General features: G+C 40.9%; 2 protein-coding genes across 3 annotated transcripts; both read right to left on the bottom strand.

The window, feature by feature from the left end:
• Positions 1 to 70,265: 70,265 nt before the first annotated feature.
• On the bottom strand, positions 70,266 to 108,140 carry edc4 (enhancer of mRNA decapping 4). 2 transcript variants are annotated; one of them, XM_078257773.1, is made up of 31 exons: positions 107,936 to 108,140; positions 101,900 to 102,062; positions 101,589 to 101,700; positions 101,148 to 101,247; positions 100,509 to 100,695; positions 100,068 to 100,215; positions 99,878 to 99,982; positions 98,624 to 98,736; positions 98,310 to 98,393; positions 98,060 to 98,155; positions 96,737 to 96,836; positions 95,507 to 95,687; positions 95,155 to 95,221; positions 94,444 to 94,535; positions 91,720 to 91,898; positions 90,778 to 90,857; positions 90,367 to 90,517; positions 89,977 to 90,272; positions 89,502 to 89,732; positions 88,943 to 89,044; positions 88,565 to 88,708; positions 86,805 to 86,841; positions 86,311 to 86,458; positions 84,811 to 84,966; positions 83,264 to 83,379; positions 83,003 to 83,168; positions 79,596 to 79,782; positions 78,462 to 78,681; positions 75,672 to 75,835; positions 73,685 to 73,741; positions 70,266 to 70,792 (listed from the first exon to the last, which is right to left on the bottom strand). In XM_078257773.1, exons 1-31 carry the CDS (start codon positions 108,021 to 108,023, stop codon positions 70,609 to 70,611), a joined length of 4,254 nt encoding a protein of 1,417 aa, XP_078113899.1. In that variant the 5' UTR covers positions 108,024 to 108,140; the 3' UTR covers positions 70,266 to 70,608. The 2 variants fall into 2 exon arrangements, with proteins under 2 accessions (XP_078113899.1, XP_078113900.1); XM_078257774.1 differs by lacking the exon at positions 73,685 to 73,741.
• A 3,173-nt stretch (positions 108,141 to 111,313) lies between these two features.
• Positions 111,314 to 118,671, bottom strand: nutf2 (nuclear transport factor 2). Its single transcript, XM_078257772.1, has 5 exons — positions 118,581 to 118,671; positions 117,169 to 117,290; positions 113,275 to 113,346; positions 112,731 to 112,829; positions 111,314 to 111,815 (listed from the first exon to the last, which is right to left on the bottom strand). Exons 2-5 carry the CDS (start codon positions 117,265 to 117,267, stop codon positions 111,702 to 111,704), a joined length of 384 nt encoding a protein of 127 aa, XP_078113898.1. The 5' UTR covers positions 117,268 to 117,290; positions 118,581 to 118,671; the 3' UTR covers positions 111,314 to 111,701.
• Between the last annotated feature and the right edge of the window lie 3,470 nt (positions 118,672 to 122,141).

The following is a 122,141-nucleotide window of genomic DNA, read 5'->3' as shown; positions in this document are numbered from 1 at the left end:
TTCTGGCTGATTAGACTCTGCTCAAGTTGAAGGTGGGCCGGAGCTTTGATGGGAACTTATTATGTCACAAATTCTTTCTACCAATAAGAATTATACAGCTGTCATTTGTCCCGCACTAACAGGGGACTCAGAAATATGTCACTCAATCAGTCTAACCACACCCACACAGTCCTGGGAAGAGGCCCAATCAGCCACATCAACTGAAAACACCTGTATGGGTGTTCTGGGCCTTTAACGATTATTCTTACTTCTCAACTTGATCAGTTGATGCCATGATCATAACAATAATCATTAATAACAATAATAACTCTACAATTGTGATGTGTGTCTCCAGACACAACAATGACTCTTTTGGCTACATTAAAGCAGCATTAATTGATAATTTTGGCCACTTGGCAGCAGTGGAACAAGCTGTGAATACAACACTGACATATTATCACCTCAAAACGTTCTGATGGGGAATGTTGACATATAGCCATACATCCAGCAAACATAGAGCAACATTAGCATGCGTTTAAAGTTATGTTTTTGTCCAATGTAAGTCCAATATTCCCTCTCCTTTTAGCTCTGTTTTGGTCTCCACCAACAAGGAAATTATCTGTTTCTTATAAAAGCTCTACTGTGTTTACCAGCTGGTCATTAACATTGTCTTTCTGTGGTTTGGAGCTGGGCAGATAGTAAAAGTAAAAGAAAGAAAACCAAAAACAACACAGATGAGAGCTGTGAGTGTCAAACAAAACAGTAAAGTTGCAGTCTGGAAAATCTAAACAATGAGATGAAAGAAGCGAAAACAGTGTAGAGCTAGGGGGAATCGCAGAGTCAGGTACTAATTGTGAGTTTGTCACTACGAGTGACCCTTTCACATTACACATAGTCATTGGATCCATTGTTAATATAGAAATATTTATTAAAGCTTCAACATTAAAATGTACAGTAAATGCAGTTCCTGTACACTTACATGCACTAACTACAGTAACCCAAATCATCTTTTAGAAAAGGATCTATCCAACACATTATTATGACAACATATTTGTCAGGTTTCTAGCTGCTCAGGCAGCGTCTTTTCAGTTGTCAGCATGGATTGTCAAGACACTTGCTGTGGGGAACAAGCAAGTTGAGGTGCTTACAATCAGTTCCAAGTACATGCAAAGATTAGGTTAAGAACAGCAGGACAATCTGTGCTTTGGCTGGAGAAAAGGGAATCAGATTTTTTTATTGGAAATCCATTCATCCAGGTTTCATACACGCTTTAAAGTGCTTTTTTTTTTTACTTCATGTTTGGTATTATCATTTCTGATTTGAGGTGTCCACAACATGACAGCTCATTTGTCAATTTCAGTCATCTCAGTCATAATGTATCCACATACAGTCTACGTTCAGTCATGTTACAGAGAAGAAATATGTCCCATGCACATCAGGTGAAACCGAATGATGAGTACAATTGGGGGCCCATTCAGGAAATCACTTCTTGCTCACATCTTCATAAAAATGTGGAGAAACTCCCATCGAAGCTTCTCGCAGGATTTCAAAGTCTGGCACTAAAGTGCACACTTCATGCATGCACAAACACACACACCCCTGAGAACCTAGTCTCACAAGTAATTTACTTTGTACATAGTTATTTACAGCACCTCACCAAAGCCCAAAGCTGTTTGTTGAGTCAGACTTGAGGATGAGAAATTACATCCAGACAGATGTGCATTTGTGTGATGTATTTTGAAATAATTATTAGCAATCATTCAATCGTTTTGGCGTTGTACCACTATTTATAGAGGATTGAAATGACATGAAACTAAGCTTTAATGTACACACTGCAGAGACCTAGATCGTTTCTGGGATGTGGGCACCACTGTTTGATCAGGCTGATCCTTTCTCATCTTTTAAGCAGCAGCAAATGAATGTGAATCAGAGGCCTGAGAGGACTTTGAGGAGCAGTTAAGTGTCATGAAAACAGAAGAGCACAGGCTTTGAATTTTTCAATCTGTCTTCCTTCATTCAACTCAAAGCTTCTTCACCCTTTCTTGGCGTATTTAGCCTGGTTCCACACCTTTCAATCACCACCCAAATCTTCACATTACTCAATGAATCAAATAGTTCTATTGTCGTGCTTATTGATGGCTGTTTCCTGGTTGGAAAAACAACCACTCAGAGTTTCACCTTCCTGTGCCAGGAAGAACCCTGTCTTCTAGAAATTATGTTTTGGTAATACTGATTTGTTTTCCCAAATCACATCATGATGGATAACTTGATGCAGGATACCCGGGCTCACATCATGTCCCTTGTGTGATTAGGTTTGGAAAACAAAAGCACTTTGGTTAAAGTTAGGAAAAGATCATTATTTTGGTAAACACGATACAATATTTCACGATACCTCACAATACAATATGATTGATGCATGTTATAATGACTTATAAGATTCACAAAACTTACAATTGCTGGCAATCACTGACATTATTATTTGCATGGATATAAGTGTATTATAATTATCATAGTTGTAATACTTAATGCATTATGGTTTGATTATTCTAAGGAGTCGTCTGGGTACTTTAAGTAAAGTAATGAAATTACAAGCTGGTTATAAGTCGCTATATGAGGTCATTGTTTGGTTTAGGTTATATGAAAAAATATTAAATCTTTATGCAAGAACAACACACAAAACGTAAAATGTTTTTTTTTGTTTAAAGATATATGTAATATTTTTAACATGTCTAAAAATAATTTCTCTATATTCTTCTAATCTATTTTTTTATCACTGACATGGAGTGCATTGTTTGGTCGCTTGTCAATGGCGTATAACCTTTAACCCCTCTAGTTACTCTAACTTCAGGTAAAGCAACTGAAGGTCTCCTGTCTGCCCTGAAACTGCCGACGTAATCAAAAAGTATGTTTCAATTGAGAGGCCCATATGGAGACTCCTAATGGCAGAAAAGTACATATTGTATGTTTAACAGGTCATTACTGAAATTGCATTCTCCAGTTTGCAACAACTGATGAACATTTCACTAATGTAATGTTTTCCAAAAAACTCAGTTAACTCAATTTATAGATAATATCTAAAAACATTTTTCTACTTTACCTGTAGCTATACATGACTGTCAAATTGGAGTACCTTACCAGTACTCAGTTTATTGTCTGTCATAACCAATGTGTTATGATTATTGTTATTAAAACATTATGAACATTTATAAGTGCTTATATCTATAATTACACAGTGCTATAAGCAGATTATAACACATTATAAGTATATTTATAATGTGAAAGTGTTACTGAAATGTTTTAAAGGAAATAATGATGCAGCGCCCACAGTGAGCTGTGATGTGAAGAGGCTGTACGCTACTACTACACTACTGTGTCCTGCTAACCCCAGTCACAACAACCAGGATTAAAATCCTAAATGCAATCCTGTTTCAAACTGCGAGAGCCTAAATGTAACCATGGAAAGTTTAATAATGCTGTATTTGCCACGAGAGGACATTGAATTGCAAGAATGGATATTACTGTCAGCAGTAGGCAAATTGTTAGTTACGGAACGTTCCGCCCTAACTATGCTCATATAACTATGTTCATGGGGTGGTTCACCCCATGAACATAGCTACATAGTTTAAAGAGAATATTATAGTTTCAAGACGAAACTGACAGAAGGAACTCAGAGGAAAAAAGTCCCAATAACAAATTTGTCACTTCAGCACCGGAGACAGCACCATGGATTTATCAATACACAGCACAGTTAGACTACTGATATATCAGAGCCATGGTCGGGGCCATAGATTCTAACTTGCACAAATCTCAGTCAGATAAAGGATCAATGAGTCAGGCAGACTAGACTAACATATTCAACTTAACAACCCCTCTGCTCCTGCACTCTCTCTGCTACAAGGGGATGGCAGGTTAACAAGGGGCATGCATTTTGGTCATTTTGCTAACAAGTGAGATAGCATCCCCGCTCATCCCCCCTCAACTCACCTATTGACTGTCAGTGCACATTTGACTGATATGTTTAGTAACAACATTTCGACCTTGCCAGATACATAAATGAATAATGTTTACTCATCATTAAAACATAAAAACATCCGGACGGCTCGGATCGGAATTCATCTCGTTACTCATTCATCCCGAAGCTCCCGTCTCATGACGGGCAATTCACACCAATGACTACCTGCCTATAACAGTGTTTGGATAGTTATCTCTGCATATACAGTACAAAGGGGTGATACAGAGTGGATCTCACTCCCAGTGACAATACTGAATGGCTGATGTAAACTGTGATATAAATTCAGAAACAAATCCATTATTAACACAAAAACAGCTTGATTAGCTTGATATTGTATACATATTTCAGGATGTATACTGTGGTACTACATACCTTAGTGTATTTATAAGTGATTATAAGTGCATGTGAATAAATATTGGTGTGCAAATGAGTTTCTATTGAACATGCGTCAATTCTGGTGCGGTGAAAGGGGAGCGAGAGTTCCCATGTTAATCAGTGCTTCTCCTGGAGAATAAAGGGAGGTGTTTGTAAAAAACAATAAAAAAAAAAACGCTATTTGGTTTTCTAAACGTAATACTATTATTATGGCAATATAGGCATGTGCAGAATAGGTATTTAGGAAAAGTCATGGCAGAAGAAAAAGATTGCATAACGGAATCATTAAAAAAAAAAAAAATCACAAAGTGAAATAGCGTTGCCTATGGTGGTTCTAGTGTTAAGGCACAGCATTTGCTTCACTGTCATTGACTTCACAAATGATAAATGCTCACACACCCATGCAAAAGTTAAACACTAAACAGGAAAAAGAACTGCGATAATGAAGAAGTTCATGAAATAAGACCTGTGTTTATCTGCATTCATTCATTCAAGTTGTTGAAGAATATACATTGATGTGACAACTACGGTGGCCCTGAAGTGCAAATCACAACAGCAATAAGAAAAACGCAACAACAAATCATAAAACACAATGGCAAATAGGAAAACAAAATGGCAAATATGAAAACACTTCAACAAATCATAAAACACAACGGCAAATAGGAAAACACGACAGCAAATATGAAAACACGACAGCAAATAGGAAAACATGACAGCAAATATGAAAATATGACAGCAAATAGGAAAACACGACAGCAAATATGAAAATACGACAGCAAATAGGCAAACACGACAGCAAATAGGAAAACACGACAGCAAATAGGAAAACATGATAGCAAATAGGAAAACACGACAGCAAATATGAAAACATGATAGCAAATAGGAAAACACGACAGCAAATATGAAAATATGACAGCAAATAGGAAAACACTTCAAGAAATTTTAAAACACAACGGCATTAACTTCTACCGGAAAAGGTAGGCCTATCTAGCAGAGGACGGACCCTCCTGATTGGACAGACGGACTGTCTGTCTTTTAACAGGAAGGAGAGATGAAAAACACAGAAAAGCGCCTACTTTTAACAGAGTGACAGTCCGTCTGTCCAATCAGGAGGGTCCGTCCTCTGCTAGATAGGCCCTACCTTTTCCGGTAGAAGTTAATGCCGTTGTGTTTTCATATTTGCTGTCGTGTTTTCCTATTTGCTGTCGTGTTTTCATATTTGCTGTCGTGTTTTCCTATTTGCTGTCGTGTTTTCATATTTGCTGTCGTGTTTTCCTATTTGCTGTCGTGTTTTCATATTTGCTGTCGTGTTTTCCTATTTGCCGTCGTGTTTTCCTATGATTTGTTGGAGTGTTTTCATACTTGCCGTTTTGTTTTCCTATTTGCCGTTGTGTTTTATGATTTGTTGTTGCGTTTTTCTAATTGCTGTTGTGATTTGCACTTCAGGGCCACCGTAGAACAATTATACTGTCCCCGCACAGCTGTGTAGAAATACGCAACCTCAGCTAAACTAAGCTCAGCTAAGCGACAGCTGAAGTTAATGTTAGCAATCTGCCCTAAAGTCCACTGCTGCATCGAAAAAATATGATGAGTAGCTTCTGTTGTGTTTGCCTCTTTTTATATTGATATTAGCTGTGGTTCATCCCACACAATGAGGCCAGACAGTTAAGTAACTGCTGCAGGCTTCATATGAACTGTGGATTCCAAGTTTAAACACCCAATCAAAATTGGCCAGTGTAACCCCCTTAAATAACTAATAAAAAATTCATTTACATAAATAAAGACATTTGCACCATAACTTGATGCAGAAAAGGCACAAATAGTTGCAGAAAAATTTACCAGAATGCAGGAAATGAAGTGTTTTATATGCTCAAAATTTCAAGTTTGCTCAAAAGTGGAGATCTCAACCCCTCCCCCGCCCAATGTTGAACCCAATGTTACGCCCTTGCCCATAGCGAATGCCGTTTTACAGCGCCCAAAATGTTGTGCTACGCCCCTGAACAGGACAGAGTAAGACTGAACAAAGCACACTTCACAAATACAGCCAGTCTGTCATCCATTTACAAGACAATTTGCTAAATGTTTCAAGAATCAAAACATGTTTGCGATAATGAAAAGGTTGACTCCTCTGTAAAATGTAAAACAATAAAACGAAACCCAAGTGTTTTAGGTGTAGCTAAAGAGTAACACAGTCCCAGAAGAACCTCATGACTAGTAACACAACAAGCTGAGACAATGTTGCTAAAGAGTTAGCTCATCCCAGAGGAGCCTCATCCTGACTTGTTGACAGGCAGCTCTCCGGAAGTTGGGAGAGTAAGATCATTTTGCAGATGGTAGTGACCGATTTTACACAGAGCTAAGATGGCCCTCTTCAAGGGTGTGACAGGCACAGATGCATCATGTCAAGATTAGTGTACAAGCGGCGAGGATAACACTCCAGAAGAGTGTGACTGTCCCAGAAGTGGCTTGTCGTGATGAGTAAAAGTCAGAGTGGAGCCACGGCTGGAGCCTGGCAGGTGAACAGGAGATGCTAATTGGGTCAGACACTGCATCACCACAACTCTTCCTCATATCCCCAGAGACCTGCTGTTTAATATTTTATAAACCAGACCTTCTCCTGCCGCCCCCCCCCCTTTGGTGTTTTTTTCTCAAGGAAGCCTATTGATTTCAGGCAGGGTTGTTCCCGGGGCCTGAAGATCATTGGCTTCACTCATCTCCATCAAGTTTTAATGAAGACCTGAGGAGGAAAAAACGACTGGAAAAGGAGAAAAGAAGAGAGGTGTGAGAGAAAAAGAGGTGGAGATGGAGTCGACTGGGGAAGAGAGAAGAAAGTGACTGAGAATTCTAGGCGTAGTAATGACGGAGCAAAAGGAGTCGCAGAGAGAAATATAGAAGATTGATTAGAAAACGTATCATTGAAAAACAAGCAAACACTGCTTTTTCATCACAGCCGTGAGGTCGCCGTCTTACTCACAGAAACAACAAAAATCTATTTTAACATTAAAAAAATTCACCGACCAACACCTCTAAAGCTAACAAATCAACATGCTTGATGTGTGTTTAATCTGCACACAAACAGAATTGTAAAAAAAACGGTCTCTACTCTGGGATGCTATGCAGAGCTGCTGCTCATGGCTTACCAGGCACAGCCATGCGATCAATACTAATCTCACTCTTCAATGTAAATAATAATAATTCCCCAAAAGTTCAAATATTATGTTATGCTAGTGCTGTCTAACAGAGAGTAAATGAAAAAATAACTAGCTGCTGTTTATCATTAGTGGGATTGCTAGGCAAGTAAATGTACATTATCTTTCATATTTTCTGAAATATCTTCTTACTTTTTAGTGCAGTGCTTAAAAATGTCTTTTCGAGCGCCTGGATAGCTCACCTGGTAGAGTACGTTCCTATTTACAGAGGCTCAGTCCTCGACGCAGTTCCTACTTGTGGCCCTTTACTGCATGTCATACCCCCTCTCTCTCTAAGCTGTCTTGTCTATAATAAAGGCCCAAAAATGCCAAAAAAAATTCTCTTCAACTTCGTTCAATTTTCATACATCCTTTCTTTCATGAAAAAGTGGAAAAATGTACACATCAGCTCCTTTTAAATTCACTGAAGTCCTTACACTAAAACTCTAACCTCAACACCTTTCATTGCTTACACTATATTTTGCACCTGTTATCCCTTTCCTACTATTCCAACGCTTCATACTCCCTCAACTGGTCCTGCATATTAAGTTAAACCTGCAATGCTGTACAGCTCCCAGCTATGCATGATGCAATACAGGTCAGGTTAGCTTTTCACAGCCTGTTTTCATGAACCATTCGTTCAAAAAGCTACGAAAAGTTAAGCACTGTAATTCATAAGCGTTCCACGTTTTTTTTTTGCTTTATTCACTACATTGACGCTCGCTGTATAAAAACGTTGCTGGCCTCTCAGGGAGGCGGTCAGGGTGGATAGGCGGGCATTAAAACACAGGATTTTCAAGCCAGAGAGTGGAGTTTGCTTCCCGGGGAAAACTATATGCCTAGACTTTAACCCAAGAAATGCCACGATCTTTTTCGTCGTTTTGGTGTCTAATCTTAACATTCGTCGCGGCAAAACGCTTATATTTTGTGGACTAAACTTAACCGTAATATCCGCCGAAATGAGCAGCAGCTCGCGGTGCTCTGAACCCGGCTCAAAGTCACCTATTTTCGGCTAAACACATCTACTCACTGCCACTGATACAACCGAGCTGTGATGGAGGTCCCCAGCGTCGCGAAGCTCTGTAGTGGCTTAAATAACTAGCAACTGCCTCTCTGCGTCATGGAGGCCGGAATCACGAGACCACCCAGCATCACGTGACCAGCCGGCGGTCTCCTAATTTCGTAGGATATCAGACATTTTCAGATGGACCCGTTCGTGAGCATGCGTTGCTTTTCAACAGCTGGCAATCCCACTGCAGTTTCCTCAGAAATTGCATTCTCTAGCAAAAGGATGTCTCTTAAACAGTAACACCGTTTCAAAGTGCCAGCAAGCTCGTAAATATTGTTGCAATTGTTGAACTTGTTAATTGTGTCTATATCAGTCCATTGTAAGGATTCAATGCAAATCAACAGGATATAATGTAGTCCCATGATTCACTAATTTTTTACACTACAAAGAGGTCCTCTTCAGAGAAGTTCTGTATGATTATCTCCACCAGCCTCTATTCAAACGGAAATGAGTTCTAGGGTTGCAGTTGGGAAATCAAGGCAGGGAAGCACATCTGTTCAATTGTTGCTTGTAAACTAATGATCTGTTAACAAGGCTTGATTGACAAGGGCGGTGTTTTAACACTGTGGCCTCACAGCAATAAGAATCTCCAGAGTTGATTGAATATAGTTTATACGCATGTTCTTATGGTTTCTCTAACATATGGACATCCGCAACTATTTAGGGCCCTTTCAATCAAATAGTCAAAACTCAGAAACTCAAGGTCCCTTGAGTCCAGTCAGATGATCACCAAGATCAGTGGGATTCATACTCTGAGGAGCATGAATGTCTGTTCTAATCCAGTAAATAGTTGTTGAGATACTTTAGTCAAAGTGGTATTTCTGACCATGAGACTGAGATGTACGCACATTTGCTAGCAATATCGCGGCTTGTGTTTAGCCCTGCAAATTCAACCCTGATAGTTCCTGAGCCATCAAAAAGTAGCCTACTACTTCCAAAGCAGAAACTTTTAACTATGGCCAGGAATCAAAACCAGAGTTAAACTCATGAAGTCAAAATGCAGGTACAGGTCCTAAAAAGGTTCCTGGAAAAGCTCACAGGGTCGGAAAGTGCCAACAGTCTATTTATTACTAAATGATGTGATGTGCATTCAGGTTGTTCAGTGTCTGACCCTGATTTTTGATTGCATGCTGGGGAGTGTTTCACTACAGGGGATGAGCAGGTAAAGAAAATAATTCATTGAATGCAATGAGCCAAGACATAGCCAACTTAGAATTTAAATGATTTGGGTCCATAGAGAATTATTAACCGACTGAATTTGAATGGAACACTAGCAGAGCTGAGCTGCAGACGGCTGGTTTAAATAGAAATATCACAGCTTTAAAAATGTTGCTTTATGGCAATAAGACACAGAGAAGCTTAGTAGAACTGAAATGTGGACATATGTAGAAAATTACAGATAAAAGAGAGAGAAAAAAAAACACACTTGAAACTACCAATGCTTATTAGAAGTATCCACTCGAGCTCCAGGGACACATCCGCGCTGAAGGGAGCAGGCAGATCAATGAAGGGACAGCTGATCAACTGCTTCTCAACCTGCCTTGATTAATATTTGATATCTGAATTAAGACTGAGCCCAGGGAGAGAGAGAGAGAGCAATGAGGTGGAGTGACTGATTGATATGGACAGCAAGAGAAATCTCAAGGCTGTGCAGACTTGATTGCGATCGGAGAGAGATAAAGGGGATAAAAAGAAATGAAAAAGTGTAGAAAAGCATTTTTCTGAGGGGGTTGATGAATGGCACTGCTAAATAGTATTTGTTTGGCAGAATGGTTTAGGACTATCGATGTCAGGAAATGTTGCTCTCACTGCACACAATACAGTGGGGTATAATATCTGTATGACAAATGTTAAAGGATAAGACAGGTGTTAACTAATATTTTTCTTATTGTCAACAAATCCCATGACTAATAGTGTGTTAGTCTGTCAAAAAAGATTAGATGCAATGATTACGTTGCATCCAATCTGTTCTCCCCTTTGTTTATCATCACCTTTCCGTCTTCTGATTCAAGAGAGAATCAAGCAGCAGGCTAGTTTGACAGGACGGTACAGTGTGTCTTTTTTAATGATATAATCTGAAATTATCTGGTTTGTTAAACCTAAGGCAGAACCTAGGACCAAAGCCTTATGGGTTCCTACAAGTTGAGATTATTGCAAACTCCAGGTTATGGGTCATTAAATTCCCATAGTGGAAAAGAGGTATGTGTGGCATGGCGACCATAGAATGCAAAAATAATGGACAAAACTTTTGGGCCTGAAAAGTGAAGCCAATGTGGATGTGCCATTTACCTGCTTTCTATTTAATTTTCAGCAGGGGGCGACTCCACCAGTTGTAAAAAGAAGTCAGTTCATAGGAAAATGACCCTACTTCTCACTTGATTAATTACCTTATAAACATTTTCATAATGAGTTTATGGTCTCAAACGCTAGTTTGAGGTCATCTACAATATGGCATGATGTTCATTTTGTAAATAATGGTCAATAAAATTGACAATAAACCAGGGGATGCTTTAGGGGCGTGGTCCATGTTTTACTCTTGAACATTGAACCTCTCACTGTGTGTTTTCACTTCATCAAAGTTAATTGGAACATTTTGGTCGCCTACAAATGTCTTGTTTGTTTGTTTTTTTTCTGTACTGCTGTAATGCAGGTGAATGGTGGCTGAAATTGTCACGTCTGGTTTGAAAAAAACAAGATGGCAACGGCCAAATTTCCTAACTCAAGGCTTTAAAGCGGCAGTCGACAAACCAATGGGTGACGTCGCGGATGGTACGTTGATTATTTTTACAGTCTATGGTAGCTACTTGAGCTCATTAATTGTAACATTGTATATATATATATATATACTATAGGTATATGCACAATATCAACAAAGCTTTATATAGGCCTAAAAGGCTCTCTCCTTTTATTACCTGATTTCGAGGCCCTGTCTTGTCCCTGTGTGGGGAGCTAAGGTGGTCCAGCAGCAGCAAATTTTTGCCCAGGGCCCCCGTGCAGGTTTATCCGGCCATGTTCCTTGGGACTATTTTCAGCCACAGATTAATACACATTTGGTATGCTACAGTAGTGAGTACTTACAGTATGGAAGTAGGAGGACGTATGTGGAATCATCTCAATATAAACTACAGTGCCCATGTCAATACTAATGAAGGAACATGTCATCTAGTGCAACAGTGTGGCTCATTGATGTGTTTTTAATAGTTTTTGGAAAACAATGGAGCTCCATGGCACAGATGAATAAGATACAATATATCAGGCTCTTGATACACAGACAATGCTTGTTAACAGGATCAATATTTATTGTTGGTTTAATGCGATCGGTTGACAAAATATAAAACATTGCCAACATCCGTTAAATTTGTAACTGTTGAGTTACTGGACAATTACCCTGAAACGAAAACATGTTAAAAAAAACAACTAAAAAGAACATGTTATATATGCTTTTCTATTTCTTGAACTCCATCAAACACATTTTCTTTTTTTTTTTCTGGCTGGAGTGTAATAGGCAAAAGTATTTTTGTGTGTTTGTGTAGAGACCTTCAAGAAACAAAACTATATCAATCAAATTAAGCAATATGCAGTGATACAGTGCGAGTGCGACATGTGACTTATGTTGTTGTTTTGAAACGTGACACATTTTTTTACCTTTGTGAGGTTATCATATTTATTAAAATTGTTTGCGGAACACAAAGAGACTTGTTTTTTTAATGTCTTTGATTTGTTGTACAAGAGATGCCAGACAGCACACCTTTTCCCCTCGCATATTCCACCGGCACTTTGAAATTCATCTGCACTTATTAAAAGGAGTTTCTGGGAGTAAATATGTTTAATCATGCAAACGAGTTTCTGGGAGTAAATATGTTTAATCATGCAAACATGCAGCAATATACAGTCATGTGAAAAAATTAGGACACCCATGCTCAAGTTGACTAAAAAGAGGAATAAAAAAAATCATCTTTTGGAAATTGATCTTAATACCTTAATTTAAAAAATGAGGAAAAATCCAACCTTTAAGGACACCAATTTTGTTTGTGAATGAATAATGTATCGTAAATAAATAAATGTTCTTCCTTAAAATACAGGGGGCATAAGTAAGTACAGCCCTATGTTAAATTCCCATAGAGGCAGAGCCAGATTTTTATCTTTAAAGGCCAGTTATTTCATGGATCCAGGATACTATGCATCCTGATAAAGTTCCCTTGGCCTTTGGAATTAAAATAGCCCCACATCATCACATCCCCTTCACCATACCTAGAGATTGGCATTGTTTTATTTCAGTTAGCCTAATAGCTGGTTTGATTTGCATTGGGAGATGATTTTATGGAAAGTACCCCATATCAGGATGCATAGTATCCTGGATCCATGAAATAACTGGCCTTTAAAAATAATAATCTGCCTGCCTCTATGGGAATTCAACATAGGGCTGTACTTACTGCCTGTATTACAGGAAAACATTGTTATTCTGATCATTATTCATTCACAAAGAAAAACTGGTGTCCTTAAGAACAGTTTTTCCTCTTTTAGTGGGCATTAGATCGGTACAGACGTTTGTTCTCTTTTAGTCAACTTTAGCATGGGTGTCCTAATGTTTTCACATGACTGTATGCTGGATTCTACTTTCTCTTAATTTAGGATTCACCCTGACATGTCAGTATACAGAATGACTGTTACAGTACATGCTTTGCTCAAATATGTGATTGACTCACTTATAAAGGAAGCCTGTAATCAGATAGCTGAGCCTTTTATTCCATTAATCACAATTTTGAGCAGCAAAGGATGTAAACTACTTTTACACCTATGTTCATTGTAGCAGCTGCGGCTGCCTCCCTCTTCACACACACACACACACACACACACACGATTTTGTTTGTGATTATACCCAACATCACTGATGAGTGTTGTTGGGTGTGGTCAGAGGTGTGCTTTGTTGCATATATCCACGACGTTCCACTTCCGGGATGGCTGCGTTGCCGACAAAAATTCTGCTGGATTTCACTTTTCGGCCGGATGACCGTTATCTTCCACTTTCCTTCTTGTTGGAATTCTAAACTCTGGTGGTTTATGAGGACTATGGTTAACTTCTCCTCAGATCTCTGCAGGGTAAATCCAGACAGCTAGCTAGACTATCTGTCCAATCTGAGTTTTCTGTTGCACGACTAAAACAACTTTTGAACGTACACGTTCCACCAAAGCAAGTTCCTTCCCATCTGTAACCACACCAAAAAGTGATATCACAGTGTACTGACACCCTGGAGTACACTTGTACATCACTGCAGCAAGGTGACCAGTTAAACCACTAGAGGTCAGCAAAAACAAGATTTTCTGGTGCTCTTTAAAGAGCGCAGAGGATGTTAACCTCAGTCCAAACAAATCTGGACTGACATCATCCCATTGCATGTAGTTTAAACTAGAGTGGAAGCCCAGAGTAAAACAAGCTTGTAAAATTATTTACACCAAAAATCCCAGTTCTAATCAATAATGTAACCCATTTATTAGGAAGTGAAAACTGAGGTGAACATTAAAATAATAACCAATGGTTCATTGTAAAAACTGTGTAAATGTCTTGGCTGAGATTGACCTGCTGTACTTACAACACTTAAGCACATGAAGTTCTACAATGCACTAGTCAATTTTGTCTAGATATGTTAAAGGGGGTCACTGCAATCAACAGGGTTGGTTCTCTGGACACCATGAACATCCACACAAATGTCATGGTAATACAGCCGTTAGGTATCCTGAAAGTTCACATTTATGGCTACAGAAAAATTTGTGCATTGTTAAAAATGAAACGGCTTTGACTTCTGGGGATCGTGAATGTGCTCATAAATTTCATGAAAACGAACACATAATATTTCAACATTTCTTGTGTACAAATGAGCTGTTTTCGCTGATAGTGGTGCTACAAGAAAGGTCACAAGGTCACCAAAATCATTATCATCCTCTGAGGACCATGAATATATATATATATATATATATATATATATATATATATATATATATATATAAGTTCATGAACATCTGGCCAGTAGTAAGAAAGGTGAAACACTTTAAAACTTGTTTTCTGTTCTTCAAAGTGATGCCATGAAATAAACTCGAACTTCAATGTCAATTTAATTTGCTTATGTATCAACTAGCTCGGCTATACCACAACTTTGTTGATTGAAAGCAACTGTGTCTTTTCCTGAAATTGCTCTTGAAGCACAGGCTTGGGAAACTGAAAGTAAGCTAGTGGATGTCAAACTCTCTTTATGAATCTTTGCCATGTGTTTGTGCCATAGTTTCAGCTCAGATGTTGTTTACATAAGTGCGTGCAGTGAAAAAACATCAAAGTTCTTCTTTTCCCCTCTGCTCCACTTTCAAAGCGGCGTGTTGCGTGGGGAGCAGCGAGTACATAGTGACGCCCCGCTGAGCACAGTTTTTAAAGGGGTGTTATTATGTATCCCACTGCTCTCCTTGGCAAGACACACCCCGTGTAGCATTCAAGCACTACGATTGGCCAGGCGTCCATTCTCTCGTGTTCACGGGCCCGTTTCAGGAAGGAGGTTTAACAAACTCTGAGTCTAACCCTGATGTCTGAGTTGATTTACCCTGAGATGGGAAACTCTGAGTTTTCGGTTTCAGAACAGCTGATTTGAGTTGGTTCAATCAACTCAGAGTAGGTTCACTCAGAGTTGAGCGCGTGCACGGCCACATTAAAAGGCAGCATGAATGGAGCCATGATGCTACGATTCACCATGGTAACAACCACAAACAAACGGGTCGGCAGAAATACTCATGCGCACATACAGCGAGTTTGAACATATATTTTGTTAAAAAAAACACACACACACAGCGGCTGCTGCAAAAGAGAGAGAATTTGCATGGGAGAAAATTGCTGCTAGAGTAAATGCGTGAATTCCAATATAGTGTATTAATATTATATTTAATCGTAAGTAATATTACTGGTGAAATGGTATTGAACCTATAATCTATTTCATTTAGGTACAATACTGAGGGCGAAAAAGTACTAGGCCTTCTAAGGCTGCAGCACCATCATTAACAGAATTATAATTCATAATCTTTTATTTCAAAGGGTTTACATCATTCACCTGCAATACTGTGGAACTCCTTTTTAATGGCTCTTACTGGTTTGTGTCCAGGGAACACTACAACAACGTTTAAAAGACAAAGCGAGCGAGTCACAGTCTTCTGACGGCACTTTGCTACAGCGGCTTTACTAATATGCTCTCCGCATTATCAGTGTTGTAAAGAAAACTGCCGTTTGCAAAAAAACGTAGCCTAATGTGACACAAATAATCTGCTGGGATGTAGAGCATGTCCACGATGGGTAACGTTAGTGACATGAGGACAGATAAGGTAATGTAGGCTACATAACTGATAGACTGGGAAGAAAAACAATACCGCTCAAATAGGAAGTTATCTGGAAATGAAAATGCGTCGGGGCCTCAATAACATCTGCCGACGTATGTTTAACACCCTGCGAAGTAATACAGCTTCTTCATCAACGGGCTCATCAACAAAAGGAAATGCCATGTTTTGAGGAGAAAAAAAAAGGTTTTATAGTCTGCCTAACATGGTTAACAAACCAACACTGTTTTTTTTATTCATGCAGATAACAAACTGCGCTAAAATGCGCCTGATACAGTCTGAATGAATGAATGAGGAAATGAGAGAGCGCTGTGTCAGAGGGAGGAGACTGAGAGAAACTCAAGGTTTATTGAAGAAAACCTGCTCCCGACCTGAGGCCTGTACTAGCTGCCATCCGGTGAGTGTATTCAGACAGGCTTCTGTGATAATCATCCCAATAAAAATCCACGGAGCGGCGGTAGTGTGGCTATGTCCTCCAGAGGACAGTTCATGTCATGTCTTGAAGTGTATTTCCCCCTAAAATAAACAGTACTGCAGTAGTAGCTGTTAGCTGCTAAGCCTGTCTGAATACCCTCACCGGACGGCAGCTAGCAGCTAACGGCAGCTAGCAGCTAACGGCTAACGGCTATCAGCTAGCAGGGCAAGCTAGCTACCGGCAGGATCGAGACAGGGACCAGGGTAGGTGAATTTAAACAATGTCTGAGTTGAAAACGCATCTTGTTGACACGTAAGGGCCCCGTTCATGTGGCACAGACATATTAATTGCATTTTGTGTCTGTTAAGAGGCACAAAGGCACTTTAAAACTTGCCCCAACCACTGCCGTTTTAGCTCAGGGGACGCTTGTAGTACATAGCTGCAGCTTCTCCGTGTTACCTGCACTGATTCGGGTCGGGGTTTTTTCTATTGAAAGTACTCGCATAGCTATAGCAATCAAGATTAACGTAAAAATTGGCCGGAATTCCCTGTCCCAGTGAAGAAGGTGAGCAACATTGTTTTCAATGACATGCCAATTAGCATCATTGCAGGGAGTCTGTGGGGATTTCTCTGTCTCTCTTGCTCTTTTTACCATTACAAAAAAGAAAATGAAATATTTATTAATGACAGAAATTCAAACACATTAATAACAATTATTTTCTCACATAATGATCATTATGAAATAAAATTAAAAAAACAATAACCTACTGTCTGTACTGGATGCTGGACAGTTGGAAACAGTGAGTAGCTTACCTGAGCCTGCATGTAAGATACAGACAATATTAACTGTATTGAACTACAAGAAGTAAGACAGTTGCAAGCCTTTAATTAGAGTTATGTAAAGCTTTTGATGGGACAGTTAGGTCCTAGAGATGTGGTGACAACAGCTGTGCAGAGGGGGCCCAATTAGATTTCTTGTCATGGGGCCCAAAATTCCTGGCGGCGCCCCTGCATACAAACATACTGATCTATTCATGAGTCTGGTCGTGCAGAGGCTGGCAAGATCACTGCTGACTGGACTGAAATGCTGCTGATGCCTGCTGCTAACCTCACCTGACAAACACACACACACACACACACACATGCACACACGCGCACACACTCTCACACACACACACACACACACACACACACACACACACACACACACACACACAGAGTGGTATCTCAGGGGAACACATTCAAATTAATTAGACCTGCAGCTATTTTTCTTCAGGTGTCAATCCATCCCTGAATGATTCACATGGCTCTTCATGACCGCCCCGCCTCCTCCCCTTACACACTCACACCCACACACCCACATACACACACACACACACACACACACACACACGAACACACATGCACACACGCACACACACACACACACACACACACACACACACACACACACACACACACAGACCATGTAGCAGTGAGTGTATAAATGATGCTATGGTAACTTTCACTATGGAAACTTTAGCCTCTGACGTGCCCCCTCTTGAAAACAAATATAGAACTAATGATGGCACTCAGGGTGACAGGATCATTGCGTGAGAAGCATCGTACCATTGAGACTATGGAGACTGTTTACATCTATGTGTGTGTGCATGTTTGTGCTCATGTGAGGGTGTTTTCACATGTAATTCATTAGGAAAAAGAATAATAAGGGAAAATTGTGTGCACGTATGTGTATGCGGTATTTACCTCCATGCATATTAATGTTAGTGTGTGTACATGTGTGTGCACGTGTGTGTGTTTGTGTGTCCCTCTGGCTGCCTGTGTGTTCATGGCAAGTGAACAACAACAACAACAACACCTTATAATTAGACCAGTCCAGGTCAGTGTGACTGGGAAACCTGCTTGGAGGAGTGTGCAACCTGTGAAAAAGGAGCCTCTGTGGGCCGGTTCAATGCCTGTTAACATGAAAGGATGGTAGAGGAGGGGGGAGGGGCATCGTCATAGACTTAATTTTTCAGTGGTTTGAAGCCTCATTCTGAAGTGCTGAAGTTTCTCCCACACAGGACTCCTTTTCCTACTCCTCAGATGACACCTGTTTAAATTACAGCTCATGTTTTATCCGCACAGAAATGTTTCAGAGTTAAAATAAATGTGTTATATATATATAAACTCTGCCTAACCCAGATGAGCCGTGTTGACATCACTGATGCAGAACAGAAAAAAAAAAAAATTGTTCTTGGAGGTTTCCCTTTGCTAATTACTGACCTGTGTTTGTATCTGTTTGACATGGCAATTCTATAATGTTTCTGTTAAGAAAGGTGGTATGCAAACAGAGTTAATATTACTTTAATAGTGTGTCTACATCATTGTTGAATTTATCCTTTTTGCATCTTGGTTTAAGCAGTGATGTTGTCAGGTAGAGATCTGACTGGCAACAAACAAAAGTCTTCTTTTTTATACTCTTAAAGTACCAATAAAAAGGAACTATCAGCATATGAACATTCACAAGAGGTGGCGAGTAGAGGTCTTCAGGGGTCCAAAAGTTCGTGCCCGAAACCAGAAAGACCCAGAAATGTACTACCCGGAATTGAACCGGATCCATCTTTTATTTGAAATCTGAGAGCCAGACCCTTGCAAAACCGAGAAATGTCGAACTCGAACACGACTGGACCCGGGAGATACAGATTGCACCAATGTGACAGCTGATTGCTATAAACAAGTTAATGTTAAAACAAGGCGTTGTATTACCGATTACCGTTATTTTAGTAGTCTTCTCCCCTATGCCTGGCCATGTTGATATAATCCATCCTAGTTGGTAAAATACATCCAGGTTTTCTGTTATTCCTCTCTTGCTGATTAGCAACAGCATGGCTAATCTACTCATTATTTCATCTTAAAAGTCCACTTGCTGTCGCGGTGACTGGTCCTGACAAAAGCGGCTCATTTAGAATCAGTGTTGGGAAGGTTACTTTGAAAATGTAATAGGTTACCAATTACAAGTTAGCCTACCCTAAGTAACCTAAAATGTAATAGTAATAAGTAATAGTGTAACTATTTCAATTACTTTATCAAAGCATTTTAACTTATTAACTTATTACATTTAATCACTTCTTGTTTACTTTTCTAAATTTCTAATGAATATTTTCAACCATTAACCATTTTCAAATGTTTAAACCTGGCAGTGTTAACCTTACACCAGTACTCAACACTGACTATGTCAAACTCCTTTTAAAATCCTTCATAATAATTTAATTTAAGATATCTAGCTAGCATCGCTAACTTCTTATGAATGACTATTAAATATAAACTAAGCTACTGGATGTGGACTAAGCAAAATATGGTGCTAAAATAGGTCTTCAATACACATAAGCCTGGTGTATCACATGGAAGGAAGACATGTCTTCGCTCTTTATTTAATATGACTGCTTGCAGTTACATACCTGCCAATGTATCCTGAGGATGGACATAGACATTTTCGACATCGATAGCATTTTGACCGCTGGTAAACATTCTTTGCTTTGCATGGTTATGTTTGAACCCTTCTCAGATTTTTGTATGAAATGTTTTTTTATATTTCCAGCACTGGAACGCGATTTTATGTGAAGCCATAGTGGCAACTCTCAGACAGCTTGAGAGGCAATTGTCAGACGGGTGGAACTGCAAATTCAAACAGGACAACCAATCAAAAGCATCAGAATAGCATCAAACTTTATTAAATGGCTGTGGCTGGAAATGGCAAAAGAAGAAATTCTGCACATGAAAAACATGCAAAGCAACAAAATAATATTATTCAACATATAGCCTAGATTTTTACAGAAAATATTCAGATATAGCTGCCAATGTAATCATGAATATTTTCATAGGTAACTGTAATTGTGTGTCTGATTTTTTGTTCTTCAACTTTCTTTGGTCGGCTTTAACTTCTGCATTTGTTGTGCTACAAAAAAACATTCAAATATCAAAATGTTCAGCTCTTTAAGCACATGATGGGATTTTTCAACTTTTTTTCTGCTATTTATACTTTTTTAAATATTAAGCTTTTTCAATTTTATTTTACATTAAAGTCAATGGAGCAATCTTCAAATCCTCTTCAGGCTTCTTCATTTTTTAAATGCTACTCCTCCCACATACTTTTACCTACAGACGTTATACAAAGTTTAAACTTTTCACAAAAGCTTTAGCTATTACAGTTGTATTCAGCTTCATGATATCTTTTACAGTTTTTGTGGTATCACTGTTTAAGTTTAGTGTTTCATTCAGGCTTTTTTGTGCTTATAATGGAGTGAGTATTGCATGACTTAGTGGGTGACGACATCACTAGAGTTATTGTTATTTAGCTTAATCCAGTCTTGAGCACAACCCCTTTTTTAAACTGTGATATTAGATATGTGATATTATTTTTTTTATCCACACAAAAAACATGTCTACAGCTTCAGCAAAGTCTTGGGATGCTCAAAGTGAAGAGATTTCAACTTTGTTACTTTATTACTTGTTACAAGTAACTTGTTACTCCCCAACACTGTTTAGAATCAGCTTTGCAGTTTTGTTGAATTTAGCATAATAAAGCTAACTACAATAACGATTGCTCGTTGCTACAGCTGTTAATGCATGCATCGCTAATTTGCAGCCTGACCTGTGCTCTCTGGCCCTTTATCTCTTGAGAAGGGGCACAAGCTCATACAGGTCATTGGGTACCACCTTGAGGCCGCAGATGCACATGGAATACACACACACACACAGAGAAATTACACATAATGTTAAAAAGACCCAGGACCGGCGGTAATGAGCCCCGACCTAGACCTAGTTGACTGTATATGCAAACCGTGGATCCGAACCCGTACGGGTCCCGGGTCTGGTCTCGGTTAGTGTTTGGGTAGAATATTATGTATTGCTATAGTTAATCTACCAAAATATTTGTGGGAATCAACTCAAAGCTACTCTTACTTGGTTCTCCCGACAGAACACCACTGTTGAATTTCAGCATGCACGTTTTGTTCAGCATAACATTGTTGAAACAGAGCAGCTTATATTGGAAGCGAGAGCAACAAGTTGGCAGACTGCCGAGTGCCATCATAGTGTGTGTGTGCAAAGCCCCGCCCTCTGTGAAACACAGATCAAAGGACAGGAGAGAAATGAGCCTAACCTTAAATGACAGCAAAACGCAGTAAAGACTCTCACACTGAGCTAAAATTAAACAAGTGCACATATGTAAGCTCAATACAATAATAAGTTTAATTTTTTTAGGGTCCTGTTGGGCGGTAAGGGAAACACTGCTTGACATACAAGGCATTACAAGGTCACATTTGAGTTGTTGTGCACTACCACTGGTAAGAGCCTCAGATCAGTGACTTCTGGCTGTTAAGGTTAGCATTTAGCTCAAAGTATCAACTGTCATGCAGTAGTCTTGGAAATCAAATCAACTAATAATTAAAGGCAGCGCTGGTAATGTTAAAAAGCTAGCTGCCTTTGACACAGTGAACCACCAGATCCTCATTTTGACACTCCAGGATCTGGGTGTCTCAGGCCCTGCACTCTCCTTGCTCACATCTTACCTGGCAGACCACACCTACCGGGTAACTTGGAGAGGATCTATCTCAGAACCTTGCCAACTCAAAACTGGGGTTCCTTAGGGATCAGTACTGGGTCCCCTCCTCTTTTCTTTGTACACCAACTCGCTCGGGTCGTCATTCACTCGCACGGCTTTTCTTGTCACAACTACGCAGATGACACCCAACTAATTCTCTCCTTTCCGGAGTCTGAAACGCAAGTAGCAGCCTGTATCTCGGCCTGCCTGACTGACATTTCTTCTTGGATGGCCACACACCATCCACCATCTGAAACTCAACCTTGACAAGCCTGAGCTCCTTTTCCTTCCAGGGATGGGCTGTCCTACCCAGGACCTTACTATAACAATTGACAACTATGTGGTAGTCCCCACCCAGACTGCTAGAAACCTGGGTGTGACACTTGACAACCAACTCTCCTTCACTGCCAACATTGCTGCAACTACCCGATTGTATAGATACATGCTGCATAATATCAGAAGGATACATCCCCTTCTAACGTAGAAGGCGGCCCAGGTTCTGGTTCAGGCTCTAGTCATCTCACGTCTAGACTACTGTAACTCCCTCCTGGCTGGCCTGCCTGCATGTGCCATCTGGCCCCTGCAGCTCATTCAGAACGCAGCAGCTCGACTTGTCTTCAATCACCCCTAGCTAGCAAGATTTAAAAGTAGCAACTCCTACTGCCCTTGGGGCTCTGACCAACACACAGACGTGCACGAGCCCCGCTGCTATCTCATTCACTAGTAAACAAACACCTAATATTATCATACCAAATGTTTAAAACTAACTGTTAGCAATGCGGCAACGACACCCATTGAGTTCAGGCTGGTAGACGGGAGGGGTAGAGTACGCGCAGCTGGGCAAGGAGGCATTTCATTGGTTCTTTCCAAGAGGACCACGAGGCAGTGTTTAGTGGTTGTTTTTACAGGATTACAGCAGCTTCAGAATACGGATCTTTTTCACTCCTTTTTCAGAGCCCATAAATTATTTATTGCTGGCAGGGTGTAAAGACCATTTCAAACAATACATATTAAAAAAAAGTGTATATTGGAAATAGTTACCTTAGCTGCCTTTAATGTCGAAGCATATACAGTATATAAGAGTAGCTGAAAATCTTTATCCTACTTTTCATCAAAAATATTATTACTAATGTAAACAGCAGGTAGTATTACTTTGTCACAAGTTGGCCAATTTATACCAACAAGCCGTTAGCAAAACTCTGTAGAATTTACTGCACTCACAGATTAAACCAGCTCTGATCTTAATACGTTTGGTGCATTAGATAGTTGGCAGGAGTGAAATGTTTAATACCAACTACGCTGACGAGCACAACTTTCCCTCTAAAGCAGAGATGAAATGAAACAAGTCTCAGAGTTTATGCAGGGCTTTTAAGTCTGATAAGGCTTGTGATCAGTGATTAAATTGGCTTAAATAGCAGAGAGGTCGTCTAACCATGTGCGGGTGCGTTCTCTGGTTTGATGTTAATTGGTCAAATTGCCTTCCATTTTTTCCACCTCTGGATGATCTTGGAGCTGTGTTAAAGGTAAAGGACGGAACAATAAAGTATTAGAAACTATTTGGCTACTACTGGCGACAAGTGACTTTAGGTGAATGAATATTCATCAATACACCACACATTTCAGGTCACAGTTGGAGTTTATCCTAAGAGCAGCTGGAACACACAGGCTACATTCACCTTGCAGTTAAATATGGCTGTTTCTCTTATTCTCCTCATGGGACAGTTAAATCCTTTACACATGCTAATGAGCCAGTGAGACAACCTATTCAACTATCAGGACATACATGAAGTGCTGATTCAGATCATTTCTGCACCAGAGGAGCACCTGACTAGTAGCTAAACATGTTGATATATGACATAGGCCTATGCAAAGCCATTTTCCACTTATATGTGGAGAATAAGTCAAAAGAAATGCAAAGGTTGTCAGGTTTAAGGTGAAGCAATAAATTACAAACAAGACAATTACCATCTTTGGTCTGTAATAAATGTTGCTATGGTTACAGCATTCTATGGTTAAACTGAATACGCTATGTCAGCAGAACATCCGCTTTGTGTATGCCATTGTATTTATTTCCTCCGTGCTCCACAGCAACATTTCCTCAGAAAATCTATTCAGCTCTACACCAGGTACTCAGGCCTGCTACAGTGTAACCAGTGTAATAAAATGGATTACCTGCTCTTAAAACTAGCATATACTATACACTTTACACTTTATTCAGACACACAGTGCCTGGTTCCTGCTGTCCACTGTGTAGAACTGTGTGAATGAGGGCGGCTCACTGCTTCTCTAGGCTTTAAATCTCTGAACAAACTGACAGGTTCAGTTCCATTAATTGGTTGGTTAATGCTGTCAATCAATATTTTTTGGAACAGAAGACTGATAGGTTCATTGCTGTGGCTTATCCCAACCCCTTTCTGGTCCACTGGCAATGAATTTACACTCAGCTTTGCTACTGTTTGGTGCTCGTTGTGCAAAAGAGGTGTTATTCACAGTAATTACAGGAGACTGACTAAGGTAACTGTCTGCCTGCTAAACAAGATAGCTCATTTCACTTGATTCTACCATAATATCTAAAACACAGGTGCGCCTGGGTTGCCCACTTGGTAGAGCAGGCGCACATATGCAGAGGCTCAGTCTTTAACGTAGCAGCTCAGGGTTCGAGTCAGACCTGCAGCCATTTGCTGCATGTCTTCCCCCTTTCCTGTCTACAGCTCTCCTGTCTATTAAAGGCTAAAATGTCCAAAAAATATCTTACAAACAAAAAAACATATTGTAGCCACTTTCATATACAGAAGTTATCCGTCCCAATCAATGAATGCATTTCTGCTACTTCAATCAACACTCAACTGCAAGATCTTCTATTTAGCTTATATTATTGGTTTGTTTTGAGGACTGGCAGTGCTGTAGGTGGTTTGTATTTTGTAGGGGGAAATCAGTCTCACTGATGTACTGACAAAATAGTAGTAGTTTGATGCATTCTTTTCACTGCAAATCTGTTTCCACTATGACAGGCAGAAAAACACCAGAAAAATGATGGAGCCCACTGAGGCTCTGTGGAGAGGTTTGATAAATGTTCTAATTGTTGCCTTGAGTGCATCCTGAACCGCCATACGCTCTTACTAAAGACATGGGCGAAAAACAAGTTGGTTGATTCAGAAATTGTGTTTTTGTGTTTGTGTTTTTTGCAGCTACAAGACTTATTGTCTCCGACTGGAGTTGTGCTTAGTTTAGTTTATTTGAAAAAGGACAGTGCAAATTAATAAATACACATGGAAAAAAACAATTAGCCAAGAGTCTATTATATATTATCTGCTTTCCCTGGCCAAGGTGTTACAAACGGCTTCCTAAAATAGATCAAAGCAAAAACCAAAACAGGGCATGCAGTTTAAAAGGCTTCCTAAAATACATCAGAGCAAAAATGAAAACAGGTCATGCAGTTTAAAGATTGGAAAAGGTCACACAGTTTTTAAAAGCAGTAGTAGCAACAGATAGCTCATATATGTAGATAGCAGCAGCAAAAAGAGAGTTTAGTGCTGACGTGTATGAATTATTCATCCATTGTTGTATTGGTTACTGAAAGATATATAAGTAAATATATACTGTATATATCACTCTCTTGAACTTTTGACAGAACAGGCTGACTGGCTAAAGGTACGTTTCCAATATGAGTAGTTCAATCTCCTGTTATAGAACCCTTAGTAACAACAAGTACTGGTTTCGTCTGTTGATATAGGCTTCAAGTGGTAGTTGAGCTAAGTCATGGATGACTTTGTATACAAAGCACAAGTTTGCATATTTTATGAGGTCACCCCCTTAAAATCTGATATTCTTTTAGAATTGGGAAGGGATGGAAGTGCTTTGGTTTTTTATCTAATATTTCTAACGCTTGTTTGTGTAGTGATTTGAGTGGTTTCAGCATACTGTGGCTTGTTAAACAGTAATTCAGAATAGTGAAAATCACATTTTAACATGTGAATTAAAGAAGAGGTTAGAGTCAATAACAGCGCAAAATTCACTTACAACCTGTAATTGTTTACTTGCTACAAGTACCTATTGTAGGTCTATTGCAGAAGAATGTGTTTTAGACACATTTAGTTAGAGGCAGCAGTTTTCTTCCACTTCATCTTGAGGACAAACAAATTGAAGGCCATTGATGTGTAGACTGAACAGGAGTGGACCAAGAATAGAGCCTTGTGGGACACCAGTAGGCAACTGTAATGACTTGGATTAATGATTATTTGGAGACTGTTTGAGACTGGTTATGGTTTGATTCTACCCATTTCACTGCACAATTAGAGAAGTTAAATTTGGATAGCTTGGCGAGGAGAACTTTGTGATTGACGTTGCCAAAGCTTTTCTGTGGTCACGAAATATGGATTTTATCTTCTCTAAAAAGAGATTAGCCATCTCTGTTGATTGTTTGGCTCTAAAGCCAAATTGCATGGGGTGCAGAGACGCAGAGCTGTTACTGAGATGGAAAATGATCTGCTTAGCTACCAATTTCTCAGCAACCTTGGATACTATCAGGGGAATGTTGATTGGCCTAAAATTACATATGGAAAGTGGGTCACCAGATTTGAAGATTGAAGTGATAATAGCAGATTTCCAAGCATTTGGGAACTGACCAAGGTATGTTGGAAGGTTAATGATAGAAGTAATTGGATTAATTAGTGCTGAATTAAGATCTTTGAGCATAGTTGTATCCACCCCAAAAACATATTTTGCTATTTCAACTGAGTCCCTTGAAAGGTTTACATTTTGGTTAATTTTAAACATTTTTTCTAGTATTGTGGTGTTGTCCTGTCAGCTTTTTAAACTGATTCCAGATCATTTTAACATTTCCTCTGGTCTCATCACTGGTCAGTCATTTGCAAAGTCATGACACCCAAATAAACAACAGTGCAAGTACAGCATTTTCTCTTCAGGTGACAAACAGGGACGAAAGCCCAGTGTTGCCAACTTAGCGACTTTGTCGCTAGATTTAAAAGAAAAGACGCCGGTATTTTCCGGCAAGCATGCAAGGTCTTTCTCTCTTGTGGCTGCCAAAACAGTCACCTCTCTCTTTTGTTCTGTGACTGAGGAGCAGCCCCCGCCCCCCTCCTTTATCTGCTCTCTTCTAATGTGCAGCAGCACAGCGGTGGTTAGCTAGCAAATAAGCCCACTGATGCCTGTTCATATTTTGGCACAATCTTTATGTGAATTGACCTAGCCATATTTTCTTTCTAAATACTACAGTAAGTGATACAGTTCAGTTTAAATGTTATCCTAAACTAACTTTGGCCAAGAAAAAGCAAAGGCTGAGTTTCCTTGATTTACCGGTTTGTTGTGCTTGCTTCTAAGTTTCATACTATGTTGAATATATTTAGAATATGGGCTCAAGTATGAAGCCATTAATTATTACTATTCTTTCTTACATTTTTATGCTGCTATACCCTGCCTTGTCTTTAATAAATGAAACTGAACATTGTTGGACCGGTTACAAATGGGCTCGTATTAGGCTATAATATTACTCTAATTTTCGTTTTAATTTTTTTTTCTTCGAAAGTATCCAAAAATAACAGTGTTTCTTTGATTAGCAAGCCCCTGGATGGATTAAAATTACAATGATGGCTCATTGTAATGGCTTGTTTGGTCTTAAATTTAATTTAAAGTGGTATTAAAAATATCTTTAATGTAACTTGTTTATATCTGTAGACACCTTAAAGTAACTTCTTTGACTAAAAAAAATAATATGAATATGAATTGAAATTTAGCCCAACATTTCTGGCCTGCAGAAGTTAGGCAGAAACTAGTTAATTAAGCTGCAACAACTCACTCCAATTTAGTGGTCTGATCAGCAGAGGTTGGACAGAAACTAGTTGGAAGTTAAAGCTATAGTGTGTAGTTTCTGTCTCCCCCATGAGGAATTCTAAGTGATGACAACAACACTGTCGTTGCATCCACATGACGCAAGCCTTAGGCCGGCTTCACATTGGCTGCGTGGTGTGAGCGTGTCAGCTGCGTGGCGTGTCCGTTATTTCGGCTCCCTTGTTAACAGGTTAGAGCTTGCACACTGTCTGCGTGACACGCACGTCTCAGGTGTGGCTCGAGCCGCGCAGAAAACGTGTGCATGCTAGAAATAGGACTGATGCCTATTTTTCATGCGACACGCAAGCGTGTTGGAAGCATTTCCAGGATGTAAATAAAGATGTTTATATGTCATTTTGACACAAATACATATTAATAAATGACATTTTGATGTTTGAAAGTCTCTAGGTTTTGACATAAAAGCAGATATAAATGTCCATCCATCCATCCATCTTCATCCGCTTATCCAGGGTCGGGTCGCGGGGGTAGCAGCTCCAGCAGGGGACCCCAAACTTCCCTTTCCCGGGCCACATTAACCAGCTCCGACTGGGGGATCCCGAGGCGTTCCCAGGCCAGGTTAGAGATATAATCCCTCCACCTAGTCCTGGGTCTCCCCCGAGGCCACCTCCCAGCTGGACGTGCCTGGAACACCTCCCTAGGGAGGCGCCCAGGGGGCATCCTTACCAGATGCCCGAACCACCTCAACTGGCTCCTTTCGACGCAAAGGAGCAGCGGCTCTACTCCGAGCTCCTCACGGATAACTGAGCTTCTCACCCTATCTCTAAGGGAGACGCCAGCTTCCTTCCTGAGGAAACCCATTTCGGCCGCTTGTACCCTGGATCTTGTTCTTTCGGTCATGACCCAGCCTTCATGACCATAGGTGAGGGTAGGAACAAAAACTGACCGGTAGATTGAGAGCTTTGCCTTCTGGCTCAGCTCTCTTTTCGTCACAACGGTGCGATAAATTGAATGTAATACCGCACCTGCTGTGCCGATTCTCCGACCAATCTCTCGCTCCATTGTCCCCTCACTCGCGAACAAAACCCCAAGGTACTTGAACTCCTTCACTTGGGGTAAGGACTCATTCCCTACCTGGAGAAGGCACTCCATCGGTTTCCTGCTGAGAACCATGGCCTCCGATTTAGAGGTGCTGATCCTCATCCCAGCCGCTTCACACTCGGCTGCAAACCGATCCAGTGAGTGCTGAAGGTCACAGGCCGATGATGCCATCAGGACCACATCATCGGCAAAAAGCACCGATGAGATCCCCAGCCCACCGAACTGCAACCCTTCTCCACCCCGACTACGCCTCGATATCCTGTCCATAAATACTACAAACAGGACTGGTGACAAAGCGCAGCCCTGGCGGAGGCCAACTCTCACCTGAAACGAGTCCGACTTACTGCCGAGAACCCGGACACAGCTCTTGCTTTGGTCGTACAGAGATTGGATGGCCCTGAGAAGGGACCCCCTCACCCCGTACTCCCGCAGCACCTCCCACAGTATCTCCCGGGGCACCCAGTCATACGCCTTCTCCAGATCCACAAAACACATGTAGACTGGTTGGGCATACTCCCAGGCTCCCTCCAGGATCCTTGCGAGAGTAAAGATCTGGTCCGTTGTTCCACGACCAGGATGGAATCCGCATTGTTCCTCTTCAATCTGAGATTCGACTATCGACCGAACCCTCCTTTCCAGCACCTTGGAGTAGACTTTACCGGGAGGCTGAGAAGTGTGATACCCCTGTAATTGGCACACACCCTCTGGTCCCCCTTTTTTAAAAAGGGGAACCACCACCCCGGTCTGCCACTCCTTAGGCACCGTCCCAGACTTCCACGCAATGTTGAAGAGGCGTGTCAACCAAGACAACCCCTCCACACCCAGAGCTTTAAGCATTTCTGGACGGATCTCATCAATTCCTGGGGCTTTGCCACTGTGGAGTTGTTTAACTACCTCAGCAACCTCCACCAGGGAAATTGATGCCAATCCCCCCCTCATCCTCCAGCTCTGCCTCTACCATAGAGGGCGTATTAGTCGGATTTAGGAGTTCCTCAAAGTGCTCCTTCCACCGCGCTATTACCTCCTCAGTTGAGGTCAACAGCGTCCCATCCTTACTGTACACAGCTTGGATGGTTCCCCGCTTCCCCCTCCTGAGGTGGCGAACGGTTTTCCAGAAGTACCTTGGTGCCGACCGAAAGTCCTTCTCCATGTCTTCTCCGAACTTCTCCCACACACGCTGCTTTGCCTCTTTCACGGCAGAGGCTGCAGCCCTTCGAGCCCTTCGGTACCTTGCAACTGCCTCCGGAGTCGTCTGGGATAACATATCCCGGAAAGACTCCTTCTTCAATCGGACGGCTTCCTGACCACCACGGTGTTCGTGGGTTACCGCCCCTTGAAGCACCTAAGACCCTAAGACCACAGCTCCTCACCGCAGCTTCAGCAATGGAAACTTTGAACATTGTCCACTCGGGTTCAATGCCCCCAGCCTCCACAGGGATGCACGAAAAGCTCTGCCGGAGGTGTGAGTTGAAAGTCTGTCGGACAGGGGCCTCCTCCAGACGTTCCCAATTTACCCGCACTACCCGTTTGGGCTTACCAGGTCTGTCCAGAGTCTTCCCCCACCCCCTGACCCAACTCACCACCAGATGGTGATCGGTTGACAGCTCCACCCCTCTTTTCACCCGAGTGTCCAAAACATATGGCCTCAGATCAGATGAAACGATTATAAAATCGATCATTGACCTTTGGCCTAGGGTGCTCTGGTACCACGTACACTTATGAGCATCCCTATGTTCGAACATGGTGTTCGTTATAGACAATCCATGACTAGCACAGAAGTCCAACAACAAACAACCACTCTGGTTTAGATCAGGGAGGCCGTTCCTCCCAATCACGCCTCTCCATGTGTCTCCGTCATTACCCACGTGCGCGTTGAAGTCCCCCAGCAGAACTATGGAGTCCCCGACTAGAGCCCCATGCAGGACTCCACTCAAGGTCTCCAAGAAGGCCGAATACTCTGAACTCTTGTTTGGTGCATATGCACAAACAACAGTCAGAGTTCCCCCCACAACCCGCAGGCGTAGGGAGGCGACCCTCTCGTCCACCGGGTTAAACTCCAACGTAGCGGCGCTCAGCCGGGGGCTTGTGAGTATCCCCACACCCGCCCGGCGCCTCACACCCTGGGCAACTCCGGAGAAGAAAAGAGTCCAACCCCTATCCAGAAGTATGGTTCCAGAACCAAGACTGTGCGTAGAGGTAAGCCCCACCAGATCTAACCGGTAGCGCTCCACCTCCCGCACAAGTTCCGGCTCCTTCCCCCACAGAGAGGTGACATTCCACGTCCCCAGAGCCAGCCTCTGCTGCCCGGGTCTGGTCCGTCAAGGCCCCTGACCTTCACTGCCACCCATGTGGCAGCGCACCCAACCCCAGCGGTTCCTCCCACAGGTGGTGGGCCCATGGGATGGAGGGATGTCCGCCACGTAGCTTTTTCGGGCTGTGCCCGGCCGGGCTCCGTGGCAAACCCGGCCACCAGACGTTCGCTGACGAGCCCTCCATCTGGGCCTGGCTCCAGACGGGGGCCCCGGGCTTCCTCCGGGCAGGGTCACTTCATCCCTTCCTCGATTTTTCATAGGATTTTTGAACCATTCTTTGTCTGGCCCCTGAGACCACTTTGCCTTGGGAGACCCTACCAGGAGCACAAAGCTCCAGACAACACAGCCCTCAGGTTCATAGGGACACACAAACCTCTCCACCACGATAAGGTGATGGTTCCCGGAGAAGAGATATAAATGTAATTTAAAAAAATAATAATAAATAATTATCGATTTTCAAATATTGCACCTGTCAATACAGAACGAAATATTCTGTAGCCTATTTTGCCGTCAATACTGCTGACGTTGTCTTTGCTGTAATCAAATCAGTATATATTTATGTTGTATCAATGGGAAACATACATGTGTACAGACAAGGCTAGCAGCAGCAGTGCAGCGTCAGACACATTTCTGGTGTGAAAAGACATAGAAAAATCCACGCAACTGACACGCAACAGAAACGCCATGCTCACGCCACGCAGGCAGAGTGTGTGGCCGGCCTTAGATGATCACTCATTTGGCAATGGCTATTTGCACACTATAGCTTTAATCTGGAAAATATGCTGGTTCAGCGGGCAGCGGCTCAGTGCAGCTTGTTCTTCAGAGGAAGGCCGTTAAATCAGCATTCTAATGTTGATTCAGAATTTGAACGTTAACCTTATGAATGAAGCTTCGAAGCTTTGAATTATTCGGTACGGCCCTATTGGTAACTGTGACTGTTTTCATTAAAAATAAGCATTATGCATTGGACATATTGCTGTGCATTGTTACTGCTGCTGCTATGCTCTTTAAGATGCGTTCTAAAAATAGATTTTCCTCCATGAGTAATCGATCCCCCCTCAAATAATTCATTCAATCCCTGGATCTTGGAAAACATTACTCGTGCCCATCCCTACAAGACAACATGTGGATAGATAGATAGATAGATAGAGAGCCACATTGACTATATATCTTTCTATCTATCCGTTTATTCATTCATTATGTTCAAACTATTCCTCCATACAGAGGCTGGGTCCACAAAGCCATTCATTTTCAATGAAGCAGGTTCACAAAGTGTCCCTTGATGAGGTCACAAGCACAGAACACTTTTACACAGAAAAGTTGAGATTGCTATAGTTACAAAAGCAGTGCTCCTGGTCTCTGAGCCATTAACACTGCACTGTGCTGCATTAGTACTGCAACATTTTCCAAACTCTCTGCTTTTACTCTGTGCTTCTCTCAGTTCGCAAAGCAAATATGCTGCCCAGAGGCCTTGTCCATCCTCTCCATTCCAAAGAACAAGATGCCGTTAGGATGCCAGTCAACTGACTGAAGTGAAATAACTGCAGCACAGTGCTGTAGTGTTCAGTGAGTGCATGTTGCTGATGGTATACTGTGTCTCTACCAGGTGATACTGTATATGTCTGTGGCATTTGGATCAATAAAGGAGTGTAAACTGCTGGATTAAGTGGAGAGAGGAAAATCCTCTACCACAGCACTTCTCCATGTCTCCCTTTTCTTTTGTTTATTCAGAAAATGTAAATGCGTTCAATTATTTAATGTAGCCTACTTGTTTATTGTTTTATTTATTCTCTAATTCATGTGCATACTCACTCATTCACAACACCAGCATCCTGTACTGTATATCCTTCTATCGCTGGATGGAATCCCAATTTAGTGTGGGATTTACGGAGTTAAACCTGTGTAATAAGGCTCTGTCTTGGCTTTAAGTTGCTGGTGCATAGCCAATTACATTGACTGACTGCCAAATCTATATTTCCCACTGACAAACAAACATCGAGACTGTGATTAAGGTGGGTTGAAGCCCAGACAGGCCGGCACCACTGCTAACAAAGTTGGACAGATCAGAGAGAGTCTCAATTGAACACCAGCCGATACTGGTGGATTTTGGCAGAGTGACTGTCTCAATCAGATACTCTGGCAGATAACCCACTAACAAAATGTAAAAATGTGGCTAATTAAATATACCGTTCCGGTATAACTTGTGAACAAGTGGTGTAGTTCAACCACAGATACTTTTAAAAACATTTTTACACCCAATATACACACACAGTGTTGTACATGTTCCTCAATTAACTATGACCTTCAGTTAGTCATTAAAAAGCAAATGACCACCCTCAGAGCAGTATTACTTTTGGCACCTGGTTTTGATTTACTTTTGATGAATACTTATGTGTTTTAGTCACATTTTAGCCATTTGATCATTGTTAGTTTTAGTCACAGAAAATACATTTTAGTTTTTGTCAATCAAATTTAATTAAATGTCTTTTTCATGTCTAATAAGCATTTTGAGGTTACAGCTGCTCAGAATAAGAAAAGGATTCATTGCCAAGTAAGTAACACTTACGATCATTTTGGTGGATATTACGGTTAAATTTAGTCCACAAAATATAAGCGTTAAAATAACATAAAAAGATTGTGGTTTGTATAAGTAACAGTAAACATACAGTATTGTCAAAAATTTACCTCTGCTGGAAATATATGCCAAAAAGAATTCCACAATAAAACCTGAAAGTAAAAATTTAGGCAGGTGTTTTCGCCACTAAATATCCAGTGTTATTTCACTACACAGAGTAGCATAGTATAATAAAGTTGGACAGGAACACATCAGACTTTCCGCATTTTTGGAAATATGCTGAGTTACTTCAATGAATATGTATAAGGCTCAGTTTGAACTGCTGCAGCACATGTGTAAAGTGAATTCCTCCAGAGACTACTCTGATGGGTACAACCTCACTCTCTCACAAGACGATCTAACGTAGGCAATCCTCTGAGTCAGAGCGACTGATGCACTTATCTGAGAAAGAGAAAGAGAGGAAGACGAAGAATTTTAAGAGAGGAAAAAAAAACGAGAGGCAAGTTCAAGGAGGCTCCTGGTAAAGTTGGGACAATGGAGTGAGAAAGAAAGCTTGTTGAGGAGAGTAAAGAGGACAGAGGAGGGGGGGAGGTAGTAGTGGTGGTTAAAAAGAAGAAGTGGAACGAAAAGGGACACCTTGAGAAGGAGAAAAAAGAGGAGTAAATAGCAGACTGTGGGGAGAGTGTGAAGTTGAAATGCAGCAACTTAAAATGTGTAAGTGATCTGTCAGGCAGTTAGTTGAACTGTTCTGAGTTACAGCTGTGAGGGATGAGGAAAAGTGCAAAAAGGCAGAGAGAAAGTAGATAAAGAAATGATGGAGACAGAGAAAGCAACGAGAAAGCTCTAGTTAAATATACAGAAAATGAGACAGAGACAAAGTTGTTCTGCTGTGGTAAATATCTGTCACTCTTCTATAAAACAAAGAAAGCAGCAATGTGTGGTCATGATTGCTCTTGGTGATTTCCCTACTGGTCGCTTTCTCACACACACACACACACACACACACACACACACACACACACGCAATTGTAAGTAGAGAAAATACACACTCCTGCCTTAGTTTCATCCCCCTCAGTGCAACGCTGGGGTGATTAAAAAGCCCTATGAACAAATGGCATTCCTTGAGGAATGTCTGCTCACCTTTTAAAAAGTGTCTGTGTGTGCATGCGTGTGTGTGTGTGTGTGTGTTTGAGCAAAGTGGTTGGGGATCCTCCAGGCGTTCAAAAGCTGAATGCGTCCCTTACCGTACACACACACACCTCAGTGACTGTTGCACCTCAGGAGGTGGAGGATCTAATCACTTTGGCAGGAAGCTTTTAACATCAGCGCCAGTGTTTTATTCAGCAGCCTTTACTCCCATCAGCTACTCTGCGTGTCAGGATGGAGCCTGACAATAAAACAAATGTACCTGGCCACAAGAGACGAGATAGGGAAGCCATAAGAAGAAATTCTCTTCACATAAAAACGTCAGTTTTCTTTTGGCAGAAGTATCTCATCATGGAATATAGATGATTTTCAATGCTTACAAGTAAAAACATTTTGGATTGAAATATAAAATACAAAATTCAGTGGTGTGTTGAAGTGCACATCTTTGCATTTTTACCTGTTTGAACTTCACAACCCTCATTTGCTTGTCCTCTGTCTTTGGTCAGTTTAGATGCAGCTGCCAGGTAATTAAAAACAAATTAGAGTGAACTTTCTCTCCAACTCATTCCAGCCGTTTTTGGATGTCTTATCTGACGACTTTGTCAGCTCCGTAGGTGTTTAAGTGCAACCCGCTAAGCAATAAACTTGATAACTCATGGTAACGTAAAAATACTGGCTTCCCTGTTGTGACTGACTCTACCTCTAGGAAGTCCATTTGGCAAGACCCAACACCAAGTCTGTGAGCAAAGTCCCTTCAGTTTAGCAAGATTTTTGTTTTTATTCCTTCATGCAACCACCGAGATAATTACCTTGTTTATAATCTGCTGTCTGTGACCATTTCTGATTCTACTCAAAGCTCATTCAAATGTAGCTGTCTTCCAAAAATAATTATCACAGTTTCTGTCAAAATTATGCACGGTTACAATGTGTGCTTTATTCAAAAGTGCCCATGCAGCGTTATGAGGTGTTGTGTGCAAGAACACTGCAACACTACAAAACAGCTTCTCAGAGAGCACCGAAATTGCACAAATAATGCTCAGACTGCACACAGAGATTTAGTTTATGTGACAACTAGGCAAAGTGGCTTTTCACGTAAAAAAAAACGTATGATGAACTTCGCTGTTGCTGAATTATTTTCACAACTAACATTGAAGCATAAGTGACTTAATAATGTATAGTAATAGTGACTTTCATAATGTTCAATCAACAAATGTTACAGTGCATATAGTAGAGTTGTTTTATCTTACAGTAACGTAAATGTCATCAACAAGCCAGGCAATGTCCATCCATCCATTTTTGTCACTTCAGCTGAGTTTATGCTTGATGCAAAGGGTTAACATAGGTTTAGATCCAGATTTCACTGGACTGATGAATCATTTGTGTTTAGGCAGTTTCCTGCTTTAATATATTCCAAAGTATATATATTGGAATTCTTTCATTTACTTTGTGAAACAAAGCGACATGGTAGTAGTCGTAGGTACTCCAGGTAACTACAGCAACCATTACCATACCATTAAATATGATCACATAACACCCATTCTGGCCTCTTTTCACTGACTCCCAGTGCAAGCTAGAGATGATTTTAAGGTTCTTCTTTAAACATACAAGGCCCTGCATGGACTCGCAGCACCTTATTTACACCATATACACCGGCACGCTCTTTTCGCTCCCTTGATGCTAGTCTCCTGGTCATTCCCCTAGGACTGGGGTAAAAAATCAGCCCTGGACTTTTGAAACCCAGACCAACCCACCACAATTGGCCAGACACCAACCGCCCTTACACTCCCCTTCAACACATGTACATACCAGCAGGGTTCAACATTAGCACTATTTACTAGGCAAATGCTGGTAAATGGTGCAAGTGGCTGGTAGATTTGCTTGACTCACTAGCCAAAAAAAAGTTAACTTTTAACATTCACTAGCTATTTGGCTGGTGGACAAAAAGTTAATTTTAAACCCTGCATACCAACCCCTAGTACTCTCACTTAGCTGAGTGGTAGGCTAAGTAAGAGAGTATGATAATGTACTCACTCAGTAAAAAAAAGGCTGCCTGACTCCTGATGGCAAGATGGCTAAAGGAGCAGTGGAGCATGGCTGTCATCAAAATGTCTTGTATAACGTTAGTTAACAAGTGATAAGTCTGTAAGTTAAACTAAAGCTGCATTTTGTACACAGTATGCAGCTTGTGTTATAGTGGAATGTGGATAAATCAGAAAGTTATAGTAACTTTCTAGTACTATGTTTGCAAGTGGCTTAGCTTGCTAATACATAACTAACATTACCTTACTAACAGCTAACTTGTCCTCTCTGGTAGACAAGGGTGCTAAAATAATCATTTGACATGCTTAAATCCCCTTTTTCTAGCTAGCTACCTGCACTTTGTGGAGTTATTTTCGCCGCCGGTGGGGGCGGGACTTAAATGTGCTTTCTCTCTATGGTAGGATGGAAGTGGGCCATAGTGTTAAGTGATTGGCCAGTGTTCAGATGAGAGACAAACCAGTGGGCCAATCATGTGATCTCTCACCTCTCTGTGGGCCAGTCAGTCAAAGACCAAGGATCTGAATGGCCAGTGTTCATATGAAAGACACATAAGTGCGCCAATGATGTGATCTCTCTTCTCTTTATGAGCTGATCAAAAAGCCCATACAAATAGAAAGAAATCTGCGGGTACTCCCAATGGCCAATCCATGCCTGGTCTCTCACTAAATGTTAAAGAAGCTCACTCATGACATTTTTAAATCTAGATTGAAAACCCACCTCTACTCATTTTACTACAGCCACCATCCTTTCTGCATCCTTCACAAACAAACCTTTTTCACTTATTCTCTTATGTTGCTGGTTTTGTATTTATTATTACTGCTGTTAAATTGCTTTGTTGCTGTCAGTTATTTCTGTGTTCCTTTAATTGTAAAGTGCACTGAGACCATGTTTAATGGTGATTTTACACTTCATATAAAATGTGATTGATTGAAATTGGATTGATTAACTACCATTTTTTAGGTTCTTTTCATTCACTGTGATAGATGGCCGGAGAAGGTCAACTTGCTTAATGTTGTTTCACTGTACCATGTGAAGACCATGTACCATGGCGTAAGACTCAGAGGACCAGGCTATTATATGTTAACACAAAAAAACTTTTACTTATGGCACTTGTGGCACTGACCTTGTCAACAGGTGCAACTCCATCCACAGTTCTCATCAGCAGAATGTGGAGAGCAAGTTCTACCAATGTGCCTCCAGCATACTATACAGTCACAGCAAAGTGAAATCAAGTTCAAGCACAGTTGCCTCTCTATTAATTTATTTATTTAAAGCCACATTAACCAATATTCTGATATGAACAATAGGTCAAATGATTAAGTTTAACGTGAAAGGTGTCACTTGTTGTTGTGTTGAACCCACAGAGAGTTATCACCTGACTCAGGCCCGTAGACGGGGGGGGGGTTCGTGTGGTTCACAGCCAAAGGTACATAGTTTAGGTCCGTTTTTTTGTTGTTGTAATAAACAAGTGTCTTTTAAAATACCGACTGCCAATATTTTTATGTTGTTGTTGAATGTTTTTGAAAGAAGTGACTTATATTGATTAGTTAAACATTTAACGTACAAATCCAGGCTTCGACCTATGACCTTACTAATCCTCCTCAGAGTCATTACAGCCAACATACAATTTGTTGACCTTTTCCTTTGAGTATTGATTTTCAATAAGTTAACATTTTTAAGGGAAACGGATGTTGGTTCTAACAGAATATAGATCACAGCGCTAGTTTGTGTCCACTGATGATGAGGAGCTACATTGATCTTCACACTTTCATTTGACTATTTGAAGTTATTTATGACCAATTGAGACAGAAAGGTTTACACACACGCACACACACAACTGACAGCAGAGGCCGCTGGCCACTGGTCGGTGCATTATTCAACCTAAAAGCTTGCTAAGGAGAGCTCACAATGGTGCTGTAATGAAAGATTGATGTGTTATAAACAGTTTAGTTGGCCTGTGTTATGTAAAGCAATTAAACAGTGGTTGAAAGATGGGCGTATAAAGGCAGAGAGGGAGAGAAGGAGAGAGGAGTTGAGAGGGAATTTCAGCACAGACACGGAACACAAGGCCTAACACACCAACAAGGAGCATAAGAATGAGAATGAGTGCCAATGAAAAAGAAGAGCTTAAAGAGGGGGAGAATCCTAGAAAAACCAGGGAGAATAAAAGAGATGTAGGAGTAAAAGCAAAGCAACTAGACAGAGAGTGAGAGAGTGATCTCTAATTAATACAGTTCTCCTGAGGCTTGAACATCTCCAGATGAGACACAAGTTACAACCTCTACAGACCAAACACAAGTCAGCAGAACACAGCACATTACAGCGCAGAGACAAACAGCAGCCCGATGCACCTGGCAGCACAGCAGCGTATGGCAAAGAGCAGACCAGTATGAAACACACCATTATGGACTAGCACGACAGTTGTCATCAAGATGTACAGGGTTTCTGCATGGTCTTAAAAAGTCTAAAATTTCAAAATACATATTTTAGACCTTAAAAAGTGTTGGGACCACAGGGAATTAAACTATCTCTGAAATAAAGGAGACACATGTCCAACTGCGGCCTACAGGCAACTCCACAGCCTGACTGCTTTCTGAGACAAAGAAACATGTGGCTCTCTCAAACAAAGAGAAAGGCCTGTGGTAACTGTAGAAGCCTAAAACGTTCCCACCTCTATGAGAACTCCACTAGGGGAGGGGGTTTCAAACTGCCGGAGGTCGAAAAACTACAGACGTTGTAGTTCACACCTTCTAAAACTATGAATTCCTATTGGCCAGCGGTCCCTGAACACAACAGGGGGGACCGAGGGGATAAAAAGCCTAAAATGTAAACCACTAAATCATTGTCTTTCCACTGTGACATCGGTCACTACAAGGAGGAACAGGGGAACGTTTGTACTGTACTTTAAATAGCTTGGATCATGGGAAACACGCGACCCGTGTTTTCACATCTGCAGAAGAGGAAAACGTTTTTCTTCTCAAGTCATCATAGCTCCCTTCCCGCTGCCTTTGGGAGGGACAAGTTTCTCCGTGGACTCGCTGACGAGCGAAAACGGACCCGTTTTACCTTGGAGAAACATGAATTAACGGACTGCACGCAGTAAGAGGCTGAAGGTTTCTGGGCAGAGAATACATGTATGTTTATTAATGTCAGTCATGCTAATGCTGCAATTGTGTATGACATTGAATGTGATTGATTAATACTTATGCTACTGGTGCACGCCTTGATTATTAATCTGATTTTGGGACCACCGAGTCCAATCTATTTCTGTGAAAGTCCTAGATCACGGGACATCGTTGATGTGTTGTGTTCGACTAATGTAGCTTGTGTGAAACTGTAAATGCTACATTGCTAGCTCCCGCCGCAGAGCTAAGTTACTGTACTGAGCGAGACAGTAAACCGTCTGTTTGTCATTCGGACCACAGCCCCGCGGTGCAACAAGACCGTTGGCCAAGGTTCTCAGACTCTGGCCTAACATCACGTTAGGCACAGAGTCGTGAGTGAACGAGAGGGTGGTTATTGTCAGAACCTCGAAAATCAAGACTCCAAGTGCTCTTTTTTCTTTCGCTCTAAGTGTTGCTTTATTTCTTCTTACATGCTAACCTAAACACACATAAGCTAACGGCTAACCCCTAGTCACGTGGTGTGTAACAAAGCTTCATACACGCGCCTTTTTGAACAGCTTGCTTACACAAGCAGCCATTTTTGATGTTTTTGTATTGAACTACAAAGGGTGCCACATCCGGCGTTGCTTCATCCGCCATCTTGATCACGTGGCTTAGTTACCCACACGGTCTCAAAAAACCCCCCTCTTCCTCACACACACACACACACACACACACACACACACACACACACACACACATGCTCACCACGTTTGCTGTTTTTGCTATCGTTGTAGTTTGTAACAAGTATATAGGTTTATTGATTGAAGAACTATTGATTGACAATTGATAATTTGGAAGTTAAATAAATTCTATTATACTTTAAAGAGCAGTTGTTTGTGATTATTTGTGTATATATTGTAATAAGGTCAGTGCTCAGTCCCTGATTCCAGGGTGGTTCCCCGTTTTGATTGTTTGTCAATTTGGTAAAGTTATGAATACACATATTCATAACTTTATTAATATTGATAAAACATCTTTGATAAATTGGCAATAATTTAATCTGTACCCATACCAATTCCCAACAAAAGTCTCACATTTGCTGAAGTATTGTGTTCTAGGTCTTAAATAATTTTAAACAGGTCTTAATTTACGTCCATGCAACGCTACCTCTAATGTTCTTTTTTTTTGTTCTGTGGTGTTGTAGTTCTTTCTTGCGCTAGTCCAAATATAATTTTGTTATATTACGACTTCAAATGAGACCAACATGTAACTTATATTGCAGCCAATCAGCTTTCGTGTTATTGGTGCGAGTCTCTAGGTTTAACAATACTTGACTTGAAAAACTGAATTTAGGGCTAAGTCTTCAATTCCATTCATAATGGTGTTAAAAAGTCTTAAATTTGACTTGGTGAAACCTGCTGAAACTGTGATAACATAAACTCTGTGGCATGACGCTGCTCTGGGATGAAAACCATCTATCTCAAGAGACAACGACTTTTCGGGAAATAACAAGGCAGTAAAAATGGTTGTCAAAGTAAAGCAAAAGTGTATTTAAAAAAAAAAAAAAAGGTTTTGCATTTTTCAGCCCAATAACTGCAAATCACATGTATTTTTAAAGCATATGAGAATACAACTTTAGTGTATACAATGTAAGTGTATAAAACGTATTTCTTACTATTCTTTGAATGGTTCCGGTCATTCAGTTCATTACTTAAGTATAAATATCAATAGGAATTGAAACTTGCTTGAGATAAGTAATCCAACTCAGTAGATGCCATGTACTTAGCATTACTATCATTATTAGTAACAGTGTAGCAACAATGTATCGAAGGACCATGTGTAGGGGTCACTCGCTATGATTAACCCACAAAGAATTATCACTCAGCTGTAGGGTTGGGTACCAAAACCAGGTTTCGGTACCCAACCCTACAGCTATGGCACTGGTTCCTAAACAACCAGTAGCCTATCTACCAGACTGAATAGCAACGCGGATATCGGTGCCTCATGTTGGTGCCACTTAAATGTCTGTGCTGCTCACTGGTGCTCCGCAACGGACATTAGAGGAAACAGTAGCATCACTACATGTGACGCTAGTTAACATCACACAGCAGGTAACAGTTGCCTACCGTTAACTAGTAGCTGGCTTAAACACAGTTAAAATGCTAACAGCTAAATGGTGTAAAGTGTGGCTGTATTTCACTGGAAAGGATTCCAACACTGGGAGGTACTGCAGCTAAAGACACAGAGAAGCCTAGCTGCACCATGGCTTGATGGAGTTGATGGAGAAACAAAGGGACTCAATGGTGCGTTCACTTGCAACTCGTAAAGCTAAAGTTATTGTAAAATACCGTTCTGCCATCTAGTGTTTTTTTTTGTCGTTTAACAGGAATTGACTGGTAAAATAAGTTATTGTTTTGAGTTATCGTTATTACATTTTAAATAAAATCACATGGCCTTGGCAATAAACAAGCCATTCTTAAAGCAGAATTCTCCAGACCGTCTGACGGCCAACGCTGGCTGTCTGAACGTGGCCCTAATATCAATGACTTTCGTTTCGTGCTCTTCTTTTTTGTTGTTGAAAGTATCAGGAACCGTTTAGGCACCGGCACCATTTTAAAAGTATCGGAAAAAACCTAAACATTACCCAACACAACTCAACAGTTCCCCCAAACTCTTTGGTGTGTTTTAGCATCTTTTAGCTAGTTGTTTTGATTTACAGTCTGCAATTTTACAGGTTTACTCTCACGGCTCTCATCGGCTTCGATTCCAACAAAAAATCGCTGTTAAATCCACTGTACACTACCTGTTTAGTCTGGATCAACAAGGCAAGCCTGCTTGGTTCTTTCGAGGAATGATTGTAAAGATTTACAAGAAATGTGTTTACGGCATTTACTATCTAACTGGGACATTTTGGGACCAATTGGAGAGGATTGCTATGGACGAAGTAGACATGGTGATACACTAGTAAGAGCAAATTACGTTTAACCAGAGGTGGGCCGTCAGGGCCGTCAAGGCCTTCCCTGCTGGCCAAGAGATCAGAAACTTAAATTTTTTTAAATTATATATAATATTAATTTCTAACATATCGTCGCCGCAAAGTGTAGTTACATTTTTCGAGAGGTGCACGCACGTTGCTTGGCCGTGGCTTGGTAGCTTTGCATTTCCCCCTACTCATTTCCTGGTTTTCCTTCTCCATAAACAATATGAAATCAAGGGGAGAGTAACTTGCTACAGATTTCCCACCGTGGTCAGAAAGCACAGGGGAGACACTTTGTTTCTCCCACTATGCTCTAGAGTTGGTACTCAATCCGAATCTAATCCCCGTCACTCTCTCACTCGCTCTACCACACACTCCCCACACACACACACACACACACACACACACACATGCCGGCCCTGCTATTCTCTTAAAGAGATCGATGCACACACAGGATGCAAATGTTCCACCAAAACAAGTTCCGAGATCATGTAGCAGAGCCACCGTCCAAGACGACTGTGTTTGGTTTAAAGTAATGCAAACAACCCAGAGCATTTTTTACTCGTATACCAAAATGTATGTGGTGTAGCCATACCTTACTCCACTGCGCTGTGGAGATAGGTCTGGCAATGTGGGACTATTACCTGTTAAACATAAATGTTACTGACTAGCTTATGAACACAGAAACAGTAAAATATTTTGCAGAAATGCCATTTTTTGTCGTATACGACAAGCTAGGACTCAGAGGGTTTAAAGAAAATACGGCTACAGACTGTATTTGAATTGAAAGCAATGATCTTCCAGGAATTTCTAGGCATGCACTGAGGTCCCTCCCTATGAGGATGTGCCCTGAATTTCTCCCAATAGTCTCAAGTGGTACCTTCCCCATATAGGCTCAGCAGTTGTTGTCTCACATTCTGTTTAGAATTTCTGAGCTGCTCAACTGTCCCTACAGGTGAGCCGAGATATCCGTTGTACGGAAGCCATTTCGATGTCTTACTTATATCCACAATCTCATTCTTATGGTCAATACCCAAAGCTTTGGTCATGCCTGATGGTTGGAATTCAAATCGACTACCAAGACCTTTGTCTTGGTTTTTACTTCACATAAGAAGTCAAAATACCAGACAATGACGATTCCCTTACAACATTCTCAGGTGAACGTTAGTTACCTGGCCAATTCTAAATCTAAATTAAAAGAAGGGCATAATGTGGAAATTTATAAAGAACATAGTCCTTTTGCAACAATCTTTCAAACTTGTTTTAGTAAACCCATACCTAGATAATAAGTTAAATTTGCTCTTAGGGTTCATCCAGGAATTGAATGCAGAACCTCTCACACCCTCAGTGAGAATCATACCCCTAGACCAACAAGCCACAAAAACACCTTCACTGCAATTTTCCTTTAAAGACAATATGGCTACAGGCTGTATTTGACGCAATGATCTTCCAGGAATTTCTAGGGTCCTTCCCTATGAGGACGTACCTGAATTTCTCCCAATAGTCTCAAATGGTACCTTACCCATATAGGCGCAGTAGTTGTTTTCTCACTTCCTAATTAGAATACCTGAGCTGCTTAACTGTCCTCACAGATGAGCTGAGATATCTGGTGTAAGGAAGCCATTTTGATGGCTGAACATTACCAGGACTTCATCTTAATCGAAAGAAGGGCATAACATGGACATTTATAAAGAACACAGCCCTTTTGTTTCAAACTCATACCTTTAGGAGTCATTGAGGATTTGAACCCAGGACCTCTCGCACCCAAAGCAAGAGTCATACCCCTAGACCAACAAGCCACATAGGGCAGTACACCTGCAATTTTCCACCAAGGAAATATGTCTCCGACTTAAAAAGCAATCGTCAAGTTGTATGTTTGGCATGAGGTGCATCTCACTTCCCTTATTTGATAGCGCCTCAGTTGAACCGGAAGTTGTTCTGGCCCTCCTTCGTGAAGGCAGTCTCAAAGCTATTATTCCTGCCCCGAGCAGCGAGGAGCGAGCATCGAGGAGGGATCTCCAAGGAGCTATGAGCGAGTATATACGAGAGCAGCCTTTCCAGAAACTGCCCATACAGCTGACAAATTAAATTGACGCTTCAGAGGAAAGGACCCCTCTAAAGAGACATTTTCCTCATTCCTCCCATGATTTCCTCCGTCTCTCCCATGCTTCCTCGGTAGGACGAACTAAGATGTGAGGAAGTGGAGGAACCGGAGTGCAGTTTAAGAGAACTGAGATGCACCTACGACCTCTTTTCATGAGTCCACTGCCAGATACAGCTTTGTGATACTATTGGACAATAGGAAACCATACGCCATGCCTGACGGTTAGCAAATCGACTGTCAATAGCTATGTCTTCAGTTTTCCAATTAGAGGAATTTAGCAGCTTTACTGTCTGTTACCCATTGCTCTTTGCATGAAAGAAAATATTCTAGTTTCCACAATCTGGGTGACGTTAATTCTTTTGTGGACTTTAAATTAGGATTGGGTATTAACCTGATGACTTCAGATAAGAAACCAAAATAGCGGATTAAACCAACGCGTCACAAGAGGCATGTCCTGTGAGATTGCTCAGCATACTGTTTTCCAGGTTTAAACTGTTGATTGATTGACTGTAAAAGTCGCCCAGATGCTCTACTCCACTTCTGCATCCTCCAGGTCTTGTTAGTGGATGCCCGGGCTTTACCAGGCCAGATCTCCAGGATATGTAGTGCTTCCAGGATTTTCTAAGCATGGACTCCCTCCCAAAGGGAAAGTGCCCTGAATAACTCCCAAGATTCTCAAGTGGTACCTTCACCTCTATAGTGACAAATCGTAACAGCATACTTCTAAGTAGCTATGACGAACTTTCAGTTTGTGTTGATTCTAGCGGGCCCTTTGGACAAAAGCGGTAGTGTTTTTACCACACCTGTTGTCGTAAAGATCTTTTCTAGCAAGTCCCAGCTCGCATTTTGGAAGCTATGGAAGACACGTCCATGTTGGAAGCGAGTGAAAGAGAAAGAGACAGCAGGATGTTTCACAATGAGGTAATTTATTTATATGTAACTATGTCAGATTCAAAATGGTAATCTGTGACTCTTCAGAATGTGTGACTGCAGAGCCTGTAGTGCCTGCTGTTCATTTTGTCGGACCTCGGCAAAGGAATAACAAAAACTATATAAAATAGCGTCTCATTTGCTGTTACAGGTAATTTATAATCAACAGATGGAAAATTAAACAGTTTCAGAAACATTTAAAAGTTAACTACTTTAATGTCAAAATGTGTAGCTACAGGTTGGCACGACGATCTGAATTGTTTTGCACGTTCTTTTACTGTACATACAAACAAGGAAACAGAAACAAGGAAATGAATTTGACGACGTATGTGTTACATCAACCCATTCCCACTCCCAATTGTTAAATACTGACACTTGTAGGTCTGTAGCTCATACCGACAGGAAAAGTCTGGCACGGCGGACTGCTGTGATTGGTGGAAGTCGCGGGAAGCTCCCGTTATTGGTCAAAAGTGAGGTTGCAGTGATTGGACAAAATTGCGAGTCGCACTGAATTCACGGAGATTGGTTGATTTCACATGAATTGTTGCCATGAGCTAGCCTGGGAAAACCCTGATGAACTTCCGACAAATTTCAGATTTGCTCTGCAAGTCAGTCTGGCCAAGAGCCCATTCCAGCCCATTTCCAATTTTTCCAAATCGAGGCACCAATCACAACAGTTGAGGTGTGCTTTACACCAATCACAACCATTGAGGCGGGCTTTACACGATGACGATAGCGCATCGACGGCGAGCAGCTTTTTGTTTACATTCAACATGACAGCTACAGAAGCGCAGCAACCATAGATATATTAAGAGAACAAGTTGATGCCGCTGTCGCTGCTACGTCACCCAGATCGTTGGTCTGATTGGTTGAAGGACTATCCAATGCGCCCAGAGGCATTTGAGCGGCGTCTGTTGGTGACGCCCCTTTGGAAATGAGCTGTGAATGAACCTTGCCCAGACCCACTCTCAGTTACAACTGAGAGGCCCAAAATCACAGAACGTGCGTGTGTTAATCACACATCCATTCGTCATTCATAATGTATGAAAATGCAATCATTATTAAACACATTATAGATGAGATTATTAGTCAAGAATAAAACATTTATAACTGTTTACAAATTACATACTAATGTGTATTTATGTAGGAACAATGCTTTATAAATGATAAATTAAGTATTTAATGTTTCATAGTGTGCAGTTATTATAGAGTGTTACCCGCATGGGAGCTAAAACCTTACTACTTAAAACACTTACACATGAACAATCTTATGCCGCCGCCCTACATGCTATGTACTGGCGCTAATCACTATGTACTCATTGGACGAGCATACTGCACGAGTTGTGTTAAATGGTTGTTTTGATATAGTTGTTAAACACGGCCCCCCGGTAATTCAATTTCAGTCTTTGGATTCTTTGTTCACAATGGAGGAAATGCAGTTAAAACACAAACAAACAAAAAGTTTTCTTTATGAATTCAAGGTAATGCTGGGTGAGTAATTGATACAATAATCCTTTTGGGGGTATGATTTGAGGTATTCCTTTCAGGGTCTGGTTGTCTGTATTTTGGCTACACAGTACTCACATGGACTTATTATAAGCAGCTGATGTTGAAATTCCAAAAATTGTCAGGGTAAAGCAATTTTCAAGTCTCTCAAGTCATAATCACTGTTATTATTGATGATGTTTGTTGTTCTCTTTTATTTGTTTCTTCTCACTCTTGACCCTCCACTTCCTCCCTCCCTCTCTGTCTAAAGTCAGAGGAAATGAACCGTGCAGTCCCATTGATCCAGCAGCTCACACATGCATGCATACGCAGAGAAAAACGCAGCCACTCACACACACAGCGGGCTCCCCTGTGAAGAAGACAAAGTGGAAGGTATATTGCTGTGGACGGAGCCACTGACCCCCTTGTTGACTTAATGAGCTTTTATTGACTTCAGCACCTGAAGTTGCTGCTGTAACTTATCACTGTTAGCACCTCACTCCCCAGACGCACAACACACAGGGGGACACACACACACACACACACACACACACACACACACACACACACACACACACACACACACACACACACACACACACTTTCTGTCTATCTATGTGTGTAAAGATCCAGCCGGAATACACAAAGCTCTGTGTGTAAATCTACAGTGTCTCCCAGGATACAAAAACTCACAAACAGGACTTTAAACACATTTAATAGTTCATGCTTTAACAGATGAGTTGTGCAAAGATGACATCACTTTGACATAATTTCAAATGAGTTAGAATGTTGATGCTTTACACTGAAACTGAAGCAATTCAGCCATCATTCATTTTTATTATTCATGCGTGTGTTTTTTCATTATTATTATTAAAAATCTATAAATAAATCTCTCGAACAAAGTCACTATTTAACCATTTCTTCATGACTTGATAGAACATAATTTGTATAATATGTATAAAAATAAAAAAGCATTCCTATACCCTTTACACTTTAATAAATCCAAACAAGTTATTCACTTAATGACCAAATAAAATATGTATTTTTTTGTGGAATTTAACTGCTTAAAGCTGTTTCTAATATTCCATCCACCACCATTTTTTCACACAGAGAACAAAATATTGGAAGCACTTGTCAATAAATTGTAATCCAGTACTACATAATCTTTTCAAACAAGACCTGGCTAAAAAGGCAGCATCAACACAAAAATAATGGTGGAAGGCAAACAACAGTGAGCAATTTAAAATCTTTGGTATACATGGCAACAAACACAAGAGTAACATACCCCTGCTGACTGAAACGAGCTCCACTGTTCCCAGCAGAATTCCTGCAGTGATTCTTCTGCTCCATACCTGAGTCTTCATCTTTACACATCAGTTAAAGTAAAGTCACTTTTATTCATGTAGTCCATCACAAACCATCTCTCAAAGGACAGCAGCTCAGGGTAAGAATGATCAGTTTAAACAGTGTGTGTTTTAGTGAGGATTTACGATTCTGAAAATCATACCTATCTCATTATTGTAAGCTAAAATCATAAAAGTTTTACTTTTGCTGTCTTTGAAATTAAGTGTAAGATGTTCCCTTTGTAGATGACTCCTTGGGTCTAAACCTGCACCTCTATTGCCTTTAGGCCACATACACTCACACACACACACACAACCAACGCACAAACAGGAAGCTGAAAAATCTAATCTTCCACTTCCTGTCTCAGGGGCTGAATGTGTTGTGTGTTGTTATGCGTTCATAAAAAAAAAAATTATATGTGTGTATAACTTATTGCACAAGAATCAAAGTAGAACATTTTAAATTCTGTTACTTAACCCGCAGTAAATAATTAGGTCTGTTTGTGCGGATATGTGATCCTGTTGTGTGATAACCTGGGGATCTGTTGATAAATGTGTTTATTTTCTTCCACATTTACATTTCAGAGCACTGAGTGATTACGAGTGAACCTGTGGCTGTTCCACTTTACCAAGACATTTGCATATGTGTGTATTTACAGCCATGTGTATATGATTCTGGTATTGCTGGACTGTTAGATGTTTTGGCTGGTCAGCAGATTTCTTTGGAATTCTATGTGGTATCTTCAGACTTGTGTTTCAAAGAGCATCTATTGTACACTAACGAAATGTGACTGTTATTTGACTGTTTTTATATGATTATAGTTATTGTGGTGGCATAGGTTCTTGTAAAATCCCCATCCTGCACATAGTGGCTTAAGTTATGATCCTTAAGATTTTCATGTTCACTCCCTTTACACCGTGTCAGAGCTGTAATATATAAGTTATTGGCTATGCAAATAGTACATTATAGTGTATTTATATATTATAGTATTTAAAAGCAACAGCGTGCTTTTAAATACTGAAAATATAGGGTTGCTTTTATTGTAGTGCTGTGACAGGAAACACTCGACACGCCTACAAAATCAAAAAAACATTAATTTATTGTCATTTGAACTCCTTGCCAAGTAGACAGTGCTCTTTTTAAAATTACAACTCTAACCGAGTGATACACATGTAAGTAACCATGGTGTGGTGAACTGTGGATGGCTGTCAAAGACGATTCTGTATACAGTTATACAGGATTTGTAGTAAATGGGTTAAAACAGATTTTTGTGTTAACTACAGCTAAGTATGTGGCTATAAAATGCTGCACTGTGCTCTGCGCGCTGTAGCCTATATTTTTCTGTGTTATTGTCCTTTGCAAATCAGATTCCAGTTGTTACAGTGGGGAGAACAAGTATTTGATACACTGCCTTTTTCCCACTTACAAAGCATGTAGAAGTCTGTAAGTTTTCCTCCATACAGACCTTCTCCAGGTCCTTTCAGCTCCCTCCAAGGATTTTCTATTGGGTTCAGGTCTGGAGACTGGCTAAGTCACTCCAGGACCTTGAGATGCTTCTTACGGAGCCACTCCTTAGTTGCCCTGGCTGTGTGTTTCGGGGTCGTTGTCATGCTGGAAGACCCATCCACGACCCATCTTCAATGCTCTTACTGAGGGAAGGAGGTTGTTGGCCAAGATCTCGCGATACATGGCCCCATCCATCCTCCCCTCAATACGGTGCAGTCGTCCTGTCACCTTTGCAGAAAAGCATCCCCAAAGAATGATGTTTCCACCTCCATGCTTCACGGTTGGGATGGTGTTCTTGGGGTTGTACTCATCCTTCTTCTTCCTCCAAACACGGCGAGTGGAGTTTAGACCAAAAAGCTCTATTTTTGTCTCATCAGACCACATGACCTTCTCCCATTCCTCCTCTGGATCATCCAGATGGTCATTGGCAAACTTCAGATGGGCCTGGACATGCGCTGGCTTGAGCAGGGGGACCTTGTGTGCGCTGCAGGATTTTAATCCATGACGGCGTAGTGTTTTACTAATGGTTTTCTTTGAGACTGTGGTCCCAGCTCTTCTCAGGTCATTGACCAGGTCCTGCCGTATAGTTCTGGGCTGATCCCTCACCTTCCTCATGATCATTGATGCCCCACGAGGTGAGATCTTGCATGGAGCCCCAGACCGAGGGAGATTGACCGTCATCTTGAACTTCTTCCATTTTCTAATAATTGCAACAGTTGTTGCCTTCTCACCAAGCTGCTTGCCTATTGTCCTGTAGCCCATCCCAGCCTTGTGCAGGTCTACAATTTTATCCCTGATGTACTTACACAGCTCTCTGGTCTTGGCCATTGTGGAGAGGTTGGAGTCTGTTTGATTGAGTGTGTGGACAGGTGTCTTTTATACCGGTAATAAGTTCAAACAGGTGCAGTTAATACAGGTAATGAGTGGAGAACAGGAGGGCTTCTTAAAGAAAAAGTAACAGATCTGTGAGAGCCGGAATTCTTACTGGTTGGTAGGTGATCAAATACTTATGTCATGCAATAAAATGCAAATTAATTATTTATAAATCATACAATGTGACAATGGATTTTTGTTTTGTCTCTCACAGTTGAAGTGTACCTATGATAGAAATTACAGACCTCTACATGCTTTGTAAGTAGGAAAACCTGCAAAATTGGCAGTGTATCAAATACTTTGCACTGTATTTCCATGTTTATTTGAGTTGTATATACGTTAGCTATTACCCCAAAAAAAAAGCTAAACTAGTGGAGGTCATTCTTATCCCTCACTAGTGAAGGTTCTCGACTCCTATTCCAAAGACATTTTTCCAAACATGAACTGTTTACTTCAGGCACTCATTATTCCTCTAATAACAAGTTGAGCGCTTGTTCTCCACTGTTCACCGGATCAAAACAAGCAACAGGGCAACTATGCTCACGGGCCAACTGAACAGTTTATCTATTCTTTCATTTGAGAAGGAGCTGAGATGTTCAGGGAGTAGACCATTGCAGTCACCACAATGCCAGGTTTGACATTGCTTTCATGCAACAGTTGTGCTCTAATGTTATTGGGGAAATCATTGCAGCATTGAATGAAGAAATAATATTGCAGCTCACCTCCGCCACCTTATTTCTTGAAACTAGCATATGTTGCTAAGCAACTGTAAACAACACCAGCAGCCTGGCTGCTATGGGCTTTCCGACCGGAGGGATTTTTGCAGTTCTTAGAACTAAACGTTCCTAAAACACTTTTTTCGTCGTGTTCCGACGGCCGCAGTAGCGTACTTTTTTAGCTCCTACTTCAGAGCAGGGTCTTTTCCCTTTTCCTAGGTGTACTTGATTGGTCGAACTTATAAGTCACGCCCACTGCCAACTCAAACTTGCAGACAGAGCAGCAACAACCAACAACGGGACATTTTTAACAATTTTCACCATCTTATTCATCATTAAATTCACTTCTGACAACGTTTTAGGCGAGAAATTAACTGTTTAGATTTCGAATATAGGCAGTCTTGCGAAAATTGATGCCGAATTGACAATTTGCTTCAAAGTTTTCGGAGTTGAGAACCTCCATGAAGTGAGGCGACAGCCAGCAAGCGCCTGCCCCGGCCTCTAGCTCGTCGCTCGGCCAGTCTTGCTCAGATACCTCGCTGTAAGCTGGAGGTCTCTCAGACCGCTCTCGTAAATAAGAGGCTTTTATTTCGACGGTTCGTTTGTTTAAATTTCACATCACATGTCCATCATAAGATTAACGGGTTAACTGTCTTTTCGGAGTTAAACTCCACAAGCGTGTCCTGCGGCTTGCCGGTCGTCACACACACAAACACACAAACACACGCCTCCTCATTTAAATTGACACCTGTCACTTCTAAATGAAAAGCTTAATGTTAAATCGAAATCTAAAAGGTGAATCTTAAAATGTCAATGTCAAATGTAAAACATAAAATTCAAAAGATAAAATGTCAAATTGAAAATTATAAAGGGGAAAGGCTAAAATAATTTATTTTATTTTTTTTCTATTTGAGATTTTAATTTAAGTATTTCCATTTAAACTTTTACATTTCACATTTAATTATGGCATGATTTTTCCTAGTAGCGTAGTAAAATAATACTATTTTTAATTAAAATAATACTATTTTTAATTAAAATAATACTATTTTTAATTTGATCTTGCTTCGTTTTCTCTTTGGACTTTCAATTTGAATTATGAATAAATATTCCCTCCATATCCTCCATGCTGCTTTGTTGTTGTTGTATGTGGCGCTAAGGTCTAGTGACGATGCTATGAAGACGAGTGACACAAGACCGTGCTTGTGTCACTCCCTTACCCCTCCTACCAGTCCCTATGGCCACTTGGCCAGTGGGAATGCAAACGGAAAAAAAAGATTTTGGGGGAGAGTAGTTCTTAGAACTGCTTAGAAGTGTACTTTTCCTCTAAAAAGTACAAGTACTATCCGGTCGGAAAGCATACAATGCAACCTACTGTAGCTGCAGAAATAAAGGTAAAGTGAAAGATGGAAGAACCATTGCAGACTGTAGCACATTGTCAGTAAAGTCATGTACCAGTGTGTCAACTCTGTTACTTCACTTATTCATTTATTTTGTATTCTTTTTGTGACTGATCTCATCATTATAATCTTATAATTTTATAATAATTTTTATTCTTCATAATAAAGAGTAAAACTGTTGTGGTTGATGTACAGATCACTTTGGTTCTTGCACACATTATATCTGACTCTGAGCCCACCTTAATTAATATTTCTGGCTGCACTACTGTTTCACGTGAGTAAAATGAATTTCCCAGGCCACTCCAAGGCCCAGCTGCCTTGAACCGTGCCCAAGCTCAATTGTCCCACTCCACACTGGCCCGCACTCACACTGCATATCTTATTCAGAACCAGAGCGCACTTACATCATTACATTGCGGGACTCCCCGACTACAATTACTGTTCATCTGCAAGGTAAGAACCAGACCCGGGCACGTTTAGCGATCACACTGATGCGTACCGTGCCCAGGACCAACCAAACTGTGCCCTGGCCCACCTCTTTCAAGCGGGCCATGGCACGGTTTAGTGTACAGTACCGTGCCTGGTCACGTGACTAGTCATCACGGGCCGGCGGTCGTGCAATATCATACGAAACTGTTCATGAGAATGCGTTGGCCACTCACTGGTGAGACAGGCACTTACAGGATCAGCTTTTACTCCTGTTAGTCTCTGCACGCTTAGGGGTTACTGGTGCTCAATTTTTGCCCTGCTCAGAAGGTAATAGTACATTCACAAGGTGCTAGTGGGAGTGCTGTTAAACATGGCTGCTCAAGAAAATGTGTCACATCCCAGCAAGGACTACTACAGCAAACAAATAATTACTACTATTTTACTACTGCAACTACAATGACTACAGTGAGTGAGAATAATGGAAAGAACATGATGGAATAATGATGACCTGATAAGGACGGAGCTGGAATCAGCTGTTGGAAAGGAGGATATTGCAGTGCTTTTAGAGCAGGGGTCTTTTTCAAGCCAAGGACCCCTTAACTGAGAGAGACGGAGCAGGGACCTACTACTACATATATTGTATAAAATTAACTTGCATATTAAACTGGGCCTACAATAACGTGTAAAGTATGTTTACATACATAGTACATAGACTACTAAGATATTCAAATAATAATTGTTGGCATGATTTTGTAAATCATGTTTAAATGTGTCTACCTTAGTGACTACCTTACCTATAGGCCAGTACGCCTATCATCACTGTGTTTTTTTCTACAAATAGGCCGATTTATATTTGCTAATAATATGTTGGATTCATGTTAAGACATTTTAATTTTTGACAAAACATTACTGTATATAAATTATTATACATTACACCATAATTTGGAACTGAGGATGTTCAAAAGATGCAAGGAGAGGATGAAGACACTGAAAAAAGATTATGTAAAAATGAGGGACCAGACTTTTCTTACTGGTATTGTACTGGTATGTATTTCTAAAGCACTTTGTAAACAAAACAGAAAGGAAAAGAACTGGGCTCCAAAGCTAAGGTTTATTATGGAAAGGTCATGAGTTGTTAAGGTCCTGTCATCCAAAACAACTATATGTGTCTGAATGTCTGTGAAGGTTGGCTCGGTTGTGAACAACTCAGGCAGACAGACAAATGTGCCTTCCTTAACCTTCACTTCTTTGATGGCTTTGGTTTGATTTTCCCGTTGGCTTGCTTTTCTCTTTCCTTTGACTGCGTCTGGTTTATCTCCTCTGTCTGGTTTCTGAAGGAGTCTACGGTCGATTGTGGTTTTTCTTCATCTCTAAGCCTCAAAGACCTCGGCCCCGCAGCCACAAACCTGGGCTCTGTCCACTTCATCTTCCCCTCCATCCCACAGACACACAGGCGTCCATGCATGCAAGCACACACAACCAAACACGCATAGGTATAAACACAGGGGCAGGTGCAGGCATGCATATGCTCCTCCGCTGAGGCATGCACATCTTTTTTTAATGCTTATGTCACTTCACATCCTCGCAGGTTGAGCACATCTTTTCAAACAACTTCCTCTCTCATCTGTCGCAGGATGCAGACAAACAAAGACACAAAAACAGTAGGCCTACTTCAAATTAACTAAACTGGAAGGTGCAAAAGCAGAGTTGCTGAATACCAATCAGTATTATAATATGAATCATCTTACTGTAACAGAATTGTTCAACGTTTTGAGGAAATATGGTTATTTGCTTAATTTTCGAGAATGAGATGAGAAGATTGATATCAATCTCATTTCTTTGTAAAAATGTGGAGCCAGAGCCAGGGGGCGGTTAGCATAGCTTAGCATAAAGACGGAAAGCTTGGGGAAACAGCCGGTTTGCTTCTCCCCAAAGAGAGAGAGACTCTTCAGTTCCTCTCAGCTCTACATGTCATGACATCTCGTTGTTTGTAACTTTACTGTTTTGGCTTACTCGCCGCTCTCATCGACTTCTTTTTCAGCAGCAGGCAGCAAAACAACGTTAGCAACTAGCCGGTGAACATAATGGAGCATTTAGCAACTAAAGAGACAAAAATATTTCGCTCAGGAGTTAATAGAGACCAGTGATGGACTCAAGTCGCTTTGACTCGACTTGGACTTGCGCACTGATGACTTGGACTTGGACTCGAGGTTTATTGAAATCGAACTTGAGCATTCATGAAATAGGCAGTGATGGAGTACTCTAGTCCTGGACTCGGGCTCTAGTCCTGGACTCGGACTCAAATCGCTATTCTCTGAACTCGCGACTCAGACTCCACTCTTCTTTGGTGACTAGGACACTCATTTTCATATTGGGGCTTCTGGGAAATGCATGTTGCGAACACTGGGGACTCGAGACTTGACTCAGACTCGACAGTTGGTGAGTCGACTACAACACTGATAGAGACTAAAACTGATCAAGAAGGAGAGTAAAGATTGACCTTGCATATGTCAGGTGGCCAGAAACATGACTCCAAATGAATCCTAATAATTGCTCTGTGTCTGCTGGATGTTTAAATAGGCAATAGGAACAGCTGGTTCCGTTGCTCCAAAGTGGACAAAAAAAAAAATCCATTATTGCAGCAACAACACCAGCATACTGTGCATAAGTGCATTAGTGCACTGCAGTGGTCACCAGTCTGCTCCTGCTCACATGCAGGGCATCAGCAGCTGACTGTAGGGTTGCTGGGTAATGCTCTGCCCATCAGGGATGAGATGAAAACATCAATCTAAAGATGCTACATAAGCTGGCCATTTATTACACTAACAGGCGTTATCACATTTTCGGCCCATTTAGAGGGAAGCCTGATTACATTTTGACTAATGACGCCATCGTCAGTTGCTACATGCCCCCTTTTCTCTGTTTACACTGCTAATGTACTTAAAGAGGTCTTCCCTTGAAGCTGTCTTGGAAACAGATGCCCACCTCATTCGTCCTTCACTGGACCAGACTGCAGATTTTCTGTGTACTGTCTCTACTTTTCCATTTCTGTTTTTCCGTTCCTCTCTTGTGGGTTTTATTCAAAGTTTCCAGAGTTGAAGAGCCTTTAGCAGGATCTCTTTTTTAGCTTCAGATTTTATTACTGGAAATTGAATTGTCCGGAGGCTCTGGTCAGTGATCCATGGTGTCCGCCTTTTTCTGACAGGCCTGATAAATACAGGCCCTGATCTCTCTCTGCGTCTCTATTCCTCTCACCTCCTCCTTTCGATCTTATTCTCTCCGCCCTCTCTCTGCACTTGTCCTCTGCCTCTCCCGCTCACCTCCACAACATTCTCTTACTTCTCTCTTGGATTATGTTCCTGTAAACTACATTGCAATTTTTTTCACTTTTCTCTATTTCCGTTGCTGCTTTCAGACTGGAAGCAACTTTCACTCCTTCCCTATATAAATTGTGTTGTTGTGTGAATGTGTCTCTGTTTGTGTGAAAGTTGACTAAAAGACAAGAGCTCCACTGACCTTGGACACCCAGTCCTCTCCTCCTTGCCAATAATGTTTCTATATGCTCTCTGTACACACAGTGGGGTGAAGCATGAGAGCGTGTGTGTGTGCTCACACATACTGTATATACATATCAAACACATCAGATTAGGATTTGGTTTTAGGAGCTATATCCCGACACGCACGCACGCACACACGCACGCACGCACGCACGCACGCACACACGCACACACGCACACACACACACACACACACACACAGTGAGACCAAGAGATGAATTCAATTTGACTGATTACAATAGAGGACAGTGACTCCTTCATTCCTTCATCCTTCATACAGTATATGTGTGGGCGCATGCCATTCAGCTTCTTTAAACTGTACAGTATAAATGTGTGTGTGTGTGTGTGTGTGTGTGTGTGTGTGTGTGTGTGTGTGTGTGTGTGTGTGTGTGTGTGTGTGTGTGCGCGCGTGTATGTGAATATTCATGCTCAGTGTACTTTGTGGATAGGGAGTAGAGTCATGCTCTGCTGATACTTCATTTCTTGGTTTTTATAAGAGGAACCATGACACACACACACACACACACACACACACACACACACACACACACACACACACACACACACACACAAAGCTTGTTTGAATTGTCTTATAGTAATCCAATCCTTTCTTTATTCTACAAATGTATACACACACAAACTGTCGCTCTTTGCTTACATATACAACAATCCCCCTTGAGGAGATTAGTGTTAATTTCATCAGACGAGACTAAATATGTTCTTCAACAACCTTTTTTTCCATGACTAAGACGAGACGATGACAAGACTGCACCAATGTCCAAAAACGCTAAGACTAAATTAACATGCATTATTGTTGATGAAAAAAGAAAGAGTAAAATGTTTTGCATAAAATAAAAACTAAGATAAAATCTCTCTTCATTTTCGTCTACAATCGTCTCTACTTTTTCATCATGAGATAGAATATTCAGCTGTTACTAGGGTTGGGTACTGAGACCCGGTGCTAATACGGCACCGGTGCCTTATCTACCGGACAGAATAACAAAGCGGATTTCGGTGCCTCATTTCGGTGCCACTTAAATGCCTGCACTTCTCTCTGATGCTCCTAAATGGACGTTAGAGGCAACTGAAACATCGCCGCATGTCACGCTAGTTAACACTTAGTGTTGGGGAGTAACGGAATAGATGTACCGGCGTTACGTATTCAGAATACAAATTATGAGTAACTGTATTCCGTTACAGTTACAATTTCAATAGTTGGTATTTAGAATACAGTTACATTGTTGAAATCAATGGATTACATGATGATACTTCTCTGTTTCACGAGTTTATTCACTCTCGCAACATGCATTTCCCAGAAGCCCCAATATGAAAATGAAAAAATTTGCTATTTGCGTGATCACTGATAGAGGTAGAGATGGAGCTGGAACCAGCACAACAGAGCCAGGGCATATCTTTGAAATTCAAACAGCATTTCACATTAAAGAAAGAGAAGGGAGAACGAAATATAACTGTGCAGTGCAACCTCTGCTTGCCAGCAACCAACCTCCTTTCAGCGTCCAAATTACTCCACCTCCAACCTGAAGAAGCATCTTAAAGTAAGTTTTTTTTTTTAAAGTGCCCATATTCTGAAAAAAACACTTTTTCTGGGATTTGGGGTGTTCTTTTGTGTAGTGGACGCATACAAACTTTGTAAAAAAATCCTTCCATGCTGTTTTGAGTGAGATACGGTTTCTGAATGTGTCCTGCCTTCAGTCTCCGGGTGAGCTGTTCAAAATCGGCACGGCTTGTGACGTCACAAGCCGAAACGAGCTGGCTGACTGCAACCGTTAGCTCGTAGCATTAGCATGCTAATGCTAACGCTAGCATGCTAGCTTGTTCTCAATAGCAAAGCACTGCTACAACACACACAAGTTCACCATAATCTACAAAATAACTACTTACATGTGTGCCCTCATTTAGAAGTCTCCCAGCTAATCCTGCCTTGTAACTGACCGAAGTTGGAGAAACGGCCTCTCTTTTACTGTCTATGGAGCTAGCTAGCTGACATGATCTACATCTGAGTTACTGTGCATGTGCAAGTGCAATCAAAGATAGTACAGAAGAAGAAAAGAGGTCTCACTCTGTAGCTAAAACAGAGACCAGCTGAAAAGAGGATCTGCAGCAGTGAGAGAGAGCTGTGCAGTACAACAAAAATATGGTGTTTTTTGAAAATTAAACCATGTAAACCTATTCTGGTACAACCTTAAAATACAATTATGAACCTGAAAATGAGCATAATATGGGTGCTTTAATTAGCCAAGAGTAGTCGTCTGCTGTAGTTTTAATGGTCACCTTGCTATTTTATAGTTGACGTGCGACTTTACATTTTCCTATGTGCTGATTTACTATCTCCAGAGCCGTTGAAAGACTGACTTGCCCCGTTTGACATGTTAGCTAATGTTAGCTAAAATTAGCTCGTGATAGCTTAGACTGCGGTTAGATTTTTGTAGTATGCAGTTCGGGACTACAAATACAAAAATCTATCTGCTTGTTTAGGTACACATTCAGCTAGTTGGAACAGAAGAACACACCAGAATAGGCCTGTTTTGTAAGCTGTATGTGATGGCCGCATTCCTACACTTATAAAATGCAATTAAATGTGGAAGTAATCCAAGTATTCAGAATACGTTACTCAGATTGAGTAACGTAACGGAATACGTTACAAATTACATTTTGGGCATGTATTCTGTATTCTTTAACGAAATACGTTTTGAAAGTATCCTTCCCAACACTGTTAACACGACACTTGGCAGCAGGTAACGTTAGCCTACCGTTAGATAGCAGCTGGATTAAACACGGTTAAAATGCTGACAGCTAAACGGCGTTAAAGTTTGTCTGTATTTCACTGTAGAGGATTCCTCTGCCGTTGTCTGAAAAACAACACAGATGTTGCGTTCACTTGAAACTCGCCTCGCCAGCCTTGTGCTGCAATCAAAGTTATTGTAAAATACCCTTTTCCCATCCAGTGGTTGTTTTTGTCATTTAACAGGAATTTACTGGTGAAATAAGGAAGAGGCTCGATATTTGGTCACATTTTACATACAATGATATTGACAAAAAATCTGAATGTGTCATTATAACTATTTGACTGAAATGGTTATCAGAAATAATCTCAGAAAACTTGACTAAGATGTATTGAGTTTTCTTTCGACTAAAACTAGACTAAAATGACGAGACTTTTAGCCGACTAAAACTTGACTAACAAAAAAAGATATGTGAATGACTGAAACTAACAAGGACATTTGGCACAAGACTAAGACTACATTAAAAATAGGTGACAAAATTATCACTAAAGGAGATCAAGGAGAAGGTGCAGATAGAAGAAAATGAAGGACACTAACGTGTGTGTGTGTGTGTGTGTGTGTGTGTGTGTGTGTGTGTGTGTGTGTGTGTGTGTGTGTGCGTGTGAACATTATTTTCCCAACCACGCGTGTCCGCATTTTGGTTAACAACTGGAAGCTGAATATTACAACACACATAAAGGGAGATTAAAGAAGAGATGGAGGGAAGGAAGGTTGTATAAGGAGTCTGAACAGGAGGAAGGATAGTAGAGGCTGAAAGATGAAGGAGAAGAAGCAAGTAGGAAACACTAAACATGGAAACAGGAACAGGGAAATTAGGAAAAAGAGATGGAAATTACAAATGACTTTGATGGTTGTTTGAATCCAGCACAGGAATGGCGGACTCTGCCACTACCAATAAAAAAATACTATACAGAGAAATAATTATAGTACATTGACTGGCTATTGCTGACAAAATGCCAGCCATAATTAGTCCAACAAATGGGGTTTACAGTAATTGATGGCAATGTTAAGGATTGTAACTTTGCAATCAAAAGCAGCTACAATCGATATTTTTTTATAATAACAATGTATCAAATGACAATGTGAAAAAAAGGTGAATTAAAAGGGCTCGTAGTGATGAACCTGAATGTGCAACTCCCCTTGGCTTTATAGTGAGTTTCAGCTCTTTGTTTAGCTGTCCGGCCTGCAAATTAAAGCTATAGTGCGTAGTTTCTGTCGCCCCCAAGAGGAATTCTAAGTAATGACAACAACACTGTCGGTGCATCCACATGACGCAAGCCTTCCGTGATCGCGCACCATCCGCACCCCTCCTCCACAAAGCTGCTAGTAGCTCAAGGAGGACACAGAGAATTAAAAAAGCATGATGGACTCTTTAGAAGAGGTAATTATCTTGTAATTTTTATTTCCTCTTTCCTCTGACCCCTGCTGTTGTCTTATTTTCAGTGGTGATGTAAAACGCATCACTCAAGCTGCTGTGTGCGAAGGTCGCCGGACTACACCATTTTGTAAACATAGCCATGCTGAGAAATACAGAGAGAGTTTTGTGGAGCTGTCTTAATTACCTTTTGTATCAACTCATTTGGCAATGGCTTAAATGTACCGGACGCTCATCAATATAAAATAGTCGCGCACCATAGCTTCAACTGTTTTCAGTTTCAGAATTACTCTCACTGCTCTCCTAGGGTCATTTTCAGCCACAACAGGTAGCTGTTTTCAGCAAAATGCCAAAAAGTAGATTGATATGTTGGAAAAGTTCGATAAAAAGTTTTCATTTAAAAAACAAAACTCACTCTACACTACGTGTCCAGTAGAAAACAGCAGACAGACACAGTTAGCAACTAGCCAGTAAACACTGTCGAGAAATTAGAAGCTAAAGAGATATTTCCCACAGGAGTTAGTAAAGACCAAAAACAGAGCAGTGATCATTGGACGTACATTCATCAGGTGGACAACTAAACACAGACCAAATGGAGACAATGCAGACAATAACAGTGGTATTAAACTATTGAATTGTTGCCTTTTATCAGATGCAAAAAAAGACACAACGTGATATCGGCATTATATCAACGATCGGCCGCCCTGCTCTCTAAATATCGGCATTGTCCATTGAAAAACCCATATCAGCCTACCACTACTCCAAATAAATGCTAATGTTGCTCTGTAACTGCTAGATGTGTAAATAAGCAACTGTTGGCTAACACGTTTGTCATATCAACTTTAAAGGTGATGATATGTCAATGTTACATTTGCTTCTGCTAGACAGATACGATCTTCATTGTCATTGTGCTCAGAGAACAATGAATATCGGTTCGGCAGTTCTTCAGCAGTGCGCATAAAAAATAATTTCATTCTTTCAGTCCCCAGTGAGCAGAACTCCAATGCCAAAATTGTGACACAGAGACACTGACGATTCAGTAGACTCCTGTTCAGCTTTAGGATTGATCAGGCTGAACTGACTGAAGGAGGAGACGACATGTGCAGCTGCTACCTGCCTCGTCTTGTAAAATCAGGACAAACAGCGGAGTACATCTTCATGGTGAACTGTTCCAAAAGCTGTTTTAATATGAATTGTGCTGATGCCAGTGTGCCAATCACTTAGATGGTGTTTTAACCTGCATGGTCAGTCAGGTTAAAACATCATCAACATTCTCTACAGGGCTTGTTCCTATTGCAAGTTTGCAGGTCAGATTTCAACATAGGTAAACAGACAGTCCAAGCTCAGAAACTAGACACACATTCTTCAATTCATCCATCACATACACACGCTTCAATAGAAGTGAATGAGATGAGGGGCAAATGTCTCCAGTCTTTTTTATTTTCGCTACATCTTTGGTGCAAAGTAATCATGGCCATGTTTCCTCACTTGTGAAGTCTCTTAGATCCTTCTATTTTTTTTATATCCTGGAAAGGCTTTTCTCTGATTTGTATGACGAAGGAATCTCGGTATCAGATTTATCAATATTTGTGAATTTCTGATGAAAATGAAGAAGAGAGGACAGAGAAGAGTGAAAAAAAAGAGTAGGAAGAAATGATGAATGAAGCAGAAGAAGAGAGATGAGCAAGTTTTAAATAAAAGAAAAAAGAACAGGAGTAATGGAGGGATGACAGAGATATTACAGTAATGACTGCAGAGACATGAGAAGTAAGAGAAACAACGAAATGAGGTGTGCTAGATGTAAGGAAGGAAAGAAGAGGGGGATGAAGGAAAGTAGGAGGAAGAAGGGAAAAAAGAGGAATAGAAAACGTGTGCAGTGTGGTGGACACAGCTGTGTGTGTGTGTGTGTGTGTGTGTGTGTGTGTGTGTGTGTGTGTGTGCGCGCTCAGCGGTAGAGACTGTGGTCCCTGTGAGTCAGATGGGGAGGAAAGGAAGGAGGAAGGAAGAGGGGAAGCGAAGGCAGTTTTCCATTAGACTTTTAAACCTATTTTATAAAGGGACTGTACTCAACATTCAGAACATTAATACAGCAGCAAACAAATATTTGCTATATGTAAAGATATAGTGGAGTAATAGCGTTCTGAGCAAAGAATGAAGTCACACTCCCTCTGTAATCTAAGCTTCTCTGTTCTTTTCATAGGCGGTCTGCCGCACGTGCATGCGGCCTGTGAAGAAACGAAGGTATTTGACGTATTTGGGAATGGTCTCTGTGAGCTGTGTGGAGGCAATCCCAGCCCGTTTTTTTTTTCTTCAGTATTTGAGTACAGCCCTTTTAATGAGGAATCTGTCACTTTATGTCTGTGCTGCATTAAAAAAAAAAACACCTCGAAAATTGCTGCAGTCGACCCACTGAGGGGAAACTTAGAGAGAGAGGGAAGTTAGGAAGTGTTTCCTTCGGAGAACAATTAAAGGTGCTCTAAGCGATGTTGGGTGACGTCACGTCTTGTTGACGTTCGAAGTATTGTCAAACAAAACGGAGGCTAGCTCGCCCCTCCCTCCTCCTCATCCCGAACACTGTTTGTTTGTTATGTTATGTTTCGTGGTGCAGGTTGGCGCAGTTGGTTTTTGTTGCCGTTTGTGGAGCCTGGGCTGTCTACAGAGAACGTTTACAGTGTGTTCAGGGGACTGGCAGCTAGCAGATAGTGAGGAGATGGCATCGCTTAGAGCACCTCTTCTTTCTTTTCTTTTTTTTTTATTATTTTTTGGGCTTTCCCGCCTTTAATTTTTGACAGGACAGCTAGGTGAGAAAGGGGAGAGAGAGGGAGAAGACATGCAGGAAATCGTCAAAGGTCTGATTCAAACCCTGGACCTCTGCGTGGAGGCATAAACCTCTCAGTACATGTGCGCCTGCTCTACCCGCTGACCCAACCCCTGCCACACGTTACTTCCTCTTCATCCCCTGTGGGACATAAGGCTGCAAAGAGATCTCTCCATCGCATGTATTTCTTGGCAGCATGCTTTGAATCTCCCTGTGACAGGTGTGTCTTGTCTAGCAGCTCCTCCAATTTTCAGACACACCAGCTAGCAAGACCCAAAAAGGGCCAACTTCTTCTTAGGAAGGACAGCACTGTTGTTACCAACTTTGTGGTGTTACCATAGATTGTAAATATTAACAGTGTATGGTTGTGACTGATTCACCTCTAGTTTATAATCTTTTCAGATGAATTTAAATAAAAAGGTTGATGATTGATCATAAATCATTTTCAAAACTGTTTTAACTGTGTTATTTCTGTTTCAAAAGGCAGCAATAAATAACACATTAAAATGTGTTATTTATTGCTGCCTTTTGAGTGTTCATGTAATTTCATACATTAGCAGTGAAATTAATTAATGCATAATAATCGTGAAACCGTGATTATTTTTCAGACCATAATCTAGTGTGGACTAGCCAGACCAGGGTCTGGCAAAGCAAGACTACCTTACTTCCTGCTTCGCTCCCTTCGTAACTACTAAAGCCACGGGAGGGCGCCGTCACTATAAACGTAAATATAGGTCGTTATTGCTGCTTGAACAGACGACTTATGTGGGCGTTTTTCGGGAGGCTTTTTTATTCACGCCAAAGCTTTTTCTACTGTGACATGATTTTGGTATTACAGATTTTTGGTTATGATGTAATTTCCTTCTTTTTCTTTATTTCCGGAGACACCTGGGAACAACCCTCTTGATGCTGCTGAGATAGAGCGCCCAACCTGAAACATTAAAATCAATGTGCCTGTATTTGTGCATTTGTGCTCACTCTTCTGCTTTTAATCCCTCATTTTTTCCTTTGAGAAACTTTTACAAAAAGATTTTCTTTTTTTTTGCAACATTTGCACATTGTATAAATATTGTGAAATGTCTCCCCCGGGACTGAAACTAGATATATTGCGAAAGAAAGACATTCTACACTGGCGCACTCCTGTATGACACAGTAATAGGAGCACTGCGTTGTAAAGATCAATAGTGATCAAAGGCAGCTATAAATACTAGTCCTAATTATAGGACTAATCTTACCCAATTATAGTTATAATAGTTGTTTGTTTCAGTGTATTGAAAGCAGTGTAGCAAAATTATTTTTTTTTCTAACAGGTGTATAATCTTCAGATAAGGCATTTTAAAAATTTGTGACTATGGTAGTCTGAGTCAAAGGTAACAGGAAGCACAGCTCATGGACACATCAACACACACACACACACACACACACACACACACAGTTTTATAGGAACAAAGATATTTGTATGTAAATATCAGCCTATATTAAGACATAATGCGCCTATGCTTTCCCAGTGTGTCAGTACTGAGGGACAGAGTGAGTGAATGAGATGACAGCAGCAGCAGACGAGTGTTTCCCGGTCAGGTTCAGATGCGGCGCTGAAGGGAGTCTCCAGAGACTCTGCTTAGCAATAGGAGGGGCACAGATGTGATTCATTGATCATTTATCTCCATCGGTGGGACTTTTTCTTTTCCCCCCACGGTGTCACACTCCCATGGGATCCCCATCCCATCCCATCTCTCTCTCCCCCCCATCCTGCTCTGACATCCGCAGCAGCATGATGATCAATGATAACGACAATGGTGATTTTATAACAGATAACTGTAGTTTAAAGGGGATTCGTTGTGGTTTCAGATCACCAATTCAATATTTTTCATTAAAGATCCACTCCACCAATTTTACACATCAAGTTCAGCTGACTCGTCATGTAGTAAGTAGTACAATGTAGCCTGAGAAAAGAGTTTTGTAACCTCTTCTGTGGCTCTGGAGAGAAGTTTACAGACTTCAGACAGATTTTTAACAGAAATGATTTTGAGTTTGGAAGTTGTGGGCACTTATCAGACAAGGACAGTAATGAAAGGTGCTATTAAGTTGCATTATGGAATGTTTATGATCCAGGGTTTTTTGGAGCTGGACCCATTCTGGGGACTAAAAGTCAGGATATCTCGACCACTGCTGCACTGATTTTGACCATTGTTTTTTTTGTTTTTTTAATCTGTCTTTTGTAAGTCCCCAACTTTAAGGAAGTGCAGTACAACATTGCTGTTGTACCCCTTATAATTTAACACATTTAGCTTTAATAAACATTTCATTGCATAGTTAACTTGCCAGGAGGTGGTAGCTGGGAATCACAAGAGGAACCTCTCCTCTCGGTTTGTCATAAAAGGTTCCCATCATCTGCCTATTTAACATGGATGTTAGGCTTGGGGGGGAAATATTAGTAAATAATATTTTAGGACATATTCCACTCGCAGCAGGAACAACCCTGCTGTATACACAACCTTTAGGCAATTTACTTTATGATCTCTCCCTGAACGGATCGTTCCTGGAGCAGCGATGCTGCAGATTAGCGGGGAAAGAGACGGGACCCTCGAACTTGCAGTGCTGAGACATGCAAGGCAGAGTCAAGTCTAGAAGATCGGGGGACGTAGTCTTTAACAGAAGACTATCTGCAGTGAATAGGCTTAATAAAGATCCGGTCAAAGTCCAGATCTGCATCTGTGTTAATACCTGCTTACTCACAATGACTCGCAGCCACAACTACTCCAAACATTGCCGGTAGCCTACTGACGCGTAAATTGCGCATTGTTCAGGAATACAAGTTTGAAAGGAATCGCTCGAATGTGTTCAGTATAGACTACTTACTTAGTAGCAGAGCAACAGGCAAGAAGAAGAGGCACGCAGAGTTCATCAGAGATGTCATGCTGAGCCGACAAGTCGTCCTCCGCGCTCACAGGTTTCAGGCTTGCGCCGCAATCCCGAAGTAGTTCTTCCAAAAGAAAAAGGCAACCCACGCTGTCCCGCTGCTCAGTGCTGGTCAAAGTGCTTCCCTCCTGTCCGCGGTGCAGCTCTGCAGCCTACTCCAGTCTGTGTGAGCGGGTAGCATCCACAGCGCGCTGATCTGTTCCGCTGGAGGGGAGGGCGCGTCCGCGCCTAGGAGGAGAGGACAGGAGGAGGAAGGAGGAGGAGATAGGAGATGATAAAGGGGAAGGAGAGGCGATGAGGAAGAGAGGAGGAGAGGAGGAGGTCTACAGCAACTCACAGAGTCCCTGATGAGCAGTGGTGGAAGAAGTATTCAGATCCTTTACTTAAGTAAAAGTACTGATACCACACTGTAAAACATACTCTGTTCCAAGTAAAAGTCCTGCATTGAAAATGTTACTTAAGTAAAAGTGTGTAAGTATCATCAGGAAAATGTACTTAAAGTATTAAAAGTAGTCAATGCAGAAAAACTGGAAACGATCAAAGTGGGTAGTTTAAATTCTAATAAAACATTGTATTTTATAAACTACGTGTGTTTTGTGTACAACAAACTTAATTTGTAAAGTAACTACTAGCTAGCTGTAGTGGAGTAAAAAGTGCAATATTTCTCGCTGAAATAGCATGAAAAGAAAAGACTTAAGTAAAGTACAAGTAACTCGAATTTGTACTTAAGTACAGTACTAGAGTAACCAAGAAAAAGTAAATCTTCAGCAAACATATCTTTCAAAAATTATTGTAGCCTAAATAATTCAAATATGGATTTCCATGTTCAAAAAGGAGTAGGGAGAAGTTAGAAAAAAAAAGGTATCTGTACTCAATACCTTTAAGGTATCGGCCAAAATAACCCAGTGCAGAGCTCGCCCCACGTTGGCTGAGTCTTGCAGCTGCCCTTTGCTGCGTGTCATCCCCCATCTCTCTCCCCCTTTCATGTCTGCACAATTTTAACAATACCTAGTCCTACTGAGGACTTTTTTTCCCCCTGGAAGTACAAAAACCCCCAAACAAATAAAGACACAATAAAGTGAACAAGTCTTTTTTTTATTCCAAAATGTTTAGGGTAAAATAAACTGTAAAAGATACAACATAAGCATCCAAGCAGAGGGAAATGAACAGAATGGAAAAAGAAAAAAAACACACACACTAGCCTCAGTTGTTTCTCACACACAGCTCCCACTCGGGGTAACGCAGGAGTCAACCTGTCATTCTACTCTGAGGACGATAAACTGGGGTCTGTAACTGAAAGGTGAAGGTGGTAGTAGTCAAAATAGTACATCTCTCTCTGTGTTGCATGATTAGTCAAATACCTGTCCAAATCAGCCGTCTTGGTAGTCATGTTAGTAAACAAAACATAGATTCTCCTCTGCTGTGCTGTTTGAGTCTTACTTCAGATCCGACATTTTAACGACATAAATGCTTGTAAAAGTGAAAAGGATAATGCTCAAACATTACAAGTGTTCTAAAGGCCCAAATGGGATCAAATGTTTAAGTGAAACATGTAGAATACAATAAGGCACTTGCTAGACAAATCCAACTTAACAGAATCTACAGAGGTCGAATCAACTGAACTTTTGTTTTACAATCAGCTAAACGATGTGGCCGCCCTGCAACTAAACAATGATGCGTGTGTAAATGGGCTGTACACAAATCATCCTCCTCAACCCACTTTAAAAAAGGTGAACAAACAGGTGCAGGCTTTTCAATGTTTGGTAAAACTGATACTGAGAGAGCAGGGATGACTTCTGAAGCCAAAACCTAAATGACAAGAAGGGTGAACAGTCCAACCAAGTGCTGCCTCCTAGAGCCTATGAGAAGTAACTGCACGTTCAATTTACAAACATTATTTGGGATAGCCTGATACACTAACATCATCAGTAACAATTAGGTTTAGGAAGTGTTTCATTATGTAGTATGTGACTAGTTTTGACAACTCTTAAAGCAAGTATACAAGTCTTACAAATGCTAAATGTTTATATAAAAAAGAAAAAAAGGGACAGACATACAGAAGAAACCAATTTACAGGACAGAGCTGTACACATGGACGGCTGCCAAACTTGATGTTGGGCTCCAAACATTTTAGATTCAAAGGGTGAATTCTTTTCAGCCTGGGGGACCTTCACACATATTTGTTATTTCTCATCCTTTAACCTTATTTGTATTCTTCAGAGACCCTCATTAGAATGATTTGTGAAAACAAGGCCAGAGTGGGAAAAAAAAAAAAAAGTACGATATAATTTCCATCCCGAATACCAACACAGGAACAAATTCAATTAACTTTCAGCATAACAATTCAGCATGTTGATCCTCTTCAAAGCACTGAGACTGATTATGCCTAGCAAGGTTGTCGTCTCCAACCTATTAAGAAATAACTGAAAGAAAATATGCCACAAACATGAAATGGCTTTGAATGTTACATACTTTTGGTTGCCCGGATTAGCTTGGAGGTTTGGAGAAAAAAAAAAACTTAACCGAGGACAGCGAAATCCTGCAGCTACCAAATTCCAAGTTGGCTCTAGCAAAGATGCTGGTCTGTATTGAAAAAAAAAAACCATTAAAAAAAATGTGTGTCCAAGCCTGCCGTTTGCTCATAAGGCCAAAATACAATGGGACATTTTTAGGCAAGCCATCTCTTGTCAAAAGAAACATCGATGTTTGGTCTTGTGGACCACTCAGCTGAACATTCTTTGAGTCTTATGCACATTTGGATGAAGTGGCATCAAAGGAGTGCCAGGTACGATGTGTCTGGGAGACGGGGACGACCAGACATTTCAGCTCGTTTCTTTTGTTTCTTGATGGTGCTAAAAGGATGAGAGACAACCAGAATGCCTCTTGGGGGAACAAGCAGCAACTTCAGAGTTGTCCAAACCATTATTGTCTTGCACTGAAGGTATGTCCAGGAAGAAAGAATCTATTTCCCAACTTGACACCTCACTGGTGCAGGTAGAACAGGGGGAGGAATAGGAACAAATGGAACGGGGGAGAAAGAGCTGGATTAGGGTTGTGTGGAGGGCCAGATGGGAACAGTAATTCTTGAACCGAGTCATTTAGGAGCCCTCGTCTTCCATCTCCAACCAACAGCACGTCCCCATCCTTAGCGCCAAGAGACCGCTCCGAGTGGGGTGAAGTCGTCGCCGCTTTCTCCTCTAAAATGTACGTGGAATCGTAACAAAAAAGGGACTCACGATCTGCATCCATGTGCATCTGTGAGGAAACGACTCCCCTGCACCACTCTTTCAATGGAGGACTAGTGGCTGACGAGACCCTGCAGCATCATCATCAGGCGCCGCGCCCTCTTGCTGAGCGGGCTGTGCGGCTCCTGCTGCAGGAAGGCGAAGAGCTTCGGTCGGACCTGTGCCAACACCGAGGACATGTGGTCTCTAGTCAGCGGGTCACTGTGGTCCAGATTCATCACTGCATCCTCCAGGTAGCTGAACAGGGACACAGAGGGACAGAGACATTAGATAATGATGACGAAGGACCAATTTCCAGGCAGGCACATTCAGCATCATCTACTGTAGGTATGAGCAGGAAAGAAATTGTTAAGCCAGGAAGTACAGTCTTTGGTCGTGCGGCAGGACCAAGGATGATAGAAAATAACTCGGCACCAGAGGCCATGGCCATTTTTGTTCTATGTGGAGAAAATAATTAAATAAATGAAGTTTCCATCAAGAATCTGACACTTCATTCATTCTGATATAAAAGCAGTACAAGGTTAACTTGCACATACTGTGTTTTGACCCTTGGAGGGTCTGCAGGGTGTGGAGAAAGGACGCTTCTATTGGTATCTCAACTAATCTTTCGCAGTTTGAATGTCGAGCGCTGTCCTTGATCACCGTCCTGGCTGCTGGCCCACTGTGGGAGTGTGTGCCTCGTGTTTTCACTCAAACATCACAGCAGAAATGGAGTTATGCCACTGCCACCTGTGTCCTGTCCTCTCACTCAAGACTACACTACATTTAACTCCTCAATTAATTGTTTTAGTCAGACATCTGGCGGTTAGACTCTCCCACCCTCTGCGTCTTTACAGTTTAAACAAGCATTTATCTCCACGTCCGGAGTTCTACCTGATCCCAGTTTAACATTAGAGCTGTTCCCACATTGCCACCTGGCCTCGGGCCAGAGTTCCCCTCAACAAACACACACACACACACACACACACACACACACACACACACACACACACACACACACACACACACACACACACACACACACACACACACACACACACACACACACACACACACACACACACCAGAGGTCTATCAGATCTCTGTACCACAGTGCCAGCATGCCATATGGTTTTACTGCATAGAACTCCACAGATACTGACTAGCTAGTTTATGTCTTGCAGCAGATAATCTGCTAACTAGATTGTTTCCACAACATAAATTAAGTTTCTCTTTATGCATCATCAGTTCACATTATTCTTTCATCCGTTTGGACAACAATGTGTTCTTCAAAACCAGCTTATGATCCTGCAAACGATCCTTGATGGTGCCGACAAACCTAACGTTGCTTTTATTTCTCTTTGGGAATCTTTCATGGATTCTTCTAAGACACTATCAATCAATCAGATTTTTCCTGTTTTTATTCCATCTCTCTCTCTCTCTCTCTCTCTCCCCCTCTCTCCCTCTCTCCCTCCCTCCCTCCCTCCCCGCTACTGGGCAGCTGCAATGTCAACGCAGAACCAGACAGGTGATCCAGACACACTGCAAAGGGACTCTAATAGACAAAGAGGTTTTCTGGGGGGAGAAAGGATCAAGATGACAAGGATTCATTAGAGAGAAGGACATCAAGAGAGTGAGGCGGGGGCTCTCTGAGCAGTCACATTCTTATGCATCTTGAGAATTGCAGCACAACACTTTTCAGTTAAAAGAACAGGAAAAAAAACAGACTGGAGTGCAAGAGTGAACAACAGAAGGACATAGAAAGAACAGAACGATAGAGGCCATCTAAAAATTGTGAAGCTATTCACAGAATCATTCGCGCTCCCAAGACAGCCATGTAGCAGGGCTGCAGACAGGGGCAGGGTGATAGGGTCAGCAGTTTAGCACCATTTAGCACGCAGGAGACGAGGAATAATGGACATACAATGGAGATGAGATAGGGAGCAAAAGTTTAGGCAAAGACTGGCTTTATTACTGATCGCCGATAGCACAGGATCCAGCTTGGGTGGGAGAGAAGGCGTGTAATGCTATCCAAAACGTGTTTACTGCTATCGCTTTGTGAGAAAATGGACTTAAAGTTGAGACATTTTGGAAAAAAGAAAGCCTAGCCTTGATTCAACCCAAGTTATGGCTGCTGCACTGCAGAACAGTTTTCAAATCAAACTACAGTGGTGTGAGATGATATACTGCATGCAATAAATAAATTGTACCTGGGCTTCCTTTATCATGCCTCAATTCTTACTAGGTTTACAAACAGTTTTTAAAATGTGGTATTGCAGTCACATGGAGATTGGTTGTAATTTGGTTTGGCGGGTTTGATGCCGAGCAACCCGATATCACTGCCATCATTTTGGTTTCCTACTGCAAGTGTAGGGTAGCCTTCCGCTTATAAACAATTAGTATTCTCTGACATCTCAAGACATTGTCATCTTCATGAAAGTGTTCACCTCAAACAATGTGAAGCAGTAGTCAGCGTTTTATGTTCGCTGCAAAGACAAACTAAATCACCTGATTAATGCTACGTTATGACGACATCTCCCGGGCCATTTTTCAATGCAGACAGCTGCTACCAGCCAGGCTAAAGCTAATATACACTCACCTAAAGGATTATTAGGAACACCTGTTCAATTTCACGTTAATGAAATGATCTAATCAACCAATCACATGGCAAGTGCTTCAATGCATTTAGGGAAGTGGTCCAGGTCTAGACAATCTCCTGAACTCCAAACTGAATGTCAGAAAGGGAAAGAAAGGTGATAGTGAGCATGGCATGGTTGTTAGTCCCAGACGGGCTGGTCTGAATATTTCACAATCTCCTCAGTTACTGGGATTTTCATGCACAACCATTTCTAGGGTTTACAAAGAATGGTCTGAAAAAGGAAAAACATCCAGATGCTGCAGTCCTGGGGGCGAAAATGCCTTGTTGATGCTAGAGGTCGGAGGAGAATGAGCCGAGTGATTCAAGCTGATAGAAGATCAACTTTGACTCAAATAACCACTCGTTAAAACCGAGGTATGCAGCAAAGCATTTGTGAAACCACAACACGCACAACCTTGAGGCGGATGGGCTACACCAGCAGAAGACCCCACCGGGTACCACTCATCTCCACTAAAAATAGGGAAATGAGTCTACAATTTGCACGAGCTCACCAAAATTGGACAGTTGAAGACTGGAAAAATGTTGCCTGGTCTGATGAGTCTCGATTTCTGTTGAGACATTCAGATGGTAGAGTCAGAAATTGCCGTAAACAGAATGAGAACATGGCTCTGTCATGCCTTGTTACCACTGGGCAGGCTGATGGTGGTGGTGGTGTAATGGTGTTGGGGATCCCTTTCACCTTCAGAACTGCCTTAATTCTTTGTGTCATTGATTCGACAAGGTGCTGGAAGCATTCTTTAGAAATGTTGGCCCATATTGATAGGATAGGGTCAAACACGGTATTAGTATGGTGTTCCTAATAATCCTTTAGGTGAGTGTAGGTAGCCTAAAGAAACAAGGCGTCTGTCCCAACCAAGGTTATTATAGTTTTGCATTCGCTCGAGTAAAGTGGTGAACTTTTTGAAGTCAATCGAGTCACACAGTTGTGTCGACATCCCAGTATCAATCCACATATTAACCCACGCTTCCTCCCGCTTTTGGTGTTCCTGCGTATTTACTAACCAGCAGCTGTCAGGTCGCCGGTGAAAGCCTTCCTGTAGTGTTCTCTGTCCTGCTGTTGTCTCTGTCATGCTGCCTGGCCCTGTATCCATACATCCATGCCCGTAACGTTACCGGGGTTAGCTTCTGTTTCGGGGAAAGGGGACTTTGCGTTCTCCTTTACCTTGTTAAGGTAAGCTAGGTTAGCCTCCTAGCTTGTGTGCGCTTCTCAAATGTACTTTCAAATTCGTGGGATTTTTTCCCTGTAATAAATTGTCCACATATTTTACCACCTTCCACCGCGAGGCGCTTTTATCTGACACAGTCATAATCAAATAGAGTGCCGCTTTCTTCCGACTTTCAGTACCGCTATGATGCCAGGCGAGAGGGACGGAGCCATGGACATGTGTTCAATTTGACGTGGAATGTCGGAATTTCTGGATTCCCAATCGGAAACTATACGGTTTCTACGGGAAATGTCATGGTCGGAGAGATATAACTTTATTTGCTCTATGAAAGATCGACAAAGACGAAAACTAAGGACATTTACTCGATAATTTTAATTTTAGTTAGTTTTGCAAACAGACATTACAGTTTAAGTTTAGTTATCGTTTTTTTTGTAATGCCTCGTTTTTATTTTTATTTCAGTTAACAATGTTTTTCCCCACCTAGTTTTTGTTATTTTGTTCGTTGCTGATACGATTATAACCTTGGTCCCAACTAACGTTACGGTTCGGAGCCACGATGCTGGATACGCTAATCTACAATAGAAGTCTGTGTCTGATATAACGTAATTTACACAGATTTAAGTGTTCTTGGATACGCAGTTTGTTGCTAGTGTGTGACATGCAGATCTGCATGCACAGCCAACCACCAATCACAATCAATGTTGATCACTTTATCAAACAAACAAGCCGGCCCGCTAGTCGACCACAACCTGAAATTTAGAGGAAGCATCATGCACGCATTATTAATATCATTCTCTTTAGCCTGGGTTGATAGTATTATATGAATACAATGGTGTCATGTCAGTCAACCAGTGTATTTCTACCTAATTTCCCTAATAACTTCAGCAGAGGAGTCACAGCACTTACTTGCTTTGGTGTTTGTAAAGCATCAAAATTCACATGAGAAAAGTTCCTTTTTCAGTTTTATTTTCTATGTAGATGCACTCCCCTACAAAATCACACCAGTAGTTGAGAATGATTTATTATTTCCAAATAGAGCTATTTATGTCTTTTTTGATATCGCAATATATATCGCAGGAAAAAAAGGATCACAATGTCAGTTTTTTCTAATATCGTGCAGACCTAACCCACGCTGTGTCTATTGTGTTTTGACTTTCAGTGGGTTCTTCTACAATTTACACACTGAATGTTTCTTCTGACCCCTGGGGAGACGTGTGTAATCTTCAAGTAGGGAATAATGTTACTATGGATGCAAACTGGTGAAAGAGGAAATCCCATACGGTACCAAAAATAGCATCTGTAGTGTGCTCACCTGATTTTAAGCTCAGAGCGGGTTGTGAGGTTGGAGGAGAGCTGCTGGATGAGTGACAGCAGCACAGGCTGGCTGAGAGGGCAGGGGTGCTGGCCAAACACCTGCTGAGAGTCGATGGTCTCACACACATACAAGACCAAGTTCAGATCGGTCGCTGAAAGAGCCTGGAAGAAAAGAAAGAGAGAGCGCGCATTATATTTAGACCCCCCAAACGCATAAGGATACGTTTCTTTTCATTTAATTTGGACAGGCAGTAGTGCAAGTATCAAACAGAAAAGTCCACTGGGGACTGGGGTAGCCAGGGTTTTCCCTGCCATTATACAGCTTAGGAGCAGGTTTATGAGCAGAAAAAACATGTGGAGAGCATCACGGTGAGCCAACTTACGGGACGGCATTTAGCCCACTGGCAACTATTTTAATTATAAAAAAGGTAACACTTTATTTGAAGGGGTGTGCATAAGACTGACATGACACTGTCATTATTATGACACCTGTCATGAACACGAAGGAGTCATTTTGAGTGTTTTAATGGCTGTTCTCATTAAGTGTCATTCGGTAAATTATGACACTTGTAATGCAAAGCTAGCATTGTCCGAGATGTCTTTGTCATGACAACTTGACAATAAAGGCCAATATTATATAGCACTTCAGGATTATACTTCCATTTTGTGTTTACATGCTTTAATGTTAACTAATTGGACAGCTGTAACGTACAGCTAACTGAGCTAACGGCAGCCAACTATAGTTAGCAACAAGTCCAAAACTCAATAAATCACCTGGTACTGCATTCACTGTCGTCAAACTGGTCTCATAACTTTTAAGACATCTTAATGACAAGTCCACATGGTTCCACTTTACTGACACCGTCATATAAGCATTTCATGATGAAATCAAACTTCGTGACAGGTCCAAATTGTCTCACTTTCCTTGAGGCCAATCAAAATATTCATGACACAATTATAATGCTCTCATGACAGCCAATGTAAAAACCAACCTCTTCGTGAAAGTTTAATGTAATGTTAACACTTAAAGCTAAATAGTTTATTAAAGTTTGACAATTGGGCCTGTCATGACATATTTATGACTTTATTAGGTTATGTTGTCTAGGTTAAGTCAAGTTGGTCATGACAAAGACATCTCAGAGAATGCTAACTTTGCATTAAAAGTGTCATAATCAGATCTGGAGTCAAGTTAGGAAAAACTTTGGCTTGTCTTGACCCCACTGCTTAAAAACCATATCTTTACACCTTCAAGTTCAGACCTCGCATTTAGGGCCTAGCCCAGCTTCAAAGACCTATACAGAGATGGCATATGTGCGTCCTTCACAGAGCTCACTTCCTTCTATAGTTTGCCAAAGTCATACCTCTTTTGCTTTTTCCAGATTAGGGACTTAGTCAAGAAGACAGTCCCCCACTTTCCAAACCACCCCCCCGAAAACCCTGACTGACTCCCTCCTGGCGACAGACCCGAACCAAAAGAAATGTGTTTCCGTACCTCAGCGGGCCCTCGTACTTTGACAAAGGCTGCATGGGAGAGCGATTGGAACATGACCGTTACGGACCAACAATGAGATCTTGCTCTGACTACGGTTCACTCATCCTCCACATGGCTTGATCCAATGCAAGGTCCTTCATAAAGTCCACTATACAAACGCAAAACTGTCCAAAATATACTCCACTGTCCGGGACGCCTGTAATAGGTGCAACCAGTCTGCCAATCATACTCACATGTTTTGGTCTTGCCCTAAATTAACTACTTTTTGGATGTGTATTTTTGACACCTTGGGCAGAGCCTACGATCGCACTATGCCCCCTAACCCCTTGTCAGCCATTTTCGGCATTTCCTCTGAAGCCGGCCTCCCGGATGCACTAAGGCGGGCCCTGGCGTTTACATCTCTGCTAGGCCGGAGACTGATCTTGCTCAACTGGAGGCTCTCCCGCCCCCCTACACAGCTTAGAATTTCTATGAAAGGCTCTATCTCGACATTCCTAGAGACATGGAACCCTTTCCTAGAACTTGTTGACTCCCTCAGCTTATCTTCCGACTTGGAGGACTGAGCTCCTTCTGGACCGTTCCACTTGAAGCCAGCCAAAAGAAGAAAAAAAAGGGTAATAATTTACCAAATGACACTTATTGACAACAGCCATGGACACTCAAAAGGACTCCTTCATGTTCATGACAGGTGTCATGTCAGCCTTATGCACACCAATTCAAATAAAGTGTTACCAAAATAAGGAACTTTTTAAAGGCAATAGGCTATAAAACTAAAAAATCTCTTATGCTAGGAAATTGAAAATACAAAATTTGGTTTGCTTTTTCCTTGTTTTGGTGATTGGCTGATCAGTTGATGAATGTGGGTTTGCATGTTTGATGTGTTTTCATTAACATAACCTACTACGGTGAAGGAACACCGACACACTATCCTTGTCTTAAATACAACTCTTTTCGCTGCAGTTGTAGCTGACCAGCTTTCATTGCGCTCTCCATAGTGTGACTGACTCGCATGTCAATCAGCATAGTGTGCTAACTTCAGCATATGCTGCTAATGGCGTATGGCTAAAGGTTTCTGAGCAGAACTTGTGCTTGTGAACTTTGGTTCTGCATTGTGCATTAATCTACATACTAGAGCTGTGACTGATGATTTTTTCTTACCGCGGTTAAACGCAACCTTCATATTAGTTGGTTCAGTCAGTTCAGCTGCTGAGGCTGAAATATGTACAGTGCTACACCTACATATATATATATGTGTGTGTGTGTGTGTGTGTGTGTGTGTGTGTGTGTGTGTGTTACCTGCTGGAAAGCCTGGTTGAGCTGGCCCTGCTGGAGGAGCTGCAGGATGTTGGCCTGCTGTGTCTGGTAGTCTAGGTGTGCTGTGGGGACAGGTGTGCTGGCCGCTGACCTCATTGCCTGCATGATGCTGGAGGTGACCACTGCCTGCTGCTCCTTCATTGCCTGACTCACCTCCCCTTTGACAATTCGTTGCACATGGCTAAGAATAGACTCCTGCAAACTTGGGAGGAAAAGGACCAAAGAGGAAACGTGAGAAAGAGGGTTATCCCTTATATTACTTGCATTTTCAACCACTATCCTGCTGGCTAGGTAAAAAAAAAAAACCTCATGCAATCACTTTTTGCGAGTGCAATCTTGTCTTTTTGTTGGCACAAAGTTTATTTGAATAAAAAAGAAGTACTTAACATACAAGCTAATACTAATAGCTAATAAATGAATCTGAGTTTTAAAAAAAAAAAGTGTCCAGTGTTGTCGTTTCCTTTTCAAGATTTTAAAGTTTTAGTTGGCCAACTACTCTCTGTTCCGCCCCGACAAATCTATAAACTCTAGAGGCCATGAAATTAATTGCAGAGGGAACAAGAGACTCGATCAAATTTATGTTCTTACATAAGCCCCAGGATTAAGCCTTGCTTGTTTCTACTCTCAAGCCCATTATGCACCTGAATAAGGCAAGAGCTGCTGGCACAGGCATCTGCTGATATGCATATCTGATATTCAAATGATCCCCTTGGAATGTCAATCAATGCTACCAGATCCATCGCTGCAAGTAGTATCAGTTAACAGCCGGATTCTTTAAAAACGTCATGGTTACATCTAATAATACTAAGTGGACAATGTCAGTGTTTTTTTTTTTTTTAGTATTATAAACTGTAAACAAGTGAAACAAAGAAGTTTTGATGAGAGCAGGTGTGCAGTGTCTAATTACAGCATGATCATATTTAGGGAAATGTGTAAATGTGGTTAAATGATAGATAAGGACAGAGGAAGGAAAATAGGACAGAAAGTGTGAATGGTTCAGAAGAGATTCACTTCTAATAAAATGTGAAGAAAAAACAAACAAACTAGGTTTCAGAATAGCTTTCCAATCACAAGTAGCTGTCAGTGTGGTCGATGAGGGATAGCTAGGATACATACTTTCCCACCATCATCTGGATCTGGTGCTGGACCTCTGCCCGGACATTAGCTGTGATGTTATTGGCCAGCTGATCGGTGGAGCTTTGGAAGCTGTCAGTCATTTGCTGGAGCTGGCCAATCATGGGGTCTCGTGTCTCCTGCTCTTTCTGCTTCCTGTTTTTCATATGGGTCTCAAGCTGTTGGATGTCTACAAAGATGAATGTCAACAGAAAATCAGTTCTCCCCCTAACACAAGCAAACACATTACACAAATACACTCAAAGCTACATGCTTTATGTGTTGCTCTCTTAAGTGGAGACAGAGTTAAACTGAACACAACTACACTGACAGTGACAGCAGAGCTGTTTGGGTCATTCACGGTGCGGAAAGATGAAAGTAGTCTGTGTGATTGTGGAATGTATTTAGTCTTAACACACTAGTTTGAAATGTGCTATGACAAAGGCTTTGTAAAAATAAAATAAGATTACTACTTCTGTCTGACCTGAATCTGTCTGGATAAAGAGCTGTGTGGCGCAGCTAGTCATGCAACTCCATGATGTCTTCTGAAATTTCGGAAATGCATGACACTACATTTCTTGGCTGAAATTCCACTTTTACAGTAATAAGCTAGCAAAGGGTCACTGGGTCTTTTCTTCTGTCGGCATGCTGCTCGGAACACAATCAAAGCATGAGGATTTGATAATATTGAAGATTTAGGAAAGTAAAATAGATTTCATGGAGCAGAGGCTTGCGGCTTTTACTTTAAGTCTCAGTTTATTGTCTGTTAAAACTAGACAAAATGTTGTTGAACGTCTTCTAGATTATTACCTTCATTTTAATGGCTCAACAGGGTCTGCGGTACAGATTTCTTGACAAAAGCCAACTTTCTTAACCCTGTGCCATGGTTTCAAAATGTTATTTTCATGCAAACAGAAATTCTGAACTCCTACTTATTGTAATAAAACACTCCAAAATGTATGCCTTTGTATTAAGCTTAGTCTATTTTAAATCAATTCAATAGTTTTTATATATATATTTTTTTTTTATTTTTATTTTTTTTCCTTTATTTATTTATTTATTGAGGTTTGACCCAGAGCCGCTCTAGCCACCATTCGACTGTAAAATGAAGGAGGGAGACGAGAATGTGCTGCCTACCGCTAGCTAGTAGCTGGATTAAAAACGGTTACAATGCTGACAGCTAACGCTAAACGGTGTAAAGTTTGACTGTGTTTTACTGTAGAGGATTCAACACCGGTATGTAACAATCTGCAGCTGCCATCGGAGAAACAACACAGACGGTGCGTTCAGTGAAACTGGTAAATTGGAACTGGAAAATAAGTTATTGTTATACATTATTATTAAACATTTAATTTCGACCATATGGCCTTAGCAATAAACAAGCCGTTCTTTAATGTCACCAACTGTTGTTTAGTACCCTTTTTTTTTTTTTTTCTTACTTTCTTAAAAAGTATCGGTTCAGGCACCGTTAATTATGTATGCGATTCATTTCAATTAATTAATCACAGAGTATGTAATTAATTAGATTACATTTTTTAATCAATTGACAGCCCTTATATATATATATATATATATATATATATATATATATATATATATATATAGCGTCATAGTGAAACTGCAGTTGGCATGGCTGAGGTGCAGAGTGCAGCTGTCAGTTAGTCTCGGTTTGCTGTATGGCAGCATTAGGATTTAGTGTTGGATAAAGCGGCGACTGTGTGCAAGCACTGTGCCTCTCTCGTGGGACTTACTTCCAATACGGGGGTGCATTTATGAAGACATGCTAGTTTGTCTGTTGACGAGATGTGGGCAGGTTTATAAATAAAGATATGCAGTCGTGAAGGATGCAGGATTTCAGCATATGATTACAGTAACATTGAGCTGCACTATAATATCCACTGACATTTTAGCAACCCAGTAAATTCTCAACTGTATTTTCTTATTTTCTTGCAGAGGAACGTGAAAATAGATTGATGAGAGCAGTGCTTAGTTTTTAAGCAACACTGGGACTTTTCCTGATTGATAAGAAATCAAACCATATTCTTCTCATTGTATTTAAAGGAGAAAGGTCATTCAACAATTTGGAGTGCTGGCAGTAGCAAAAAAAACGAAAACAATCGGTGATGCCTACACCGTGTTATCGACCGGAATTCTCCTTGCACTTTAATTTCAAACTAATATTTCATTAAGAACTGACATGTTATAGGCTACTGACATTTTAAAGGAAACTGTTAAAACGTTGAGTGCTGGTTAAGCTTATGCTTTACTTTATGTTAATGGTCTTAGTCTAGAATGTGGCTGAAGGCTTGCACAGTTACTAGATGGCAGTGCAAATGTTAATGCAGCATTCACAAAGTTGCAGTCAATATTTACACACAAAGAGCTAAACCCTGAATTTGATCAGGGATTGATTAAATTTAAATTGGAACAAGCTCACGAGTGCACACATGCTCAGAGGGGTATTGTGCTCTCCCTATTTACTGTAGAGTTACTGTGCGTGTCTCCCCTCTGTCAACAATACGACAGCCTTGGTAAAAAAAAAAACATCTAGCTGCAAGCTTACCGAGGTGGGCAGGAGCACAATCTCAGAATAAATAGACTGCTTATCAACACATCAATGCCCTGGCTCAGTCTAAAAATGCATCATCACAAAAGCTGTCCCCGAGCTTTTTGGAAGAGATAGTTATTTAATTAGACTTCCAGATAAACAGACCCTGATTTCAAGGCTAGATACAGAGAACAACTAACGTAAAGAAAGTACCGATACAAAGTGTCTCAAAAAGGACAAAGGCCATGGTGAGCCACCAGAACACCATGAAGGAACACTTTTAAAACTGTGTCTGGACAGCATGCACGTATAAATTAAAGTTAACCTTGTGTAAAAGTAGGTCATCTGTGTCAGGGGTAATCAATGTTTTTAGGCCAAGGACCCCTAACCTGAAAGACAGATGAGCACGGACCCCCTACTACATATATTGTATAAAATGAAGTTGCATAATAAACTGGGCCTACAAAAAGGTGTAGGGTGGCCTAAAGCCTATATGCACTTTTTATGGTGCCCTACAATACTAAGCTACCATTTACATATTCTTATATCATCATGTTTTAATGTCAAACATACATGTGGAAGGCATAGTGAATCCTTAAGCTTAACTGTATCTAACTGTTTTTTTACGAATAGGCCGATTTATCTTAGCTAATAATGCATATTTTCAGACGTTTTAATTTTTTGGAAGAAATTAGCCAATATGTTGGTGGCCCCCCTACAGTGACTTAGGACCAGCCCAGGGGTCGCAGACCCCCTGTTAAAGATCTCTCTGATCTAGGTCATATCTTGACATCTGTACTATATTTTGATATTTATTTGTTGACAAAACCACACATTTAAATGTTTGATAAGATTGCCTTACATTCTTGTGTGCCTTGTTTGAAGCTGTCGTTGATTTGTTGAAACATGGATTGGCAGCCTCTTTCGAAAACAGGCAGCACAATGCCCTGGAAGGCGTCTTTATAGGCTGCCTGGATGGGTCCCTGCATGGCTTCCGCTGCTGCTCGACCAATTGCATCGGTTGTGTTCTGTAAACAGGAAGCGGGTATGGTGAGAAGGGAGGAGAGAGTAGGTGATTTTATGAAGATTTTGGATAGGATGGGATACAGGGCCAGTCACTTACCTTGGATTTGACCACCTTGCTGACATTTTCCTTCAGGGTGACCTCCACAGCAGTCAGCTTAGCAGCAATTGTATTGCTCAGCTGACCAGTCACTGGCTCCAGACTCTTAGAGATTGCTAGAGGGGAAAGAATAAGCAAGACAGATTAGTATGAACTCCCCTATAAATTAGGCATGTGATCAAGGCTGGAGGAAAAAAGGAACATGTCGAATTAGAGGGCAGGAGAGGCAAGGCAAGAAAACATCTCTCCAAAGAGTGCTTGATTTTAGTCTGGCAGTCCAACACACCTCAGCTGCATTTATTATATATTGCTCATCTTATGCCTAGGGTGACCTCAAGCACAAAAATAACATTGTAATGAAATGTACAGCCTGGTGTGCACTTTGTCGATTTTTTCCATGCTGCGAAACTACTTTTTGCAGAGAAGATAAAAGAAAGAAAACAAAATACATTACGTAGACAAGATTCACTTACACTATCAAGAGTCTGCAAATCAGGTAATGCTTACAGTAGGGCTGCACGATATGAGACAAATATTTAATTATGATCATTTATGTTATTGCAATTGCGATATGTTTCACGATATTGGAAGTAACGATAATTTTTGCATCATTATTCCCATTTTCGTAAAAAAAAAAAATATATATATTAAAATGATCATGGAGTAATTTCTGCAAAGTTCTGTAGCAAACAGTCTGTAGAACACAACTTTTAAGGCGGGACATCTCTTCAGCACCACAATATTTAATTAAGAATGGTATTTTGACATACATTTACATTTTACATTTACCTTTAACAAATATTGCACCCCCCCTGCTATATGAATATTAAACTAGTCCATATCGCAATTTCGATAAAATTGCAATTCATTATGCAGCCCTAGCTTACAGCTAATTTAGATCAGGGATGTACTAATCCGATCTGTCAGATTGCTGACCTTATTAAGCAATGGCCGTGACATGACCGAGCCACATCAAATATTTCAGCTATCCGTTCATTCAGTCACAGCGGGCCACCCAGTCAGTTTATACAGCCGCAGCAATCCCTGACCTTACAACGTATATAAAACGTATTCCAATCCCTCATAAGGGATTCCAAAAATGATTTCAATTCCTCACAAAGCCAGGTATACAGATTTTGAATGCGGCAAAAAGAGAGCACTAAAGTCAGAATGGTACTCAACATCAGATACCCTGAGGTGAGGTATGGGAATCGGGAGAGGAAAAAGTTGAATTGGTGCCTAATTTAGATTTGGGAAAGATGGGCACTTAGGCATTCAGCAAGGATTTGTGGTATTAAATGGGCACTGTCGCTTTAAGACTAGAGAAGAAAAGCCAAGGACAGGAGACAATAGAGTGTGCAACATATGCAGACTGTTTAGATTTATATGTAAAATCATCCTTGTCTGCAACTGAAATGGTGCAATACCACCATCGTCTGGTAACAAATGTGGATGACTGTTGTCTTACACAGTCCACTTGGTCTCAGCAGAGTAAAGCTCTGCCGTCTCATTTTGTTGTTCTTGATGGCATGTTTATGTGTGCTTACATTGTGGGACCGTTTTCTTCATTTCCTCTCGAATCACTTTATCCATTCTGTTGGTCAGCACCGAGCTGAGGGTGTGGCTGAGCTGCTGGCTGAGTTGTTCCTGAAGCTGCTGTTGATGATTCTGACTCTCTGACAGAACTCGCTCTAGTCTGCGCTCTGAGGTCATGAATGGTCAAGGCTCACAAGAATATGTCCACTCTGGTTTGGTTGAAATAAACCCTTAATTCATCCATTTATATGTGGAAATATGCTGGCTCTATACAGGCTAAAATTAGTTTCTTTATATGGAGTGTGCTGGGTTTGGCGATTTTGGAGCCGTTTCTGGTTAAACAAAAAGGATCTTACTCTTTAACAAAAAGGCCCATCTCTGTAGGAATCCTTTCTGTAATGTTGCCAGACACACACACAAAAAAAACAGCACTTTTAGTGGACGGAAATTGAAAATGCATATTTGCCCTATACGATTACATTGCAGCCCAGTTCTAGGCTTCCATTCTCGCTCAATACTGGACCAATTTCAAAGATTTTTGTTCAGATTGTTAATTTAGACACCAATGCATAAGGAAAATAGGTTGGAAAAAAAAAAAAAAAAAATTACCCTCTAACTGTTGGAAAAAATTATTACGAATGATGGCAAGTGACATTAAGGAACAGTTAAGAGGAAAACCTCGGAAGCTCACATTTACAATGTACTGTAAAAAACATACAAACCCCAATTCCTATGAAGTTGGGAGGTTGTGTAAAACGTTACGTAAAAACAGAATAATAATGACTTGCAAATCCTTTCCAACCTATATTCAATGGTATGGGGGTGTGTTAGTGCCCATGGCATGGGTAATTTGCACACCTGTGAAGGCACCATTAATACTTAAAAGGTACATACAGATTTTGGTCAACATATGCTGCCATCCAAGCAATGTCAAATTCAAAATGAGTGAATATTTGCCAAAAACAATATAATGTATCAGTTTGAACATTAGATATATTGTCTTTGTAGTGTATTCAAATGAATATAGGTTGAAAAGGATTTGCAAATCATTGTATTCTGTTTTTATTTACGTTTTACCCAAGTCCCAAATTCTTTGAAATTGGGGTTTGTATTTAAGACTAAAATATTTAATACTTTTAATTTGCCTTAAAATAATACTGTTAAATATTAAATAGAGTAAAAGAGGTAATGTTGATTTACATTTGGGATAAACAATTTTCATTCAATGGTAGCTCAGACCAGTAACGCCATGACCGACACCGTCATGTGATGCAGAGAAGATGTATTACTGGAGTTTTCTTCAGTGTGAACAGACAATAGCACATTAATCGGTAATCGGTAAGCAGTACATACAGATTGAGTATGTAGCATGCAATTTGATGTTGCTACTGCTTAAGGTTTTTTGCTGAATTCAAATGTAAAGTTTGAATAGTGTCATCACAGTGTCATGGGTGGTTGAAATGGAAAACTACTAAAACAAGTTCAGTGAGCAAGAAAAGCCTGAAGGATACGTTCTTGTTCCTGGTGGTTGGTAAGGACATGCTCTACTTGGGCCATAATGGTGCTCTGCATGGCTTCAATCTGACCACGCAGTTCAGTTAGTTCTCTCTGCTGGCTACGCAGGAGCATCAACAACTCGTCCTGCACTTCTGCATTCATCTATTGGATGGAGAGAATGATTGAAAAAGGAGACAAAGTGAACCAAAGGAAAGTGCTGCTGAAACATAAACTAAATGAATACTTTTGAGTTTAACGCTGATATAAATAGACAAGTATTTGCTGACAGATTGGAAATTTATTTTAAATCTGGTGGATAGGCATCTGCCAGCTTGTTGTTTTTAATTTTGCTGTCCCCTTGTGGACAAAAATCAATTAATCGTAATGTGTTTCCAAGAGTACAAATCATTTTTAACAATAGCAAATAACGTTTCTTCCATTCATAGTATCATTGTGGCAGTTAATAAGTATAGAAGAAGCTAACCAATATGGTTTGTGTTTACCTTACCTGAACAGAGTCCATTTGCCTGGACTGAGACGATTCACTAAGGAGAAAGGAGAAAAGTGTGCAAACACCTTTAGCGAAAATACTCAAACCAAGGACTTAAGAATCACATATATTATGTTAATATGTATGTGTGTCTGCCTGACAATCTCCCGATACACACACAGCCAGCATCATCCATCAAAAAAGTGGGTTTAAAAATGATGTAAGATAGAAAAAGTGTTCACATTTGTAGAGATTTTCTTATTTTTACATTACAGAGTGAGAGTAATTAGATCTACAGAAAAGACTGATTCAATGTTATGAAAACAAAAACGGTTTGGTTTTGTCTCACTTTTGCATTTGTACATATTTTGTATATTTTCTACACTTATTGTACTGTGGGTCGGAGAGAAATGCATTTTCGATTCCTCTTGATGTCTGGCACATATTTTGAGAGAATTGACAATAAAGTTGGCTTGATAAAACATTAATAGTCCAAGGAGCGTTATTTTAAGGGCGTTTTCACACATACCTCATTTGGTCCGTACTTTCGGACTTTTCAGTTTGATCCGAACCAAAATTACAGTTGTGAAACCTCCCCCGGACCACGGTCTGGATCAAAAGACCAAATTTTGGTCCGATAAAAAGAGGTGGTCTCGGTCCGGACCATGGTCCGGTTCGTTTATAATGTGAAAGCATTTTTTGGATGGTTCGGACTTTCGGACCAAATACAAGAAGCTCTGGCAGGCTCTCCTTGTGTTACAAGCTCCTTTAAGGAATAGCTTGGTGCTTAGTGTGTAGGCTACATGAGAGAGTGACGGTGAATGTGCTCAGAGCAGACAGCTGTCGGCTATCAGAGCAGAGAATACATCAGCAGTTTATTTGTTAAGTGGTAGTAAATGTACAGTGTAGGTTTCCGTTTGTCTCTGAATAAATTATCCCGTGTCTTGCTTCTCAACATCACAACAAAACAAAAAGAGCTGCGGCAGTAGGGGAGAGCAGCAGTCAGCTGAAAAAACTCCGACACAGAGAGAGGATACGAGAGGACGGGGAAGCCCGTCTACAAACCAATCAATTATAAGTATCTGGAGACGCAGCTCACGTATGTGATGACAGCAGGACGTAGTTTTGTCACGTATAGATCTTTAGTGCGCTTGCATAACTGCAGTGTGAAACCAAAAACTTACCGGATCAAATGTATACAATGTAACAAAAACATGAACCTTGGTCCGGACTTTCAGGTGTGAAAACGCTTTTTCTTTTTTTCTCTCTCTCTACCTCACCTCTGGATCAAGGGAAGTACTTTTCCCAGAAAATTGCCTGACTTCCTGCGCGTGACCCTTACCTTCCGCTGTCTGTCTGTGGCTGTTCTCAAAACCACTTTGCTTCGGGAAACAATTAACTTCGAACTAGCAAAATGGCAAGTGTTGAAGAAAATGTGGATCTTGCAATAAGGTAGGCCTGCTTGGTTTTTTCGAGGGATGATTGTAAAGATTTACAAAGAATATGTTTACGGCATTTACTATCCAACTGGGGCATTCTGGGACCGATCGGTAGGGATTGGAGTATCAAAGTACAAATGATGATACACTGGTTTAGGTCTAGGCACCGGCACGGTTTTAAAAGTATCGCTTTAGCACCGGTATCGAGAAAACTTATAAAAACTATTTTCTATTTAACACTATTTCAAACTACACATCCCACACTGTACTGCAAAACAGCTTTTATTACATCCCCACTTACTCGTACTTTGATTCCTTGACTCTTAAACATCATCATACCTGTCATCTTTTTTGGTCTTCCTCTTTACTTTTGGCGAGCCTCGTGGCGAGGTCTTCCAGTCCTTGACTGGTAGTCTGTGAGAAGAACGAGAGCCACTTTTTCCTGAGGATGATGCCAAGCTGGCCACCTCATCATCAGGGTCACTGGGTCAAACACAGAAACACACAAAGTAAGACAGCTTCTGTAATCTACGTAGCAGAGTGTATGCCACATGGTCTGTAATCACCTTGAAAATGATCAATAAAATCAAAACGTTATTGTGCCTTGAATAAAGTACTGACTTTTGTTGTGCCTCGTTTTGTCATATCTTCCATCTAGGATGACACATGACGTGTAGTGTTTGCATAAAAAAGTGATGGTGTGTTCATTTGTGTTACCTCTGCTCTGCGCCAGCGTCCTGACTGTCATTCTGTGTGAGGTGATAGGAGCGTCGATGGTAAGGTGAGCTCAAGCGTCTGTCCTTCGACTCCTCTCTTGAACTACAACACAGTAGACATGTGACACAAACCTCTTTTTAACAAATGTTTTCACACTGCTTTTACAATTTCCACACAGATATGAAAGATAAACTGACCTGGTTAGTTTGTCAAAGCCATCACTTTGCTTTACACTTGCAAGCCTTATGCATTTGCTTCTTTGTGTAAATGTGTGTCTATGTCCAGGTACTTGATATGCTTTTGTATGTTAAGGGTTTTGTAAACAGGGAACAAAACTGGTTCACCTGTAATAATTTTCCATTATTCGTAAAAACAAAAAAATTGTTACAATCCTAGAAAAAGCCATGAAATGCCTGAGACTGTTACTTTGATACAAGTCATTTCTAAAAAGTTAAGTAGTGGACACATTTTGCAAATGAGATTTTAGAACTTGTGCAATCCTTAGAGTAGATGTTAAAGTTTATAATTGTTAAATGTATTCGTGCATGCAAATTCTTACCAGTCTCCAAGACCATTGTCCCTGAGACTGTTCCTGGTTTCTCGAGTGATGTCAGGCGCAGCCGGCCAAGGTGTGTGGCTGACAGTAACATCTGAGGACCCTCCACCAACCCCAGGGTTCTCCTGTGATAAGGCATTCTCAAGTAGTGATGGGGTGTGGCTGAGTCTGGGCTCTGACTCTACTGCGCCGCCCACTGGCCCATCAGCACCTCCGAGTTCAAGGGCCAACAGGCTGAGACAGAAAACACAATCGTTTTGTCAATTCTAAAGGCTTATACTGCTTTTTGCAAGTTTGACTCTTAGAATTTCTGTATGCTTTAAGTTACTGGTAAACATGTTTTAATGCATGATGGTTTAAGGATGGATGGACAGATCTTGCCAACAGCTTTAGAGTTATGTATTCACTGTGAACATCAAGTCAGCATTTATTTTTGTTTAAGTTATGATACGGCTGTTGTTGCTTGTCATCAATGTACCTGTTGTTGTTGGCTGTGCGTGGTGAGGTGAGTAGGTGCAGGGCAGATGCAGCAGAGGCCATGCTGTCTGTCTGGAGAGCAGACAGTGGTAGGGGCTCCAAGCTGGACACAAGTCCACGCTGAAGCTGCAGGGTCTGGGATGCAATCTCTGGCATGTCCTGGGACATGGCGGTGGAGGCGGAGGAGATGACGTCAGGGGAGCGGGCCCTGGTCGGAGAGGCCAGAGGTGGCAGGAGGGGAGAGTCCAGAACCTGAGGGCTGTCGAGTGTCAGAGGACCAATAGGGGATGCTAAAGCCTGGAGGTGGAGGTGAGGAGTGTAATGATAAAGGGACCATTCCATTCAGAGTACTAAGAGGCTGGTAGAAGTCGGAGAGTGTGTCAGGTCTTACCTGTAGGTTCTCCAGTCCAGGCATCAGCACGACAGAAGCAGCTCTTGGGCTGCTGGTGGAGTTGGAGAGGGCCAGACTGCTGCTGCTGCTGCTGCTGCTACTGCCGTTGTTCTCTGCTCGGTTAGGACTCTGGCTGACATCGTCAATAGCTCTGTACACAATAACACAGACATACTGTACTCTTAGATAAACACACACATGTGACCAAAAGAGCAGGAGATTATTTGGGTATTATTTGTTCTATTGGTGATAAACAGAGGCTGTATGTAAAATTAACAATAGGAAGGAAGAAGCTGATAATCTCTAACAATCCACTTTCCAACTGAGATTTCCAACTGAATGTGATAATTACATAGATTAAAGTAATGTTTTGTTACGATCGTATCCCTTCTACTGCATAGAAAAGCTCACCTGTTAGTGGAGTCAGAGTTGCTGCTGATAGCTGTCACAACGGTCAGACTGCTGGCGCTACTGCCAGGAGATGCCGGTACCTGAAAGGTGACAAAACAGTGATTTACAAGCACCAAATATAATAATGAAGTGTTTCTGAAAATCAGTACTTGTTGGTAAAAAAAAAAAAAAAAAACACCGTTGCTTTTTTTACTTTGTTTATATTTCTTTTATTACATGTATAATAAATTGACTAAATAATTATATGAAAAAAAATACATCCTGCATTATTTTCCTTGCCATACGTTCTGATGTTAGTTAGTTAACATTTTGTAGGAAATTCCATAAAACTGAACAAGACTAAAGCGAGAATTGTCTGTCTGTCATCTCTCAGCCTTTCACTTCACACGTGGATAAAGACTACTAAATACTAATGTTAAGCTAAAGTAGCTAACCGAACTGAATAGCCTGTAAACAACTGTGGGATCAGTGAGAAAGAAAGAAAGGAAAGACAGATATGACTGTTGTTGTCAACTAGTTGGCTGGCCAGACATGGATGCATTTCTTGGCTAAACATGGATGCTTTACGCACAACCCGGCGGCACAGAAGATCTATACCATTACCACAGTTTCAAGTTTAGTGTCACCAATTCAGTATCCGACTAAATGTCTCCCCTTCTGTTCCTGAGTTATGGTGTTGAATAATGGCCACGAAAGCATTTTTTCCACATTATGATGTCACAGTGAAGTTGACCTTTTGGATAATACGTCATCACGTCATTATTTTATCCTATTAGACATTTGTCTGAACTGTTGTCATAATTAGCGTAGAAAACATGTTCTGTGAGGTCAGTGACCTTGGCCTCTAGAATCTAATCAGTTCATCCTGAGGTCCAAATGGACCGCTGTCACTGGCGCAGAGTCCCAAAAAAAAAAAAAAAAAAGTGTTGCGAGTGTTGGTACCGAAGTGCTTGGTGTCATAAAGGCGTCGGGAGTCATCAGCTTGGTCCCACTGCTGGCGCCCGAGTTTGACAGGAAGTCAGTGGGAGCAGGAAGCGATGGGATCTTCCTTAGGTCGGTCTGAGAGCCACTTCCTGAATCCTTGTCAGAGCTCTGGTCAGTGAGATGGTCTGAAAACCCTGCTGAACACACAAAATGTAAATGTAGTGCTTCCTTGGTATGAAATGATTTAACATTCGCAGAAAGCACAAACACAAAGTGCTATATGAAACACAGAGCAACGAAATCCACAAGTCTTCACAGCATCTTTTCACTATTTTCGGGATTTTCAGGGCTTAAAGGTGTCACGCTGTAATATTTCAATATGCACTCATTAAAGTTAATTTGACTGGCAAAACAGTTAAAGTCCTTCTTACATTACACAATAATAAAAGTCATAATTTTTAAGAAGTAAAAAAGTTTTGGATACATTTTTACTTCTTCCAACCTTATGTTAAATTAAGAGTCAATAATATTATTGCAATTTTTCACATATTGCAATAATATCATAATCCTACAATGAATCATTGTGAAAACAATACTTAGATGTTGTGTTGTTACTTTGGCCAGGTCATCATCATTAAAAACGTTGCATTGTTTAGCTTTTCATATAGCTAGACGTCTAAACTAGCTATTGTTTAAATAACGGCCGTGCGGATTCCAAACAGACAGCTTTGTCAAGGCAGTTTGGGCTTCAGATAGCTTTTACACAGTGGCCATCGTTAATGACAAATCGTGTTCCGCTATGAACGTGCAAACACCACAAACGCGGTCGGTCAGTGAAGGCGCAGTCGCAGTGGTAGCGGCCGTTGCTGGTAGCATACTCGTTTGACAGAGTGCACGGACCGAAGCTTTGTGACTACAAGCACCTTCTTACCGCTGCTGCCGTACAGTATCTTCCTTGAACACGCGCTGCAGAAGCAAGCACCCGGCTCCCTAAATTTGAGGCACCAAGGTTTCCCGTCTCCACCCGTTTCCTCTTGTCCTCTATTCATGCCCAGCGCCATTCGTTTTTAACTCCTTACTCAACTAAAGCTGTATCTACATGCTCCAAGTTTGATAAACTTTTTTAGCCGCGTTACCACGGAGACCACACCGCACTCTCGCTTTTCGGCAAAGACCCGCCCTACTTTGCATCCGATTGGCTAGAACTTGTTTCATTGGTAGGTGGAAGTTCGATGATTGGCTAAATCCAGCGCGTCAAAAACAAATCCCATGAGGACTTTTTAATTCATTTACTTTTTCTAAAATAGTCATACGCCAGAAATTGGGCACCAGGCCCGAGTAGTTAAGCCCCGCGTTAGTTAGAGCTGCATTCCTCTCATATGATTGGTGGGTGAAACCAATTGACTCGAAAATAATAAACCGCATGCAAGTTCCCAATTTTATTTTTATTTTTGCCTCACAACCGCACGCCGGAGATCCGGCACGGTGCCGGAATACTTTAAGCCCCGAATTTTGCACTGACACGTTTAGCAAAATCGAAGGGCAAAAACCAAAGCAAAGGATGGAAGATCTAAGAGGGAGCAGTAGGAGATCATGGAAGGTAAAGCATGCTCTAATAGTGGAAACATATGCCTTCAGTAAATAACTGAGTTATACTTTTAACATGTTAGATTAGTCAGCTCTGTGCAAAAAAATCTGCGGATTGCGGCGAAAAGTTGAGACAGATTTAACTTACGGAAAAACGCAACCCGACGTCACCCTGCCGTGGCCAATCTGACTCGTCAGTCCTTTGTAAGGCGCTGTGAGACTCCCATACAGTAAACCGTAAACCTCGCTGCCACTATCGCTGTCACGAGAGAGTTTTAAAACACTGCGAGACAACTCCAGCACAAAGCACAGCCGCTCGTCTCTTTTCTTTCTCCGTGAAATAAAGCTGCTTTCAAGTGCGGTCGGAATTGTGAAATATAAAATCTACTTGTGTTACATTGGGGGGGTTAGGGAACACAACAGGATGTCACAAAAATAGGCTATTTAAGTGACACTCACACCGCCGCACAAGCCTGCGGCGAATCACAGAATCACATTTTTTTTGGTCCGAATGGGCCCTTTTGCCGGTCCCGGAGCCACGATGTTGTGTGCATTGTAGTGGACACATGCAGCCACTTTTCCAGAATGGACCGGCTTGTGCTTTTGCGCTACCGACACAAGTCTTGTATTCCTCTCCCGGTGGGTGTGGCTTTCAGAGTACAACGCGATGCGTTGTGTCTCTACGTTACGCCCGTCTCCACCGCATCCACCTGTGACGTTCTCAGCTGTGTGTCTGCCTGGCATACTCTGTGTAGGACGGCCGATTTAACCCGCCAGTTGTTGTCGAAATAGTGGCATGGGTACGTACCTAGCCGTTAAGCAGAAGAAAAAAAAGAGCTTAAAAAGCAACTTGCTAGTGCAAAGTTAGCACTTTTTTTACCATGCAAAAAACTTTACAAAGATTATCGTTTTATTGTTAGATTATTAATTGGTCAACTTCTTACTGTTGGTTAACAGGTAATTCTTACCTTCCCTACCACGGAGGATTCTTGTTCATCAACACTGACCTCTATTTTGCATGATTTTGATTTGACACAATTTGATACAACTTTATTTGTAAGACACCTGTGTAAACATAAAGATGTGTCATCTCCATGGACTGGGATTTGTCCTTCTGTGACTGCATTATTTTGAATTCTTGAGACTGTGACTTACCAAAACCATCCTGGAAATCAGAATGGGGCAGGAAGACTGTTGAGCTGGAACCCAAGTTGGGCTGAAACCAGATCTGGACATCCTGCAGACTCCTGAAAAAACACAGAGACACAAAAACACAAATTTTAGACTACTATAATTAAGACTTTATTAAGAATACCCATTGCAGGCTTCCCGTGCCGGACTCCACAAACATGCACACGCAACCCCACAATTACATACAAACATGGAATTTGAAACATTGTGTTTTTTGTGGTGCCAGCTACTTTTTTTTATTATTCCAAGTGTGAAGAGAGGGTATGTGGCCCCCTTGAGAAACACTAATGTTTTAGAAAATAATTTTGTGCAGCCGCTCCAAGTGCTTCTAGTTGAGAATCTCAACTTTTTAGAAAAGTGTACGTGTTGTGAGCTGGGTAGCCAACCCCCTGTTAACATAGCATTAAGTTAAATACCTAGCTCACGTTAATCAGCACTGTCATAGAAACAAAACCCACAGGTAGTAATTCGAAGCGCTGGGATTAAGCGCTCCTTAGCACCCTGCCAGCGCTTTTCTGCCAGAGAAAATTGCTGTATGAACACAGTTTCAAATGAAAAGCTAGCATTTCATAATTTAGTCTATTATTGACTTTAACCAGTGACTTTATATTGCCCCTTGGGGACAATATAGCTTAACTCAAGCCAACGTGATCTTAACACTGACATCAAACTTACTTGGTGTGAACACAGTAGAGTTTAATTTGGATGCCAGACTTGGACTCTGTTGGTCCTTGAGTGCCCTCTGGAAGAAAACACAAACATACAAAGTAATGCTGTGTTAATGCTGCCACATATTTAATGCCTCCTTTTAATTCACCAGGGTTCCCAAAATGTCACCAATAAAAGCTGAAAAGCAAATAAATCGCCTCATTTTAAAGTGCTATGAACGTTGGAATATCTAAATGACTAAGAACATGCCAGATATTGATGGAAAAATACATACAGGAATTATTAAAAGTGTTGTGCAGTGTTTGAAGAGTTATTTGCTTTTTGTGATTTATTTGTGTGTGTGAGTGCACATGCACACCTGTTGTCATACTCTCACTCTCCTCCTCTGCAGGGAGGACCTCTGTGTGTCGCAATCGGCTGTGGGTGACATCCCGGACCCCAAAGCTGAGCACAGGGTGGGTCAGCAGGAACTCGGATACTGCTGTGAAACTGGCCTTTCCTTTCTCCAGATCCTGCCGCAGCTCCATCACATACAGAACCTGGCAAAGAATGGCATTAGTAAAGTATGAAGCTAGACACAGCATGAAGTGGTAATGCGGGAAGCAAGAAAAACTGTTTGGTCCGGACACCAAGTCCAACACTTTCAAAAGGCACTGTACTTGAAATACTTGAACAAAATTCAGTCTGGGCTGGGATTGCTTCCACATGGCTCGCACCAGAGTATGATTGACATTCAGAGTCTGTGCCAGGAATGGCTTTTGCGTCAAATGTGACAAGCAAACATGGCGGCGGCTAGCACCGCTAACAGCGCCTGCTGCCTAGCTAATTGCTGCCATTCCGCACTGCTCACTAACCGAGCCGGGCTTTCGTGGGAGTTTGGTGCTCATACGGAGGTTACTGCTGATGAGCGGATCACAAAGGGAGGGAGAGGGTGAAAGAAACAGGGAGTGCTAACAGGGCTACTGGCAACAGTGCCAACCATAGAGCTAGCAGTGGTAATGGGGGTAAGTTAGCTCTATGGTTGGCTCACACTCATGACGCAGCTTCCGCTAGAGAGCGGTGCTCATCAGCGGTAGCGTCCCAACGGCACGTTCAGCAGGTAACCTCCATATGAGCATAGATTTATTGTTTTTCTTTTTCGGACAACCTGGGCAATCAGGATATGTATGCAGCAGGGATGTCCCAGGAATATATAAACCATAAAGACAAAAGAAAAAAAACTAAACGGACATTGAATCTCACAGAAATGTATTGAAATCACAGAGAGAACAATAATGAACAAAACCTAACCCTTGGCCTTTGAAAATTGTGCTCCCAAGTCTTGCCAATCAGGCGAAACAAAAAATAAACACCGTTACTAACGCACAAAAAAAAACTATTTCGATTTCCAGAACAGTCCATATGCTTGCTGAGCAAGCGGCCTTTCTCGCGACATCACTTCCCTACATAAAAGCGACAGCTTTGATTTGAGAGGGTTGAAATGTAAATCTCCATTAAGGAATAACACAAGCAGTTGATCAATAGTATTTGTTAAGACAATTATTTCTGAACATTAGTTAAGCCACACAGCTGACAACACCGCACTGACCTTCCTCTGTACGTCGGTGAGGATGAGATACTGAGCAGAGAGGTCCAGACTGGCCTTTAGACTTGGCAGAACTGATGAGTTGAACAGATCTGGAGAAAACCTAAAAAATGAAAGAACACCACAATAAGTCTCTTTAAATCTGCTGCTCTTAAACAACAATGTAAAGTCACTGGATGAGCTAGTTGAGATAGCAGGAATAATCATCAACAAATCTTTTGACCTGAGAACTAAATTTGGACTGATCTGAAGCACGTATTTGATGGGAAGACACCTAATAAGACGAGACAAGCCTTTACTGATCCCCAGAGGGGAAATTCAGGTGTTGCAGCAGCACAAAGACAGAAATAAGAAGAGATAAATAAATAAAAAACTCAATAAGGAGGTATAAACAACTAGTATATAGAAGTAATTAGAATTACCACCTTGCAGTTGTATTAGTTTGTCCTTGAACCCAAGTGGACGTTTTTTAAATGTTTCATTAATTATTCACAAATAAAAAAGATATGACGAAGAGTTCACTATTTATTTTACAAGAAGGAGCTTATTAATGATAATAATAATAATAATAATAATAGCAGCTTATAGCCTAGATGCCTGGGTTTCCAACTCCAGACCTCCAGGCACCCTACCTGCTCATGTTCTAGTTCTCGACCGTATCTCTCCAGAGAGTTACACATTCCATATGTAACTGACCCACTGGGGCAGTTGACGTGGATATCACTTGAAGACACACCACTACATGGCCCATGACAGGGCATAAAAGGCCCAGGTGTGCACGGGTTGCCCTGCCTCTCTTCACTCACAGAACCAAGGTTACATTGTAACTGAACGTTCTCTCTGCTCCAGCACACCTGAACCAGCTGATGCTCAAGCCCTGATCCAACACTAACGGCATCAGGTGTGTTCAAAACAATGCATTCAAAATGAACTGAAATGTATTAATAGTATATTTAGTACATTGCGGTATGCCTGTGCTTGTGTAGGCTACAGTACACTCCCACTCCCCTAAAATTGGGCTCCTCCGAATGCCACCGTGTAATTTGAACACCGGAATATACCATGCATGTAATGTTTTCTGTGTAAATATAATGAACATTTAATTATTCTTTTATATATAAAAAATACGTTTTTATTATTATTTTTCTTTACATTACATGATTCCTAAATTATCAACATGCATATATTTCAGTGTGGCAGACAAGAAAGAATACTTGCCTCACGCAGTGGCAGGCAGTGAAAAATCTAGACCCTGGTATATAGTCATGCCTTTTACACAGTGAATAAAAAGGATTGAAACTTATAATGATGGAGAAAAGAATTAACCTGATGGTCTGTAAACAGGTCCATGAAACAGTGCACCACATTTTTAATTCCTGGTTCTGATCCGCTCCAGTTATCAGGAACCGCCAGAAAGGAACCCTACAAAGAGCCAAGTGGAAGGGACCAGCGGTGACAAACAGAGAGAAGGAGAAGGAGAATGTAAACAAACTAAAATTCAAACAACAAAAGCCTCAGATGAATATGTGTGTCACAATTTTCACTGAAAGCTGTGTGTGCACCAGTGTATACTAACTCGGGGTCCTGTCTTTTGTGGTTATCACAGAAAAGAAGGCAAGAGAGGGGACGTCCTCCGTGAGGCCGCAGCTCATGAAGACATCTGGACAACAGAAAGTAAAGGAAAGTGACAAAGTGAAGAGAAGATAGGATGAAAACCACAACCACAGAGTGGGCGAGTGGGAAAAAACACAGAATAAGTGTTTTATTGCTTTCGGAAAATTCAGCTATTTTTTGGTTAATAGAAATTACATTTACATTTCATGATAAAGTGTAAAAGTAAATGATCATCATCAATGTTCATTTAAAACAAAAAAGAAATTCCTTGCTTACCTCGGCTTGTCCTGTACCCCTTCTATGTATATCTGCCAGAACTTGATGTATCCATCATGGCTGGCTGTGGCTAACACGGTTCCATCTGGAGACAGGGCCCCTTCACTGACTCGCTGGAATGGCAGACATGAAACAACATACCCAATCAGTACTGCAAGGAATAGTGCTGGGTACCGAATTCCATTAGGCAGCGACCAAATTGCCTCTAAAGCAGTGGTTTCCAAACTTATATATATATATATATATAAAAAGAGTGCCACATCTGATGCCTGGGGGCCAAAGGTCCCTTCTGACATTCTTAACAAGAAAAGTTACATACAAATGCATTTTATTTTCATTGTCACAATTTCTTTTTTTGTTTTTTTTTCATAAATGGCAATGTAACCAAATCAACACCACTCAGGCGTGAACAAATAAAAAAAAACTATTCTGCCTTACTTTTACATCCGTAGTCAGATAACCAAACATACTGTATGGACTACCTTAAACCTGAAGTTGATACATATCTTAACCCCATGTTCATTTTAAACATGACTTATTATGCGTAAAGTTTGTAAATATAACATTTAAGCTTACAACATATGACTCTTGCTCTTGTATTTCACAAACCAAGGCTGTATGAAATCTGGCCGCAGGCCATGATTGGCCCCGGGCCGTACTTTGGACGTGCCTGCTCTAAAGCATTGCGCATCAATGCCTCGCCATTCAGTACCGAATTTCAATACCTAGGGAGTAAATCTCATTGTCGTCAGTGAGCTAATAAGCATGCTTCTACCAAGACTGTGATTGGCTTTCTAACGTCACACGTCGCGAAGGCAGGCAGGAAAAGCTCTATGTTAAGCACAGAGATGGGGCTCACGTAGTAGGAGCTGAAAAACAATAAAAAGATTTGTGCCGTAATGTGTAATGTTGTCATTTCTTTTTGTTTTATAAAATTGGTATCGAAAAATCGTTGAGGAACCAATATCGAAGTCACAGTATCGGTATTGAATATTTTTGAACGATATCCAGCCCTAGCAAGGAATGTATGTTAAACTCAAAATCATACAGCATACTACTTTGTACTTCTTGTTACGGTTTTATTTTCTTATCTTTAATTATGAAAATAGTTCAATTCAATTTATGCAATTCATAGAAAAACATTAGCAGAAAATCATCATTTAAGTGTACTGCACTGAATGAATACTTGACTGATTAAGCACTATTCAACAGCCTGCAGGAGTTATTGCATTACTGTTTCACCCTGACCCCTACCTGGTTATGTCCCTTGATTGTGATGAGGCCTTCTTTTAGGTCTGTGGCATCGACAGGCCAACTGCTGTTGTTGGCTCTCAAGACTTCCAGGTCCCACACCTCAGCCTAGATGGAGAGTGGGGTCAAATTAGGGATGCAAAGTTCCCACTTTACTCTCCTGATATGATTCTGAGACCAAAAACACTGATACCATGTCTTCATGAAGCAGGGCTAAGGTCTGGCTGGTGTCATCCTGGTTCTCCTCATTTTCATCCTGGATGAACGGGCACCAGATGAGGCGACGGTGGGAGTTCAGTGGGGAGTCTTCTGGCCGTCGGATATGAACCACCACCTGATCACTGTAGGGAGCATGGGTTAAGGAAAATGGGACAAAAGACCAGTTCTTATAGGATTTGTTTCCGTGATTACTATGCCAAAGCAGGTTATAATATCACAGTGGTTTGTGTAAAATCACAAGGCCGTTTCGGCAGCTGTGAGTGTTTACTTGCACTTAAAAAAGTACACACAGAAATAAGATGAAATAATCAGCACAAAAGGTAAGCACAAACTACTTCTACCACTCTATATAGACACACATAGACCTGCACATCCTCCTACACACTCCTTTTTAATTTCTCCCATGTCAGGATACAGTATCTTGTTTCCAGTGCAGGTGATCTGCCAGACCATCAGGTTGCCCGCTTCATCTACACAACCCAACAGGGAGGAGTCGAGGTGGGCAAAAGCCAGATCTGTGACAGCTCCAGTGAAGCCCTTCAGTAGGGATCGCTCAGCAAAACCCACACTCAGGACTCTAATCATTGCATGGTTGTTGGCTCCTGAGGAAAGAGATGTTTATTTTAAAGAAAAGGATAAAACGGTGAGTCATTGCATATCGCATATTTTCCTCAAATCGTGCAGCCCTATAATCGATCATGTTATATCAAAATATCTGTTTAAGTAGAGAAGAGGGATAATAACGGGTGGAAATCTAAACTAGAACTGTGTCCCTTTTACATGCACACAAACATACCAGTTTTCATTAGAATCAAGGAAATCAATCAAATTTTTTTGTCACGTGAAATCAAAAAAAACAAAAACAACTCCAGTAAAATGTAATGATGTAAGTTTCTACAATGTATGCATTAAAACAGTTATAAAATCCTCATTTAGGATCCTAGTGGCCTGAGAATAGAAGCTCTAACCCTAACCCTTAGTGCTGGCCTGGTGCATCCGGTACATTCCAACTGACCTCAACAGGGAGAAATAACAGGCACTCCAGGGCTCTCACCTCTGATGGCATACGCCAGGAAGGAGTTGGACACGGCTATCAGTCTGCCATAATAATACTTGTGTTCCCAGTCGTACTTGGCAACGGGTTGAATCTTCACCTGAATAAAAAACAAAGTCACCATTCAAAATGAATTAATGCTCTCTGAACAAAGGTCCTTTGTAACCACGAGGCTGTGGTCTTCAAGAGCCAAAGCCATGCCATTCAAAATGAAGACTAGACTCATTAACATTCACTTCTGTGATAATTTACATTCCTTAAAGCAATTAAGCCATTTCCTTTTTAGGGATTCGGGGATCTGAATTTTTGAGCACCTTAGCTTGCCTCTAGTGAGTCATCACGGCTTACATGGTTGGTGTTATAGATTTTCCGTTTTTTGTCTTGCCGATTTATACACTTAATGGACAGTGCCATTGTGTTGCTGATGATTTGGCTTGTTACCTTGTTGCTGCCGCGAGCCTTGCTGTTGATGCTGGAGTCTTGACTTGCCACAATCTCCACGTTGTTGGAGGTGATGGGGATACAGGTGGAGCCATCGTCGCCAGAAAGGCAGCTGAAATTGCAGCACATACACTTTTAGCTCTATATGGATTAAGTTTCTTAAAAACACAAAGTGCTTACAAAAATTCTTCCTGCAATTTTAATTATCAAAATAAAATAGTGGAGACATATCTATTATGCTTCATGTGGCAAAGTCAGCCAAACTGCAAAGTTGTGCAAGTGACCCTAAGTGATTGTAAAAACCAACTCACATTATCTGACACTCCTGAGCGCTGCTGAGGTCTGTGGAGATGGGTCTGGTAGAATTTGACATGGTTGACCGATCAGTGCTTCCCAGAAGACCTGCTGCTCCCAATAACCCATTCAGCTCTCCATTAAAAGATGGCATTCTCAGACCGTCACCTGATGGTGTATCTGAGGAAGGACATTGAATGCAGGGGTTATATTGGGATACTCTGTACAAAGATGTAAATTAAACCCAGCTGGGGAATCCAAAGCCTGCAAACAGCTCATGTTTATTCTGGAGGTTTCTTACTATATTACTTATTTTTGGTTAATAAAATAAAAAACTTGTCCTTAGAAACTTAAAGTGATGGTTTGGAGTAATTTCACCCTAGGGTCCTTTGCACCATGACCTCGAGCCAAACAACCCCCCCCCCAGAAGCTTTTTTTCACCTGGATCGAATATTGGGCGAGTTAGCGTTATCAGCTGGTTAGCTTAGTGCAGGTGCTAACGGATCCAGGTTTGTATCTCGTAAATTACCCCACTAATAATGCCCAAAATGATACCAAACTTCTACAGTAGTACAAATAGGTTATGTACTCATAAAACGATGGATTGGAAAGTTTGTAAGTACACCAGGAGTTTATTTAAATAACACTTGCCTGCTGGCTTCTGCTCTCTGCTGCTACTGCTACCGGGCAGTAAGAGTGCTTAGAGACGTCTACAAATTACAACACCGAAAAGGGATACAACAAAAATATTTATTAATTTAATGATTAAATAAGGTAGTGTCTCCAAACTTACCTCAATTATAATTTGTCTCCTGCTAGTTGTACTACAGCACTTACTTTTAAAAGATAAGTTAAATTAGTAAATATTTTTGTTGTATCTCTTTTCGGTGTTTTAATTTGTAGACATCCCTAAGCACTCAGCAGCAGAGAGCAGAAGCCAGCAGGCAAGTGATATTTAAATAAACTCCTGGTGTACTTACAAACTTTCCAATCCATCGTTTTATGAGTACATAACCTATTTGTACTACTGTAGAAGTTTGGTATCATTTCGGGCATTATTAGTGGGGTAATTTACAAGATACAAACCTGGATCTGTTAGCGCCTGCACTAAACTAACCAGCTGATAACGCTAACTCTACCAACGTTATAACAAGGGAAAAAAGCTTATGGGGGGTTGTTTGGCTCGAGGTCATGGTGCAAAGGACCCTAGGGTGAAATTACTCCGAACCATACCTTTAACTCAAATAGGGAGGTGGTTCTGTAATACAACAAGGACCTTCCATGACAAAAATCATGTCACCATGACCCATATCCTAATTATTTAATTTGATAATATTATAACAATTAGTGTGGTTAAATTGTTTAGCTATAGTTTTATTTAATTATTTGGACAGTAACAAACTGAACTTAAAAAGGCTCCTTTTACATAGCCTGGTCCTACCAGACTCTCGTACATTTCATTTGTACAGAGAGTCTGGCCACTCTTCATTGACAAGTGTTAACTTCCTTGAAGACGGCTACTCTGTTGAAGTTTAAAACTATTGGATCTGCCCAGAGCCACTCTGGATCTGCCATAACCAATCGCTTAACGTTTGGTCGTGACGTCGTCTTAGCATCGCTAGCGTTTGCCTTAGCTAACTCCTTCACCACTAACGGAGCGAGCTGGAAAATCTAACTTTTCCCGAGCCCCGCGGGGAGGAGGGCCACAACATCATGGCCACCAACAAAACTCAGCAAAGATAGTTCATGCTCGGGCTTTAACTTCTGGATATTCGGCAGCGTTGCCACACAGACCGAATGGCTTCGCTCGCATCTTTCTCCGCCGCCATTACAGAACTACAACTCTAGCGCACGGCCTCAATGTCATCTTTCTTAGCCACTCCCTCTGTTCGCTGATTGGACCACCAAAAATTTGGCTGGAGAATACCCAAGACTATAGACATCACAGCCGACTCCGGAAGTAAAAATCCCATTGATTTTCTCCATAAGGATTTAGAATATCAGTCATAATGTCTAAACCATCCGAGGTAGACTGACCCCAAGCTACGTGGTTGTGCAACGAAGGTTTCTGCTCCTGTAGAAGCTAGAAGTCCGTATGAAATAGGGCTGAAGGATTTATGAAAATAATCTAATTGCGATTTTTTTTTCAAAAATATTGCGATTGAATATGCAATTATTTTTTAAGCTCTTTGTCTTCTGTATTATTCAACAAAGACAAGCAATAAATCATTGTATAGTATGAACAATACAAGATTAGAAGGATTAAACAAACTGTTCTTTCCTGGAGGCCAGGCCTGTATGTGATGATGAAATTAGGTGCTGCATGAATTTATATGAATGACATCTTTTATTTAACTACTTCAGTCACAGCAGTATATTGAGCACTGACCGAGCCTGGTGTAAACATTCATTTGAAAGTCAGAAACAAATCACACAAACTGAAGTGCAGATTGCAGAAATATAAAAACAAATATGTGGCTTTACCACACTTAGTAGTATTTACATTTAATTATCATTTACTGTAATAAACATATGTAAACATGTGGATTGCACTTTTTAAACACTGTCTTCGAACTTTACTAGACAGTTAAATAAGTAAAAATATAGTATATACAACGGTGTATTTTTTTTTTTTTACAGCGCACACAGAGGAGCTGCCTCCAGCCCCTCCCTCCCCTCATGAAGTTGCGTGCCGCGTGCATGACAGCGTCAACGTTGCACTCACACTCAGAGACAGAGAGGCTATCGTTACGTTAGCAGTAGCATGCTGCTGCTGGTCTTGCCGTGGGATTAACTGTACTAATAAAGCCGTTGAAACAACGCAGCCACGCTGCTGTGAAAGCTCCCCGAACGTCATTTATCAGTCTGGTTGTTACCCCTCCCCGTGGCAGTCTCCTCCACTCCATATCTTTATAACGGAGCTAGCTAACTGGAGCTAACCGCTAATTAGAGCTAATCGTTGCTAACCGAGCCTTCAGTTCTGCGTGCCTGTATCCATTAACTGCATGTATGGACTCAAGCCCAATAAAACCCTTCATTTTATTAAAATGGCTGTAAAAGTTTTAAACTACAACTCAGAGTTGTTTGAATGACAGAAATCTGCTCAAGGTACGGCGTAGCGTTAGCGTGCTAAGTTGATGCTTTCTCTGCGGGTGCAGACTGATTTGCTCTTGCGAGTCACGTGACCAAATCGCAGCCTTTGTGATTAGGAAATCGCGTCTTAACATATCGCAAATGCAATTAATCGTTCAGCCCTAGTATGAAATCAACCTTGTTTTAAGAAAAACATGTTTTATCCGCGACTTAATGGAGAAAAACTACACTACCCACAATCCTAAGCGTAACAGCAACGTCTCTGATCGGTCCAACTCGCTGTTACCATAGAAACATTTACCGTACCCGCGAAACCGCGAACGGCTAGAGCAAGCTTCTACCATTGAAGTCTATGACAGTTTATATACACGGTCTTGTAACTTTGCCTTTTTCAAAATGTTTTTTTGCGCCGAATCAAATGTGTTATGCTCACTATTAATGTCATAGCTGGTTGGCTTGGTTCCAGACTTAAAACTCTATATATAAGCAATTTTCAAAACGTCAATGAAACAATTGAATGGGGAAAAACACTTCCGGAGACAGAGCCGAAAAAAAGTGGGCGGTCACTGTTGAGCTCTATACCGCAAACCCAGACGTAGTACCAAAGCCCGTCTACGGAAAGCCGTTCCACTCCCTATTCAGCCCCATTGTACCGAATTTGGTTGCAGTTCCACCAGAGTTCCACTGGGGGTGATCGCAGGCTTGTGCAAAATGAATGGGACTCTATGGAGCTAGACGGCTAAATTTGTCTCATTCGCCTGATTGTCGTCGAGAAATCTCAGATTTAATTGTAGTTTTTGCAAGTTCAACATGGATTATAGGTTGAAAGTTGAATGAACGAGTACTTGTGTCCTTTCGATCTCTTACAGGTTTAGTCATTGTTTCCCATAACACGCTAGCATTCTGCTAATGAATGCTGATTGGTCAGTGAAGGACTGATTACGACCAGAGATCCCACTTGACGGCATCCGAAGCAGAACCAGAATGTCAGAGTGAATATTTCGGCGTGGTCTTTAAAACATTAGCAAACCTCTTTCTAGCACGTGTATTAACAGGGAGAGGCTAACCTGTCAGCTGTGTTGTCGATGCTTCGAGAGAACAAAGGAAGCGACTCAGAGCTTGCCGTCAAGCAGTATCTCTGGCCATATATGTGTATGACGTCATTGACATTTTAAAAAGGCTTTTTAGAACAAAAAGCCACTTTAAAAAAAATCTAACACCCAGCAGTGTGTATTTTCTTAGCCTCCCCTTTCGAATGCAACATTTCAATTACTAGACAAAATATTATATCCTGAGAAAAGTGGATTTTGAGGGGTATAGCTCCATAGAGTCCCATTCATTCTGCACTGGCCTGTGAGCGCCCCCTATATGGAACCAGAGTGGAACTGCAACCAGTTCAGAAGCGGGAAGTATCGAGAGAGTGGAACTTCTTCCCTTATTAGTTATTCTTTGGTAGTACTGAAGGGAAATGAAAACTGAGCGTAAGTATGTAGGAGGGCAGAGCCAGGCTACCTTTTACATAGGCTACCTGTTAGTTGAAGAGAATGGTGTCTGCAAGATGCTAACCACACCATTCTCCCTCATACATTTTTCACACACATTTTGATACGTCAGAGCAGGAAAACCGCAGGTGGAACTATTAACATTATTAATGACTACAGTCAACTGACATTTCTCAGTTCCAAAGCCCTGCTTATGTGCATGCTGGCTCACAGCCATTACTTTCTGGGACACTTCAGTCAAACAGAGCCATGATCAATGGTATTAATTACACCTGTTCTTTACCTGTAACGACAAATCAAAATGCCTATTGTGGAAAAGATCTATTGGAATCAAGAAAGAGCCATTAGAGTAGTTTGCCGTCTGTCCAAATTTGAATATTTCACAGCAGAAGATCCACATCTATTACAGAACCACGTCCAGTAAAATGCATGCTAATATGTTGCACACAACAATAAGCACAATATTGTATTAGTCACCATGAATATTAATCCTGTCCAAGAGGTTTAAACCGATTTTTTTGTTATGCTTAGGCTGTAATGTTGGTCCAATCTTACATATAGCTTGGGGGGAAAAACGTTTTTGCTTCGCCACTGTCTAAAATTATATAATCATGTGTAGCTATGTAAATATGGTGTACTTCCCAAAACAGATAACGTTATACAGCAAAATACTAGAATACAAAAGTAAATGACGTTAGTACAGGAGCAGGATAGAGTCTACACTTTATGAAAACTCGGATTTATTTATTTCGCTTTCTTTCTCCCTCCTTCCTTAAGCCAGTAACGGTAAGTGTCTTCGTTACATTAACGTTACTTGATCATTTTGACAGGTGCGAGTTTTAAATGACCAAGTATTATCGGTACTAGGCTGCGGGAACCACAAACAAACATGAAATGAGTGTATCCAAATTAAGCAAGAACACTGACCTTCTACGCAGTTATAGAGGCTCAAGCTAATTCTTGATAGCAATAATTCTGGCTAAACGATGCCGTATAAAGACACACCACCATTTACTGCTTTGAAGTCACAAATGAGCAGGTGCTACAGAGATAAGTTTGATTAAAGAATAATTTGTTCTGCTTTGTCGTCGTCTGACAGCAAAAGACCCAGCATCCCTACTAGCTCGTAACGTAACGTTAACGTTAGCCAACACTTGGGACGATAAAATACTAGAGCCCTTTCCGACGCAGTTAGCTAGCTAGCGCTCTAACATTACGACAAACCTGAACACATTTCGTTGCTCCGCGAAAATTATTAAGAAAATAGATGTGTAAATGAATTGACAACGTAACGTAAGTGAAACTGCTGTTGAGCTAACTTTACTCCAGTACAGCAGCGCGCTAAACCAACTCACGTTAGCTAAGTAGCTACCAATTTCGCTAGCTAGCTAGCATTCATTTAGCTTCTGCGGCCTAAACTAGCTAGCTCAGCCGCTTTACATTACCGATTCAACTTACCGGTGCTGTTCCCGGGACGGTCGAGCTTGAGGATGTCCCGGAGATGCTGGGTCGCACCCTCAATATCCATATTAGAATTGGACGCCATGTGTGAGGGAAAGGGGAAACAGAGTTAGTTTAGGGGGAGATAATTATTTATTTGACGCGATGCTGTGAGTGTTCCCTTTCGTTCACCCAGAGCAACCGTCTAAACTTCCGTTATGTCCGTGTCGTAGATTCCGACTTGTGTCTGCGTAAGGTCAATGGTTCCTATCTCTTTTCTAATCAGGTAATTTATAGACTATACACACGGCATAACGTTAATGTCGCGCTCCACATTAAGTAGCTAACACTGGCGATTTCATCGTCATGTCTTTAGCTGTTTTCTCCTTATTTGTATAGCTACATCCTTTGCTCCTTGGTCATTTTACAGCAGCTCAGCATGTCAGACCAAACCATCGATCCCAAACATACCAAACCCTTGGTGTCCGCTCTGTGGCAACTCACAACAGATTAACGTTACACTTTTCTGGTTTCTAGTCTTAGATTATAACCATAGACTTTACTGGAAAATGGCCAGTATTAAATAGATTTAGACATTAACAATTATATGAATGAGTTAAACTTGAACCAATACATCGATCAAACTCAATCACAATGTAACATGAACTCATATTGTCATATTAATGTCCAAATAGAAGCAAAGTGGTTCACACACATGAATAAGTTTAGTTCCCATTTGCTTGTATTGATTTTGAATGCAGAAAGGCATCTCACTGAGGCCTCCTGGTGGCACATCGCTATACTATATTATATACAGGGAGTTTCCTCACAAATTCACCACCCATGTGAACTGTTTCTATCCCCATGCACTGGAGATCTTTGATAGAAAGGGTTTCTTAAGTGAAATGTCTTGCAATAAATGAAGTTACACATTTTATCAAAGTTTTACCTACATACACTTTAGAAAAGATGCTTCTGAAGATATAAATAGCCTACTACAAGTTTTTGATTCTTGTTTACAAATGGTCATTTTTTTAACATGAGATTTGCACTTAGTGGTGAAAATCATTTGTATTCTTGGACAATGAAGATCCTATATATATATATATATATATATATATATATATATATATATATATATATATATATATATACAGTATCTCACTATTTCATTATATCTTTTAATGGGACAACATTGAAGAAATTACACTTTGCTACAATGTAAAGTATTAAGTGTACAGCTTGTATAACAGTGTAAATGTGCTGTCCCCTCAAAATAACTCAACACACAGCCATTACTGTCTAAACCGCTGGCAACAAAAGTGAGTACACCCCTATGTTAAATTCCCATAGAGGCAGGCAGATTTTTATTTTTAAAGGCCAGTTATTTCATGGATCCAGGATACTATGCATCCTGATAAAGTTCCCTTGGCCTTTGGAATTAAAATAGCCCCCTTCACCATATCTAGAGATTGGCATGGTTTTATGTCGGTTAGCCTAATAGCTGGTTTGATTTGCATTGAGAGATGATTTTATGGAAAGTACCCCATGCCAATCTCTAGGTAGTATCCTGGATCCATGAAATAACTGGCCTTTAAAAATAACAATCTGCCTGCCTCTATGGGAATTTAACATAGGGGTGTACTCACTTTTGTTGCCAGCGGTTTAGACAGTAATGGCTGTGTGTTGAGTTATTTTGAGGGGACAGCACATTTACACTGTTATACAAGCTGTACACTTAATACTTTACATTGTAGCAAAGTGTAATTTCTTCAGTGTTGTCCCATTAAAAGATATAATGAAATATTTACTAAAATGTGAGGGGTGTACTCACTTTTGTGAGATACTGTATCTATTTAAGATAAAATTAATATTTAACTTTGTCTGAGCAACATTTGAAAACCTATTATTTAGTCAGCGTACACTCCAGAATCTATATATGGGCTCTGACTCATGAGCATGTCAGTTGATTGACTCCTACTTCCGGACCTGAATCATCAGTCTGCTGCCTTCCACTCATTGAATCTCTGAAAGTGTTCAAATGTAACAGATGAAGTAAAAACTAGTAGTAGAAGTAGTCATCGTGCCACTGCCTCAGCAAAGTACTGATGCACCTTTTGAGGAAGTGATTGGTTCAATGAAGAAATGAATACCTGCTGTGTCAACACATGAATAATGTTGATTGTGATACAAATTCTGTCCCCTACAATCTTTGACTTGAGTCACACACACACACACAGTCTCTAGTAGTAGCCCTTGTGGAACTACTACTTAAGCTTGTGGAACACCCAGAGGAAAACCTACCACACAAAAATACTGTACAGTGGCAAAAGCTAGAGCATAACAGTGGTAAACTTTTCAAATATTTTACAGCTACGACTGACTAGGGATTCACCAATCCAACTTTTTTTTTCTCCTGATACAGCCACTCATGGTCTATCTTCCGATACTGAGCACAGATTCAATACCAGTGCGCTCTTTTCCCAAATTCAAAATCTGTACACCTCACTGTGTGGAACTCATTGGCCGCATATTTATGTAAGGCGACATAAGGTCAGGGACACTAAAAACTGAGTCAGCAGCCCATCATGACTTAATGAATTATCTACTAGAGGGAATTTTATAATAAAGAGAAACTGCATTTAATGTGGATCGGTCACATCTGGTCGACACACAACTCACTTCATAAGGTCAGTATCAGCACAATTACAATCCGGCGGACCAATGGCTGATTGCATTTATTTTACAAGTCTCAATCAACTGGATCACAATACATATTAACTAGGTATTGTCATTTTTTCCAGCTGATCCTCTATCGTAAGGTCACTGAAACTAATACATTTGCAAAAAGCAAAAATAATATGCTCTTAAAGACACTGTCGAGAGAAAGGATAGGAAAAACAGTCATAGCCATAGAGAATATGGAGAGACGAGGCCACACCATTAAGAAAAAAAAGTCCAGGTTTTATTGTCGATCGTGGCTGCAGTCCATGTTTAACTGCCAGGTGTGTGTGTGTGGGGGGGGGAGGGAAGAGAGAGAGAGAGAGAGAGAGAGAGAGAGAGAGAGAGAGAGAGAGAGAGAGAGAGAGAGAGAGAGACAATCACACAGTATGGTCAAACTTTATGTCCATGATTCTTTGGTTTGCAAGAGCAAAACCTGGCATGAGAAAGAAACACGACAAAGTTAACAATTGTGTAAAGGAAGATAAAACTCAGTTAAACACACTTCAGGTAACACACAAGTGGCATCTAAAAACAACTTATAACACAAGAAGTCAGAACTGAAAGCCAACTCTGAACATGGATCTACAAACCAGTCAACAACAGTGCTAAGAACTGAGTTAACTGCAGTGGAGTCAACAGTGAAGTAGAATGGTTAGAATTAAGTAAGAGGGGGGCAGAGCATGAGTTAATGGCGTCGGTCAGCGGTTTGTCTTTCTGGTGGCTTGAGTGTAGATATTGTAATGGGGGACTCCCAGCGTCATGCAGAACAGCGGAGTGGCAGACAGGGGCATCCGATTGGTCGGCCGGCTCTCAGCAAAGAAACGCGTCGCAGTTCTACTGGCTGGGGTGGTCTGAAAACCCACCTGGATGAGGTTCAGTGATTGACATCTAGAATCCGGTGTTTGCTTGTTTGTCAAGCAGACGTAAATGAGACAGCAGGAGGGAGGGATGAGTTCTCTCTCTTCTCTCCATCCTCAACTCCCATTTCCCCTCCCTCCATACTTCATCACATGGTGCCCTTCACTATGGCCACCCCTGTCCACCAGAGTGGGGAGGGGGGTTAGCCAAAGTTATGAATGGCCAGCCTGAACATGTCATTGGTGCACACCCATGCATCATTAATGTTCTTCAGGATGAAACTCTGATGGAAACCCATGATGGGGTCGTCATCTGCCTGCAAACACACACACAAAAAAAAAAAATAATAATTATTGGCAGGGGTTCAGGACTAAGTCAGCATTACAGTAATTTCATTTATCAGTTGTACACATCAAAGTCAGTATACTAGTTGTGGGGAGTACCATTCAGTGAAAACAGTCATGGAATTCCTTCTGTGCCAAGTCAGAGAAAATAATGCCAATAACGTCACCCAGGATTGGAGTTGGAGTCTACCATCTCAAAATTGAAAGCCCACCTTTAAGGTAGGGTAGTGGTTTTTGAAGGTAAGAGAGATATGAGAAAAGAAGAAGACATACTTTATTGATCCCACAGGGGGGAAATTACATTTTTAAAAAGGTGCCTTGTGAGTTTTCTTGTAAACAAAGCGTCAGTTTGATTTCAGTGTTTCTCACCCAAACACAAACACATTGTGTGCATCCTTGAGGACATACATGTTAATGCATTTCCTTCCTTCCTATTTGCAAAGGAGATAAAAAAAAACAAAAAAACAATGCAACTGCAACAATGGTTGCAAACTGGGAATAAGAAGAAAAAAAAAATAACAGTCTGGTTCAGGTTTTCCCCGTAAAAGGGACTGCAGGAAAAGATGCTGAAGTGAGGACAAACACCATAGCAGAAGTGCAAGTCACCCCTGAGCACATGCTGAAGATGTTGGCTGAAGCAACCGATTTCAATCAAAGTCTGTTTACAGGTCTTGGGGACTACTACTCCATATTATGTGGAAAAATGTAAGAGTGAGTACTCTTAAAAAGGAACCTACATAGTTTGTCTGTTTGATAGTATGGTAATAGAAATGTTTTTAAAACATAGGTGCAAACATGAAACAAATGAAATCAATGTGTGATTATTTATTTGGCTGTAAAACAGATGACATGCTTTAAAGTAAGGTGTGAATGATAGTGCTACTTACTTTTAGCTGCCCTACAACCATACTCAAGATGCAGCAGTCTGGAGTTGGCTGGTGGTCCTGTGCTGTTATACTATGCGCTATTTTTGTGAAGGGTAGACTCTGGCACACACAGATGGAAGGAAAATACACAAGAGGAAAATGAATACAGATATATGATAATGTAATAATTAATACTGAAAGAATTTAAGAAATTTAAACATTTACCCAAGATTCCTCTAACTTATCTTGAACTATTTTCATTAAAAACGTAAAATAATGATAAAAAAATAAGTAGAACCTGTAAAGAAATTGTACTATTTACTACCCCAAAAAGGTTGGGGAGAAATCTGATTACTTGACTGCTGTCTACACAGATTTTACAGTAAGCAGGTTACTTCAGTGCATGTACAAGTTGTTGTCCGATAACCTGCAGTACAGAATACCCTGGTTCCTTGTGTGCATCTAAACGCGCTGACTGACATTGCCAGTGTGTTTCTCACTTGGGCAAGCCACCACCTGTTAAATATTACCTCTGTATATAGTACAAGTTACCAGACAGACTCACAGCGAGTTTCTCAACAATTGCTCTTTTTCCCTGGAACTGCTGTCCTTCCCATGTGAGACATGACGCATCAATCTGTGTGGGGCAGGAGAGAGAGAGAGAGAGAGAGAGAGAGAGAGAGAGAGAGAGAGAGAGAGAGATGGGGGATCAGTTGCAGTATTATTTGTTGGCGTATGACAACCTACTTACACACAAGTAGGGCTGGATCCAAATATTCAAATATTTGTTCGATGGATAGGTATTCGATTTTGAATTTTGGGATTCAAATATTCGTTTTTTGTTTGTTGTTTTTTTTTTTTAAACGTGCATGCAGGCTGAAATTTACTGTGGTGTTTTGTTGGTATCAAGCTGCTAGCTGCTGGCTAATTTATGCAGCACTATGTCATCCATCAGCTATGGCTGGGCAATATGGCCTAAAATACAACAAACAGATTTCTTCACAAAAAAAATCTGATTTAAGATTTTAATCGATTTGACAAAATTATATAATTATGCTATATATTCAACAACAACAAAACGGATGCGTGAGCTAAAGCTGTTTTCACACATGCATACATTCACTTCTCGTTCCTCGCTAAAAGTTCAAATCATTTTTACTTTAGTCGCGCAACCTTGCCCCTATTTTCACCTGTTGCTGAGTAACGTACATTAACATCCCATGGTCTCGTGAATGTAGCGTACCTGTAGCAAGCTCCTTCGTAGTAACTAGCTGTAAAAACGTCGACGAGGAGCTCCGTGCTACAGAGTGGCGATTGCTAGTTGATTAAGCCGCTACAGACCTCCATCACAGCTTGGTCGTATCAGCGGCATTTAGTAGATGTGTTGAGCCGCAACAGAGTTCCTCAACACCGCCTCCGGTGCTCCGCATGGTGCTCCGCATGGTGCTCCGCATGGTGCTCCATCAGGTCAGCTGTAGTTGGTGGTTCAGTTATCCGTGGTTTCAGCCAGGTTCAGAGCACCGCGAGCTGCCGGTCATTTCGGCAGGGATTACGGTTAAGTAAGTAATGAAACGACTAGTCCCTGTCGCTGCCATGTTGTTTGTGTATCTATATGGCAAACGTGCGGGGGGAGGCCTGAGCCTGTTCGGAACTACGGGAGCCCAGAGGGGAGCGTCGGCGGACGTTAAGGAGAAAACCGACGGGAGGTCCTTAAGCTCGAGCCCTGTTGCACTGCACACAGCAATTTTGAGTGACAACATTATTTTGTCTCATTTAATCCATAAATCAAGTAGTTTACTTGTGTGTATTTAATTTATGATTAAAATAAATAATTAACTTGGGCTGTGCTGTGGAAACTATGTAAATAAAAAAATAAATTAAAAAAAATCATAGATTGTTCGTCTAGTAAATTGTTAATGACGTATCCGTTATTGATCAAGTGAGACTACATTAAAACGGGCCCCACTCCTATTTAAGCAGGTTCCATCATCAATTACATATGCACATGTAGGAGGTACCAAAGACGTTAAGATTTGTGTTGCATTTAGAGCTGGGCAATATATCGATATTATATCGATATCGTGATATAAGACTAGATATCGTCTTAGATTTTGGATATCGTAATATGGCATAAGTGTTTTACGGCATTACGGTAAAGTGATGTCATTTTCTGAACTTACCAGACTGTTGTATTATTTGTCCTTACCCACTTAGTCATTATATCCACATTACCAGTGTTTCCTTTAGGATTTTTTAGCAGTGGGGGTAGATCTGTCGGAACCCACCCCCCCAGTCCCGCGCTCCGCCGCCAAATGTTTTACGTATTAAAACGGAACTGACACTTCGCTGCAACAAACAAATGTATTTATTCACCTCTATTCACACACAATGAGGCATATTTTCATTTCGTTTCGATTGAACTGTATTTCTGAGGAACTGTAGGTCTACAAAATGAATTTTACAAGAAATTCTTCATAGGGAAACCAAAACCCAAAGTAGGCTATAGTATGAAACCATTCATAATGAAACTAATTGCATATTGGCCTCAGTGGCAAAGTTGGCAGCCTTGCTGTGTGCATTTGATTTTTCTTAGCTTTTGGAAAAATAACTCCAAGGCTCGGTTATAGGGGAATTCAGAAAGAGGTGGCCCATTAATGCTGAGTAGCATACATGCTACTAGATGGTCCCCCTGTGGCCTGTTCCTTAACACTAGAACGGCCAGGACGGTCATTTTGACCGTTTTGAAATTTATATGTGTAATAACTTTGCTAAATAAAAAAATACAATCCTGCTGGTACCTGACTTTTCCTAAAAGAGTCTGTATTTTCATTCAAAATTGTTTTTATATACATTACACAAAAGGCAAAGAAAATACAATCACTTTGACCTATTTCGGCCATATACGGTCATATGGACCGCTCGGATTTTCGCGGTTTTGTTTTTAATCTTTTGCGTGGTTGAAGATGCATCTTGGTTGCTTAGTAATAATCATAGTCTCTGTCAGAGAAACGTAACTACCGGTCTCGAGTAACAAGTGTGGGCATCACCGATGGGCCGAAGGCAAAGCCAGAGTCGGTAACGTAGGCTACTACGGCGTGGATGGACTCAGTTCTGAATCAGAAGAAAAGCACCGGGCGCTCACTCTGTGAAAGGCGCGGTAGACGTAGATGGCCAGTGGCTGTCTACGTGTTCATGTAACTTTATACATGCTACAACTGGATGGAATCATTACACACATCCTCTCCCAGGAGTGCACCAGCTGTAAAATGTACCGGAGGAAGTTCATGCGGCTACTGGCAGAGGAGCCTAGCTGAGAGCGGAGTTTATGGAGGAAAAAAAGGGAAGCAGCGCACGGTCCAAACAGCGCTGCGTACCACAGCAGACACCAAAACGGAGGCAGTGCCAGGTTAGGTTAGGTTATAAATGTTCAAATAACATACTTTTAATTGTTATTTGGCTGTGAATTATGTTGAATGAATTTCCCCCAATATGTTTCGGGACATGAATGTATGAAATAATCACGGTTTAGTCTACTATGCCATGATATGAATTATTGAAACACGTATTAGGCTACTACTCAAAAGTATAATTAAAATCGTTAAAATGTACATGTCGGTGTTATTACGTTGTTCTAAAGATATCCTAAGACAATACATGCATTAATATCGTAATTGGGTAGGCTATTTATCATGAGAGATTATAGAGTTTGGAATCTGGTGGTCAAAATGACCGCTCATGGCAGTTCGAGTAGTTATGGAATTCCGGCACTTCCAGTATCTTAATGCAGTGTAACTACTTCAGCATGTAAATAATGCACCTAAAATACAAACGTGAGCAAGGGCGTTGTATTGAATCAACAGCCACGTGCAATTTAGCTAGCAGGTGAAGGTGAAACTAAAAATGTGCAAGAACTATAGATTAATACAGGCTTAAAAGAACTGACAATATAAGTTATACGACTTACAGTTCTCAAGGATGCACACATGCCATCTCAACCGGGTACTCCGGACAGCCTCTCTCTTTTCTTTCTCCCTTTTCTCCAAGTGGCACGCGTGTCCACTCGCGCTGTGAAGCACGTGTCCGCGCTATTCTCCGACGTGCTCTCTAACAATCACTGCTGATAGACGGCTTTTTATACATTTCTGATACCATGGCGGAAGAAATCTAACCGTGGGGGACCGCCACTTGCCAATCAACATAGAGGAAACACTGCATTACTGATGATTATTTATCAAAAATCTCATTGTGTAAATATTTTGTGAAAGCACCAATAGGCAACACTGCAATATCGTTGCGGTATCGATATCGAGGTATTTGGTCAAAAATATTGTGATATTTGACCTTCTACATATCGCCCAGCCCTAGTTGCATTCATTAAAAAAAAAGGTTATTTCATAAGTACAGCCCAACCCTGTGGTAAGACATTTCGTAACTGAACGAATGGTTCTGTCACACTCACATATATGGATCCAAGTTGTGATCTGTCAGAGTCGAACATCTGGTAGTAGTGCTGCACAAAGCTGGATCCTATCTGCTCCCACAGAGGCTGGTCCACCATCCTGAATCACCCTGCAACACACACTGAGAAGATGGAGAGAGGAGAGCCAGTCAGAAAGACAGCAGAAAAAGTCAGTAACATATTGGGCGGGGCAACAACAAAACAGCAGACTCCTTATTCATTAGGCCACTATAAGTTGGCTGGCTAAAAGAGTATGAAAAAAAACAAAAAATATGGTAAACACCTTTGGGAGATCTGAAAGGTGTTCTTATTTTGTTCACCTCATTTACGGTATGTCAGTAAAGTTTCACTTAATATTAGAAATACTTCTCTAAACCATTTTTAATAAAAACCAAAAAAACATTATAGTTATATTTCAATTCATTATAATCTTCAAGCGAACTGAGTATGCAATATCGAGCCTAAATCCAGTGTATATACCTTCACGCTGTACAGCCCAAAGTGTCACAAAGGCAAATATATAGCTACACTATAAACAAAACTGTATTTACTGACTTATTTTCTGTAAGAAAAAAACCCTACTTCCTTGATGCTGGCCATCATTTAAAAAAACCAAAACAACAACGACAAAACTCGGCCAGACTCAAAGTGCACTAAAAGTGTATGAGTAACGTTACCATCACACTGTTCGTAACATTAAAACTACTTTAGCCAGCCGAGTTTTGCTAAACACGCCGCTTGGGTGACACTGACAGCACAAGTCATGTGCTTCCACATATTAAACCATACACTGTAGCTAGCTAGTTACTGGAACAATCTGAGAGTTGTGAAAATTAGCGATGAAGTTGAAACAACATATACATACCGACGGGACATATAGCTATAGTTCTAGGCCCGCTTGGTAACGTTAAAAAATGGAAAAGCTCTTGTAACGTTATGGCTAGCTAGCTTGTTAACGTAACGTTAAGCTAACTAACGTTAGCTGCTACTAGCTTGTGAGCTGTCTTGTTTGCTAACGTTTTAGCCTGTGCTGTGAGTTCATACATAACGTTAGCATGCCTCCCCGTTGGCTAATGTTAGACGTCAGGTAAATTATATTTCCAGGCGTTAGCTAACTGGCTGGTGTTGGCCTTTTCACCAGTTGCTAAAAATACCCCGTCTTCTCCAAGTGTTGATGTCTCCTCCGGGCCCGCGCGCACAGCTGTGGAACCCCGAAGCAGCTAACGTTACCCTACACAGGAGTGCCCAACGTTAACGTTAGCCCTAAACGGGTTGGGAGCAGCCAATTGAACTACTTATACTACCTTATACTTGTTCAAATTTCAGACTAAACTAGCGCTTTTTCTTTTCGCACATGTTTCCATTCACTATTCCATAAGACGGTTTCCTAAAAATAAGTAATAATAACTTACCTCTAACCAACGCCTAGGCCGAGGCCGGCTTCACGATCTCACAGTGCAGTAGTGTCTGCTGCCCTACGAGGGCACGCACTCAAAGACGTAACCGGCCCGGTGGTTTGTGGGGATTGTAGTTATTAAGTACAAGCAATGTTTGGATATGTTGTTTGTAGGGCTTAAACAACATCTTAAAGTAAAAAATAACAAAAGGAGTTGTTGTAGCTTTTCGATTTACATTTGTGTTTTGTCTGATTTAACTTATTTGAACCTCCATTTGATTATCTTATGGCCTATGCCATTTTGCATGCATAGGCTATGCCATCGGTTATGTGATATAGCCTAAAAATTACTCATCATCTATCAGGCCTGGATTATACCTGCTAGCGGGCCCAGGGGCGATAATGTTCCGTGAGCCCCTTCAGCCCCTTCAGCCATCCAGACTTCAATTCAATTTAGCTTTAAATTGATGAACATTACAGTATACTATTCGGCCATCCAGACTTCAACTAAATGAACATTATTTACACAATGTGAGCATGATATCAATTTAAATACTAAATATAGACTAGATTTTGACACTGGGCCTCTCAACAAGACTAGATTAGATAAAAAATGCAGGAGCCACTTTTTCATTTCAGTTTATACCGTGCTTTAGTTTATATGGTGCATATTATTATACAGTTGCAATTAATTAATTACCACAAAGTAATTGCAACACACAGTGAATCCTTTAAGCCCATGGCAGTTGGCCACTTTGCCCAGTTGGTAATCCAGCTTTGTATTATGTTGTGATGTATGTGATAAATACAATCACATCGCCCGAACCCATTAGTTAATTATACGTTTACTAGTTATTGTAGATGCGCATCATTAAGAACCCTCGCATGACTACATTTAAAGGAGCATCACATTACATCACCTACAATAAACTTAGAACTATGTATTGGAGGGGTAGAGAGTAGGCTACTGTGTGGTTCATTAGTAAGCTTGTGAAAGTGACCATTTTCTTTGCTGTGTTGGCAGTGCACCTAGTAGGCCTACATTGCATTTGAAAGGACATGGCTATAAGGCCCTGTGTACGGTGGCCCTTATGTTCCCCAACTTAAGGGGAAGAAACAAAGTGCAGTGAATGACTAGGAGCTTAAAACATTTCTTGGCCAGCCAGGTGTGGTCTCAAACATTGTTACTTCTTGCACAAAATTTGATTGTGTGAGACATTTGGAGTCTGGTATTGTTTCAACACGGGGACCAAATTGGTGGTGGAAAGTAATTTGCTCAGGAACTATATTTAAGTAATGTTTTATGGTATTTGTAATTTATGGAGTGTATCAACTTTATGTAAGTTTATACTTACTACTTCTTCTCCACTACATTTCAGCAAAAACTGCAACATTCACTCAATTTATTTCACAAATTACTAGTTTCTTTACAGATACTTATATATCATTCAGCATGTTTTTTATTCATACTGTAGCACGTTATTTAATCACTGCTTAAGCACTTCTGGTTAGACACTAACTACATTTCGTTGCTCTGTACTTGTGACGTGCAATGACAATACAATTGAATCTAATCTAATAAAGAAACACGTGATAGATATATAAAATACACACGGTTAAGGTTAAACCAGTTGTTACCACCCATTTGGTTTGTGACCCCTTACAAAAAGTGTCTGGATTGTGGGCATTTGCCACATTTTAGATGACTTGTTAGAGACATCTCACCAAAGCGAAGTTCCCCCTCTAAACTTCTTAGATGGTTTCACTTAACCCTTGTGTTGTCTTCCCATCAACTACGCAACTGAGTTTTTCCTCGGTCAAAATTGAAAATTAAAATGTTTTTTTTTTCAACGTTTTGATCGTCTTGTTCGGCACTTTTATCCAAGTTTACTACTTCCAATGTTTTTTTGTGACTTTTTTGAAGCTTTTGTGTGTCCCCCCCCCCCACGTTTAAGTAGCTTTTTCCGACATTTGTCACTTTTTTCAACTTTTATCATTTTCTTTTTCAAATGCTATAAAATTGTATAAAACACCCAAATTCAATAAAAGTATTGAACTGATTTTACTTGTGAAGTGTTTTTTAGGGAACCATCCATGTTACTTTTTCCTCACAGAAATACGAAGCTTTTCTTTTTTTTTTTTTTTCCCCCCATCAAACTGGTCCTCAGATGCAGACATTCACATGTTGCCACACCAAACCAAACTCCTCTAGCAGGTGCTAATTGACAAATGGACAGGGAAGAGGAATTGACTGGAATGGAGAAAATACCTTCATATTACTTTGAGAATAGTTACTGTACTGCTTTCAGGGAGGATGACCAAATGCATCAACCTCCCTGAAATAAACTGTCAGGTAACTGGAATCCAGCTAATTTGGCTGCATACAGTAACTGAATTAAAACTCCTTAATCAACTATTAAGTGTAAACTAATCATAAAGCAGGGATCTTCAACAGGGGTCCTCAGAGTCAAATTATTGTAGGCCCAGTTTAATATGCAACTTCATTTTATACATTATATGGAGTAGGGGGTCCCTGCTACATGTCTCTTTCAGTTAAGGGGTTCTTGGCTTAAAAAACATCGAAGACCCCTGACAAGAAGTCATAGCGACTTGATCGTTTAATGGTGAGCAACATGAATTCATGACACATCCATGAGTCATGCATTATATCATCATGAGTCACGCATTAGTTAAACTATACTTAGTGACTATATGTAACTTTTTAATGTTACTGAAACTATAATTTTCCATCTGATGATCATAAATGACCTGTATCAGCAAACGAGCCTAACGGTGAAAAGAAAGCTATTTTATTAGTTTTTATGAATGCCTTTGCCCAGATCTGATTTTTCCCCCCAAAGTCACAAAATGATTTAGGGAAGGTAGACGGCGCTACAGAGCACACATTCTGACGTGTCAGACGTCGGGTTAACGCCGGAAAAGCCTGCGTTAGTGTATCTAGCCAGGTAAAGGGTAACAGGAGATTGCTTTATATAGGCCTAATTGTATTTTTATTTTAGAAGTTATCTTCCGTAGTTATGGCTGATACTGGGGCAGGGCCATCACAGAAAAAAAAAAAGGAAATTAAACGAAGAACTAAAAGGGAAAGTGAAAGACAACGGGCGAAACCAAGTCGGTCAGGCTTTCAACAGATGGAGACAAATGAAGCTCAGTGCAAATTCCTTCAGGAAGACTTTTATTAACTTTACTCACCACTATTAAATATAAAATATTTTCATATTTTTGATTGGTTTCCAGATATTGTGTTACGTCTAAGTCAGTTGTATGGACAGGTTGTCAGAATGTTTTGCGCACAACCTTTTAAAATCTAAACTCATTTTCAGCCATTTTTACAAAAGTAGTACAGTATATAGTTTGCAAAACGGACACCAGAGTCAAGTCTGTCACTTAAAAAATAATGTCGGTGATCAAACTCCAGCATTTAAAGTTACACATGTAAAAGTCAAGAATATAAAAACATCAAAATCCTCTGAATGTATTTTACATTGTGGCTGCGTAGAAAATGCTCAGTAAATTTGACTAGATTCTGGCAAATTGACAAGGCCACATTTTGGGT

Source organism: Sander vitreus, chromosome 8 (genome assembly GCF_031162955.1).
Source record: "Sander vitreus isolate 19-12246 chromosome 8, sanVit1, whole genome shotgun sequence".
NCBI lineage: Eukaryota > Metazoa > Chordata > Actinopteri > Perciformes > Percidae > Sander > Sander vitreus.
This window is presented reverse-complemented; position numbering and strand designations above follow the sequence as displayed.

Bases quoted from the DNA above. Each gene is read 5' to 3' on its own strand.
- edc4 (XM_078257773.1), bottom strand. From the start codon at position 108,023: ATGGCGTCCAATTCTAATATGGATATTGAGGGTGCGACCCAGCATCTC. The intron at 90,518-90,777 runs GTGAGCTTTTCT...TATTGTGTACAG, and splicing joins AACTCTGACTCCACTAACAG to AGCTATTGACGATGTCAGCC. The intron at 73,742-75,671 runs GTGAGCACACTA...ATGTCTCAACAG, and splicing joins CGCTCTGAGCTTAAAATCAG to AAATCGAGACTCATCAGACC.
- nutf2 (XM_078257772.1), bottom strand. From the start codon at position 117,267: ATGGTGGACCAGCCTCTGTGGGAGCAGATAGGATCCAGCTTTGTGCAG. The intron at 113,347-117,168 runs GTGAGTGTGACA...TGCCCCACACAG, and splicing joins CACAACTTGGATCCATATAT to ATTGATGCGTCATGTCTCAC. The intron at 111,816-112,730 runs GTAAGTAGCACT...GTGTGTTTGCAG, and splicing joins TGGTTGTAGGGCAGCTAAAA to GCAGATGACGACCCCATCAT.